Below are 144,179 nucleotides of genomic sequence, written 5' to 3' on the forward strand. Positions count from 1 at the left end.
TCTCAGTCTCAATTTTAGTCTTTCTAAGATAGGAAGGAACAGTGTGTACATTCACAGAAAGTTCCTTTGGTCACCCTTGGTCATAAGAGACAGGGGGGAAGAGGAACCAAGAAATTCGTAAAATGGTCTTTTTCAATCCAGCTAAGTTGGTGGTGGTACCATTATATGTTAATGATCTAGATTCACCAATTAATAGAAGTGACCAACAGAATAGTAGCTTAGTAGGAAAAGGAAGAGCCTTCAACTATGTGCCATTCCACAGAGCCACACTTTCAAGGTCCACTGGGGGAGATTGTGGAAGGATAAGCAGCAATGCGAGGTGAATAGTGAGGATAGACAACTAGAGTGTTTGTTTTAGTGCCAGATAAAATAGTTTTTATGGCAATAATATTGCCAGGGACAAAAAGAGACATTCCATAATGACAGCAAGGTTGTCAGGAAGTCATTGTCTCTAACAGTGTTCAATCACCAAGTAGTATAGAAATGGGCAGAGTTCAGATTTTTCACAAAGCAAGGGATTTTAACACTCCCCACCTGGCATCATTAATAGAATATTTAAAAAAGAGAGAGAGAAGAAAAGAAAGGAAGGAAGGAAAAGAAAACAGTTGCCACTGAACACTAGCAATTTCCATGATTATAGATTCTAGAGTATAGAGCTCCTCTCCTAACCGTTATTCAGAGTGCATTGCCTCTGAGGGCACAAGGGCACTTGGCAAGGGTTGGTGTGTCATCCAGTGGGGGAGGGGAAGAACCAATGAGAGGATGAGAGGCGAGCAGGTGTGTTTGTAATTCCTCCTGAGGGCTGGGAGAAAGTGGGATCAGCTGAGATTGAGCCAGACCATTAAGCAGAGAAGTTTTGCTTTGCCCTTCTCTGAGCATGGTCAGATTGGTCACTGCATGTCAGCCTGCTCTCTTCTCTCATTGTTAAGGATGTAAAGCTCTGACTCTATAGCCTACAGATGAGGAGTGCCATGAAATCAAATCTCTCCAAGAGCAGAGGCAGGTAAGGGATATGGTTGCTTTTCCCACTCTCTAGGAAGATGTGTAAGTACACAGACTCCTGAGTGTTCCCTTTCGGGGTTATGATACACCTTTGGCATGAAAGCTCTCTCATGTGGAGAAGGAACGAATCTGCATATTTGACTATTTCTCCTGGAGATGGCTTCAAATCAGCCCTTATGTGTCTTACAGACTCGGGCTGGCATTTGAAATCAGAGCTTCTCAAGCCTTAGTATGCTTAGAAGTCATCTGTAGATCTTAAAAAGTGCACCTATCCAAGTATCTGATTGTCTGTACACTGAAGAGAGGGGGGATAGGTGAATGGTTAGAGTTAATATTCACTGGGTTTCAAATACCTCCTAGAAAACTTGCCTAGTGCTTCATTTCAACATTTATCTACAGCTAGAACAGCCCCTCAGCAAGGAATCTGGCCTTAGAGATCTTAGAACCTGTGCCCAAGTTCACTAGGCTTAGCGAGGACACACTCTGCACAGCTTCAGTGTTAGGTATGGAGGAAACTTTTGGGCTACAATTTCAACTAGCACTTTTCTGGGACCCCTCAATTCTTGTCTACCAGGCTGGCTGGAGTCTAGCCATATCTTACTGCTAATGGCTTTGAATGGACCTGTTCAAGAGAGTCTCCTGTGCATGTCTAGGTCTCTGACTCAGAACATCATGGTAGCATGGATTTCTTGTGATGGGAGCACTTGAACTTGACACTGGCACATGAAAAACCCAGAGCTTTCCCCGAAGAGCTGGTTTGTTGAAGAGTTATGAACGTTGTCTCGCCACATGCAGGTCCTTCCTAGCTGGGGGACTTTGGCTTGTCCAAATGGCTCCCATTCCAAGTTTATTCGAAATCCATGTTAGATAAATGATACATGGTTCATTCCTTGAATGTTCATGTGCTGGTAGCTTAGTTACACACACACACACACACACACACACACACACACACACAGAGAGGTAGTAGGACCTTTGAGAGGGTCCATGTGAAAAATGAAAAGAGAATGGGCCAGTATCTTCATTAATGGACTTGTATGTTTCATGGTTTGTTTGTTGAGATCATGTTTCACTCTTGAAGTTTAGGGTTGCTTAGAACTATTATGTAGCCCAGGTTGGCATTGAAGTTGCACACTTGGGTTAAGATTCCTTCTGAAGAGTGAATGAATGAATGAGTGAATGAATGAATGAATGACAACATATTCAGTGCAGTGCCAGCAGGTACAGGAGCCACAGAGGCTGGTACAGGGCCATCTTTGGCCAAATTCTACACGTTAGATTTGGGTGACTATTTATTTAGTGGACCTCAGGCATATGAGTACCAGATGTAGAAAGTCTTTGCAGCAAATCTAGGGCACCTGGCTTCTTTGTAGCCTGGACCATAGCCCAGGTCATGACCTCTGCAAAGAACCCTGGTGTCCCCAGCACAGCAGCTAGTGATCGACTACACTAAAATGTGGACAGACTCTACTGGAGTTTGCTGTGAGAGGTTCATTCTCTTCCTTAAGATCTGGTTCTAATTTTGAAAATAATCTTTTGTTTACATTTTTTGTATCAACAACAGTGTTACCCTCAGGAAGAACCTCGAGATGGAAGTGAGCTCATTGTGAGGAAACTTGGAAGGACAACCCCAGCGGAGACTCTGGGGCTGGCAAGGAGAGTGGGGCACTTGAGGCTGCACAGCCACGTGGCCTCCAGTGGCACCAAAACCCTGTTGTGGATGCCACATTTGTGTCTTAGTTGTTCTGTGACACTCGTGTGCAGCTCAGCATCTCTGAATCTGATTGTATCTGCAAAATGATGAACATCAGCTCTAGGCCAAGGGTCATTTTCAGGATTTAGTGAATAGACATTTGGCACGGAGCCTGTAAGTCATTGCTCTGCCACTGATATTTTACCATGTGCACACTTTTCTGTCTCTCTGTCTTGTACATTACTGTCGCATGTTACTGACCTTGCCTAATAACCTCAGGAGAGAAAATGGCCTTAAGCAAGACCCTAGATGTTGTGTATGTGTGTGTATGTGTTCATGTGTACATGGGTGTACATGTAAGAAATGTGTGTGTGTGTGTGTGTGTGTGTGTGTATGTGTGTGTTTGTGCTCACATGTGAACACATGCCTTTCCCCTTAAGACTCTTAGGCAGGGTTAGGAGGACCTGGCCCTCCCCATACACTTGGCTAGAGGTCAGGTATTATTACAAATCACTGAAAACAATTGTTTACTGGGGAGGAAAGTCCTGACAATCATCCCTCAGTATTTTCTTCTTAAATGACAGAGCAATTTGGCTACTTGATTAGCAGCTGTCAGACGACCTATGCACCCCTTTCCCCATGGCTGCTCCCCGGGAGTGAAACTCAACAGTGACCTCATATTCAGTGCAGTGCCAGCAGGTGTGTCAGGACCAATTGCTGTCTTTACAAAGTTCCCAGGTCTGAGGCTGTGAAGGAAATTGTAGGACCACTCCAGCTGGAGGTAACAAGAGCAGGTTCAGCCCCATTATTTCCAGGTGCCAGGAGAGCAATCGACCATACAGCCACTTCTTGGTAGTTCTTCAAACTGTCAGTTGGCTGCTTTCAACATTCCTGCATCTAGAGGAGAATCTGATCCAGGTATCTACACCTGGAAGAGACTTCAGACCAGCCGCAGACACCTCCGAGAAACTTCTCTGAAGTTAGGTGAAGGAATGCAGCTGTAGTGGCCACTGTCCCAACATGCTTTTGTCTTGAGAAGCTTCATTCTTGCTGTGACAGATCAAAGACCCTTAGATGACCCCGCTTGCAGCCTCTCCACAAAACTCCATGCACAGCAGCTGTGGGTTTCATCATAGCATTCTTCAATCTGTTGTGGGAGAAGCACTTCTCCCACCATGGCAGTGCACACACACTACAAACTGGAGAAACTGCTCCTTTTATTCTCTGGGCAGCAGCTGGAGACCTCCCTCCTTTGCACTGCCCCTATGCAGAGGCCAAGGTTCCAATGAGTGGTTATATTGCCTGCCTGTGGTCTTTCATTATAATCAGAGTGGGCTGTGGTGGTTACATAAACCGAAAGCTTCCGGGGTTGGAGCATATCCAAGCCCCAGATTCACTTGTCCATCTCTCCCTAGCACATCCCTCATCCTCATCTTCAAAATATTAGCTCCCCAGGCATCTAGAAATGGTGGGGTTGAGGCTGCTTTTGCTGTCTCCAACCCTGCAATTTCCTTCACAGCTACAGACTTGAGATTTTTAGAAGGACAGTAATTGCTCCTGCCCAGTCTTCACATCACAGGTCACTGTTGAGTTTCACTCCCTGGCAACAGCCATGGGGGAAGGGGTGCACAGGGAGTCTGACAGATGCTAATCACATAGCCAAACTGCTCTGTCCTATAAGAGGAAAAATACAGAGAGATGATTGTCACAAAAACTTAGCAAGACCTTGGTCTTCATGAAGAACCCAGTTAAGTACATCAGGGGGTCCCTAGCTCTCCAGTCTCCTAAGGACATGGTCTGTGAGGTAAACACCAACCTCACAGGGGAAAAAATGGGTTTATGCACCATGAGTGCTGCCCATTTGTAAAATTTAGCCTAGCTATATAAACACCCACATAGGTAATTATTTTATGCATATGTTTATATAATGTCTTGTTTTGTTTGGGGCTGATACAACAGAGGGGCTCAGAGTGGGTACATTTACAAAGATCTTTTTTTTTTTTTCATAGAGATTTGTTTCTAATAGTTCTGGAGCCTGGGAAGTCCAAAGCTTCAGCTGGGAAGGGCCTTCTTCAGCAGAGGGTAGGAAAGAAGGAAGGTAAGAAAACAAGAGAGGGTCCTCTGCCCTGATCTGAAAAACAGCAGACCCATCACGCTATTGTTCATCAGTGAGGACAGATGCTCTTAAAGACCCTTCCTCTCAACACTGTTGCCAAGGAGACGGAGGTTCTGACACAAGAACTGTCAGTGATTCAGTATATCCTAGGAGTGTGGAGTAGGTATTTATGGTGCTTGTCAATGTGCCATGGCCACCTCTGGGCTTGTAGATTTGTGGGGGGTTTATCCATGTCTTTGACAAAACTGCAGCAAGGCAGAAGCAGGTAAAGAGGTGGGTGGGCATACAGCACAGGTACTTAAGGTTCCAGAGTTGGGCTCTGCTGTGTGCAGTGTCCCAGGATTCTTGGGGAACATTTGAACTCATAGTTGGACAGGAAGGAAGGGTGGTGGTGGTGGTGGGTGGGAGGTCGGTGTGCTTGTATTCCTAACTGGTCTTCCCAGTGCTGTGTTTAGATTCCAGTAAACAAACGTCTGAGCCTGTCTCTTGCACCACTGGCTCTTGTATGGGGGTCACAATGCCTCCCCAAGGATGGCAAGGAAGAAGCATATTGAATCAGCTACAGCTTGAGGCTTGGTGTGACTAATGTTCCTGGTTCGGGAACATGAATGCTCTGACATCACCCTGCACATCTGGGGAGAATCCAGTCTGCTCAGAAGGACTTTCTTCTCCCAATTGTTTGACCAACAAATGTTGCAAATCGTCCCCATTAGAAATGTTTACTAGTAACTGAGACAGGCCTCTGTTTAGGCTAGGGCGTCTCAAGGCTGGTTCCCAGGCTAGCAGCACCAACCAAGCACCTGTTGAGATATGGGGTCCAGGTCACTCTGACCTATGGACAGAGACTCTGGGCATGGTGCCTTGGATGTGTGTGTAACAGGTATGACCCAGATGCCCAGTGAGGTTTGAAGGGCAGTAAACACATCAGCTGGTGATAGCACCCTTTAAATAAGAATAAAAGCTGGACCTGATGGTTCTCACTTGTCATCCCAGCTACTAAATCAGGCTGAGGCAGACAGTCATGAGTTTAAGCTGTTCTGAGCTGTTAGGAAGGCCTTGTATCAAAATATCAAGTAGGAAAAGGGGGTAGAAGTATACATAGCACAGTGGTAGCATTCTTGCCTAGCATGGGTTCAATCCAGAGTACAATCACACAGGAGAAAAAAATGGAGCTATGGATACCCAACTCTTCTCTCAAAGGGCTCTTCATGCCCTGGAACCTGAGATCTTAGCATGAACACGAACTGAACCACTGGCACGTTGCTTAGCCCACTTCCCTCAAATGTTTCTGCTTCTTACCAAGAGGGATTTTCCCCTCCTCTGTAGATTTGTGGTGGATCTGGCTTTTCCACAAGGTCCTAGGAACGTCTTCAGAAGAACTGAGACCCACCCAGGCACTATTTCCTACCCTTGAACAACACACCCCACATCACATGCATCAGTACAACTAACTTCTGCCCATCCTGTGGTCCCACCATACTTGCAGCATGGGAAACAAGGGCATCCATGATGAGACCTCTGGCCCTATGCTGTTGACTCATTTGTATTGCCAGAGGCAGATAAAGTATGTTTCGATATACCCGGTAGCAGCAGAGGCATTCTGAAGTATTTCCCAACCTAGCCTTAGCCTCCTGTGAGCTTCCCATCCACTGTGGCCCAGCTGCTACCTCCACGTGAGGGTATTGAACTCCAGGCGGCTCACTATATCCAGGACAGATATCTGGATTCTCCTCACATTGCCCCTACCACACCCCTCATCTCAGTCATCTGTTGGTCCTTCTGACGTCAGACCTTAGGCAGGAGAGTGAGCTATGCCTCCTGTTACTACAGTAAGCCCTTGCCGGCTACCATCAGCTTTGTGGCTTCCGGGGCTGTCACTGCTCTTCTCTGAGTCATTCGGGCAGCTCTCGTGGAAATGGCCCTCCACACTGTGCTAGGAGGCCTTGGTTCCCTCTGTGGCATCATTTTTATATTTATGCCCAGGGATACCCCTCACAGACGTGGTCTACGAGTACAGGCAATGTGTACTTAGGCAACCGATACCCCAGCTCTGATTCCCTTGCTCTTCTCCATCCTCCACCATTGACAGGCCATTCAGTTCTGGAAGGTTGTTCAGAATATATCACAGGGATCCACTAATGGTATTTTCTGCTTCCATGTAGCTGGCCCTACCTCTCACTGGGCCATCTCTATGGTGCTCAGTGGCTAGAGTACTTACTGTCACTTCTTAATAATGGTCACGACAGTATTTGTCACCCAGAGCTGATCTTGCCAACCAAGGGATCCTTAAACTACCCGAGAACAACTGTAGTGATTATCATCATCAGGGTGAGGGGTGGAGACCAGAGATGCAGCTGTGCACCCTACCACATAGCATGCCAGGAGTGTTGGTGAAGAGAACCAAAAACCAGACAGGTTGGCTCCCTTGAAGCCCTTTGGTACTCCTTTGCTCAGAGGACAATATAAGTTACTTTGCATAGTTTGTATGTTGTGTGGTTCTGTTCAAAACCTTGTCCACAGCCCTGTCTCTTGTAAGGGAGGCTCAGGCTCTGAATAGACACACAATTTGGGGTTTACTGCCCTTACTCAGAGGAGCAGTGAGTAGGCTGCTCATTTTCTTATATCACATATTAAAGTATACACATCACATCATGAACACAGGATCATGACTTCATTTCCTTCCGAGATTCATAGACTACACGAAGAGCTTCCTCCTTCCAGTCTGTTACCAGGTCTCAATAGTTTACAATACTGCCTTGTGCTGAAACCCTTTCCCTTCCATTGATTTGTTTACGTCATTCGGTTGCCAGACTCCCACATATGGCTGGATTGTTTCATTGAGTATTGAGACAGCAATGCACTTTTTCTCTCAAAAACAATCCAGACCTGTGTAGCAAGGCTTTAATAGTAGCAGGACAGCTGATCTATCCCCATAATGGTGAGCCACGGCTCATGTTCTCATTGTGGCTACTGAGGCTCCTGCCATTATTTATGTGTTTCAAACAGCAAGGAGAGAGGAGGGCCAAATACATTGAAGAGATTATTGGATTTGTTGTCTATTTAGCAGATCTGTAGAAATCTATTGGGTACTTTTCTTAGGGACTCAAGAATGAGCTATGTCCTTCTGAAGTGGTAAGATACTGTCAAGAAACAACTCATACTTATCCAGCTTGTCATAAATACAGTCTTTTAGGTGAGTCTATCACTTGCAGGTGGTGGAGGACTATGGATGACTACATTCATGCCAGTGACCTCAGGATACCCATCTAGCTCCCATTTTACCTCTATGAGGATCTAAGGCAAAGGGTCACTACTGGACTTAGGATGGGCTACGATTATGGTTCCCAGTAATAGCATAACTGATATAAACCCAGCCTTACAGACACCTGGGATTAAGGGAGCTATAATCTCAGATAGCCAGGCACACACAAAATCAGGCTCCTTGTTCTTCTCTGAGATTCTGCTGTCTTGGAAAACACTGTTTGGCCCTGGGAAGGTGTATTAGCTAATATTAGTCTCTAGAAGAACAGAACTGATAGAATCTCTCTCATATATATATATATATATATATATATATATATATATATATATGTATATATATATTATATAAGAGAGACAGACAGACATATAGATATTCATATATACATGAAATGGAAATAATATATATGACAGACAGACATATAGATAGATATAGATATTCATATATATGAAATAGAAACTTATTAGAATGTCTTACAGGCTGTAGTCTGGCTAGTCCAACATTGGCTGTCTCCTGTTTAAGAATCCAATATTGTTCAGTCCATAGGCTGGATGTCTTAGCTGGTCTTCAGTGTATATTAGAATCCCAAAGAAGTAGGCTCTCTAATGCCTAATACCATCAAAAGAATGCTTTGGCATCAGTGCAGACGAACTTGCCAGCAAGAGTGAAGGCAAGCAGGCAAAAATCAAAAGCTCCCTTCTTTTATATAGATTGCCACCAGAACACGTTGCTTATATGTAGGGTGAGTCTTCATACCTCCAATGATCCAATCAAGGAAAACCCCTCACAAGTCCAGCAATTTGAGTTTTAGATGATTCCAGGTACAGTCAGGTTGACAAGATTAGTTATCACAGAGCAGTGTGCTTTTTAGTAGTCTGGAAGCTAGAAGAGTTAGAATAGTGTCCTGTTGCTAGATGGATTTCTTTCAGTGGACCTGTCTCCATACAAAAGCATACTCCTAACCTCTCCTCACCTCTCTCCACATCTGAGGCACTGATCTACCCTGTAAAATGTCTGAGAAAGAGAAGTTTGTAGATGCTACACATGAGACTGATGGTCAAGTTTGTGCTGGAAAGAAAGGGGGAGCTGCCACCAACCTGTCTAGAGTTTTGTCTGAATGGATGCTTTCAGGAGAAAGCCTGAGTTGGTTCTGTTCAGAACCTGTGGCCTTGAGCCCTGTTTCCAGAGTACAGAGTCTCCGGAAACCTCTGTTAGGGTCTCATTTCTGATTCACTTTTGTGCTTTTGCTCACTCAAGATCTAGATCTGGCCTCAATGTCTTCCGAGCACAGGGCAGACAAGGAGCACCGAGTTCCACTTCTTCATCCTGCAGCACCAGCTGGAGACACTTCAATGGCCCCTTTGCTCTATGAGTGCTGGAGACTGACTAGGTATTGGTGAATGAAATTTGTGGGAAGCAGTTTCCTCCAGCCTAGGTGAGGACCAGCCAGCTCCTGAGGGTTCTTGATGAGTCAGCTTCATAGTCCAGACTCTCCTGGACCTCGCACAGAAGTATGGTGCAGCCCAGGCCTCGTGGCGTGTTAGTATTTTAAGACACATAAACACAGGCTGAGAGCTAGTCTGATCTCCATTTCCAACCACACAGTACCACAGATGGGTGAGTTATGAAAACAAAAACAAAAACAAAAACAAAAACAACCCTTATTTTGTCCCGTGGTACTGGAGACTCAAGAATGAGGGGTTGCATCTGGTGATGATGTCTTGCTGGCAATTATAAGACGCTACAGTGCATTATGTTCTGGTGACAGTACACAGTGTGTGTGTGTGTGTGTGTGTGTGTGTGTGTGTGTGTGTATGTATGTGTGTGTTCTAGACTCCTGTCCTCTTCCTATAAAGCCATTACAATTTAATCACAGCTCCATCCTAGTGACCTTATCAAACCGCAAACACTTCCCACGGGCCCGATTATTAAATCCCATAGTTGGGTTTTCTTTTTTTTCTCTTCACATCTCACAGAGGGATTAGTTTCAACACAGGAAGACTTGAGAGACCCACACAAATTCCATCCAACTCAAAGCAAGCTGTCATAACCAAGCAACTCAGACAGGCAGCTCAAACAACGCAGATGTTTTCTCACCATTGAAGGCCAAAGTTGGAGATGAAGATGCTGGCAGCTTCCTGTCTCCTGAGACTCCCTCACTGGCCTGTGAAGGGCATCTTTTCCAGTGTTTTCACGTGATGGTCCCTCTGTATTTTTCTGTGTCCTGACCTCTCTGTAAGGACCCCAGTTGCCTGGATACAAGAGTGACCTCCTTTCAACATAATCACCACTGTAAACTCCTACTTCCAAGGACAGTTACACTCTTGGGTGCTGGGTCTGAGATCCCAACTTAGGTGTTCAGGGCACAGTACAGACCTTAAAGATGGACAAGGCTGGAGTAGAGGATGCCAGCCACAGATTGAGTTTGCTTGTACGCACCTGGAGCAAGAGAAGAGTGCTTTACCTAGAGCTCAGGCAACTTTGCCCACCTACCTCTTAGCCCAGCTGCTCACCAGCCCAGCCTCTGGTCCCAGCTACCCTCCTTACCCCACTACCCACCATGACCCAGTCATGCTTCCCTGCCTTAGCCTCCCTGTTGGCCTATTGTCTCCCTGGCTTAGCATCATTAGCATCACCCAGCTGGCCTCACATGCTGACACCCAGCTCCAGTTGGGGTCTTCAGTCTTCCTCTGCTGTTCACAGGAAGAATTAGACAAGGATAATAGACTTTGCTTTCCTCAGTTTCCCTACCTGTATCTTTGGGTATGAACAAGGTGATCTAGATTTCCATGTGGGTATACCCAAGTGTCTCTGGCCACAAAGGAACAGTTCAGGGACTCCAGTGACTATCAGCCAGGATGGTGACAGAATGCATGTCCCAGGGACTCATGGATGCCAGGGAGAACATGGTCCCTGATTCATCCTAGCACCAGCTGGAGCCTCTGTGGCTTGGGAAGAAACCAGATTGTCTCTTGGGAAATGAGATCTTGCTTGGACTCAGAGTTAGACTTGATCCTCCTGCTGTGTAGAAATGGACATTCCTGTGAGAAACTCCCTGTGCACAGTGACCTAGCCTTGACCTGAGGGCAGAGAAATGCAGTCTTTATTAGTCCAGTGTGTGTGCATGTGTGTGTGTGTGTGTGTGTGTGTGTACATGCACATGAGTATGTGTCTCTCTGTGCTTGTATACAGTGCATGGGGGTACATGGGGGAGTCCTCTTTGGACAGAAAATGCATCTTTAGAGAATGACTCATTGATTTGGGATAACCTCAACACCCGCCTTCTCAGTACAGTGTCCACAAAGGCCATGAAGCGTGGGAAATGTGTAGCTAGGCAGCTTAGGGTGGCCTGGCAGGGCAGCCAGAGCAAAGAGCCAGGGAGGCCCCTGTTCTCTCTAAGCCTATTTTCAACAAAAGACTTTTGTTTTTCTCTCCAAGCCCCTGTGAGCCATGTGGAACCAGAGGGCCAAAGTCTCTGCTGTGGTACTTTCCAGGGAGAGGTGCCAAAGAAGGCTGAGACACTGTGGTCACAGCTGTCCCACAGATGAAGTGGGTACCCCTGAACAATGGGGTGGTAAGCATGGAGGCTAGATATTAATGAGGCTCCCAGCTAATTTGGGAGAACCTAGCATCCTTTCAGAATATCCTGATGGAGTTAAGTGAGGCGCTTAGTGAAATGCCTGCCCCAACTAAGGCAGGGAGGCAGAAAAGGCGCTCACACATGCCAGTGGCCTGCCTTCACTTTCCAGGGGAGTCTGTATTCTTGGCTTCCTGTGGTAACCTGGAACTTTATTTGCCCAGTAGGCAGGGTCTGGGGCCAGGGAAGGTTGGCCTTGTTCCATGTCTCTGCAGGGGCAAGGCCTGGGATGGTGCCTTCCTAAAACTGATACCTCCTTGAAGTGTCAAAAGAGACACTTTAAAGTTTAGGTTCAACTGAAGTGAACAGCTCTGGGCTGAGTTCTGCATCAAACCTTGAAGACTGTAATGGTTTGCCAAGAGGAGAGTGTTTCTCATCATGGGAGTTTCCTTTATGGTCATTCCCTACATGTTTTGATGTCCAGGGACCCCTCTGCCTGTCCCCAAAGTATAGCTTTCCTATGGAGCTTGGCATGGTGGAGACCCTGGGAGATGGGGAGGAGAAATGGCATGATGAGCTGTCTGTTCTGCTGCTCTGCAGATGGACTGTCCTCCTGATAGCTACTCAGCTACTTGGCCTCTCCACAAACACCTCAGTGGACAGCCTGGTCCTGGGAGGTGTGTGCTAATCCGTTCCGTGGTTAGCAGAAGAAACTCGAAAAGCCATGTTCATATTGACTCAAATGTGAGGTGTGAGGTGTGCTGTTTACTTGAAGATTTGGAATGCGGTTCCTGGTGGTGTGTTGGTGAACCTAGATTTATGAGGAAAGCTCCCATGGCCATAACTGAATGCTAATAGCTTCTTAGACATAGCTCTGGGCTGTGCGGAGCTCACCCACCAAGGACACTCAGGCTGGCAGCCTCATGGTTTTCTCCACTAGACTTGCTGTTATTGCACAGCTGGCACCCTTTCTGTTGACATTCGGGCTCTTACTAGTGGGAGTGACCATGCCCAGACAACCAGAGGTCTGCTGAAGTCAAGAGCTGCTGGGAGCTCTGTAAAGCAAGGGCCAGAGTTCCAGAAGAGAAACACTTTTCCAATGTTTACCCAAATCCCCAAGATTACATGGAAAGTGGGGCTAGCCTATCCATGGGGGAGGGTCCAAGCCCCAGCTCAGGGTCAGAGAGGGACCTTATAGATCAAAAGTCTATAAGTCCTCTATAAGTCTGTGATGGATATTTTTAAGTCTACTTGACATAAGCCAAAGTCATCTGGGGGGGGGGCGACCTCAATTAAGAAAATGCCTATATAAGATCAGGCTGCAGGCAAGCCTGTTAGGGCATTTTCTTAATAAGTGATTGGTGAGGAGGGCACAGCCCATTGTAGGTGGTACCATCCCGAACTGGTGGTTCTGAGTTCTGTACGAAATCAGACTGGAAAAACCCACAAGGAGCAAGCCAGTAAGTATCACTCACTCTTTCATGGCCTCTGCATCACTCCAGGCTCCAGATTCCTGCCCTGTTTGGGTTCCTGTTCTGACGTCCTTTGATGATAAACTGTGATGGGGAAATATAAGCTGAATAAGCCCTTTCCTCCTCAAGTTACTTTGGTCATGGTGTTTCATCACAGTGATGGTAACTCTGGCTAAGCTAGAGGCTGGCTAACATGGAAATCTATCTGTAGAATGATTCTTCAGCCTGGGCTGTTGTTTGTGAAAGCAAATGCCGTGGCCCTCAGTTTCCTCAATGTCTCTGCTGCCTGGCTCTCTCCCAGGTGCTAGGATGGTCAGTCCCCAGGATGCCGTAACCAGGGTGTATATCTTTGGAGGTTGTCAAGGAAAGATCGGAGCGGAGACAGAGATGAATAGAAGATAGTAGAGTTCCCCAAGAGGCTATTGAAGTGTTCCTTGCTGTGTGTGAAATAGGCCTAGGAAAGGCTTTCTCTGGGAAGAGACCTGGAAGCATGGGGGAGCACACTCTCTGAGCATCCATCTGCTTTCCATCATTGCACCAGATGTTACATCTACAGACACCTGGGATGAGGGAGGCAGGGAGCATAGGAAAAGAAGACCTTTCCAAAGATACAGAGAGAGACGATATTGCTTTAGTGTGTGTGTGTGTGTGTGTGTGTGTGTGTGTGTGTGTGTGTGTGGTTTTTCTGCACAGGCACAGGGGCGGAGGGACAGCAGAGCAGAGTCAGAGGCACAGGTGATCAAAGTCTGCCTTGCTCAGGATTGCCTGTGTGCTACCTGAACTCTGAAAGAAGAGATGTGGGTAAAGCTAAAGACCTTGCAGATGTCCTAAGATGGGTGTCGGTGGAAGGGAGAGCATCTGGGATCATCCACGGTGCTGTTTCCATCATGGGAACAGGATGCATAGAAATCCTCACCTTTTCTCTAACCAGCCCCTGCTGCTCCAACAGTGAGAAAGCCCTTGGCAGAAGAGCCCCAAATGCATCATCTCCATCAGGATAGAGGGGGACAGGATACAGGCCAGGGGATCCAACAACAGGCTGACTCACAGCTGGAGAAAACTTTGGCGGTATTCGTGGGTGAGGGAGCTGACACTTTCAGTCTTTTTCATCCCATACAGCAAGGGACACAGATTTCAGAGTAGGTAACCCTGCTTCCCTGACAGAGTGGAGCCTGCTCTGCCTTTGGTGTTCCACAAGGTGGCAGCATATGCTCAGAGTCCTACCTGGTAAGAGGCTGGCACTCGTTTGTGCTGTAAAGGCCTGCTCTGCCAAGGCAGGAGGGACTGGAGGGCTGGCCACCAATGAAGAGGATCCTGGAGTTAACCCTGATCTTTAACAGCTGTGTTTCAGCAGTGAGGCCTGGGAAGGAAAACCAAACTGAAAACTGTGCTATAATGTGGTGCTTCCTGTGTCTGGAGAGTGGAGGAATCATGACAGCGCTCCTCTTTGTGAATTTTTTGATGTACAGGCCAATGCTCTCCTAAAAGAGGAAGGAAAGCCCACCAGAACTAAGTCCATCAGGGTAGAAGGAATCCTGGTCTGCTTAGCCCTGTAAACAGGAGAAAAAGAATACATGACTATTTACTAAAATCTGGACCCTCCAAACTGTAGCAGCAGGCCAGTTAACAGAAGAGCCTGGTTTCTTGGGTTCCTGGTCCCTCAGTATGCCTCAATGTAGCTACAAGACATTTTGTTTAAGGAAACGAAGCTCTTGACTTATAGGATTTGGAGGAGGCTAATCTGGGGAGTGCTTCCTTGTGAAGTGGTGGGGCCATATTAGCCCACTAACTAGATCTCATTCAGAGGGACTTGGGAGAATTTGTTTGAGAAAGAGATAGGACAGGCTGGTCAGCGGCTGGTCTTCCAGAATTCAATTCCCAGCAACCACATGGTGGCTCACGACCATCTATAATGGGATCTGCTGCCCTCTTCTGGCATGCAGGTATATATGCAGCTAGAACACTCATACAATAAATCTTTGGGGGGGGGGGTGTGTGAAATGTGGGACAAAGGGAAGGAAATGGAGTTGGAGAAGCAGCTAAGCATATAAATTTGGCATCTGGAGGGGCCAGGTTAAACACAGCTATGTCTTTGGCTGCTATGTGCCTGATGTTTCTAACCCCACAGCTGGCTCAGAACCCCTCTAAGGAATAATACTGGGTCTTTGAGGAAATACCAGAAGACATCAAACAAAGACATGCTCAGCACACAGTAGGACGTGGCTTTGGTCAGAGTTCAGCCCAGCACACAGTAGGAGGTGGATGTGGTTCAAGTTTGGAGTTGGAGATGTGCTACAAGGACCCAGACAGTTGCCTTTCCCCTTTGCAGATAAATAAGAAACAAACAAGCCAGGTAGTGAGTGTCAACCACAACATTGAGGTGAAGCAGAGAATTCTAGCCCTCTCTGGAGGTTACAGATGAAAGAAAAGGAGTCTCTTAGAAACAAACTTGCTTGCTTGGTGTTGTCAAGGACCCTTGAAGAGCATAGCTGCCCCAGATCAGTTACTGCAAAGCAAAGAGGGTAAGGACTGCCCTTCCCGTGTGTCAGGGGAATCTTTTCCATGACAAATCCAACTCGTACAACAACTTGCACTCAACCCAGCATAATGGCCCCTGGAGCCTTTAGGGTCCTAAGAGTGGAGCTGGCTTTGATGAGCCAGTGTGCTAGGCTGGGAGGCTGACTGACTCCTTGTGAAGTGAGGCTGCAAATGAATCTGAGCACTTGGGAGACCCTGCAATGGTGAGAGTGTGTTAGATGCTGAGCACACCCTACATAGTTGCTAACAGTTCCTTAAATTTGTATTATACTGAGTTACCCAAGGCTATCATCATGCAGCTTAATATGTATTTTGAGCTATTTCCCATACTCTGCTACATCTTCTTTCTCAGCCTCCTCCATTAATTCTCTCAGATCCCCTATACTGTTTTTCTTCTATTTTGATGTCATCTGTGCATATGGGACTTTATGAATTTATAAAGCCTAAAACCCACAAATGAGAGAAAACATACACTATTTGTCTTTTTGTGACTTATGAATATGATTATTTCAAGTTGCATCCATTCGGGGAGCTAGACAGATGGCTCAGTGGTTAAGAGTCTTGGCTGCTTTTCCATAGGTCCCAGGTTCTATTCTCAGCACCTACATGAGGATGCACAACCATGGGTCACTCCAGTCATCTTCTGACCAGACATGCACATATAAGCAGGCAAAACACCCATACAAGAGAAAAATATAAAGACAGAGAAAACATTTGAGAAGAGTATTTTGGGAAGGTCTTCCTGTCTGCTGTTGGTCATGACGCATGTTAGTGCTCTACTGAGTAGCAGAAGTATGTCATTTCCATGTTAGACACCAGGGGCGCCCTTTCCCTCTGGTTGGCCAATATTAGTCTTGGGTCTGAGCTAACACACTTCGAAAAGAAGACCTGGTTTGTTGTTCATAGACCCTAAGTAGAAGCCTGCTGTATGCCAGTTGCTTGGGCATGCAGTGAACACAGCAGGTGGCTAGCTGAGAGCAAGGGTCACTTTGCAAGCTGATGCTGTACCATAAGGGACAGAGGAAGACATCTGGCTGTCCCTGCAGGGCAGAGACTCTTCTGTACTGAGTGCCCTGATGCTACCAGGCTTTCTGCCCAGCTACAGGTGGTGGCCTTTATAAGGGACCACCAAGGCTGTGCTGGAATTTGCTCCTTTATACTAAGGCCCAGAGAGACCAGTATGAAGGGGTGTTTGTGTTGAGAATGCTCTAACATGCTCACTTCAAGTTGACACACAGACTGAGACACTCACATCTCCCTTTTGGGGTACAAGGGTGTTGGACCTGAGGGAGGGAGGGACCTCAGCATGGTGTCAATGGGGGGCTGGTGTCTCAAGGGAGCTGGAGGAGTAGCTCCTAAGAGTCTGTTTCCAAAGCCTCCATTCCTCTGTGAGGAGAACTAGACCAGCCTGGAGGGAGGCATGCCCTTGACTTGCTGAAATTTGGCTCTCCCACGGAGACATACTCTTTGCTGAAGCTTCCATCTGCAGTCCCCATTTTCCACAGACAAGCAGGAGGAAGAGAAAAGACAGAGTCACCACAGACCCTGTGGACAGCTGGCCGCACTCAGGGCCAAAGCTGTTTTTTCTGAGGACACAGAGACTGGTTTTAACTTTAGGTTTACTCTTTTCCTTTTCCTCCTCTTCCTCCTCTTCCTCCTCTTCCTCCTCTTCCTCTTCCTCCTCCTCCTCCTCTTCCTCTTCCCCCCCCCTCTCTCTCTCTCTTTCTCTCTCTCTCTCTCTCTTTCTCTCTCTCTTTCTCTCTCTCTCTTTCTCTCTCTCTTTCTCTCTCTCTTTCTCTTTCTCTTTCTCTTTTTTTTCCCAGTAAAAGTGTTCTTGTTTGTTGGATGAATCAACTGCAGAAAAACCTTGGGAAGCTTGAAGATTGTCCTAATGATCTCTGTAGGTAGGAGAGAGGAAGCCACAGAGCCATGTGGGCACAGGAAGAAGTACAGCCTCTCAGAGAATCCCACTAGCCCCCTGCTGCCATCAGTTGTGCTTGCACTCTGAGCAGGAGGATGTGGGTTGGGGATAGGGAGGTAGGGTGGAGGTGGGATAGTGGTGGAAGGTTAGAGAAGGTTTCTTTTGTGTTTTTTTTTTTTTTTTTTTTTTGGTTTTTGGTTTTTGTTTTGTTTTGGTTCTTTTTTGTGTTTTTTGTTTTGTTTTGTATATTTGTAAGCAGGATTTTTTTTTCCACCATGCATTCTTTGGTGTGGCCTCTGGGAATATGGGGGAAGGGAACTCTTGGGATCTCTTGGGATCTCTTGAGAAGGACCCAACAGGATCAGCAGTGGATTAGAAGGGAACCTCTGCATATAGATGCTTTTCCAGCATCCATGTGCTCTAGAACAGTATGAGTGAGCTGTCAGAAACCAGACTCAGATAGTTTAGACAACAGAACCTCAGAGGCTCTCCTGACATGCCTTGGGTTTGGAGCACACTCTTGGAGCTATCACAGAGTCATCTGCAGCCCTGAGTGTCTTAAAGTTCTCTGAGTCCCTCCCTTTGGCATCATTGCCCATAAGACTCCCCACCCCCCCCCGGCATGCTTTGAGCAACACAGCCCAGGCTCTCCTATGACTCTCCTATGACACTCACAGGTACCCAGTGTCTGTCTGTGGGCAGTACAGGGCCCCAGCCAATTGGTGTCAGGGGAAGTATTCTAGAACTCCATTGGCTAGAGTTTTCTTCCCAGGATTCAGTAACAAAGCTGAAAAAAATCTAGCTGGCTCATTCAACTCTTTTTTTCTTTTTGAATTAATTTTTTTATTAGGTATTTTCCTCATTTACATTTCCAATGCTATCCAAAAAGTCCCTAATACACTCCCCCTCCCCACTCCCCTGCCCACCCACTCCCACTTTTTGGCCCTGGCGTTCCCCTGTACTGGGGCATATAAAGTTTGCAAATCCAATGGGCCTCTCTTTCCAGTGATGGCCGACTAGGCCATCTTTTGATACATATGCAGCTAGAGTCAAGAGCTCCGGGGTACTGGTTAGTTCATAATGTTGTTCCACCTATAGGGTTGCAGATAGGGGGCCCTGTGATCCATCCAAAAGCTGACTGTGATCATCCACTTCTGTGTTTGCTAGGCCTCCGCATTGTCTCACAAGAGACAGCTATATCTGGGTCCTTTCAGCAAAATCTTGCTAGTGTATGCAATGGTGTCAGCGTTTGGAAGCTGATTATGGGATGGATCCCTGGATATGGCAGTCTTTAGATGGTCCATCCTTTCGTCACAGCTCCAAACTTTATCTCTATAACACTTTCCATGGGTGTTTTGTTCCCAATTCTAAGAAGGGGCACAGTGTCCACACTTTGGTCTTTGTTCTTCTTGAGTTTCATGCGTTTAACAAATTGTATCTTATATCTTGGGTATCCTAAGTTTTGGGGCTAATATCCACTTATCAGTGAGTACATATTGTGTGAGTTCCTTTGTGATTGTGTTACCTCACTCAAGATGATGCCCTCCAGGTCCATCCATTTGCCTAGGAATTTCATAAATTTATTCCTTTTAATAGCTGAGTAGTACTCCATTGTGTAAATGTACCACATTTTCTGTATCCATTCCTCTGTTGAGGGGCAAAGGGGTTCTTTCCAGCTTCTGGCTATTATAAATAAGGCTGCTATGTACATAGTGGAGCATGTGTCCTTCTTACCGGTTGGAACATCTTCTGGATATATGCCCAGGAGAGGTATTGCTGGATCCTCTGGTAGTATTATGTCCAATTTTCTGAGGAACCGCCAAACTGATTTCCAGAGTGGTTGTACAAGCTTGCAATCCACCAACAATGGAGGAGTGTTCCTCTTTCTCCACATCCTCGCCAGCATCTGCTGTCACCTGAATTTTTGATCTGAGCCATTCTGACTGGTGTGAGGTGGAATCTCAGGGTTGTTTTGATTTGCATTTCCCTGATGATTAAGGATGTTGAACATTTTTTCAGGTGCTTCTTTGCCATTCGGTATTCCTCAGGTGAGAATTCTTTGTTCAGTTCTGAGCCCCATTTTTAATGGGGTTATTTGATTTTCTGGAGTCCACCTTCTTGAGTTCTTTATATATATTGGATATTAGTGCCCTATCTGATTTATGATAGGTGAAGATCCTTTCCCAATCTGTTGGTGGTCTTTTTGTCTTATTGACGGTGTCTTTTGCCTTGCAGAAGCTTTGCAACTTTATGAGGTTCCATTTATTGATTCTACATCTTACAGCACAAGCCATTGCTGTTCTATTCAGGAATATTTCCCCTGCACCCAAATCTTCGAGGCTTTTCCCTACTTTCTTCTCTATAAGTTCCAGTGTCTCTGGTTTTATGTGGAGTTCCTTAATACACTTAGATTTGACCTAGTACAAGGAGATAGGAATGGATCAATTCGCATTCTTCTACATAATAACCGCCAGTTGTGCCAGCACCATTTGTTGAAAATGCTGTATTTTTTCCACTGCATGGTTTTTTCTCCCTTGTCAAAGATCAAGTGACCATAGCTGTGTAGGTTCATCTCAGGGTCTTCAATTCTATTCCATTGGTCTACTTGTCTGTCGTTATACCAGTACCATGCAGTTTTTATCACAATTGCTCTGTAGTACAGCTTTAGGTCAGGCATGGTGATTCCACCAGAAGTTCTTTTATCCTTGAGAAGAGTTTTTGCTATCCTAGGTTTTTTGTTGTTCCAGATGAATTTGCAGATTGCCCTTTCTAATTCGTTGAAGAATTGAGTTGGAATTTTGATGGGGATTGCATTGAATCTGTAGATTGCTTTTGGCAAGATAGCCATTTTTACAATGTTGATCCTGCCAATCCATGAGTATGGGAGATCTTTCCATCTTCTGAGATCTTCTTTAATTTCTTTCTTCAGAGACTTGAAGTTCTTATCACATTCAGATCTTTCACTTCCTTAGTTAGAGTCACGCCAAGGTATTTTATAGTATTTGTGACTATTGAGAAGGGTGTAGTTTCCCTAATTTCTTTCTCAGTCTGTTTATCCTTTGTGTACAGAAAGGTCATTGACTTGCTTGAGTTAATTTTATATCCAGCTACTTCATTGAAGCTATTTATCAGGTTTAGGAGTTCCCTGGTGTAATTTTTAGGGTCACTTATATATATTATCATATCATCTGCAAAAAGTGATATTTTGACTTTTCTTTTCCAATTTGTATCCCCTTGATCTCCTTTTGTTGTCTAATTTCTCTGGCTAGGACTTCAAGTACAATGTTGAATAGGTAGGGAGTTAGTGGACAGCCTGTCTAGTCCCTGATTTTAGTGGGATTTCTTCCAGCTTCTCACCATTTACTTTGATGTTGGCTACTGGTTTGCTGTAGATTGCTTTTATCATGGTTAGGTATGGGCCTTGAATTCCTGATCTTTCCAAGACTTTTATCATGAATGGGTGTTGGATTTTGTCAAATGCTTTCTCAGCATCTAACGATATGATCATGTGGTTTTTATCTTTGAGTTTGATTATATACTGGATTACGTTGATGGATTTCCATATATTGAACCATCCTTGCATCCCTGGGATGAAACCTACTTAGTCAGGATGGATGATTGTTTTGATATGTTCTTGGATTCGGTTAGCAAGAACTTTATTGAGGATTTTTGCATCGATATTCATAAGGGAAATTGGTCTGAAGTTCTCTATCTTTGTTGGGTCTTTTTGTGGTTTAGGTATCAGAGTAATTGTGGCTTCATAGAATGAGTTGGGTAGAGTACCTTCTGTTTCTATTTTGTGGAATAGTTTGTGAAGAACTGGGATTAGATCTTCTTTGAAGGTCTGATAGAACTCTGTACTAAACCCATCTGGTCCTGGGCTTTTTTTGGTTGGGAGACTATTAATGACTGCTTCTATTTCTTTAGGGGATATGGGACTGTTTAGATCATTAACCTGATCTTGATTTAACTTTGGTACCTGGTATATGTCTAGAAACTTGTCCATTTCATCCAGGTTCTCCAGTTTTGTTGAGTATAGCCTTTTGTAGAAGGATCTGATGGTGTTTTGGATTTCTTCAGGGCCTGTTGTTATGTCTCCCTTTTCATTTCTGATTTTGTTAATTAGAATACTTTCCCTATGTCCTCTAGTGAGTCTGGCTAAGGGTTTATCTATCTTGTTGATTTTCTCAAAGAACCAGCTCCTCGATTGGTTGATTCTTTGAATAGTTCTTCTTGTTTCCACTTGGTTGATTTCACCCCTGAGTTTGATTATTTCCTGCCATCTACTCCTCCTGGGTGAATTTGCTTCCTTTTTTCTAGAGCTTTTAGGTGTGTTGTCAAGCTGCTAATGTGTTCTCTCTCTAGTTTCTTTTTGGAGGCACTCAGAGCTATGAGTTTTCCTCTTAGAAATGCTTTCATTGTGTCCCATAAGTCTGGGTATGTTGTGGCTTCATTTTCATTAAACTCCAAAAAGTCCTTAATTTCTTTCTTTATTCCTTCCTTGACCAAGGTATCATTGAGAAGAGTGTTGTTTAGTTTCCACGTGTGTGTTGGCTTTCTATTATTTATTTTGTTATTGAAGATCAGCCTTAGTCCATGTTGATCTGATAGGATGCATGGGACAATTTCAATATTTTTGTATATATTGAGGCTTGTTTTGTGACCAATTATGTGGTCAGTTTTGGAGAAGGTACCGTGAGGTGCTGAGAAGAAGGTATATCCTTTTTTTTTTAGGATAAAATGTTCTGTAGATATCTGTCAGATCCATTTGTTTCATAACCTCTGTTAGTTTCACTGTGTCCCTGTTTAGTTTCTGTTTCCATGATCTGTCCATTGGTGAAAGTGGTGTGTTGAAGTCTCCCACTATTATTGTGTGAGGTGCAATGTGTGCTTTGAGATTTACTAAAGTTTCTTTAATGAATATGGCTGCCCTTGTATTTGGAGCATAGATATTCAGAATTGATAGTTCCTCTTGGAGGATTTTACCTTTGATGAGTATGAAGTGCCCTTCCTTGTCTTTTTTGATGACTTTGGGTTGGAAGTCAATCTTATCAGATATTATAATGGCTACTCCAGCTTGTTTCTTCCTACCATTTGCTTGGAAAATTGTTTTCCAACCTTTCATTCTGAGGTAGTGCCTATCTTTTTCTCTGAGATTAGTTTCCTGTAAGCAGCAAAATGTTGGGTCCTGTTTGTGTAGCCAGTCTGTTAGTCTATGTCTTTTTCTTGGGGAGTTGAGTCCATTGATATTAAGGAAAAGTAATTGTTGCTTCCTTTTATTTTTTTTTTTTTTGTTAGAGTTGGCATTCTGTTCTTGTGGCTGTCTTCTTTTAGGTTTGTTGAGGGATTACCTTCTTGCTTTTTCTAGGACGTGGTTTCTGTCCTTGTATTGGTTTTTTTCTGTTATTATCCTTTGAAGGGCTGGATTCGTGGAAAGATAATGTGTGAATTTGGTTTTGTTGTGGAATACTTTGGTTTCTCCATCTATGGTAAATGAGAGTTTGGCTGGGTATCGTAGCCTGGGCTGGAATTTGTGTTCTCTTAGTTTCTGTATAACTTCTGTCCAGGCTCTTCTGGCTTTCATAGTCTCTGGTGAAAAATATGGTGTAATTCTGATAGGCTTGCCTTTTTATGTTACTTGACCTTTTTCCCTTACTTCTTTTAGTATTCTATCTTTATTTAGTGCATTTGTTGTTCTGATTATTATGTGTCCGGAGGAATTTCTTTTCTGGTCCAGTCTATTTCGAGTTCTGTAGGCTTCTTGTATGTTTTTGGGCATCTCTTTCTTTAGGTTTGGGAAGTTTTCTTCAATAATTTTATTGAAGATATTTGCTGGTCCTTTGAGTTGAAAATCTTCATTCTCATCTACTCCTATTATCTGTAGGTTTGGTCTTCTCATTGTGTCCTGGATTTCCTGGATGTTTTGAGTTAGGATCTTTTTGGATTTTGTATTTTCTTTGATTGTTGTGCCGATGTTCTCTATGGAGTCTTCTGCACCTGAGATTCTCTCTTCCATCTCTTGTATTCTGTTGCTGATGCTCACATCTATGGTTCCAGATTTCTTTCCTAGGGTTTCTATCTCCAGCCTTGCCTCAATTTGGGTTTTCTTTATTGTGTCTACTTCCCTTTTTAGGTCTTGGATGGTTTTATTCAATTCCATCACCTGTTTGGTCTGGTTTTCCTGCAATTCTTTAAGGGATTTTTGTGCTTCCTCTTTAATGTCTTCTACCTGTTTAGCAGTGTTCTCCTGTATTTCTTTAAGTGTGTTATTAAAGTCCTTCTTGATGTCCTCTACCATCATCATGAGATATGCTTTTAGATCAGGGTCTAGCTTTTCCGATGTGTTGGGGTGCCCTGGATTGGGCAAAGTGGGAGTGCTGGGTTCTGATGATGGTGAGTGGTCTTGATTTCTGTTAGTATGATTATTACACTTACCTTTCACCATCTGGTAATCTCTGGAGTTAGTTGTTATAGTTGTCTCTGTTTAGAGATTGTTCTTCTGGTGATTCTGTTAGCCTCTATCAGTATACCTGGGAGACAGGCTCTCTCCTCTGAGTTTCAGTGGTCAGAGCCCTCTCTGCAGGCAAGCTCTCCTCTTACAGGGAAGGTGCACAGATATCTGGTGTTTGGACCTCCTCCTGGCCGAAGATGAAGGCCCAAAACAGGACCTTTCCCTGAAGCTGTGTTGCTTTGGTGGGTCACAGAAGCTGTCAGCTTGTGTGGTGCACACTCTCACCTGTGCAGACTATGTTCGGTGGAGTACTGGAACCAAGATGGCTACCGCCAATCTAGAGGCAAAAGCCTCCTGGGCCGGGTGGACACCTGTCCTCTGGCCAGGAAGGTGGCCACATGTCTGGGGCCCGAAAAGGGTGCTGCCTCAGTAGCTCTGTGGCTCCTGCCTGTCCCAGAAGCTGTCAGCTTCTGTGGCGCACACTCTCACCTGTGCAAACTAAGTTCAGCGGAGTCCGGGAACCAAGATGGCTCCCGCCGATCCTGAGGCAAAGGGCTCTTGGGCCGGGTGGACACCTGTCCTCTGGCCTGGAGGGTGGCCAGATGTCTAGGACCCGAAAAGGGTGCTGCCTCAATGGCTCTGTGGCTCCTGCCTGTCCCACAAGCTGTCAGGTTCTGTGGTGCACACTCTCACCTGTGCAGACTAAGTTCCTAAGTACGCTGGAGTCCCGGAACCAAGATAGATCCTGAGGCAAAGGGCTCCCGGGCCACGTGGACTCCTGTCCTCTGGCCTGGAGGGTGGATGGATGTCTAGGTCCCGAAAAGGGCACTGCCTCAGAGGCTCTGTGGCTCCTGCCTATCCCAGAAGCTGTCAGCTTCTGTGGTGCACACTCTCACCTGTGCAGACTAAGTTCAGCAGAGTCCCAGAACCAAGATGGCTCCCGCTGATCCTGAGGCAAAGGGCTCCCGGGAGGGGCAGAGACCTGTCCTCTGGCTGGGAGGGTGGCCGGATCACCTGAAGTCTTAAGATCCCATGGCTGGTGTTGTGAGTAGCTGGCGGGTGTCAGCTGACTCTGTGCCCTAGCTACCCCGGTGCTGGTTGGACCGGAAGGGACTTGTGCCCCTACTCAGGCATGCTTCCCTAACTAATGCAGTCTCAGGTCCCGCACGATTGGATTGGAGCAGACGCTGTGTTCCACTCACCAGAAGTCTTAAGATCCCGTGGTGGGTGTTGTGGGTAGCTGGTGGGTGTCAGCTGACTCTGCACCCTAGCTACCCTGGTGCTGGTCGGACCAGAAGGGGCTTGTGCCCCTACTCAGGCCGGGTTTTCTGCTTCCCTAACTAATGCAGTCTCAGACCCGCGCGATTGGATTGGAGCAGACGCTGTGTTCCACTCACCAGAAGTCTTAAGATCCTGTGGCGGGTGTTGTGGGTAGCTGGAGGGTGTCAGCCGACTCTGCGCCCTAGCTACCCTGGTACTGGTCGGACCAGAAGGGCCCCATTCAACTCTTAATAATTCTATAAAACAAGACTAAGGTTATTTAGAAAGTTATTCAAATAAATTCTGGCTGGAGCATACAGTAAAGCCTTTTTATCAATTGCTTTTCTCATTTCTGTCACAGTTGTAAACTGTCTCTAAAATGATTGTCTCCCCTTTGGGTTTACCTGAACTACCCATGGTCACTTAGCCATGCACTGTCTCCTGATTTCAAAGCTCTGCAGTAGTAATTAGCTTTAAGGAACTTTTCTTCCCCCTTCACAATAATTTCTGTGGTGATTAGCTACCCATATGCTTATTGAGATGAGCATGATATGTCTAGGTAAGACCACCTGTGGGAGGGAGGTATTTCTGTATCTAAGACTGGCCAATGGGTACAGGGAAAAGCTACTGGGATCCAATGGCTGAAAGACTGAAGGCACAAAGGACTAATGTGGAGGTACATTTCCATCTTTTTTAAAATTATTAAACCCAAAAAGGTTTTAAATTTTTATTATTTTTATATCTTGTATTTTTTCCATTTATTTATTTACCCTACATCCTGATCAGAGCTTCCTCTCCCCCGTCCTTTCTCCCCCCGCCCCCTCTCTCAACTCTCCCTCTCCCTTTCTCCTCAGAGAAGCAGAGACCTCCTATGGATAGCAATCTACTTTAGCATACCAAGCTGTAGTAGGAATAGGCTCATCTTTTCCTATTGAGGCTAGACGAGGCTTAACTGAAGGTAGATTTCTGATAAGGTTTGCCTGTGAGCTCCTGGCTTGTGCTAGGAAAGATGGCTCCCTGTGGTGTCCAAAACCAACATGGTTGGAGGAGTTCACAGACTGAAAAGGTGATTCCAAAGGCACTTGTTCATTAAAGCTTCTTGGCTGCCTCAGGTGGAATTTGAGTGACTCCCAAGTTCTAAGAGAGTCCTTCACTTCTCTGAGACACAACTGGATTCAAAGCAGAGTAGCCTGCTGACTCTGATCCACCTTCCCCTTCTAGGAGGCAGCCCTCCCCTGCTATCCAGTCCGTATGGGGCAACTAACCCTTTTCTTTGGACTGGCAGCTACCCACTCTTGTGCGTGCCCTGGCTTGCCACCAAGAAAGAAGCTGCAACAGGATCCTTCTGTACACGTTTATTGGGAGAGCTTGATTGCAGAGGCGAAGAGACCCTGAGCCCCAGAAATAGTGCTGCTTATATAGGCCTAGGAGTGACGTGTCCATACCTGATTGGTTATGCTACCATTACCTCATTAATATGCCTCGGGACAGGCAGTGACTAGGCAAAAAACTCTTATGCACATGCGCACATTGGTTGTTTACCCATAATCATGGGCGGTGGCCAGTGGTAGCCAGCGCTATCTTGTAATGGCGTTTGCAGCTTCCCACATCCCACAACCACATCTTGAGCTGGTCCAGGTTGAAGCATCTCTAGAGAGTGAGCGGCAAAGTGAAGCACACTGCTTTTTGGCATGCCCTGAAATGACTAGCAGAAATGGAAATGAATGGATTCCCTTGGGTTTATGGGAAAATCTTGTGGCAATCTCTCTGCCGCCCTAGCATATGTTTCTGTTTCATAGTCATGGCTGATTTTCTAGGAAGTCTTATTATCTACTGGTCTACTCTGTGGTGCTCCCATGGCAATGATGGTTGTGCCAGCTGTAGCTTTCTTGAGCACACACCTGTCAGGCTGAGCTACATTCTGTGAGACGTGTTATACTCTCTGGATCTCATGCTGGGAAAACTGGTTTGAGCCACTTCTGTATGTGGTCTCCTAATCCACACATAGAGAGTCTGGTCGATTCTCCTCCTGCACCAAACAGCTTTCCTAATACTGACACCCAAGGGGACAAAACATCTCTAATGAACTCCAAGGTCTAAGAGAATCACTGACTCAACTTCTAAAGCAAGTTATGTGGGAAGGAAAGTTTCTGCCTGGCCTGTGCACATTTTGTTTATCTTGCAATGTCCATTCAGACCATGGACACATCCAAAGTCTGTCTCTTTTACAGTGATGACTTCCACACTCTGTCTATTAATGAGCTAGTGTCTCAGAAACTCATAGAAGTGCTCATACTGAATGCTAGTGCTCATCCTATATGTGTGTGTTCATCTCTGCATGCTAGTGCTCATCCCTGCATGCTAGTGCTCATCCTGCATGGGTGTGCTCATTCCTGCATGCCTGTGCTGATCCCTGCATGCCTGTGCTCATCCCTGGATGATAATGCTCATCCTGCATGCTAGTGCTCATTCCTACATGGGTGTGTTCATCCCTATATACAAGTGCTCATTCCTGCATGATAATGCTCATCTTGCATGCTGAGGTCTTTTACAGACGTCTCCACTGGTCCAGAGAGTTCTAGGGGAGCAGATGGATGGGGTGGCAGGGAAAAACCCTCTCCAACAATTTTCAGTGTTGTTAACATTGAAGGTGTCCCAAGGAGTGGAACAGTTTGTAAGAAAGAAGATGTCAGAGTTTAGCACCCCTAGGCTTGCTATAGAGCCATAGAGTTCTGAGATGCCCCTTAGGGCTTTGCTCCTTCACTAGAAGATGAATCTATAAGGACCAAGAGAGCAAGTGTCTGTTGAAGTTCCCACCAACTGACACTGGAGGATCTCAGTGCAGAGGTAGAGGCCATGGTGGCCTGGCTCTGTGAGGGAAGTCGTTTATGATCAGAAGGGGCCATAGCTCCTGGATCCTCTGGACCTGGAGCACAATCCTATTTGGTATGCGTGGCCTCTCAGCTTTGGGGAACTTGAATGACTGAGGCATGAGTTTAAGCCTTCTCCTCATGCATCAAGATGACAGGTGTTCCCAACCATCATTGCCCAGCAAATACCAATTTTTGCATAAGTTTTAGAAACAGATCATCTACAATATTTTGACATGTCTTATGCTTTTGGAAAATTTTAGTTTAAATAAATAAAGCTGTGTATAGATCATACAAATAAGATGGATAGAAAACCAATAATTAGAAAGACATGCTTGCACACAATCATTACTTGCAAGCACATTTCCTAACTGAACACCTTCCCGTCAGCCCCCAGCCTTTAGTTCCTTCCACTAGCTTCAATCATAGGAGTGAGAATTAAATTCTGATTTTTTACTGCTTCCTGTGGTACAAGCTTCTGGTGTTTTGTGCTCTTTGGTCACATGTCCTTGGCCCCATCTGGACCATGGCCCTTCCTGACCCTACATCTCCTTATCACTGTGGGAGACACAGAACAGACATATTGTGAAATTTGTTCTCTCAGTAGAATGTTCATAACATTTCTTCCAGAAAATAGTTTGGAACTCATATCCTTCCCTGTCTACCACTTTGTGAAGTTTTGAAATATAGCTCACTAAAGTGCTTACTTTACTAAACCCCACGTTAAGTGTCGAGGCAAAAAGCTTTACAGAAGATACCTGCAGACACCTGAGCTCTTTGGTGACTTGTGGATGTAGTGATTGATGGTGGGGGAGCATGTAAGGCCCACAGCATCTTCATCCTTTTTAGTGACCTTGAGGAACAAACTGAATTGGCTTCAGCAGCCAGTTCCAAGGGGGCTCTCTTTGAAAGAAAAAGGAATCAGACTAGCATATGCGTGCTCTGCCTTGTGACCACTGTTGGCTTTCCACGCCACTTCAGATCTACCTTTGAACTCACGTGGCCACACGATTCCTCCACAAAGCAGATTCTTTTTGAAGCTGGCCGAGGGTTGAGCTCAGAACTAGGAAGTCTTTATGGTTATCACTGTGTAAGGGACCCTTCCTTACACTTGAAGTCCTGTCCAGTTTGTTAAAGTCACGTAGGCATCTGGCAGTGTCTCAAGTTTTCTTTTGATGTGCTTATGTGTTAAGGGCAGGGCACTCACGGTTTGCAGTAAACTGAGTCAGAGGAGAGGTGATATAGCCTGTTTCTACACCTGCTGTCTGCTCAGGTGGCACCTAAGTGGATGCAGGGCTCGCCTAAATTGTTTTCCCTGACATTTGCATAAGGAACACCAACACCATCAGTTGAAACAGTTACCCCTAGAGACACAGAATGCACAAAGACTTTCCTTGCCATCCCAGAAGAAAGTGTGACTTTTCTCCTTCCAAATACCTTCACAAAGGGAAGCTTTACTTAAATATTATCAGATATATCCAGCTGTGGTGAATTAAATCCTACAATTACTTGAATAGAGACTTTATTTTTGATAAATTCATCACTGTAAGGACAGTTACAGAATGTTCTTTCTCTAAATTAAGCCACCCCCCCCCCAAATATTTAAAGAATACTGTCTCGCAGTAACATCTAACATCTAGGGTCTAAGTGGCATCTCAGAAAATGATAGAGCAAGCTGGGTATAGGGATAATTTTCCAGAGCTAAGTCACAGCAGACACTGTTTTCCCAGTGTCTAAAATGTGTTGTTGGTTGGAGCTGCCAGTGCAGCAGGGTGCTGCTTCCTCACGGATGGCTGCTTAGTCCCAGCCAGCTCAACAATGTGCCATGCTGAGCTTTCTTAGGTGAGGGATTGCCAATTTTGAGGCTGCTCTGAGCTTGCCTAGTAGAAGCCTGCTACTGGCTCTTGACCTCAGTTTTCCACCTAGGAAAGGGTGGTCATCACATGTCACCAGATGAGCCTTCTGCAGTATCTTGAGACCATTGCAGCTGTTGGCCCCTAAACGGTCTCACCATACTGGCAGCTGAGCTGAGCATCCTCTCTGCCCTGTAAGTCTATGGTTCTCCTTTGACGCTGCTGATATTAGCTTACAGAAATCAAATCTCTAAGGGCTTCTGATGTCTGAGAAAAATGTGTCCTACTCTGCTGGGTCATCAATAGGAAGGTGTTCACCTCCTTACCCTCCCATCACCCATGTACCCCAAGATTAATGGGCCAGCCATTTGCTGCCTGGAATCACTGCTTAGGAAAACAGGTGCTCTGGGACTAAGGCACCCCTGACCTTGAGGCTCCCACTCTTGAAAACTTGAGGGATCCCACTGTGCTCAGGTTTGCTGACCCAATTCCTCTCCTGCCCAAGGGTCTGTGGCGTGTGTGTTCCAGGAGGGGACAGCTGGCTCCTTGCAGACTAGACCTCTATCTTAGCTCCTTTATGCTCCAATATGGGATACCCTCTAGCTCCCAAGGGAAGACTTACGCCAGCTGGCCTAACTGGGCTAAGTCTATTGTCACTCTGGACTCTAATTCTAGAGCAAAGGTGGTGCTGGCTATTGGTGTTGGTATTGAGTGAGTGGGGTCATCTCCAGTGCACCCCGCTTCATCCTGTGCTGTTTCTATGGGGATGAGGGTAAGGACAAAGGGGTAAGGGATTCCCACTCAGGGAGAAGAAAGTTCCTTTGCATCAGGTCTGGGCATTTGGGAGCAGGGAGCCTGTTTCTTCCCATTACTCCCTTGGCACCAGGCTTGTGGCTGTCACTTTTATACTCAGGGACATTTTAGTAAAAAGAAAAAAACCACAGCACAATCTTCTACCCAGTTGGGCAGGAGAGAGCAGACCATAGAAAGGGAACAAAGGAGATCCAGGAGTGCTGTGTCTTGTGCTGAGTCTGAGGGGACAAATGAATTGTTGTGAAGCATACCAGAGGGCCTGAGGCACACTGCTGCTGCTGCCCCTGCATGGGTCAGGCTGGTGGGTTGGACACAGGGAGGACAAACTTGTCACAGGGAGGAGGAGGAGGAGGAGGAGGAGGAGGTTAGGAGCAACTTTCCTAGGATGGAAGGCTGGCCGGGCTGAGCATTCAAGTTTCTATGACTGAGCCAGGGAGAACAGGCTGAGAGGAAAGAGCCTGTACTGCACTCGCCACGCACTGCAGCTCACAACACCCACAGATCAAGTGGGACACCAGAGGTCTACACGTAGTCCCCAGGAACAGGTGGCAGCTATGATGCAGGTGACATTGCTCATGGGGTGGCTGTTTCACAGAACTAGCACCAGGATGATTTTAGTGTTGGGTTCTTGGCCACCTTGTTTTACTCTCTCCTTTACTCTCAGCCAAACTCAAGGTGACCCCAAAGGAGGCACTTCCTGCTATCACGAAATTCCCTTGCATTTTCATGAACAAACCGGAAACACTGCTCATGCCTAACGGTCTTAATAGTCTACCACTGTCTGATTCCATGCTGGGTTTTCCTCCTGTAGCTCTTGATAGTTTATTTCCACTCATCTTATTGGACAGTAGAAACATACCCAGTGCCCCTGAACCTCTATAATGTGCAGGAGGGTCATACATTTATTTAAGTAAGGCTTTTCCTATTTTAGGGTAGTAGGCCTGCCTGGAGCCACAAGATTTGCTGAAGGCACAGCCGAGAAACGTATTCTGTGATTTGGACAACACGCTGGCCAAATACTGTGAAACTAGTGTTGGAGTCGAGGGAAGGGAGCTCAGAGCTTACAGCTTCCGGCTTGAAACACTCGAGGATATTTTTGGAGCTTGGAGTCTAGCGTGAGGCAGACGCTGGGCATCTCTGCCATTCCTCGGCCCTTCTGCCCCTGCAGGTGCATGGCAGGTGATAGTAGGAAGGAGTGAACAGGTGTGCACTCTCAGCATGTAGCTATGTGGCTCTGGGGAAGCCATCAGCACAGCTAAGAGGATGCTGCAACAGCCACACTCAAGAGTCAGCTGTAAACCACGGTCTTCAGTTTCACAGATGAGTAAGAAACTAACCTTGTTTGTACAACTCTAAGAACACCAAAAAAAAAAAAAGAACCAAAATGGATGAAATGAAAAGGCTTCTGTGTGCAAGTCTCAAAACAGCTCATTGGGATTTAAGAAAGTAAATGTTCCCAGCAAAGCCAATACAATGGCAAAAAATTCAGCAACTGTGAGATTCCCCTATATCTGACAGCAGATGGCGCTGTGAGACAATGGACAGAGCAAAAGCCACCTCGCAGAAATCCTGGATGATGTGGTCTACCTGTTTGCCCTTTGTTCCTTTCCCCTAGACTCACCATCCTCCTTCACCTTTTGGCCCTGCAAGGCTCTAGGAGTTCTATTCAAATGTCATGGGATAGGAGCAGTCAAGAAGGTACCAAGGTGTCATGGGTCATAAGCGATGGGATTAAAAGCTACCTGTCAGAGGGAAGGCACTGGGATAATCTCAGTGGGTAAAGAGAGCATCATGGTTTGAATGTAGGTGTCCCTGAAGGTCAGGCTAAAGGCTTGTGCCCAGGGCGACAGCAATGGGGATGTTGAGAACTTTTGTCTTAGTTTTTAAAATTTAGCTTGTAAATGAAGTAGTTTTCTAATTATTTTTCCCTTGTTATTAAAAATAGATTATTTTCTCATACACTATGACCAGTTTATAGTTTCCCATCCCTTTTCTCCTTCCAGTTCCTCCCCACCTCCTCTTCCATTCAGATCCACTTCCTTCCTGTCTCTCATTAGAAAATAGCAGGCTTCTAAGAGATAATAAGAAAACACAACAACATAAAATGAAATATGATAAAAATCACCATGATGAAGTCGGACAAGACAAATGGACAGAAGTAAAGAAATGGGAGCAAGCACAGAACTCAGACTGCTCATGCAAACACACACACACACACACACACACACACACAGAGAGAGAGAGAGAGAGATATCCCATAAAAATGAGAAGTCCCATAAAAATACTTGAAAAAATATTAACTTGAAGTCAGCAATGGTGATAACCTCTGGGAATTCTTTTATTGTTCAGGATTGGTTTTAGCTGTCCTGGTTTTGTTTACTTGTTTGTTCTGATTTTGTTTTTTGTTTTGTTTTTATTTTCCATATGAAACTGAGAATTGTCCTTTCAGATCTTTGAAGAAGTATGTTGAAACTCTGATGGGAACTGCATTGAATCTGTTGATTGCTTTTGGTAAGATGGCCATTTTTACTATGTTAATCCTAGTGAACACGGGAGATATTTTCATCTTTAGATATCTCCTTCAATTTCTTTCTTCGAAGACTTGAAGTTTTTATCATAAAAGTCTCTCACTTGCTTGGTTAGAGTCACCCTAAGGTATTTTGTATTATTTGTGAATTTGTATTATTTGTGCACAGTTGTGATAGGCGTTGTTTTCCTGGTTTCTTTCTCAGACCATTTGCCGTTTGTATACAGGAGGGCTACCAACCTTTGTGCATTAATCTTGTTTCAAGTTACTTTGCTGAATGTGTTTATTAGCTGGAGAAGTTCTCCAGTAGGATTTTAGGGTCACTTATGTATATCAAATCATCTGAAAATAATGATACTTTGACTTCTTTCCAGTTTATATCTCCACGATCTCCTTCAGTTGTGCTATTGCTCTAGCTAAAGTTTCAAATACTACACTGAATAAGCATTCAGAGAGTGTGAAGCCTTGTCTTGTTCCTGATTTCAGTGGAAATTTGTTTTTTGAGTTTCTCCCCATTTAAGTTGATGTTGGCCATGGGCTTGCTGTAAACTGCCTTCGTTATATGCCTGAGACCTCCTAATCTCTCCAAGACTTTTATCATGAATAGCTGTTGGATTTTGTCAAAGACTTTTGTTTTTCCATCTAATGAGATGATCATGTGGGGTTTTTTTTCAGTTTGTTTATATAGTGGATTACACTTGTTGATTTTTGAGTATTGAACCATCTCTGCATCTCTAGGATGAAGCTGACTTGATCATGGTGGACAAACCTTGATGTATTCTTGAATGGAGTATTTTAAAATTTATGTTACTGGAAATTCATCTGTATTTCTTTACTGGCTCTTTATATGGTTTTTGGTATCAATGTAACTGTGGTCTCATAAAATGAAATGGGCAATGTTCCTTCTGCTTCTGGTTTGTGTGATAATTTGAGGAGTATTGGTATTAACTCTTCTTTGAACGTCTGGCAGAATTCAGTTCTAAAACCATCTGACCCTGGGTTTTTGTTCTGTTTTTTTTTTTTGTTGTTGTTTTTGTTTTGTTTTGTTTGGGATACATTTAATGACTGCTTTTTTTCCCCCCTAGGGACTATGCATCTGTTTAAATAGCTTGTCTGATCTTGATTTAACTTTGGCAAGTAGGACATATTTTTAAAATTATCTATTTCTTTTTACTTTCTATTTGGTAGAGTAGCTGTTTTTAAAGCATGCCCTTATGAGTCTCTGGGTTTCCTTGGTGTTATTATGCCCCCCTTTTCATTTCTGATTCTGCTATTTGGTTGAGAGTTTGTTGATTTCCTTGATTTTTTTTTCAAAGAACTAACTCTCTGCTTCATTGACTCTTTGCGTTCTCTTTGTTTTCATTTATTTATTTCAGCCCCAAGTTAGAATATTTCTTTCTGTCTATTCCCTTTGGGTATAATTATTTTGTTTTGTTATAGAGCTTTCAGATATGCTATTAGGTTGCTAGTATGAGCTCTCTCCATTTGCTTGTTGTTGTTTTTTAATGTAGATATTTAGTGCTATGAACTTGTCTCTTGGAGCCATCTTCACTGTGTCTCATATCATGTGTATTCATTTTCATTCAATTCAAGAAAGTCTTTAATTTATTTCTGACCTGACCTATTTTTCATTCAACGGAGAATTGTTTAGTTTCCATGAGTTTGTAAGGTTTCTGTTGTTGATATCCAGCTTTTCATATGTAGTGGTCTGATAAGATACAGGGAGTTATTTCTATTTTATTGTGTATGCTGAAACTTGCTTTATGGATGAATATGTGGTCTATTTTTGAGTAAGGTTCATAATGTGCAGAGAAGATGATATATTCTTTTGAGTTCCGGTGAAATGTTCTGTAAATATCTGTTAGATCCATTTGGTTTAGAACACCAATTAGCACCAGAATTTCTCTGTTTACTTTTTATCTGCATGATCTGACTACTGATGAGAGTCTGGTGTTTAAGTCTCCTATTATCAGTGTGTGAAGTTCAATATGTGATTTAAGTCGAAGCAGTGTTTCTTTTAGAAACTTTGATGCCCTTGTGTTTGGGGCATAGATGTTAAAAATTGCAATGTCATTCTGGTGGATTTTTCCTTTGAGTATGTGGTGTCCTTCCCTATCTCTTCCAACTAGTTTGGATTGAAGTCTATTTATGTTAGATATTAAAATGGCTCCATCAGCTTGCTTCTTAGGTTTGTTAATATTCTTTGATTTTGTTATTCTCTCCCCATCCTACCATCCCCCATGCCCTCCCATCCTCCTGCTGGTCCCTATACAGTTCACTCCTGTACCATCTAGTCCTCCTGATGGTTCCCACCCTCCCCTCCCCCATACCCTCCTGTCCTCTCACTCACACCATTCTCTCTCCTCCTGTAACCTCCTGCCTCCTTGATTATCCCTTCTCCCTCTTTTCCTCCTCTTCCTCTATAAATATTTCCCCCCTTTCTAGTTTTAGTAACTACACCCTCCCTGCTTTCATACAGTTGTAAAAATTAAACCTACAATCTTCATATGTGAGAAAACATGCTGTCTGTCTCTCAGAATCTTATTTCAGTTAATCTCTATCTATTTTCATATAAATGTCAGGATTTCTGTTTTCTTTAAGGCTGGATAAAGTTTTATTGTGTTTATGTACCACATTTTCTTTGTCTATTCATCTACTAATGCATAGCTAGGCTGCATTAGTAGATGAGCTCCTGTGCAGCTAACTCTTTGGTGGGCTGGCTTAGAGCCTTCAGGTATATGCTCAGGAGTGGTATGTTCAGATCAAATGGTAACTTTAGTTTTAGTTCTGTGATATCAATAGCGGCTGCACCCACTTTACAATTAGGTGATAGGACCTCCAAGAGCTAGGCCTAATGGGAAGATCAGTAGAGCAGACCCTTAAAGTGGGTGGTAGGACTCCTGCCCTTCCCCGAGTTTTTTTGTGCTTCAGACATAAGCTGAGCAGCTTGGTTGCACCATGTGACATGCATACACACACACACACACACACACACACACACACACACACACACACACACACACACAGTGCACACAGTGTTCTGTCTTACTAGAAGCCTAAAGCTATGTGGCCTATCAGTCATGGACCAAAGCCCCAGAACCATGAGCAACAATAAAACTTCCTCCCTATAATTTATCATGCCAAGTGTCAGTTACCATAATGCAAAGCTGACTAATGCAGAGTGGGAAGACAAGGAAGGATTAAAGATGGAGAATGAGTGTTAATAAACAAGCCAAGATAGTTATGGTGAACTAATGTTTCTACAGCTTATAAAGACACATATCACATGTAAAGATATCTTTAATGCAAGCCCAGAGGAGGAGGATATCTGAGCCAGACCAGCAAAATGCTATAGCATTTATTCGCCCGTGCTTTCTGGTGACTGGAACGTAATGAGAGAACTGAATGTATTTGAAAGAGCCTTGCTGATTCTGAATGAACATGAAATTGTCTGGAAGGATCTGGAGTCTATGTGAGCTTCTCTCAAGCCTTTCAGGCTTATGTGATTCTCTTAGCCTTCCTCCCACTCATCCATTAGCCTTAATGTGTAGGAGAGGCATTAGCACGGTCTGGCCTGCACTGCTCCTGTGGAAACACATGAGATGGAAGCTACTGCAGCCTCGGGCTGATGATAAGACTCAGCATCTGGTGTCCTCAAGCCTCTGACTCCAACACGTGTCATGTCTTTGCCCAGGCAGCTTGAGACTTGCCTTTGCCAATGTCTGGCTCCAAAGCAGTGAGGACCTCTATTCACACAGGAGGACCCTGGATCCACTTGCAGGTTCCTGCAAGACAGAAGGCAGGATGAGCATTGTCTTCAGTACTAATACCCCTGACATTTCAGGTGCCACTCAAGTCACTGTGGTATGAATTTAAATTCAAAGGTACCATTTGCCTTTAGCTGAGCAGAGCCTTCACTTCCAGCAGGGTGAACCCCAGGAGGCAGGCTCAGCCACTTTCAACTTGGCAGTATGCCCAGAACCTCTGCTCACCTTACCGGGTAGAGCGGTAGGGCCCCACCCAGGAGAGAATATTAGGGTGACAATGGTCATTTCAGGCAGGCCTTTTATGTGATATGTGACTCTGAATTAATTTTTTAAAAAAAGAAATTAGTACATTTATTTTATAGGCATCAACACGCCACAGCACACACATGGAGGTCAGAGGAAGAAAACCTGTAGGAGCTGGTTCTCTTCCTCTACCATGTGGATCCTAGGTGGGAATGGGGGTGTCAAATCTGGGTCCTCAGGGGTGACACCAAGTACTTTTACCTGTTAAGCCATGTTCCTGTCCCTACATTTTATTTTTAGAGGATAATCCAATGTATTTGTGTTGTAAGCCCTTATGTTTTGATATGTGCTGGAATTGTGGGATAAGTATAAGGATTAGCTAACCTAGCTCCTGACATATTTAGTTTCCTTGTGGGGAGGGCATTTTGCACACCAGTCTTTCAACAACTCCAAGAATAAAACACATTGCTGTGGTCACATTCTGGGGAGCAGCCCTTCCTGTCTGACTGAATCTTCACTTTCTATCCTGCATCCCCTGAGACGCATCCCCCTCACTTGCTGGGTAGCACCACTTGCTATCTGTGCCTAGAACCTCAAGCCTAACCTATGTCATACATGACCTATAAATACATCACCTGGGACTATACATGAAGAGGCAAAAAAAAAAAAAAAAAAACAAAAAAACAACCCAAATTTATACTGATTTTTTTCCATGCTGGCTATAACCTTATTTTTGTTCATTTTTATTTCTATTCCAGTGTATGCTTGTATGTCTCTATGGTTATGTGCATATGTGTGCATAGCTGCAGAGGCTGTAAAAAAGACTATGGTCTCTTGGAGCTGGAGTCACCGGCATTTGTGAGCAGCCTCTTGTCTATACTAGAAACTATGCTATTCTAGAAGAGCAGCAAGCATTCCTAACGGCTAAGCTGTCTCTCCAGCCCCTTTAGCCATTTTGTTTTAAAAAGCAAATTGAAAAATCTTTTTTTCTTTTTTACTTCCTCCAAATAACAACTTAGATAATATTGAAGTAAATGTTGAAATATTTGCATGTAGTTTCAAAACTGGGTTTGTACATATCTTTTACACCTGACAAAGGTGGGGGAGGGGTTCAGCACCAAATGCATAAAGGAAGAGTATGGCTATGTCAAGGTATGTTTCAAAGGAAGGTTTATTGTAAATCTGAGGGAGAGCACAGCAAGAGGTATGTGCAAGAGTCTAGAGCAGCGGCAAAGGAGTAGACTGGACATGGTCAGGAGAATGAACCAGGCTATGAAGGGGGTTTGGGAGAGGAAGACCAAGAGTCAGAGGGAACATGGCCAAAGTATCAGGGTTAGATAGAAGTAAGAAGGTGAGAAGGTGGGGGAAGGGAAGCTAATGAGCTGAAGAAGATCAGGGTAGGTGGTAGGGTGAGAAGAGCTGAGGAGAACAAGGCTACCTGCATAGACTCTGTAACAGTCACTTGTGAAGCTGAGAGCATTGAGGCCAGCATGTGCTTTGGTGCTAATAGGCACCCTAACCTTCACTGTAACCATTTGTCCTGGGGTTTCTTTGGGACTTGACATTTTGAGTGTTGTTGTTGTTGATGATGATAAGAGGTTAGGTAATCTCTTCTGTAACTGCGTCTTTGCTGAAATTAAGCCACTGTTGGAATTGTCAGGACTCAGGAAGGCTTGAATCGTGGTCAAAGGTCAGGTAGGAAGAGAGGAGGGCAGACCTGGGTCATCTGTTCTGCTCACTGCCCAGGTTCTGTGGGACCGCTTGGGAATAGCTAAGTACAGGCAGTTTTGGAGCAGTCTGGAAGTGCTGGATCAAGCCAGGGGAACAGGCTGATTGGAAATTCATCAAAAACATCTGAAGCAGTTTACATCTGCTTTCAGCACATCCAGGACTCACTGGTTTGATTCAGAGCAGTTTTCAGTCTTCAGTTGATTGGAAATCTGCTGGGACAGGTAGGGACTAGGGACAAAATGTAAAGTTAAAGAGCTTAGGGGAAAATCTTTATTTTGGGTGTGCACACGAAACTTCCAGACTTTTGCTTTTGGTAGTTGGGGGTGTGAAAGTGACAGGTTCCAAGAAATTTTCTCTCTGCAAAGTCTGGTATTTAGACAAAAGCCAGCACTCCCTCAGGCACTTGAGAAGCTAGTTCCCACTTGCTAGAAGGATTCATTCTCCTTATCACTGGCAAAAGGGACACACAGTCCTTCTGCTGGGTTTCAGATCCCAGCAGACCTGGCTTCCAGGTTTCCCAACATCCCTCAATCCCTACCTGGCATATCCTATCCTCTACCTTGAACTTTCCATCCCAAGAACTGGGCTGCCCTTTCTCCAGAGGCTCTTCCCTATATAATCTATACACCCCTCCCTCATACACACACCTCTTTATATGCACACTCTCCTCTCTTTCTCTACCCCCCCCCCCCGCCCCCGTCTCCCTTCTCATGGTAACTTCCCTGGCTTCATTCCTTGGGACCAGTGAACTTGCCCAGAGTGCCTTTTTTAACAACCTTGCCTTTGCATACTTTAATCTGCCACGAATTGACTCATTTCACCTGCAGAGAAAGAGCACTTCCAGGACTCCATTCATTCTCCATTAACACATACCTGTAGCGTCTATAACATCAAGGTCCATGCTAGTCTCCAGCCTCCCTCAGCCTCTACTCACTGGTTATTGCTGTACACATCAAAGCTTCCCACCCAACTCACTGGCTCCCTTTTTTCCAGGTACCCATTTCCCTGTAGCCCTAGAGATTATTTCTCCTGTCACTTCTCCATGGTGATGCCCACCATACAGACAGTTTCTTCTATCTGTTGGGGGAAAGAGGCAGTCTCCTGGAAGGATTTCCCCTCCCCCACCGGATTTACTTGGTTAGTGTTAAGAATCAGTCCCTCAGCAGGGTAGCCTGAGATGAAATGATTATCTGTCTCCTGGCCAGCCTCTAAAAGGCCTCCCATCAGGTAATTAATTGTAATAAACTGAGGGAGATCACTCAGAGGCCAGATGAAAATCCTGCCAAGCTCCGTACCCTGCAGAGCCTCTCCTTTGGTACATAGATCTAGATCTGAATTCTCCAGAGGCCATGCTTGCCCTCTTACTTCCTGTTCCAGCTAGCTTCCACTATTAGAAAGAAAAAAAAAAGCTTAAAAGGCTGGATGACAGTCCTCACACTCCCCAGAGAGATTGGCTGGATGTGGCATTTAAGGTGTCTAATGGAAGAGAGAAGCAGGGAAAGATGTAAAGGACTTCCCGTGAGAGACAGAAGTACCAGCTCCTGGCTGCAGCCCATGGTGTCCTCTGAAGAGAAGATGGGGCACAAATGAACCCCACTTGGGGCTTGCTTTAAAGTGGCAAAGCTGGCCACTGGGTGAAAAACCTGCCCTTCCCTTTGCTTACCTCCAGGACCCTGCCCAAACTATGGAAGAGCAGGACACTGGAGAGTTGACTGCACCTCTTTGCTTCACTAAGGTAGGTCTGTGCTCTAAGTTTCTCCTCCACAGGAAAGACTCTTGGATCTTCTGTGCCTGCTGTCCGAGGACTGACACTGCCCTGGGACTTTCACCTCTAACAAAACCATCAAGGTTATCACAGAGGAGTCTAGGATAATTGTTCAGGTAATGGGCAAGCCTCTACCATTCCTAATAGATTTGGGAGATATTTAGCCTTTACTTCCCACTTACTCTGAAGAAAGTTATCCTTTTTAGATCTCTGTGGTGGGTGGGTGTGGGCAGTGATGGTTACCCATCAGTCCAAGACTACAGGTCCTCTCCTCTGTTCCCTCTAGGGTCATCTGACAGCTAACTCCTTACATTATTGGGCAGAGATATCATGGTTAAGTTACACTTTTCCTTTTCAACCAACTCCGTCTGGAATTTCTCCCTCTTTTAGCCTCTGAAGAGCCCCCTTATTTACTGGCTAACATTTATGCTTCACTCTACCCCCTATCAGACTCCCTCATTGACCCACTCCTATAGGACACTTCCTCTTCTAAAGTGGCCTCACATCCTCCTCCTATTAAGATCCTACTCTTGGACCCTATCTCCTACACCAGTCACTCTCAATATCATATTTTCCAAAAACCTAGACAGGGCTTAAAACCTATCACATAGTACTTTCTTGATAAAGGTAGTCTCACATGCACTCCTGTACCCTACAATGCTTCTATCTTACCTGTACTAAAAAAAAATGACAGTTCATACTGCCTAGTTTAGGACCTCAGAATTATTAACACAGGTGCCATTCCAATTCACCCAGTTGTCCCTAGCACTATATTCTACTCTCTCAGATTCCCTCCTCTACCTCTTACTTTACTGACCTAAACCGTAAGGACAGTTTCTTCACCATTCCTTTACACTCAAATTCATATGATCTTTTTGTTCTTATCTGGGTGGATCCTTATACTGGTACAGCATCCCAGCTTACTGTGACATTCTTCCCCAAGAGGGTCTCACAGGATTTCAGCCAGGCTCTGTCCACTGACCTCCTCTCTCTAGCTCTGCCCACAGCCACTTAATCCAATATGTAGACGACCTTCTACTATGTCATCACTCACTCTTACTGTCACAACCATATACTGCTTCGCTTCTTACTGTCTAGGAAACAAAGAATACACCGTGTCTTCCCTTCTAAAGCTCAACTTTCTATCTATTCTTTAGATCAAGAAGCTGGGCTTTCTGCTACCCATGAATAGTTGTAAATGCACTCTTGATTGCAGACAGTACCTGTGGACCCTCCTGCCTCTAGCCATCATTGAGAAGACTCTCTCCTTCCCTCACCTGGTGAGGTACCTTACAATCTGGATTCCTAATACTGCTCTTCTGGCTCTGCCCCTATAAGAAGCATCTAGAGTTTCCCTGACTGAGCCTTTAAATCCTAGTAAGCCTGTAATGCCTACTTTCCTTCGCCTCTGAGATGCAGTCCCACAGATGAGTCCCCTGCCCTCACTTTCCCAGACCTTGACCAACCCTTTATACTACTGAAAAATGGTAAATGGCTGTAGGGATTTGGGGACAAATGAGAGGACACACACATTTGCTCTTGTTACCTACCTTTTCAAATATCCAGACACACAGTTAGATGAAGAGGTTGCTTACAAGCACTAGCAACAGACTCCCTACTGGCCTGGGAAGCTTTTAAGCTCTCTTTTGGTTGCTTTCTTTCATCATCCTAAAGAAAACCTGATATTTCATCTGGTCCCTGACCTTTACCTAACCCTGTTACTCACTCACCTTCCCAAGGCCACTGTCCTCATCATTCCTGCCCAGAGTCACTTGAAACCCTTACCTACACAAACTCACAACCTCCTATTTCCCTTCTGACATGTCATGACTATACTTGGTTTATAGATATGTGCTTATCTCTCTGCTCCACAGGCTCCTGCCAAGACAGAGATTCCATCCTCTCCTCTGATCTGGCTGGAGAATTTTCTCCTTTACCCTCAAGCACTACTGTGCCCTTCTCCCAGTCTTGAGTTGGCTAAACAAGTCTCTGACTGGAGCCAAGCACCTGGCCTCACTACATTTACATCTTCCTGCCAGAGACTAGAGCGACTGCCCACCCATTGAGATGCTGTTGAGATTATTTTGCAATAAAATCCAGCAGAGACAAAGCAACAGAACCCAGCCAGAACAAAGGATGGGCCTTTGGGATTTCCCCCATATATTTAGAATTTAAAAAAATAAATAAACATTAAACCTTGATCAGAAACCTTTCTCTTGGGTTCATTCCTTTCTCGTCTGTCCCATTCCATCCCCAGCTCTCCTTTCAGGTAAATCCAGTTCTCCCTGGCCTGGCCGCTAGATGGCTACAGGTGAAAAGGTCAGCTTAGGAACTTTGGGAAGGTCATGGAACACTTGCCCCTCCGGAAGGGAGAGGCTAATTAACATTTCTCAGACCACAGAGAGAAACCACATTCCTCAGGACTGACCATTGCCCACCTTCAGACAAGGGAAGTCCTTGTCACCTCATTCCCTAAAGACCAATCAGTTTAAAGGGGGTTGGTAGTGCTCTATTCTGCCCCTAGAAACCACATAAAAACTCACTGAACAGGTGCTGGTGGTCGCTGCCTCTCCTTTGGGTCTGGGACAACCCCAGTGCACTGGAATAATACATTCTTCTTGCTTTTTGCATCAATCTTGGCTCCACATGGTTCACTCGTGGGTGGGTGGGCAGTAAGCTAAGGTTCCCCAGAGTTTTACACAGGTGGCTACACACTACTTCTCAGAACGCAGAGCTCATGGCCTACTAATCATATAACCTTGGGAAATGCTTTTGCTGACAGCACTGCCAAAGAGGCAAGTCAACATTCCTATCATCCTTTCTCTATTCTCCTCTTGGTTCCTCCAAACTTACTCCCTATGTACTCTGAGTCCCAATGATAGGCCCTCTATGTTATGGGAAGAGTCATGGGTTTCTAAGGGTGACTCCTTCTACAGTACAGAGACTGTCTTCCTGACCCTCAAGCAAAGACCTATTTACACATCTTTTCACACTGGGGCTCAAGCTCTCTACTCACTCCTCCAATTCTTATTTCACCATCCTTTTTGCCCTCCTTAAGGCTACCATCCAGGCATGTTCTACCTGAGTCCAAACCTCCCAACAGGGAGCCATGAGTGTGTGTGTATACTGTTGCTGTCTTCAAATAGACCAGAAGAGGGCATCAGATCCCATTACAGATGGTTGTGGGCCACAGTGGGTTGCTGGAGATTGAACTCAGGACCTGTCGAAGAGTAGTTGGTACTCTTAACTACTGAGCCATCTCTCCAGCCCCATCGGGAGTTACTCTTCTGAGGGAGGACTGGTAGATCTCTCTCTCTCTCTCTCTCTCTCTCTCTCTCTCTCTCTCTCTTTCTCTCTCTCTCTCTCTGACACACACACACACCCTAATAAAAAGCACAGATACATCTTTTTATCATGGTAGACATTTCTCAGGATGGATAGAAACGTCTCCTACTCCATCAGAGACTGCAGCAGCGATTTGTTCCCACCTCATGAGTGATATTGTACTCAGGTTTGTACTTCCTATATCTACATATTCAGATAACGGCCTGGCATTTATTCCTAAAGTCACTCAGTTAGTCTTGAGGGTCTTAGGGGTACAGTGGCACATTCACATTTCCTACTGACCTCAGTCCTTGGGGAAAGTAGGAAGGGATAATGGAGTTATTAAGATTCACTGATCAAAACTGTCTTCCAAAGTCCTTTTCCTTGGACTCAACCTTTGCCTGTTGCCCTCACTTGAATTTAGGCCACACCCCTCTTTCCTCAGCGCCTTTGAGTTAATGTGCATCCCTTCCGTCTGGGAAATTGACCTCATGTAGAAGCAGCCCCACTGTGTGACTATCTACTTACTTACTCTCACTCTGAGACACCATCTCTGGGAACACATTGATCTTGTGCTCCTCATGCCCACAACTGATCCTATACCCAAACCATACCATCAGGAGACTGGTTTTATTTGAAAGTTTTTCTCCCACAGGCTTTCAACTCACACTGGATGGGTCCACATCTGGTCATCTTTATCACACCAATGGCAGCTGAACTTCAAGGAATTAAACCTGGATCCACCTATCATGGCTCAAAAGGGCTCCTGACCTCTTATCTGATAAGTATAGCTGCCAAGTCTATGTACCCACTAAAGCTTAGGCTTTCCTACTACCCACCTGTTCCTGAGAATTGCCTTCTCTGTCACCCTCCTGCCCTGAGCTCACTTTGTTTTTCCAACCTCCCAAACAGCAGGACCATGACAATCCTTGAAGTTCCAGATATACCATTCATAGTACTACACTTCTTCATTCTGCCTTCTGGCTGCTCTCTGGCTGCCACTCAGAGATTTAACTGTGCTGGCTTAAATATGTTTGCCCCATGGAGCGGCGCTATTTGGAGGTGTGACCTTGTTGGACTAGGTGTGTCACTGTGGGTGTGGGCTTTAAGACCATCATCCTAGTTTCCTGGAAGTCATCTCCTGTTTGCCTTCAGAACAAGATGTAGGACTCGAAGCTCCTTCTGCACCATGCCTGGTGGGCACTGCCATACTCCCACCTTGATGATAATGGACTGAACCTCTGAACCTGTAAGCCAGTCCCAATTAAATGTTGTCCTTTATAAGAGTTATCTTGGTCATGGTGTCTGTTCATAGTAGTAAAACTCTAACTAAGGCACTAACTTTCTATACCCAAGCAGTAAGGAACAGCCCACCTTCAATTTATGTGACAATTCCAGGTACCTTTGTCTTCTCCAGTACCCGGCCTGGCCTGCACTGACTCTTCATCCTGGGATAGGTGCCTATATTGAAGTTGTAAGTACCAGCACTCTAACCAGGGTGGAACACACAACTTCAACAATTGTGTTGTGGACCATAACAAGTATGGTCATCTTTATCATCTGGGGGCCCTTAGAGAGTAGGTCCAAGGGGTTGTGGGGTAGATGTAAATCTATATGACCAGGGCTAGCCCATCTGGCAAAAAATGAGTGGTAATTTTTTTTTAGATCCCTTGAGGAAACACCCACCGTCTTTTTAGGTAATATAGTGGGGGTTTATTCAACAATCTGAAATCACCCTACAAGTTCAAGGTGCAGGAGACCTTTCTTAACTCAGCCCTTTGGAAGACTATTCTAAATGAACCTCTGAGTCTCCTCCACATCTATGGCAGTAACAGTGGGTCATAGCAGTGAAGCAGTAACAGTAACATAACTTCATCCTTCCTTCATGCTCCTTTGCAGCAATCCTGAGAGGCAGCTATGCCTCTTATCCACTTAACCCTAAACTCTACATTCTGTAACCTCAAAACATGCCCCTCCATCACCTCTTCTCAGCATTTCCTCTAGGCTCTGCCCAACAGTTGCCTAGCAACAGCCAGGTACAAGCCTGGCTTATATATAAGAACTATTCGCTCGCTCTCTCTCTCTCTCTCTCTCTCTCTCTCTCTCTCTCTTTCTCTCTCCTATATTCCTGGACAGCTTTCCCTCCTCTTTCTCTCTCCTCTTTCTGTCCTTCTCTGTCTCCCTCCCTTCTCTGCCTCTATCCCCTCCTGTAGGTCCCAAATAAACTCTCTTTTATACTAAGCTTGTCATAAGGCTGATTTCTCAGAGGGAACACTTCGGCATGGGCTTGTCCAGGTGCTCCCTTCCACCCCACCACCTCTGGTGCGATACCTCCGGTGCCTCTCTGGTGATACCAGGTGACTCCCTGTTCAATAACCACTCAGTCCTTCTCTTTGTTCTCACATATTAACAGCTCAATTTCAAGAACCTTCTTCTGGTACCAAGTCAAGTCGTTCCAATTCCCAGTCTTCACGGACTTTTCTAATCCATTCATGGTCCCTATTTGCCAACTCTATTACTTCCCCCAACTAATCCAATACACAGAGGAGAGTTCTCTACTTCCCTCCAAGTCTCACGCAGGGTCTGATGGGCTGTAGCCCTTCCAATCAGGATTGGAATTAGTCTAGCAGTCTCAGTGGCTGCTATGGGTTTGGCCACAAGCAGCTGGGATTCTAGTCTGTCTCTATCTCAGCAAGTATTCGCCCAGCTAGGAGACACTATCCAGGAACCAACTTCTGCTCTGCAATTACTCCAAAACCATCTCAGTTCCCTAGCCTTGGTGGTCCTAAAAAGGTGGAAAGGCCCTCCACTTACCAGCAGCTGAAGGGGAGTTACCTGCCTCTTCCTCAACAAAGAATACTGTTTTGTGTTAAGACCAACCTGGCCAGGTGGAAGAAAAGAGTAAAGACTTACAGGAGCTAGAAAAATCTCTTTGTCACCCAGAAGCTAACTCTTTTGTAGAACTCTTATTTTTGACTCTCTTGGGGCCCTGGCTCTTAAATCTCCTTGGCTCACTGATTTCCATATTCATCATATTAATGATTGCTCCTTGACCCTTCAAGTTCTTTCAGGAAATAATTAGCAAAATTATCTGATGGTTGGTAATCTTCTGATAAAATTTCCCTCCCTGGCCACCTACCATCAGCTATCAGCCTGAGCCACTAAGGGTTCCAAAGTGGTCTATAGTTCATTAGCCTCAGATAATCCTGCAGAACTTGGGCAGTGAGTGAAAAACCATGTTTCTGGTCATTGCCCGACTCCCTCTCTTCCTGGCCTTATGACTGACTGGTATTCCAACCTTCCTGGTTCCTAACTAACGAAGTCCTGATTTTAGCTGAGAAGCGGTTAGAGGAGAGATTATATCTTTAGTCACCCTGTGTCAACAACCAAAAATGCTGGAAGGTCAGGTTCCAGGAACTTCCAAGTTCTGCCAGTTAGACAAAGGCTGACATTCCCTGTGGGACTTGAGATGCTAGCTCCCACTTGCTAGAAGGAGCTAATCTCTTCATCTCTGGCAAAAGGGACGGATACAGGGCGCTCCCATTAACACACAACTGTGGTGCCTATAAGTATATCAAGGTCCATGCTAGCCTCCAGGTTCTCTCAGCTCAGACTCAGGAATATACAGTTCATTGCCACTGGACCCAGCCCACCACCTCTCTTTCTCCCAGGTACATAGTCCCTGAGGAACACCCTCCCCTCCCCCAACCCCTATTCCCCCACTGCTTCTCACTATTTTACTGAGAGACAGTTTTTGAATAAACTTTTCACTTTTTCGCCCTTTCTTCACCACACCCTTCCTCTTCAGGAAGTAGTTGCCAAACTAAGGGAAAGAGAGAGAGAGAGAGAGAGAGAGAGAGAGAGAGAGAGAGAGAGAGAGAGAGAGAGAACCCATCTTCATGGCTACTGATTGACAGGAGTACTTACCTACAGGAGTCTATTTGACCTGTAGGTGGATCCAAGTCTGAACTCCCTGAAGCTTACATGAATTTAAAGTTTTAGACAAGTTAGCATAGCCATTGTTTGTAATCTGCACTGAAACCCCCATTTGGTTTGTTTGTAAACAGCTTAAGTCATAGGAAGAGCTATAGTTTGGGGGTTTAAATCATGAACACTCCTCTGTCTACAGGGCTGGATATGTAGACTGGACAGAGATGTTTTCAGCATGATGAGAAATTCTTTGAAGTCTATACAACCAAAGGGAATTTAACAATTGGAACCGATGACTATGATAATAGTAGACAGTACTTTACCAGAGCTAGATTAGTAGCTTATCAGACCTCCATTGATTCATGTTAAAATTATGAACTTTTGAAGTCTTAATATAATAACAACAGCATAACCAGAGTGAAAGAAATCTGAAACACTTTTCATTTTTCACATAAAAAAATTAAATCATTTTCTTTTTTCTTTCTTTTCTTTTTTTTTTTTTTTTTTTTTTTTTTTTTGGTTTTTCGAGACAGGGTTTCTCTGTGTAGCCCTGGCTGTCCTGAAACTCACTTTGTAGACCAGGCTGGCCTCGAACTCAGAAATCCACTTGCCTCTGCCTCCCGAGTGCTGGGATTAAAGGCGTGCGCCACCACGCCCGGCTTAAATCATTTTCTTAGACCCTTGCACTTAGCATTTACATATCTTAAATCACTTCCATGGACCCTCACAACTCTTAAGTTTTCACTTAATACACAGACTTTTACAACTTGCATCTACATATCTTAAATTAATTACTTAGACCCTTACAACTTTCATAAACAACAAACCTTTTCCTCCAATTATTTACCATGGCACACAGCTGGTTGTTTACCCAGAGCAGTCATTGCAATACAAGTTCCTTTAAATAAAGGAATAATAAAATTTTATGTTGAACCCTGCTGTGTGAGTTTATCTCTTTCAGAGTGATGTCTTCCAGCACTGTAAACTGACTGTGTCTGATTTTTACATAGGACATGGGTTGACCTTGTAGCTGCAACCTTGGGGGAGAAGCTGGTGTGCTTGCTGCTATTAAACTGATAAAGCCACCTTTAGCCACTAACATAATCAGAGATCTGAAAAGGATAAATTAAGGGCAAGGAGTCTAGCTCAAATGGCCTTTGCATCAATTAAAATGACAAGAGATGTACTCACTATCTAGACAGTTACCCTAGGCTGCCCATGCTAATCTCAAGGGTTTCATTGCGGGCAGAGTTTATCAGGCTTCTGGCTATCACCCAGGAAAGTATTAAGTCTCAGCTGCCAGACCCAGAAGGTTGGAGAGATTTTCCTGTGGAGGAGGAACTTGGGAAAACTACATTCCTCGGGGTAGGCAGAGGAGGCCAATTAACCCTACTGTTCTGTGTCTACAGTCCAGGGAGCAGAGCCCTGGAAGAGGGAGAGGCATGGAGCAGTTCATTTCCCAGTGGCTAGTATCCCCACAATCCAGATGGAGTCATCTGTGCCCCATTGTCTTCTTTGGAGAGCTGGCATTTCTGTCTCTCATGGGAAGCTTTTTCATTAAGCACTTTAAATGCCACAGTCAGCAGACCTCTGAGGAGTTTGAGGACCATCTACTTAGTGGACCTGCTTAAACAAGTTTTACTTATCTTTAGTTACTTGCTTCACTTTGAAAACATACAGGAAGCTAACTAAGCCCGTCCTTGTAAATGAATTACATTTGTACTTGGCATCACTATGAGCATAGTTCTGACAGATTAAAATTTTTTGATCATTTATAAGGTAAGTGACCATTAACTTGCATGTCTTAATTATGTTTAACAGTCTACAACAAGTTAATAGTTTATATAATGATCAGGATTTTACAATTTTATCCCACTTAAACATTTGAATTGAAGACTTAGCTAAAGATCCTTTAGCATCAAAATAAAACTTTGAGCCATAAACACAGTGGCAAAGACATATATCTAGTGGCGCTAGACATATATCTGCAGGTCAGTTTCTGCCAGGCTGAATAGACCTTAGGAATTCATAAGCCTTACTTATCAAATATATCTTATTTATAAAACATGTGTGAGGTTTCAGACCTGGGACAAGGGGCTGAGGTTTATAATTTACATACTGAAGTAGACTTGGCTTCCATGTTATCCCAGCATCCCTCAGTCCTTCCTGGCATACGGGCCCTCTACTGAGAACTTTCCAGCCCTTTCTGCCTTTTCCTCAGAGCTTCTTCCTATAGCCCATACACTTTGATCTCTCCCCACTCTTTTCCTTCTCTCTGCGTGTACTCTCTTTCTTTCTTTCTTTCTTTCTTTCTTTCTTTCTTTCTTTCTTTCTTTCTTTCTTTCTTTTCCCCCTGTCTCCCTCCATACTATGACCTCAGTAAGCTCCTTCACAACCTGAGAGCCTGAGAGCAACTTCCCAATAAACCTGTGTTTATTGTATTTATAAGTATTTTATTCTGGTTTGAATTGGCTCATTTCACCCACAGAGAAATAACTTATCCACACGTTCCTTTTAAATTTTTTTCTAGAAGTCTGATGTTGAACACAAGTAATAAAGATGTAAGTGACTATTCACAAATCTCTAAGTCAGCTTTTGTTTACCTGAGTAGACCTTTATAACTTTAGAAATTTATAAACCTTATCTATTAAATATTCCTTATTCATCAAACATATGTCGTTCTTTTTCTAAAATTTTCTAGAAAGCTGGGGTTGAACAGTTAGCAAAGATATAAGCAGTGAGACAGACAGCTCTAAAGTTCGGTTGACATAAGCATACCTTTATAACCTTAGGAATTTATCATCACATAAAAATCTATCCTAATCCAAAATATTTTGGAGACTTGCTGTTTCCTCCTTAGTCTAAAGAGGAGATAAAAGGATGAGCAGAGGGCTCAGTAGCACTAAGAAGTTTTATGATTATTGCCTTGGTTTGTTTATATCAAATAGTCATCTTAACTAAGATGGTGGTGAAGTTCCATGTACCCTGTATACTCTTAGTAAAAATGGCTGCCAGCCACATGGTTGTTTCCATCTTGATGAAGTCATCAGCCAAGATGGAGGTGAACAACATGGTTGCTATTTGAAAACATCTATATTCCTAAACAAGAGTTGAATTCAAGTTACATAGACAGTATGCTGTCATAGGTCTATTTGTTTAAACAAGAGTTGAATCACATATGTAGGTTGCTATAGTAGACTAAGATTACCTGCGTATAGGTTTTTTTTTTACAATTATCAGACATTTGTTACAAGTTTTAAGCCTTTTGTCACAGGTTTTACAGATTTTTTAAAAGAAACATACCCAATAAACTTACAAATCCTGAGTTAAAGAGTTTACTCAATAGTTTTAAGAGATTTTGAGAGTAGAGCAAAGAATTTGTAGAGATAAAAGATTTTAAGACTGGAAAGTAGAAAAAAGCTTAGAGGTAAGAGGCTTTTGAGAATGTAGAGCAGCAGAAGTTTATACAGAAGAGATGTGGGGGCCGTTTGTTTGTGCAGTGGCAGAGGTTGTTACCATATGAAAGAATTTGGAAATCAAGTGTGCCATTTTTAGCCATTGAGTTGTAGTGAGAACAAGATGCTTTCAGTAAGACAGCAAGGGTTTAATGAAATCTCTGAGTCCAAGGAGGGAAGAAGAAAGGGTCAGAGACAGGAGTTCTACTAGATGAAAGTTCCAATAAGTTCCAAGAGGGAGCTAAGAGAAAGAGGAGAACCGGGTCACCATGAAGGACAAGGGTTGCAAGCAGAACCTCCCCAGAGTGAGGATTCCAATATGGTAGAGACTCAGGGGGGCATAAAGAAGCTGAAGGGCTTAGAGAACACCCCTTAGTGAGGAGGTGAGGAGACCCCAGAAAGAAACATATGGGGAGAAAGAGAGGATGGGAAAGAGAAGGGTGTCTTGGTGACAAAATATTCAACCTGAGTATATCCAAGTGGAAATAGAAATGTCCCAAATTATAGAGGAGAGTCACCCCTTTTCCATATTGATGGGGACCAAAGGGTATGAGAAAAACATCCTGGCACATCAGTGTGGCTTTTAAAGTAATAGTAGGCAAAGCAGGTGGCTCTGGGGTGATAATTACCTAAGAGAGAAGAACTTAGTGGATAGAGCAGGTAGATGAGAAAACAGCTAAAGATGTGGACTGGGAAAGGCTTTTAGGAAAAGGGAGGATTTGAACAGAGGAAGAGGAGTAAGTTGTCTTAGCAGAGAGATCGCTCCAGGAGCCAGAGAGATTAGCGGACAATTATTGAGTGGACAATTATTAGCAGACAATTAAAGATGACTGGTTAGAGCAAGTAGAGGGGAGTGTAAGCATGTTTTTGTGCACTTGTGCAAAGGTTATCCTTGTGTTGTTCAAACGTTGATTTCTCTGCCCTCATAACTCATTGCAATCTGGACACATGGCATTGTAATGCTTATGTCAAGAATCTCTTGTCTCAAATTTGTATAAACTTTTTTTTTTAACCACTTATTCTCTGCCTTGTCAATAAATGCTGCTTACTCCATGGCTGGGTAGAAGAGAGAATAGGGTGGAAGGAACTCTTACCAACCAGGGGAAGGAGTAAGGAGAAGAGGAGTTGAGTTGAAGCAATGAGGAAGAGGGTCCGGGGAGAGAGAGAAAGATCATAGAAACATACCTGAAGCCCAAAGAGCCAGGCCAATAAGAAGCAAGGATATTGAGATCATGGCGGGAGGGTAGCCAGATTAGCTTAGGAGGTGAAGATAGAGCATTTGGCTGCCCAGATATTGAGGTGAAGTATTAAAATAGATCCCAGTTTTTCTGTGTCATTGTATTATATAGCTAGGATAAAGATATACAGCTGTTGGATTAATCCACTTACACTTATATTACAATAATTAATTTTATAGGGCAGAAGCAGCTGAAGAGTCAGATTCTAGAGCTTGGAAACAAATATGATGGTGGCAGAAGACAACAGAGACAAATGATTCACACACACCTTAGGGGTGTCAGATCAGGAGATTGGCTTGGTTAGGAGTGGCTGAGCTGGTTAGGGTACTCTTATATGCCTCTTCTGGATTTTAGCACCAGATGCATAAAGTAAGGATGTGACTGTTCACAGGTATGGTTGAGGGAAGGTTTTTGTCATAGATATGAGGGAGACCATAGCTAGAGGCATCTGGGAGAGTCTAGAGCAAGGAATGAAAATCAGTAGTAGACTAAACATGGCCAGTAGACTGAACCAGGCCATGAAAGGAGAGAGGGAGACACACACACACACACACACACACACACACACACACACAGAGACAGACAGAGAGAGAGACAGAGAGAGAGAGAAAGAGACAGAGAGACAGAGAGAGAGAAAGAGAAAGAGACAGAGAAAGACAGAGAGAGAGAGAGAGAGAGAGAGAGAGAGAGAGAGAGAGAGAGAGAGAGGGAGGGATTGAGGCAGAGAGTGAGAGAGGAGGACCAAAAGAGAGTGGCAGGGGGTGGGGCAAGAGAACCAAGAAAGGGAGGGGACAAAGAGCCAGGAGAGCATATGGCCAGAATTATACAGGGACTGAGAAGTTGGGGGAGGGAAGCCCCCCTATGAGCTGGAGAAGTTTAGGGTAGGGGTGGGGTGAGAAGAGCTAGGAACCCAGCCTGGACTCTCTAACAGGTACTTGCTATATTAAGAGGACCCAAGGCTAGTATGTTCTTTGGTATGCTAATAAGCACCACAATTAACCATTTGTCCCAAGTTTCTTTTGAACCTGGCAGTTACCTGGCAGTTACTCATCTGTACTTCTTAAATAGTAGGCCCAACTTCTGACAAATTATCAGTAGTTGAAAAATGTAATTAGTGTGAGAAAGAAAGTCAGAAGGATTGGAGTGTAGGACAGCACAGGGCTCTGCATTACACAGCTGTATGGAGGGCACCCGTGCACAGATGTAGAAGCAGCTGATGTCTTAGGACATCGCTGGAATCTGGGATGGGGAGACAGACACCCGCCCGTGTGTCCTCACCTGTCCAGTGTCTTGAGCTGCGGCCTTGCGTGGTGAAATCCCCCTCTCCTGACTCTTTCTGCATCCTGACTGGATGGTCACTCTCTCTGTGATCGGCAATGTGGCTTTCTTATCAGCATGTGTCCTGTGAATAAACACATATCTAGTCATTGTTGCCAAAACTTAGAAGACCACTCCAGGGCCTGAGACTCTCCTGTTCCATAGGAGCTGGGCACAGACAGAAATGGTAGCTACCTCTCTGGACTTAGAGTCAGGGAAGTCACTCAGGGGACCACTCAGTCACTCAGGGGACTTTCTCTGTGGTGTCCTCCAGGTTGTTAAATGGTAACCTGACTCCAGAGGAACCGTGGCCAGTGGGGTTTGTGGTTTCTGGCAGTGTCAGGAGTTCTAGGCCTAGTAGTTAGCAAAACCACTCATTGTAGCTTGCGAAAGCTGCATCCCTGCCTGACCCTGCCTCATTTAATTTATCATGCTTTTAATTATTCAAGAAATGTGTTCATCAAATTGCAGAGCCTGCAAGGAGAAACCAATTTGCAAAGCCGAGGCTCGCTACTCAAATGCTTCCGTTCTTGTTAATGGCCTGTCACATCTGCTGCAGCTGTAGGTTTATAAGCTGCCCCGTGGACATGGAAGGCCACGTCACTGTCACTTCACAGAGCCTATCTACCTGATAAGTCTTCACTCCCATGCGCATGCACGTGGCTTTGTGATACTTGAAGAAGAGTTGTGCTTTCTTCCATCTCTGTCTGTCTGTTCCTCTTCAGAAGGAGTTTGGTTGTATGTACAATGCTAGCTCTCTTACAACAAAATAATAGTTTTCTAGAAGATTGGTGATGATGGTTTAAAGAAATGCCTTTCCAAGAAAATAAAGTAGGACCTGATCCTGTTTTCTGGAACCCTAAAACAAGCTACCAAGCCCCACTTAGTGTGTAAATATCGTTACCGGGGGATGCAAGATGTATGAGTTGTGGTTAAGTGTGTGCTTGGGAAAGAATGCTATGAACTTTAAAAGGGAAGTCTTCTTTTTTTTTTTTTCAGAGATAGGATGGGGGAGAGAAAATGGAAGAAGGGAGAGATGAAAGATGAATATGGGGTAGGGAGAAGGAGCATGGTGAGAGGGAAGAGGAAGGGAAAACCTGACACAGTCTAATTCATGCTGGACACTGATAAGGTGACTGTCACCATGGCCAGAGACTTGGGATATGTGCGAGCCACTTAGTGGAAGAACCACTCATAATGCCACAGTTTCCTGGGAACACCTATGTGATGCTCTATATGCTATGGATCTGTGTCCATCCTCTACCTTATCCTGTTATTCTGGAGGCTGACCTTGCTTACTCAGACAGCACAGCTGCATCCTGACTGGTCCCCACAACATTTTATAGGGCCCTGCCACAGTGGTTGATGGGTAGTAACTGCCACAGCTTGCCACCACTCTGGTCATACAGTGGTTATGAGCATGACCTGGGTTCTTCTCATTGAATAAATGCAGTTCTGTCTCTATCTTGCCTACTTCGCCTTTATTACCTAAAGCACACCTGACAGTCCAGTCTGCTGTACGGTGCCTGTGATGTTATATTGGACTTTCAACTTCTCTCATTACAGGGGAGCTTTGAGAAGAGCTACACCCAGAGGAGAGGAAACACCCCGTGTAGGAACTAGGCAGAAAGAAGAACTTACCACCTGCAAATTACTATCCAGGTGAGACTGGCCAAACCACCAATGAGAAGTGCACCCAGTGCAATGGAGACCCAGGATGCCCGAGGTAGCCTGCCAGAATCTGTACAGGAGGACACAGGTCAGCAGATCTGCCCAGCAGGGCCACAGGTCCCCACCTGGCTGGCCCCTAGCACAACTCATGGCGAAAAAGCTGTTTAGTTAATATGTCCTTCTCTGAGTGAATTGAAGGCAGAGAGAGCTGGCAGGGACTGGCCCTTAACTGGAAGAGAGGTTCAGGTCTAGTGATGGCCACAGTTACTAGGACAGTGAGCTTCTTAAGGTTCCCAAAGGACTCAGATGGGACATGACAGAGGGGACACAGCAGCTGTATCTGAAGAACACAGCATAATACTCAGCCTGTCTTCATATGCATTTGCAAAGACTGTGGAATTCAGTTAGGGTCCAGGAAGGCAGAATGTAGCCCTGGGCAGTTAGAACTTTTGGAGGATCTAGGGACAGACAACAAATTTCCCAGTGATCTGTCCCACATAGAGACAAATTGAACTAGTCACTGGGAGTTAGAGAGCAAGAGGCAGAATCCTTGAGCCAGACTAGCCAGGGACTTGCAACATCTGACCCTGGAGTCCGAGCAGATGTTGCTTTCATACCTCCTGTGTTGCTGCCAAGTTCCTAACCCAGTGACTTCCCACAAGGAACTGTCTGTCTGAGGCCAGCAGCCCTTGCTTCAAAATCTCTGTTATCACAGCCCTGCCATAGACTCTCTTGTCGGCTGCTAATCACTGGCTCCTTGGGATTGTTAGAAACCACCCAGCAGAGAAATGTTTGTTTGTTTGTTTGTTTTTATAAGTGTCACATACTGTGTCCAGCACTGTAAAAGGTGCCACACGCCTGAGGCTATGAGGACTAGTCCCAGCAGCAGGCTGCAGGGGTTGAATCAGTGCTGGCTAAGGATGATTCTGAGTGAAAGAGGAGGCAGCTGAGGCCTGGTAGCTTAGACTGGCTTTCCAGCTGTGACCTGCATCCCAGCTGTTCTCTCTCTCTAGAATCTGAAAATATCTTGGAAGCTGGGGACAGCAGTGTTTCTTAAAGTTGACCCTTGGAGTTTAAATTTGTCAGTATTTCTATTAAAAATTATTTAGACAACCTTCATTCTCTACCTGGCTTCTTTCCTGTACACTGCCTTACCAAGATCTCTCTATCCTCCCGTAGCTTGGACTTGGCACTGTGTTAGGTCACCTACTGTCACTTGGCCTGTACATGACTGTAGAGTCTCAGGACTTGGCCTGTGCATTGTGCTCGGCTCTATGAATCCTTTGTGCATGTGTGAAACCTCCATATCTTGTCACTCAGAAATAACTCAGTCAATTAATTTCAGCCTGGATAAGACCTTCAGTCCCACACTTATAAGAGCCATTTGTCCATCTCTTGTGTTTCTGGAATATGTGCTCTTTGGTGACAACACATCAAATGGAGAAACCCTGTTCTCAACACTTTTCTGGTCTCAGTGCTAATCACTCAGAAAGGAATTCTGAAGACGTCTTGGGTCAAGCGTTAGAATTGCAGACAGATGCCCTTTAGCTGACTGACAGCCTCAGGAGTTTTATTCTTGGCCTTTGGAGCTTTCTCATGGGATGAAGTGAGGTTAGCAATGTTTCTGGGCCTGTAGGGAATTAGGATGCTGACTCCAGTGGTTTATGGTTTGCTTTGGCAGGTTTCTTTCTGAATTAGCTCTCTTGAATTTACAACGGTACATGCAGACAGAAGTGGCCTCAAATTCTGTTCTATACACTCTGTAGAATGATTTGCATCAAGAGGGTGTTTCAGACATGCTATTGAAAGCTGTCAGGATGCCATTCCTTGAATTACTCTCGGATCTCATTGTCCACTTGCTACTAGGCAAGGTGAGCTTCAATTAGGCACTTGGGAAAGTTTGGGGTTACCCTCTAGGAACATAGCTAAAGTCTGAGAACCTCAAACACAATATTTTTCCTTATTTCCAAGAAATGGGCCAACAGGCACTGCCAGGAAGGCACTCACCTATGCAGGTCTTCTCATCCTCACCTAGCACATAGGGGTCTGTGCACACACACTGGAAGCTTCCCTTGGTGTTCTTGCACTTTGCAGAGGGGTGGCAAGGTGGGTGTGTCAGATCTGCACACTCATTAACATCTGCAGGAACAATGCACAGTCAGTAATAGGGAAGAAAGAGCCCATGTCCTCAGCATCATGTAGCAGCCTCTTCCAGGTTACCTAGATCCACCCTTGGTTTCAAAGACACCAGTGTCATAGCCTTGCCACTTTCCCAGTTGTTTGGCCATCTCATAATTCTTTTGTTTGAGGTAAAGCACCTACAGAGAGCCTTAGTCCTGGTTCTGTGGCCAGGCCCATCTCAGCAGCTCCTGTGGCTCATGGTCTACCTTTGTCCCTGCTTACACTGACATTCCGGCTTCCAGTAGCCTCCACTGCCTTTTCCTTATGAGCATGTGTCACTGTATGAAGACTCTGTTGCTAACTGTGGACTCAGCTCTGCCTCTGTGTGAGGCACACTGTGCTTCTGGGAGGTAATGGATGACAGACAAATACTATGCCCTTCTCTCCATTGCAATGCATCCTGGGGAATCTTATTCTTACTTTTCTTGTATGCTTTTTGTTTTTGTTTTTGTTTTTTTTGTTTGTTTGTTTTTGTGGCTGCTTCAAGGAATCACCACAAGCTGAGAGCCTTAGAACCTGGTCCCCTTTCAGTGCTGGAGGCCAGAAGCTTAAGGAGGTGTCAGAGCACAATGTTCCCACAAAGGCTCTCCCTTTTCCTTTTCTAGAACAACTCTGAATGTGTCTCATCTTGTAGACTCATTGTGGTGTTCCCCAGTCCTCTCCAGTTGTCCTGATGTCTTTTCATGTAAGGACACTGGATCCTGGGTGAAAGCCACCTAAAAGCATGTGAAAAAAATTTTAATTTCAAATAGGGCAAAATCCTGAGATACTGATGCTTAGGACTTGGTCATAGCTTTCTTGTGCGCAACAGTAAATCTCAGACTTAAAAACTTCTGAAATCAATCTAGGATCTAGGGAATTTGAGACCATACACATTCTGGGCTTTCTTGCAGATGATTAATCCTGAGGTGTGTGCTGCAAGCCTATACTGAATAGAAATTTGTGCTTCCTACAAAGGAAAGAGAAAACATGTTGAGGCTAGCTACCTTATTAGAACTCTAGTGCAACCTGAATGGAAGATCAAAGTGTTGCGTGCCTAATAAAATTTTGCTTTTATTCAAAAGCCGTAGAATGTGTCCTCAGATCACCATGAGCATATCTTCACAGATCTGTTTATTCCTGAAAGCAGACATAGAAATAGATGCACTTATCCCTTATGAGGGAGAGAGGGGAGCCAAGGACAGCATCCAGCAGGCCAAAGGAAGGGAAGAGTCTCTGGGGAAAGGGCAGTCCAGTCCCTGGGCTGACAAGATCAGGATAGAGGGTGAGATATACCAGCAATACCCTGTAACAGGTAGGGAATAGGGGATGCTGGGAGAACCTGGAGGCCAGGTCCGCTTTGATATGTTACCTTAGCCAATTGTCCTGTGTTTGAAACTTGGCACATATGTGATGAGCCTCCCCAAACAGTGAAATCAACTGTGACCAATTACTTAAATGCCCAAGACTATGGGAGACATTTTATCCAAAACACTACATTCTACTCTTTGTACCCCATAGGCTGATGGCCATATCATAATGCAGAATGCATTTAGTCCAACTCTGAAAGTCTTCATAGTCTTTGAGTTTTAACATAGTTTAAACATCCAAAGCCTGCATCTTTTCTGAGACTAAAGGCAATATCTAATCTGTAACCCCTGTAAACTCAAAATGCAAATTGCATACTTTAAATACATAATGGCATAGAATATACACTGCCATTCCAAAAGGGAGGAAAAGTGTATGGTGAGAAAAGAATGGACCAAAGCAAGACCAAAACTCAACACGGAAAATACTAAATTCTGTAGCTACATGTTTGATGTCAAAAGGCTTAGACATATCTGCCCTTCCTCTTGTCTGTTTGTCTGTTTGTCTGCCTATCTGTCTCTTACTACCTCTGTCTTTGTCGCTCTGTCTCTGTCTCTTTCTGTCTCTGTCTCTCTCCCTCTACTACCTGTGTTCAGCTCTCCTTGGCAGATACTCTGTTGCTGTGGTATATGAAACATCTTGTTATCTTCACTGAAATACAGGCTTCATTTTCACAGCTTTATGCAATGACCTTTTAGGATCTCTTGATCCCTTAAGGACCTTCAAGTAGGGACTCCCCTGCCACACGCTGTCTGACCTCAGTGGCTCTCTGAGACTGTAGGGGAAGATTCCATGACCTCTTTACTCTCACATCCTTCATGATTCTAAAACCAGAACCATGTGAATAACACTGGAAAGTTTCCTACCAGCCTGCAGTGGACTCTAGAGCCCCCGAATCATATGAGATTTCCTTTTGTCCTCCTTACTGATTTTCATTAGAGACATGCAGAAGAGTGATTACTAACAACCATTTGCTAGAATCAATATTAGCGTGTCTTAAAAATCTCTTTTAACACATAAATTAAACCATCACCTTTAAATTTATTCCCAGGCAAGTTCTTAGGACAAGGGCAGAAAGTGATCACAACTTTACCAAATTATTACAATAATGATCTCTAGCCCAGTTACTGTTTTTCTCCTCTACAATCTCTTGGTGTGGGCTTCCACAGTCTATAGCACTCTCATCATGACTATCCTCCAAGACCCTAATAAGAGGATCATTAAGCCACACTACAGCATCCAACTACTTTTCTAGCCCTAAGTTCCAAGGTCTTCTACATTTCTCCAAAGCCCACTGTGCTCATGTCTGGCATAGCAATAGCCCCTTCATAGTACGAACACCATCTGTGTTCATTACGTTTGCATTACTGTGATAAAATACCATAACCAAGGCAACTTGTTGAAGGAAGGGTTTATTTGTGCTGATGCTATCCATCATGGTAGGGAAGTGTAGCAGCAGGCAGGCATGGTGGCTAAAACAGCTAAGAGCACAAGTACCAGAGAGCAAAACTGGAATGTCACAAGATTTTGAACTCTCAAAGCCTGCCCCTATTGACACACTTTCTCCATCAAAACCACATCTCCTAAGACTGTCAAAACACCACCCGCTGAGAGTATAGGTGTCAACTCATTCAAGCCATCATAGATGGATTTTAGAGGCTAAATGGGATTTGAAGAGAGAAGATAAAATAATCTCATTGGATTTTCTATGTCAAGTACTTAAGCTTGTAACTCTTCCTCTGTAGCCAGTCATGTGGATTCACAACTGGCTGGAGGTTGTTTAGACACATATTGATGTCAACTTACCACAAAAATATTTAGTCTATCATTCTTAAAGGCTTAGTTTGTTTCCTTGTAATTCCTTCTTCGGATATATGTAGTTAGGGGTAAGATTTAGTGTAGACACCTGTAAGTGTGAACAGTTTTGCACCTAGAAGGTATTCTCAATGCACCTCCATGATTTGTGTACAAAATAGTATAAAAACAGGATAGCAGAAAACATGGATTGTATTCATAAAACAATCACTCTCTCTTTATTCCTTCTTCCCATCTTGCTCTGCAGAAACTCCTGCTGTTATAAGGTCTCAGTTCCTGCCATGTTCTTTGCAAGCTCATGAAGACCTTTATCTGTGCATCCCATGAAAATGGGTACCATTTCTTCTGAACAAATCAGAATGGATTCTCATATAGACATACATACGACTCTTGTCACTTCTGTTTTCGTTCAGTGGAATATCTTGGGTAAACTTGGTCTACAGTACTAGCAGACCTTCCTTAATGTATTCAGCATGGTATTTCATGGTGTGCTGAAAGGGCACTAGGCCTTGTTCTTGATCTTGTACACTCATTAATCAATTTAAACAGACACCAAAGAGCTGGATCCCACGGCCATTCTCACTGTACATTTGAAGAGTTGGAGGCAGGAGTAAGCTGAGTGACCTTAAGGGGCAGAGTAATTAGCTTCTCAAAGAGCCAATCTGGTGTGAGGCTGTGGAGTTATTGCACTGGAGAAAGAGGTCACAGTCAGTACTGCCCAGCAGGTGCCTCACTCCTAACACACTTGGCTTTGCAGTGTCTCAGAGGCCAGGCCAATTTAATCTCATTGGCCCTGTAAGGCTGCTGGTCTGAAAAGAGGATGTTGGATGTCGGGTCTTCTGCTCACTGCATCTACACTACGAGCTCACTTGTTGCATTTGAGGCCATGTCACCTGATGCTCCTATAATTAGAAGCACCCAGGAAGCTTAGAAATTAAGCCAATGGTAACTGGTAACTAAGTCCTTAGTACCTTGTGACCATTCATTGTACCACACAACTTCTTTAAGTTTGGGGAGCTAGACACTCTAGAAGTAAAGAGTTAGGATAAAAACAGCTGAAGGATGTGGGCTGGCGATAAAAACCCCAGTGACCTCTATGAGATAAAACTGTCTGGTGGAAGCAGGACGGGTGTCCTACTTTTAAATTTCATCTAAGAGGAGCCCTGTGAACTGTTATGTCGGCTCATATTCAGGAGGTCCACCCAAGCAGGCTGAGAACAGGTACAGGTTTCCTTAGCCAGGCTTTTGCAGTCATAAATCTTAAAGCAAACAGCCTGAATGAGGATGCAAAAGTTCAGATTTTTAGACAAAATGAAGTAAGGTGTACAGGCTAAGATATGAGCATCCCAGGGCTGGTCAACCATAGAATATCACTGTGCCAAACCCTGGGGGCTCACAGCCTAGTGAGACACCACCAGTGGGGAGAACCTGCAATTCTAGTAAAGTGAATATATATTTTTTTAATTGCTAAGCCAAACCAGCATGAAAGCTTTGAGGTTTGTCATAATGTTAATGAAGATTAACTACAAAATGTGATAATTCAGAGTGATCAAAGTAGCAGGTGTCAGAAACAACACCTGCACACAGATGTTGCCACTTCATAGAACATCTGGTCTTCTATCATTCTTTCCACGGGCATTCTGTCTTCTGGGAGAGAATCTCTGTGTTCTGAGTGATAAAGTCCTTGGCCTTGTTCCCTGGTCCACTGTGGCTCATGATCAGATCCTAAACAGAACTGGGGAGTCTGTCAGCTCTGGGCCTTCACAGCCCACTTTCTACTGGTACAAGTCTGGGGGAGTGGAATTGTTGGTTTACATCCCAGGATCCAGGTCAGATTAGTGTATTCTTTCAGTAGCTTTCATCTCTTACTTGGTAGGCTTCAGACCCATTGATTCCTGGGCAACTAGTTCACCAGGCTGCCAGACAATTTTCCTATCTCTGCTTCCTCTCTTCCTTGTCCTGGTCTTAGACTACAGTTATGCACTGGGGGAACCCAACATGACTGTCTGTCATGGTGTGCAGAACACAGGAGTCAATCATGGCCAAGGCTGAGCCTTGACCCTCTTCTTTATTATTCAGGGTTTAAAAGTGATTAACATTATAACCTTTCAAGAGAAAACCACTATGGGTTTCAAAGTTAAAATGAAATGCTCATCCTTGTGCCAAAGGAGATGCAAACTGAAGCTCAGCCTCAGAAACTGGATGTGGGAGTTAAGAGGTGTCTGTCATGTTCACCGAGTCATACCAGCTTTCCATAGCTCTTAAAAAGAAAACAAAACTTTGGATTTTTATCTCTGTTTGCAAACCAGCCAAGTTCTTTCATGATATCACCTCTGCATTCAGAGACTTTGCTAAATGTCTCCCATTCTGTGGGAACACTTGGAATGCAGGCTCTGTCTCCTGTTCAGGAATCTATTATTGATGTGACTGACAGACACTGAGACAATATATTTTCTCTAAAAGCAGGGCCTCTGTGTCTTCTTTCACTGCTCCATGCCCCTGGCAGAAGTGCTACTTATAGGAGGCAGATTTTAAGTAAAACTGAAAGATTTTACTTAAAATCTTTCCCTAAGGTATCAATAAGTCTCATTGGCAGGGAACTAGAGCCTGGGTGTATCCTTTCTCACAGACTTGTCTCTGCAGACAAAACCCAGGACTCAGGCGTTTCCTCAAGAGGCTAACACTCTTGCCAGCTTCCCAACCATATTGGGGGGGGGATTCCTACTCTGCACAGTCATAAGAGAGAAGTGGATGGAGGAAGTCAGGGGAGACCTTACAGTAGGACCTGAGAGTGCCTGCTTCCTTCTGCTCTCAGGAAATTGATTTCCTGAGCCTGAGGAGGCCAAGAACACAGCTGGGAAGGCAGTGCTCCAAGGCGTGATAGTTCTGGGTCTTTCTATGGGTACCAGGAGTGAGAACCTTCTCTGCTATTTCATTTGGGGAAAAGGGTCTGAAAATTCTGTCCCTAACCTTGTCTAGAACTTATTAGCTCCTTTTCTTCCCTCCTTGTTGAAATCACCATGAGTCCAGATTTGAAGTGACTGTCTCCATGTTTTGCCATCTGGAGAAAGCAATGAGATATGGACAACAGAAAGACATTCTTTCTCCTCAGTGCCAGGTCAGCTCTAGGGATACCTGTGCTCAGAGTAATGCTTTGCTAAAGGATCTGATGTTTTTCACAGGGAAATAGATTGTATTGTAATTATTGTTAACCACACCACGTGACACCACTGACCTTTACAGACAGGAGGTTCGGAGTCCCATCCGTTCTGGGTACATGTGACCTGTTCCTGGCCCTGCAGCTTGTATCCATGGAAACAGGAGTATACAAGTACCAGCTTCCCAGACTCTTCACAGTGCACAAAGTTCCCATTGTCCACCTTCTCTGGGAAGACACACTTGTCATCTGCGGAATGTGGAAGGTCAAAATGCAGTAAGGCCACCAGAAAGAAAGACTCTAGACCACCAGCCCTACTGTGGGCAGAGCTGCACCTTTTCATTAAAATTTTACATCCCAATACCCTGTATCTGCATAGCATTACATTTGGAGATGGAGGCTTCAGAGAGGTTTCCTTGGTCATTTCTTAGCCTGGGATGGAAGTGGTTAATAAGTTTGTCTGTGTGTCATTCTCAATTGGCATCCCTGCATTTCTTTTGGCAAATGGGTTCTAGGCCTTAAAGAAATGCCTGCCATGTAGCTAATTCCTCTGCTCCCACTTGAAGCCAAGTCTTACATGGCACAAATCTGATGTCATAGTTAATGAAAGAGTAAATACTTTGTGTGGTTGAGAAAATTCCTCAGTGGGTGAATTGCTTGTTGTGCAAGTGTGAGGATCAGAGTTTGGGTATCCAGAGCCCGTGTCTGGCTGAGCATGGCAATCTGACCACAATCCCAGAACACAAGAGGCAAAGACAAGGAACTCCCAGAGCAACCTGGCTAGCCAGACCAGGGAGTTCTACAATCAGTGGGAGATCATGCCACAATAAAGTAAGATGAATCTAGATTGAGAACACTCAACGTCAGCTTCAGGTCTCCAGATGCATGTGTTCACAAATGTGCACCCAAACACATGCAAGATCCACACAATATACATACACCACACACATACACCTGCATACATGTGAAAATAATAAATATTCTGAGTCAGTGGTAATTCATGAGATATAATTCAGTCTGTCCTAAGCATGTATAGAGCTAAAAACAAGGTGAGAACATTTACTTTGCTAATTAAACATTCAGAATCTGTAGGTCCCGGCTCAGTCTTACATCTTTTCTATGTAGCCAAATGTCAGTCACTACTTGCTTTTAAATGAAAGCTCATCTGCTGCTCCTTAGCCAGGAAGACTGAGCCAGCAGGATCCCAGGAGGCTCTGTTCTCATCCATGGTTGCCAGAACTCTAGAGGAATGCTCAAATCTCATGGGCACAAAGCCCATGACAGGAGGAGGATCTGAGGGTTGCCAGTTCCCAGCCATTCCCAAGCACAGTGTATGAACCTAGATAGAACACAGGCTTGCCAACGGTGGCAGACCTCTCTGCTCTGATTCTTTGGTTTTGCTGGGGGTGCTACCATTCTATAGGAGAAGACAAGGCTCAGTCTCGTTGGTACTTTCTCAGCAGGACAGGTTTAAAATTGGTCTCTTTGAGAGGTTAAACTGACATTAGTGTCACAATAAAATAACAAGAGGCTTGGAGTTACCTTGTGGGAAGGTCTCCCTCCATAGTTCGAGGTCCATGCTCGGGATGTCCTCACAGGATTCAAAGTCTTGGGGGAACTTTCCAATACGGAAGGCATCCACAGGTACTCTGGTGAGTCCAGTGTTGTCACAGATGACCCGAGGTAGTGAATGCTTTTCTAGTTCCTGCCTCTGAGCATCTGTGAAGACATGGCTGTTCTCCCACCAAAACCTACACAGGAGAGGGCATGTGAGTGGGGTGGCATGCTCTGCTATTTCTGTTTCCTCATGCACTTGACACCCCCATGGAGAATCCTGTCATAGGGTAGCCACAGCACACAGGGCTCATGAGAATCTGGCATCAGAGACTTGGAGGAGAAAATGAGGGCATGAGGCTGTCTGTGGGAGGGGACACAAGCTGTCAAACTTGTATTGGAATGGCTATCCTGAGTCTGTATGGGTGCAGCTCTGCCTCAGAAGCAAGGGCAGCAACAGCAACATCAGCCACTGGGAGAGGTGCTGCTCAGCCCAAGGTCCAAGTTTGATTCTTGTTCCTATCCCACCCCCAAACCAGGGACATCAGAGAGAAAGAAAATAATGTTAGTTCTCAGAATATCAATATCATGGACAAAGCTCCAATTTTCCATAGCCCTTTACCGTATAAACCATGTCTTCATTCTTACTTGGGAACACATTCCCTTAAGAGGGGAGAAGGAGCTGAAACCTGCAAAAGGACCCCAGATGTATTGGACAGCACGTGAAAGAGCCTCCTTTATTTCTGTTTCCTCATGCACTGAACATCCCCATGGAGAATCCTGTCATAGGGTAGCCACAACACGCAAGGCTCGTGAGAATCAGACATCAGAGACATGCCTGGACAGATTCTCCACTTGGTTGACTGGAGTTTTGCTTTTTGGAGACATCCAGTCATAAACACTAGGGTGAAAAATCCCAGCATCACTCTAACATCTGCCAGAGGCTCTTGGACTTTGCCATTGAACATGACCCAAAAGTCATGTCATACTCAAGGGAGCTTAGGAAATGAGCTGCCTACCAAGCTTGTGTCTTCTCCTGTCCTAATTATGTCAAGCCACATCATTTTTCTAAAGACACAGTTTCAAGGAAGATAAAAAAAAACTTCCAGGATTTCTTCCAGGTGTCGAAGGTGTGAGAAATGCTGTATCCTAGAAATTAATGGCTAACATTTCTAGCAAAGGCAATGAAAGAGTATGAAGGGCGTGGCTAAAATCTGAGCTATGCCTGAAAAGCACTCTAATGGGGAGAGAGGGATGGATGGAGGAGGAGGCAGGCAAAGAGAGAATCCAGTATGTGGGAACTTTTAAAAATACCAGAATGAGGGCTGGAGAGATGACACAGAGGTTAAGAGCACTGATTGCTCTTCCAGAGGTTCTGAGTCCAATTCCCAACAACCACATGGTTGGCTCACAACCATCATCTGTAGTGTTCTCTTCTGTTGTGTCTGAAGACAGCTGCAGTATGCTCATATACATTAGATAGATAGATAGATAGATAGATAGATAGATAGATAGATAGATAGATAGAGTTGCTTACTTAAAAGATACCAGAAAGAAATGATTCATTGTTTTTTAATGTGTGGCTCCATAATTGTAATGGCTCATGGTTCGCACTCTGCTGGTCACTCTCTGGTGTCATACCATGGGGCGCACTGATAAATGACTCTGCTTCCCTAACCTCCTCTGGGTGCAGGACGTACAAAATTTTAGGTTAAAGTGGAGGAAGGAGGAAGGAGGAAGGAGGAAGGAGAAAGGAGGAAGGAGGAAGTGCAAGGACAGGCAACTGTGAGGTGATGGAGGTCAAGGCACAGTGGAGAAGCAGGACTGAGTCTGTTTGGCTGGAGACTGCTCCAGGGCACTAGCAGGGGTCCACACAGTCACCAAGGCAGGCCCATGCATTCAGTATGTGTGGTGCCAGAGAATGGTCAAAGATGGAAGCTTTAGGTTGTCACAGTTTGAGTTACATGCCTTTTCATCCTCATGACTAGAAGTATGGGAAAACAATGGTCATGTTTTTAAGTGAACAAGATATTCTTTATGTCTTGTGGTCCTTTTGTGTGGTGACAACTTCATTTTATCATCAAGGATGATACATTTGAGAGAAAACCTGTCCAGGGTCACTTAAGCACTTGAGCCCAGACCTTACTTCTCCATTCAAGTCTAATATGGAGCCCTGTGTTATGCCCAGAGTGCATACCACAAATACTTTGCCACAGGTACTGACCTGTCCCCATCCCTCAGAGCCTTCATCTGCTTCCCAATGATACATGCAAACAGTGGACCAGTGCGGGCCCCCGGCAAGAACTTTTCAGCCAAGCCTCCCAACCAGACGTCAATGTTGTCAGCATGCTTGTATAAGTCCATTATCTTGTTGACCATGCTTCTGTTGGCAATGGCCTTGTTCAGCTCAGCTGGTGTCTCCAGGCGTGACAAGCCACAGAACTCTCTCCATTCATTATAGTCTGTACAAGAAAGAGAGCATAGGTCTGACTTTACAGGGATTTAAGCTTGACCAGTCTACCCATGGGTTCTGCTGACCCCTGGAAGCCAGGGTTGCAGAAATACAGCCCTGTCTGCTAGTCCCTGCTGCAGAGTGACCCTGCTGTTGTGGCATGACATTCAGTGCTATGGAGTTCAACAGGACAGACTATATAGCATAGACTAGAAGCTCTTACAATGAGTGTGTTTTGGGGGGTGAATGTGAATTGGAGTTAGAAAGGGTACCAGGTCAAAACTCTTTAGTGGAGTTATACTCTGACTGGCCAGTCTTTCCCTGCAGAACTCTGCTGGCAGGTCACACTGCTTTCAGAGCTGAGGATGCTCCAGAAGGGCACTGAGAGCTCGTGGAGAACAGGAGCACACCAGGAATCTCCTCTCTCTGTCTCTGTCTCTCTCTGTTTCTCCCTCTGTTTCTGTCTCCCTCACGCATACATACACATACAAACATAGACACTTTTACATATACATTCATAAACACAGACACTCTCTTAGGCACACTCACTCACATACCCTCTTATACACACTCACTCACTAACATACTCTTATACACATGTACTCCTCACACATACATACACATACACACTTATAAACACATACCCTCTTACACAGACACAGTTTCTCTTTCACACATAGAAACATGCTATCTTATACACATATATCCACACAACAAGACACACACTCTCTTATACACTCACTCACTCACTCACTCACCCACTCACTCACACATATACATTCACAGACACACACTCTATTGTATACATATTCACTCTCTTATACACACACAAGCACATATTCTCTTACACAGACACACTCACAGACACACACTCTCTTATATATACTCACAGACACTATCTTACACACTCAGACAGAAAGACAGACAAACACACAAACACACACAGAACACACATATGTACATGCCTATCTTTCTTCATGTGACTGTCTCTGCAGATTCTCTACCTGCTTGATGCTCACTTCTTCAGGAGCCAGTGGAGAAGAGAGCGGAAAATGGAGGAGCCCCATCCCTTTTATGGAGGATTGTCCTCCGCCTCGGACGTGTCGCTCCCTGATTGGCTGCAGCCCATCGACCGGAGTTGTCACGGGGAAGGCAGAGCACATGGAGTGGAAAGCTACCCTGGCACATGCGCAGCTTGCTTGTTTACTACTTAGAACACGGGTGTCAGCGCCATCTTATAATGGCGAATGTGAGGGCGGCTCCTCACAGCTTGAGGATGATTTCATCATTGCTGGAAAAGGCCATCCCTGGCCTCATGGTCCCAGCATCTCTCACTCCCCATTGACCCTACAGGTAGTGCTCTGGCTCTGCTGGGCTGCTTTCTTCACTGGATACATGACATCATCTTCCAGTACCCTCCTTACAGGCTGCCTTTGGCCTCATCCTCCTCATCTGGACTTCTTCCAGAAGTCTCTCTTCCTCCTGACAGTGATGGGAGATGCCAGCCACAGTCTGCTGTGGGACTCCGCCCTGAGGCACTGAGCAGGCAGCAGTTCCTTGTCACTCCCTTCACCTGCCCATCCTGCCATCAGCATTCTGTTAGAGTCTGCCTTGTGTTATTTTCACTGCTTTCTGCACCTTGACGCTCAGCACGTATTGTATAAACACACACAGAGAAATGCATTGAGGACTAGGCCAGGTCTCCATAGGGGTGACGAGGCATTAATGGGATAAATACTTTGAGGACTCATGGTGAACCCCATGTGTGGATAAGGTAGAATCTGAAGAAATGATCGTGCAGAGTCTGGGAAGTGATGCTGGAGTGACAAGAGCCTTGCTGAGCCATTGAATGGGGTGTGAGAGCCCCTAGCTACAGGGAAAAACACAGAGGTAACATGTGACAGCAAATAAAAGCCAAAGTGAGGAAAAATCACCAGTGAGATTTAAAGTCTGTGGATTATGAGCACTGCCATCCGATGGTATTGGTGGGAGCGTGACGATGGCAGCTCCCTCCATTCTGATTCAGGAGAAGCTGGAGTCTGTTTAATGTAGCTGTGTGTGTGTGTGTGTGTGTGTGTGTGTGTGTGTGTGTGTGTGTGTGCTCGTGCGTGTGTGTGTAGGGGGAGTGTCTGCATTGGTATTTGATGCAGCCAAACATCATACTACATTTTTATAGTAATGACTTCTGAGCTTCCTGGTCAAGAAGATTGCTCTATCTCAATTCAGTGTCTGCTGTACAAAGCTGGACCTGGTAAGTGGTGGCGCACCAGGAAGTCCTCTCTTTGTTCTCTAATTTCAGTTGGGTCACCTCAATCATGTCTCTCAGGAGCCATCTAGCAAGATGACAGCTTTCTCCTTTCCTGTCTCCTGAGTCCTGACACGTCCCATAGCATTTTGACTCCATTATGGGCTGCTTTAGGCCAGACCCTCACAGATCCCATAATCTCATGGCAAGCAAAATAAAATCGGTGAATTCGATTTATATGAAAACATATATTCCCACTGGTTACTGCAGAGGCTGGGGAAGTATAGGAGTTACTTCATTAAATATCCACTTGAACGATCATTTACTTTCAGGACAATTGAAGCACAAAGAGCAGATGAATTACACTTGAATATTGGAAGAGAGATTTCTCAGGGGCTGTAAGCAGCAGAAATAGACTTCAACAGCTCGGAGAAAGCAAGTACACCCAGAGCTCAGGGTGAAGTACAGAGGGTATGCGGCCTGCCAGCACACACAGAGGGTACCCTTTCTATAACTTCCCAGTATATACACGCTCTCCAGATCCAAGCTGCTACAGTCCCTTTGAAGGCTGCAATGAGGGAAAAAGTGACTCAGAAGGATGAAATCAACTGCATTGGACTCCGCAGTCAGAGCTTCAGAATGGCAGCCTGGGTCATAGCATCTGCAAATAGGGCCTTTTCTCACACATAGTCATAGGGCAGAGGACACTGGCCACTGGCCCTGTGAGTGTGCCTCTGAGTTAGGCCAGGCATCAGTGTGGGAACCCTGAGTGCTCCATGGACTTGTGTGGTGCTGACTCCATGAGGGTCCTGGGAGAGCCTTTGTAGTTCTGTAGTTGGAAGCCCTTTGCAGACTGGGACTTTTCCTCAGAGAATACAAGGAAACACATCAGAAAAGACATCTCAAACACATTTCACAGATAGAGGCACAGACTCTTCTGTGGCGTTTGTGGGGAGTCAGTCTACATACAGCTATGTAGTTAGTGACAGGCTTGGTACATACCTATAATCCCACTTACCTGGGAGGCTGGAGCAGAAGGATCATGAGTTCGAAGCTAGCATGAGCTACATCCAAAACCTTATCTAAAAGCACAAACACTAACCAAACAATCAAGTAAACAAACAAAACCTACAAATCTACTCCTCTGAAACTGGCAGTGCATTGGTCATTTTGCTTTATACCAGAGACTGAGCCCGAGAGTTCTTCCTTTGGCACACACTGAGCCACACCATCTCTAGACCGACCAACCTGGTAAGCCATGGTCCCGGCCTCTCTGCAAGTTCAGTGATGCCAGATCCAAGGTGCCCACGTTAGACAGCACAAAGAGCCTCTCGGTCAGCTCCTCATTCATCAGCTGCCCCTGGACTTGCAGCTTGGCTGGTCTTGCCAGGAGGCCTCTCACTATAGGATCCAAACCACCTGAAAGACACCACGTACAAATCAAGAGAGGTCCCCAGGGCCCTGCTGAGTTCTGGGGACCCAGGATGGATTCTCAGTTATAAGGCACATTTACTGGTAAATGTCTGTGTACCTTCACAAAATTACCTTACGTGATCCCAAGATTTCCAGGTTCTTTAGGACACTGCTATTAATAGCCACCATGTGCCAAGGATGCACCTTCAGCACCTCAGGGACGTAAGCAAGGTTATGTTACTGGGGCTCATTATTAGTCACTTCTCAGCAGCAGAATGTTGAGAGTCAGAGGAAATCCTCACTGGCCTCCACTGCCTGGAGCAGTAAGATGTGGCCTGCTCTGGCCAACTCTCAGTTTCTCAGAAACCTTGCTCTATAATCCACTGAAGTCTGGGCCATCCTCCCAGAGGGCCTCAAAGGAAGCAAAGCAGCCATTTCTCAGGTCTCGCCCTCCTTAGCTGCACGAATCCAGAGTTACATGCAATAACATCTACTGAGAGGCCAGTTCCCTTGGGTTACCTCCCTCCCTCTACCCCCCACACAATGGCAAATGTTTAATACATCTTGAACTGGGTAGAGTGACTTGGGAAGATCCCCAAAACCTCCCTTCTCATGGTCTGCATGAAAGCAACGTGATTATCAGTGGTGAGGGAAATGATGTCAGCTGCCATCATCTCTTCCCTCCAACCTGTCTCTGCATCTACTTTGGAGCCAGGTTAGAAATGATCAGAGGGGCAGGATGAACATGGGGGTGGGGATGGGCAGAATGAAAGATGTGGGGAAGCATGAAAACAATCCTCCAGAGAAGAGCCAGAGAGCTGCAGGGTTTTGTTGTTACTGTTGTTTGCTTGTTCTTTGTTTTTGTTTTTGTTTACAAATGCCAGCATCCTCTGCAGCTCACAGTGCTGGTCTCACTAGAAAACGGGCATAGTGCTTAATGGGTAAGAAATGACAGCACCATCTATGAGGCATGACCACCAGGACACTTTTACTTCTCTGTCTCCAAACACAAAGAGAGCATACTCTACCTGGATAATCTATCCTGAGCTCCAGATGTGAGTCAAGGCGTTTCTCACGAACATGTCACCTTTTAAAAAACTTAGAACGCTGGGCTGGACTGGGAGTGGGGGGCAGGGTGGGGGTATGGCTCAGTGGGTAAAGTGAGATGCACAGCAAGCATAAGAGCTCAGGTTTGCTCCTCAGAACCCAGGGGAATAATTGTAGGGTGTGATGGTTGTGTGCTTGTAATTATGGTGCTGTTGTGGCAAAGACAGGGATTCCTGTGGCTTGCTGTTTGTCAGTCTATCTTAATTGGTGAACTTCAGGTCAATTCAAGACCTTTTCTCAAAGGAAGTGAATTGCTTTCTTAAGGATTACATCTGAGGTTGTCCTTCGGCCTCTATTTGCCTTTTTTTTTTTTTTTTTTTTTTTGAGACAGGGTTTCTCTGTGTAGCCCTGGCTATCCTGGAACTCACTTTGTAGACCAGGCTGGCCTTGAACTCAGAAATCCGCCTGCCTCTGCCTCCAGAGTGCTGGGATTAAAGGTGTACACCACCAAGCCTGGCTTTCAGCCTCTATTTGCATACACATGCACCTGGACACACAGAAACACACAGAAACACAGAGAAACTCTCTCTCTTTCTCTCTCTCTCTCTCTCTCTCTCTCTCTCTCTCTCTCTCTCTCTCTCTTCTCTCTCTCTCTCTCTCTCTCTCTCTCACACACACACACACACAAACACACACATATGGGGAAAAGGCTTTGAATACACACACACACACACACACACACACACACACACATACACTCACACACATGGGGAAAAGGCTTTGAATACACTCATTCCCTTTAAACACTGATAAATTAGATAGCACTAACTTGGAAGGTGAAGGCTCAGGCTGGGCTACCCTGGCTTGTGCTTAGCTGTAGGATTAAGTCAGGAGGATGGGCATACCTTCCTGGATAAGCCTCCAGGGTCTGAAGAAGACATCACGCAGCTGCAACCTGGGGAGCTCTGTGTGCTCCTGGAAGTCAGTGTTTAGCCGTCTCACCAGTGGATGGACTGTGGCGTGGCCAAAGCGAAAGGCAGCAGTGGAGAAGATGTTGGACACAGTAGGGTTCACAGTGGGGTTGTAGCCTTCATAGGGGCCCACATACTGCCTGAAGGCATCGGGACCCAGGATTTTGGGGATATAATCCCTCATGGTGATGATCTATAGAGGGGGAGAGATATGTTCTCTGAGCAGGGACGGTGTTCAACATAGCCCAGGGTTACCTGTAGGTCAACTGAAGGTTAAAGATTAAGCAATAGGGAGGGATTCTGCCTGGGTATCCTTAGGACAGATCATCATAGGATTCGTGAGGCTCCTAAAGGAGGACATAGCCCACAGACTCAGGCAGAGGTATGGGAAAGGACATACCCATCAGGCAAGAGTACAACCCACAGGAATGTAATAAAGAGAGGGGGATGGGGAAAAAGGAGGAGGAGGAGGGAGGAGGAAGAGGAGGAAGAAAAGGAGGAGGAGGAAGAAGAGGAAGAGGAGGAAGAAAAGGAGGAGGAGGAGGAAGAGGAGGAGGAGAGAAGAGACACTAGACCAAGGAGAATGATAATATAAATCTAGAGAGCATCTTTTCTGTTCATTGAAGTTATTAACACTTTCCTATTGAGAACAGGCCACTGGATGATTAATGTCCAGGTCAGCTAAGTTCTTCAGATATGCAGAATTAAACCCTCCATCGTTAACTACTGAGTTCATGTAAGGACACAGCAGTGATTCACACCTCAAATCCTGTAGAGAAACATGGAACCAGGACCCTCACCCACCACAGCAGTTTTGTACATGAGAACAGCCAGTTGTGGACCTGTGTGCAGCAGCCCCTTGGGCCTTCCTTCTTTGGATGACTTGCCAACCATCACTTAGACAATATGATCCCTAAAGGAGGCAGCAGGGAAAGGCACTTCTGGGATGATCCCTGAGACTCGCACCTCTGGGGAAACTCAGCGCATACTCATGAGGCGGCTACCCTTGCCTGCACATTCCAGCTGCTAGGAAAGATGAATGAAGTAAGGGCTTGAATCCCTGTCCCTGTGAAGTTTATCTTCAGAGACGGGGAAGCACCAAATGAACTGAAACTTCCCATTGGCCAGGTCTGGAAGTCATGACCAGGGAGAGAATCATCACAGATTCATCTCACAAGACGAGGGGAAGCTAGCCAGCTTTGGGGGGTGGGGGCGCCTGTTGTCATGGACTGATACCCCACTCTGCACAAAGAAGTCAATGTCTGGCCAGCAGGGCTTTGAGGATCTGATCATGTTAGAAAGCTACTATACAAAACTGCTTTGGTTCTCTCCTTTCATAGATACTGATGTGAGATTCTGCTAAGGGTGCCCACAGTGATTAAAACAACAACAGTATGTGTTTACGTATGCCTGCCAAGCAAAGGTAGAGCTGCTCAGAGAAGCACCTTGCACTCGGAGTTTATGATGAGCCTCAGTTTCAAGGTTTCGTCGTGTACCTCATTTCTACTTTTTTTTTTTATCTAACCCAGCACAGCATAGACATACACAGATATGAATATAAATGGACACAGACAAATATAGCCCACTACAGAAACATACACACAGAACAGATGCATGGCGCAATTTAAACTCACATGACAAATGCCACTCAGACACACAAAGCACACAAATACTGAGCACAGATACCATATTCACCATGCACATGACTCCTTAACCAGAGGTGACAGAAACCCAATGTGCACTACCACTACCGTGTATGCATGTATCCTGGAGTGTTTGACTACTTCAGTGGGTTGGTAAAGATGTTCCAGCACTGAATGTTGCCTGCCTTCATGTCCTCTGGACGCTCATATTCTCCTTACTCCCAGCAACACAAAGATTAGTGCCTGGTCCTCAGGTGCCCAAGGCCATGGTAGGTCAGTCGCTCCAGGCTGTCTCTTGCAGCTATGTACAGGAGGACAACACCCACTTCCTATTCCTTGCTAGGCAAGATTGAAGCTATCTTCTCCACAGGGTCTCTGTGAGGACACAGACATGATGTCAAGTGCCCAGCACAGAGCCTGTTCTAACCTGACCTGGGAAAGGGTTAGTATAAAGTGACTCAGTCCTCCATCACAACCCAGGGAGACGGTGAAGTCAGCACTGCATTGATTTCTAATATGATTTTTCTCTTGCACAACTGATCAATGACCAACAGGGATCTCCATTTAAGATCCTTTGGTTTTTTAAAAAGAATCATAAAATAAAGATGGAAAAATCAACTGTACCTTAACGTGACAGAAATGCTTAGGAACTTCATTATTACCAAAACACAAGTAAGCCAGAATCCATCTACTTACCCACCTCACAGGCCTGCTACTAAGGGTATTGGAGCTATAACCTGTTTGGCTCTGTGAGTTCCAAGTACCAGGCAGCAGCCATTGAAGGGTCTACTGCTGGGTACAGTTGTGGGTGCAGGAGGTCTGTGGCTTACAGTTACTATAGATGATCCAGTGCTTGGACAACAAAGCCACAAGGACCCTCCTGGTAGTAGGAGCACTTTGCTCACATAAACTTATGCTTTGGACATTTCCACTTAAATATCCCAAGGTGACACTGTCAGAAACTAAGAAAGCCCATGGTTGGTCCCACCAGATACTCCCCTGGGCTCACAATGTCCCTGCGGACACATCTTAGGAGCATCCAGGTTTTCCTGTCTTGTACCGCCCGTGCACAGAGAGAGGCACATACCTGGTGCAGTGCCCCTACCACCTTGCGCGCCTCCTGGTAGGCAGTGTTGGCGCTCCAATGCTTGTTAATGGCCTTGAAGGCCGAAGCCAGGCGGTTGTGCTCGCGCAGCCACAAGGTGTGCACCGCTGCCAGGGCAGGGACCTCACTGGCGCGACCATCTCCAGCCAGGAAGCAGGGCGTGCGGTTGGCGCGTGGGGTACCAGGCTCTGGAGCACAGGCGGCTGTTGCGAAGGGCAGGTAGGCACGGCCAGCATCTAGGTGGAGAGTGTTGACACGCAGCAGCCCTGCCGAGCTGCTCCAGTTGCGCAGCTGCTTCTCAACGCCAGGGGAGCTGCCGTACACAGTGGAAGCATCAAGGAAGGAGGTCAAGCCATTCATCTGCTGCCTCGGATTGGCTGCAGACAGGTTGCCAAAGAGAGCACCGTGGTCCCCAGTGCCACAAGCGGCTGAGGAGCGGTAGAAAGGCAGGCATGCAGTGGTCCCTGAGGAGTTTGAGGGAAGCTGTGGCAAAGGGGAGACTGGATGTCACTTTCAGCTCGTGTGCCCTTTTAGAATCTTAAATCATAAAATAAATTTGTGTTGATTAGGTGATGGGCAAGGAGTAATACTTATTGCTGAGTGACAGTACCTGTTTAGAGCATACACACCGCATGGTGTGGGAGTGATGGGATAAGTTGCACACATAAAATGGTATTGTAAAAGGAGTGCATTGAATGTCCAAGGAGCGTAAATACGTAGGAAGCTCCTGGGGATGGGGGAAAGGAGACTTTGCATTTATGTTAAGCTTTTCTGTTTAGTGTTTGAAAAGTCACATGCCATTTCATAATCAATAAAGACTTGAGGGAAATTACCTGTATGGGAAAGCAAGGATTTTGGTTCTCACAGGTCAGCTGGCAGTCGACACCTCCCCAGAAGGCTGCTGTACTAGTGCTCTGTGGTGTGAGAGCAATGTCATGATCGATGTACTGTCCCCACACCGGCAGAAAATCAGAGTACTGGTCATCTTCGGTCACTGCCTCATTGGAAACTTGAATGAGGTGCCTTGTCACCTCCCGTACCTGGGTAAAGAGAACAGCTTGCAGTGGTGTGGTTAGACTGCCCCGTGATCAATAATGGAGACCTTGAGGTCTTAAATTCATGGTGAGGCTCTTGTTCACAGCTCTGAAGAGCCCTGGAAAGACCTGTTGCTGTGGCCATAACGGGAAGAGCCAAGATGGAAGACTGACACATTTGGGCTTGGATGCAGAGATATTCAGTCTGGTCACATGGGCCTTTAATTTTTGAGAGCCTTCTTGACCATTGTTAGAGAGTTGTGACTTGGGGTAGAAGACATGGATGGATAGATTCCACCTTGCAGATTTCCTTGGAGGAGCCACAGAGTAGGCCATAGTGTAGCCTTTAGAAGTTAGGAAAGATGAGGCTTAAGAGATAGTCAGTGGTAAAAGCATCTGTCTTGTGTTACATGTGTGAAGCTCAGCAGCCCAACCACAAACAAATGTGCGAAAGTCAAGGAGTGGGATTCCCCACAAGAGCCTCTCAAAGGACACAGTCCTGAGACACTGACTTTGACACTTTAGACTTTTGACCTACAGAACTGAAAATCTAAAATCTGTGTTAGTATAGTCACTAAAATTTTATTAATTTTAGAATAAAATCAAGAAATGAAAGAAAAGAATGAAAATCAAGAAATGAAAAAAAGAATACAATCAAGAATAAAAGGCTACATGTAAACAGAGTTAAGTGCTGATTCTTGTAAATGATGATAATATATAAACAAGTAATACAAATTTGTTCAGTCTCAGTCTCAGGATAGAGCTCAAAAGACCTCAGGATTCGAACTGGTCCAATGTTGAACAAACAATAGGAAGGGAAACATCTGGTGGGGACTTAAGGGTAGACAGATATACTATGCTTTCTCTGTGAACCCTGGTACCCAACTCTGCCTACTGGTCTTTACCAACTACTAGAAACACTTGGCTCTCTCACTAAAAAGATACTTGAAAAACTGCCTATGTACAGGGTGAATCTTGATTGGAGAGCTTGATGATGGTAAAGGTGTCCGTCTGTAGTTGACTGAGTCAGCTCCTCACTTCTGGTAACTGGTTTTATCTATGTTGAGCTGAGTACCTGCTATATTTACCATACATCTTGAACATTCTGTTGTGGAATGTGGCATATAAACAAACATTGAGTTATCCACTGATGTGAAGAGTCAAACTAGGGTCAAGATGGACCATGTTTTGATGCTGTAGATCAATGGACCCAATGGCAAATGTTGGACCAAAGGACAAGTAGGAAATGAATGCATTCATGCCCCTCCCGCCCCATATGCCTCTGGTTGTGTGCATGAGTGAATTCATTAATGAATGCATGGTCATTGCTGAACCTTGACTTCCACCTGATGAATAAAAGAACTTATTTAAGAACATTAAAGAGCTTATCAAGAGAAAAGGTATAAAATCAGGTGAGAGTGACTTTAAGTCTCAGTTGTTCTCCTCACTGGCTGAGTGTGTCTAACCTTCAGTGCCTCATCCACAGGTGTTACACCTCAGGGCTCCAACTTTTTCTGGAGTTTGGGAACATAAGGGGATGTTTGCATAATAGATCATCCCAGCAGTCACCCATCACCCCCCAAGGCTATGAGGAGTCTGATAGCATTATGGGAAACCTGTTCTTGTCTTGTGGAAGTAGGTTCTAAATGAGTACCAACCGGGGGCAGTGGGAAGCCATGGTATAAGAAATTAGGGTTCCAGCCTCTAGGCTGACTGAAGCCATCTTCGTAGACAGGAGGCAGCCATCTTGCTAGGGCTGTGTTGGAGGCTCCCCATCTGGGGTGATCTCTGTGGAAACAAATGAAGGGATGTGTTTGAGATGGAAGAAAATGAAGAAATGTTGAGGTCTCAGTACAGTATAACTCACTCAAGATGACACACTCTGGGAACATCTCTTAAGTCTCTAGATAGGCCTTAGCAGTCGGTCTTCCTGATAGATTTCTCTGGGGTATGTGGAAGGAACTGACTTCTAGGAGCTTAGTCTTTATCCTTCCTGGGGGGCGAGGGCGGGAAATCCTACCTCAAGTAGCTCTGCCTGCTGATAACCGCCTCACACTGCTCCATCCAGGACACTCCTTAAGGTTTCTCTCCAAAGTAGGGCACTTGTCCTTCTAGAATGTACTATGGAGGTCATACTCAGGGAACAGATATTTGGGGCAATCCAAGGGACTATTTGAAATATTGTAATATTTAAACAACTTTAATCAAGACACACCCAGGGCCCTTGTACTTATCATGATGATGATATTTCTACTAGAAATAAGGTACCCAGGAAAATACCAGAAGTGAGAAGACTACGGAGGGGGTACATATTAATATGTGCATTTGAATTAAAAATAAAATTAGACCTTTTTCTGAGTTCATTGCTTTGAATTAAGAACGAGCCCTATCACCAAGGCTGAAGGAGGATTTTTCTACACTCAAACTGATCTGTGATTTTATTCTTTGGTCAAAACAGAACTAGGTAAATATATATTTCAGGTCCACATTAAGGCAAATGTGAATTGATCAATCTTTACTGATTTCCCAAGCTGCCTCTGAGTATGTCAGGGACAGCACCTCTAAGCCAAAGGGTATAATTAAATACTGTTTGACACATTTTTCTCCAGAAGCTGAGAAACTGAAATATTAATGATTGGCTACTAATCCCACTGAAAAGCAGATGTTTTTCAAGTCTTGTTTAAGTAGAACCACCACCTGGATTTTGTTGGTTTATGATAGTCCAGTACATGTTTGCTTTTGATATAGTCTCATGTAGCCTAGTCTGGCTTTGAATTGACGATGGATGACCTTGAATTTCTGATCCTCCTGCCTCTACCTCTCTAGTAGTAGGATTACAAGCATGTGTTAACCATGTTCATATACAATGTATGTGGTGTTGACACTTGAAGTCAAGGCTTTGTGCATGCTAGGCAAGAACACTACAAACTGTGCGGCTTCTTTGGCTCTAACAAGTGATTTTAATGAAAGCTCATTTGTATGTTCATTTTCTTGTATATCTCAGAAAGAATTTTGAAACCCAGATTCAATTTTTGTAATAAACTTCTGTTAGTGACTACAAGTTCACATGTCTAGGATTTCCCCAGATCCTTCTACTGAAGAGGGGGAAGTGGCCACTTCTGCTCACCTCTTGCCCCATAACAGGGAAGTGTGCTCAGTGACTTAATCTGCATCCTGGAAATTGGAGGGATAGGTCAGAAAGGTGCAGAAGGGCAGAACAGAGTTTCGGAGTTAAAGGTGGGTGGGTGACTACTGTTCACAGCCTGAGAGGTCACAAAGAGAGGAATTTGACATAGAAATGCCTGAGATTTTGACTTTAAAAACTGTAACCTTCATTCCTTCCAGGGAAGCCAGTAGGCTGACTCCAGAGCCTTACCTCTCCTTTTGCTCCTCCAGACCCAATGCCCTAGTCTCACTCCCAGTTCTGTAACTGAATCTAATACCTGCTACAGTCTCCTTTTCCTCTCTGATCCCATCCCCAACAGATCCGGACTATCTTTTCCTCCAACTTCCCTGTCCTCAACTCATCCCAGCAACCAGGCCTCTAAGCCAGCAGGTACTCCCTGGAAACACAGCAGCTGAGCAGTACAGGGAAACAAGTAAAACAAATGCCGACCTAATCCACCTGTCTTTCCCTTGAAACTCAATCCCCAACTCTCACTCAGAACACCTGCCACAGCCTTCCCTGCCCCTGCTCACATCCCCTGGGGACCCCACAGAACTTTCCCTCCTAATCTCCCTCTGGCCACCCATTGTTTTATCTCAATCCCTAACTCCAGCAGGCTCTCCCTGCAAACCTACAGACCACTCCTGCCAGGAAAACAGGTAGGCTAACTGCAGATCCATTCTCTCTTCTCCCAGTCCTGCCGATCCAATCCTCCAGCTTCACCCCCAGCTCGATTCTATCTGATTCTTAGAGCAAACCTGAAGTGACCTCTCATCACTCTCTACCTCTATCCCAAGATAAGCAGCTCATGGCGTAACACTTTGCTCTCCTCACCACTGCGAACCCCTTACAACCCCTAGCGTTAGGACTAACCCTCAATTCTCACTTCCCAGAAATGCATTTTACCAGGAACCTCCAGTGGCCACACCTACCATGTACACATAAAAGTTTCTAGCAGACCACACACAGCCAAAACACACTTTCCTAAAATTCAGAGTGAAAACAGAAACCAAGGAACAAAACACCCACTCAACAAGGACAAGACCAGGTATCAGCACCCAGAACAATAGTTTTCCCAACCCGATGCCTAGACATCAGGGTAAAAACACAATCAGTAACAGTCAGGACTGACAGTCTTTACCAGAACTCAGCAGCTCTACGACAGCAGGCTCTAAGAGCTGAGGCGCAGGAAAAAATAAATAAATAAAACCACCTTTTAAAAGCCTGTATAAAATAAGGTTTCTAAAAGTAGAAATAAAGAAATCACTTAAAGAAATCCAGGAAACACCACAGTGGAAGGAAATAAATGAAATTGTTCAAGACCTGTGAAAAGAAATAGAATCAATAAAAAACAAAACAAGCACTGAAAAGTCCCTAAATTGAGAGAATTTTGGAAATAAAAAAAAGAAATGAGGAATTTGAATAGGAACTGCAGAGGCAAGCTTCACCAATAGAACATAAGAGATGGGAGACAGAATCTCAGGTATTGAAGGTACAATAGAAGAAATTAGTTATATCAATCAAAGAAAATGTCAAAGCTAAAAAAATCCCTCCTAGCACAAAACATCCAGGAAACCTGCGACACCATGAAACGACCAACTAAGTATAATAGGAAGAAAGGAAAGAAAAAAAAAACCCAGGTCAAGGCTCAGAAAATATTTCTAACAAAATCATTGAAGAAAATTTTCCTAACCTAAAGGAGAAAGCATTACAGAATACCAAATAGATTGGACCAGAAAGACAAGTCCCCTTGGCACATAATAATCAGAACACTAAACCTACAGAACAAAGAAAGCATAGTAAAAGTTGCAAAGGAGAAAGACCAAGTAACATAAAGGCAGATCTGTCTTCTCAATGGAAGCTCTAAAAGCCAGAAGGGCCTGGAGAGATATGCTGCAGACTCTAAGAGACCACAGATGCCAGCCCAGCCTAATGTACTCAACAAAACTTTCAATTCTCAGAGGTGGAAAAAAATAAAGCATTCCCTGGTAAAACCAAATTTAAGCAGGATTTATCTACAAATCCAGCCCTACAGATTGTGTTAGAAGGAAAACTTCCATATAGGGAGGTTACCTATGACTTAATCAACCAGTGTCCTCTATTTTGGGGCAGTCTGGTAAACTATCAGTTTGCCATTTTGCTCCAGAAATCCCTTGTCTCCACACCCTGAGCTTTGGGGTTATAGATGGGCTGCCCTGTGCACCTGACATCGGGGACCCAATTGATCCCCTGTGCAGAAAGCAATTTACAAGCTGAGCAGTCTCCCTAGCCCATGTTAGTGATTTTAAAGATCTTTTGGAGTATTTCAATATTGGTTTTCTTCCTTACTCTCACTCTTGTGGGTAGACTTTGTAACCCTCTCTTTGTCTGAGATGCTCTGCAGATAAAATGGGGATTGGTTATGCATTACAAAGAACTGCTTGAAATGGCCCTGGAGGGGAAAGGCTTCATTGTTTACAAGTTTGCTGCTTCACCTAAGAACATTCCAGGAGGACTACTTAGTAACAGGCCAATGCTCCAAAGAGACTTGATAATTTTTGTACGTCTGGAGAGACAGCAAGCGGAAAACAATTCTACTATTAATATACTTCGTTGACATCTAGCCCACCAGTTGGCTTAATTTGGAGTACTGCTTTTAATTAGCAACACGAAGGCAGCCAGCCTTTTGCACAGATTTGTTACAGTCAGCTGTTCCTTACTGTAACTCCACAAAGTACATCTCTCAGAGGCCTTATTTCACCCAGTCAAACTAACATGTTTATACAACCTTGCTGTGAGTTCTTTTTTTCACCTGTTGGCTTTTATATTTCAGAATCCCACTAAGAGGTCTTAGGTGCTCAAGAACACTGTTGTGAACACACATTGTATCGCTGAACCTGTACAGTTAGGATCGGCTGCTTAACGGGACCCCAGATGGACATTATTGAATGTCTCTCGTTGGCTCTGGACCACATAAACACCCATGAGCATGTGCTGAACGAGCGAGCCTTCATCCTTAGTGGAGTCGCTGGATAAAACTGCACTCATCTTCAGCTCTTTCTTTATCAGGCTTGGATTCATGGTGGCCATTCAAATGTGCTGGCAGCAGCATGAACAGAAACAGTTCTGAAAGTGATTTTCCAGGGAGTGGTACCTGTTCTTCCATCAGAGCTCCAGTGACTGGACTTAGGCAGCAGGTATTGTAGTCACCTCAGTAGTCCACAATCTAACAAGAAAGATGCTCTTATACATCCAGCTCAACAGGGAAGCTGATGTGCTGGGAGATACCATTTGGTTGTCTTTCTGACCATTTACCCAGCCCCAACACATAGGAGAAACAACAGAATAGCCCTGGGTCATATATAAGATTAGCTTTTATTCTCACTTCTACAGGTATGCAGTAAGGTAGAATTATATGGAATGAGGAAGGTGACTGCTTTGCATAAGACAGGCACACAGAACTGCTCAGCACACCTCAGTAGTCATGTGGTCCCAGAGTGACCCAAGGGGTTCACTATACTTCTAAAAGCTGGTCTGCAGGAATGAGGAAACTTAGTTTTTGATTTGGGGGGACCTCTGACAAGAGCTGCATCACTGGAGACAGCTAAACCATCCTGGAAGTGGGCTTGTCATTGCTGTGGTCAGTGAAGCATGTTGGGACATCTCAGATGGGAATGCGCTTTTCTATACCTTCTTCAAGAGTTTAAATTTTTCTCTTCTGAAGCCACTGTACCCATGTCTGAGAGTACTACAGGATACTGGCACCAACTTCCCCTTTCCTTTAAGGTTAATGAGTTTGATTGGGATGCACTGTTACCCCACATAATCCAGAAGATTGTTTTGATTTCGAATATCTAGTTTTCACCTTGTTAAGTGACATCTTCCCTTTTGAATCTTAAAGTATGACTTAGACTCTGCATGGGTTCATGTCTGTAACAGCTTTTGTGTGAAGCAGCAAAACTATCAATGCATAGTCTTCCCCCAAAGGAGATGAGTGTGTTAATTTCTCTCAGGAAAGCTTCAAAAAGTATCACAATTTCATGAGTTATGTTAAAATCCAAATGATAAAAGTAGGGACTAAAGATACCTGTGAATTTGTGCCCAGAAGACATGCATCTAGGGAAAAGACATTGTGCATGTAGATTCCCAGAAATCACCAGGCCTCCCCCAGAGCGTCGTACCTGTTGTTAGCTCGTCCTTCTGGAATGGTCTTAATTGAAACTGTTAGTTATCAGGAATTCGATTATTTCACAATGTGTTTGGAAACCAAACTCCAAGTTTCATTGAACTCTCAGGGAATGACTATAGAAACCTCTATAACAAATTCCATTCCCTGTGCAGATGGAGTTGGGAGTTCTTCTGGAAACAGAAACACAACAATTAAATTTCTGTTTCAGAGTCTGCCATTTCCCCTAGGAATTATTTCTATGTCTTTAGACTCGATTAAACCGAAGTGTCCCTCAGGAAGAGGAGTGAGTACAGATTAGCCTGCAGGGAAGAAGCTGACATGCTGGTCCTCAGTAGGATTCGTCTTCTGCAGACCATGACACATGTCTGTCTTTGAGTGGGAGGCACAGTTATTTGGGCTAAGGTTAGTCTCCCCTGAGTCAACTGTGGTAAGGCAGTAATAAGACCACAAGGTCATCAGGACACATCAGGGCTTTCCACAGGCTGAAAAGCCTGCTTTAACTCTGAGATGCAGGAATACCCTGAGAACAGGCATGTCACCTGCTTTCTGTGAGAGCCTTCTAGCATTGTTCTCCTTGGAAAAGCATGGTGAGTTACATTGGGATATTCTAAGGCTCTAGTCTGGGGCAAAGAACAAAGGATTTAGATGCAGAAGAGTCACTTTATGGTGACAGACATAGCAATTATCACTAGGCTCCAGAAGTCACTGGAGGTGGTAGTGACTGGTAGGGTGAGTCACATTCTCATCTGTGTCCTTTTCCAGAGGCCTTGGGCATGATCTCACAGGGTTGGGATGCATGCTCTGCCCTATCCTGTCCTCATCTGCTTCCATGCTAATTGGAAGGGTCACACTTGCCCATCAAGGGCCAAACTTTGGATCCCAGGCTGTCCTCTAAGGAGTACTACACAATCTGCATCCACCTGCAGGGGAGGGCTCTTGCTCCCACACTTGGTGTTCCTTCACTTCTTGTAGAGCTTCACATGAGCCGCCTTTTCCATTTAGTTCCTTAAGTAGAAGACAGCCCTGGGAGGTAGGTGGGCATCTCTCCTCATAGGGTGTCATGAACGATATAAAGCAGAGAAAGCTAAATAGCAGCAAGCTCTCATGGACATGGGTTGTTGTTTAATCTATTTCTGTTAGAAGGGCTGGCCTCACTTGAACTCTCTGGGGTCTCTCATGCCTCTTCTATGTTCTGGGAGGCACTTTTTTTTTTTCACACAGTATTTGTAACACAATTTATCTGTTTTAACCAGACAATACATTTAAGTCTTGAGGCCAGAGACATGGCTCTGAACCATCTCATACTTGGGATCCCTCCACAGTGCCAAGCATGTATGAGCAGGATGTTCATACATCTTGCTCACCATCTTTACCTGTTCTGCTATGGCCTTTTCTTCACCCTTCAGTGTGAGTCCCCTGCCCATTGAGGTACATCAAAGGCTTCAGTATTTAGTTGGATCTTAGCTTGCTTTCCTTATTCTAGACTCTTTCCTGGAGACTGTTTTAAAAACACGACAGAACATCCATGCTTTCCACTGCTAGGTTCCCAAACCCAACCAACATGGGGTTGGGTATAGGAAGCAGATATGGTTCTACAAATCCTGGGTGTCCAAAATAGTCATCACTTCGTTAGGACTTCACAAATAGAGCTGAAGGCTCCAGCTAGTAAACCGTCATACAGGGAAAGGCTCAATAATAAGATTACAGCAAGGGTGAGAGAAAAAGCCTGCATGGGTGGATAAAACACCCAGGTCTGAGAAACAGTTCTGAAAGGCAACTGTTGGATCGAAGGGCTGAGAATTTATCCATCTTCTTAGTCTCAGGATCCCTATAAGCAGGCAATTCTAAGTCTCTAACATCTACTCACAGAGAAGTTGTGTGTGGGTGGGCCCAGCCTTTTTTCCTTTGAATTCCTGCACTTGATACAGTTATCAGTTCCTTGGGATACAGGTTTGCGTGATAAGCTCCTTGGTAAGTAGTACTTAAGCGCTGTATTTTCAGGGAAGGAAACAGTGGCCAGGGATAGAAATTGCTCCTGCAGCCAAGTTGTGACAACCAAAGCAGCTCTACCAAGGGAATGGTTGATGCTCAGCCGGGCTTCAGCTGGGAGGTGGAGGCGGCAATGGCAGTAGGGCAGTCACCTGGTGTTTTCTAGAGGCCAACAGCAATCAGATCAGCAAGAACCAATGATCAAAATCAGAATCCTGTTTACAGGTGGTGGTGGCTGGGGAAAGCACTATGCTTTGTCCCATTCCTCACGGCCACCTGACTTCAACTCCTTGAGTAGAAAAAGTCAAACCACCCCACCTCCAAAAAAAAAAAAAAAAAAAAAAAAAGCTGGGCAGCGATTGGTGGTGCACACCTTTAATCCCAGCACTTGGGAGGCAGAAGCAGGCAGATTTCTGAGTTCGAGGAGGCCAGCCTGGTCTACAGAGTGAGTTTCAGGACAGCCAGGGCTATACAGAGAAACCCTGTCTCGAAAAACAAAAACAAAAAAAAGGAAAAGAATAAGAAAAAGCCAATGTCCAGGTGGCTATTCTTTGATAGTAAGATCCACCCTGGCTCCTAGCATATGACCGAAGTCTCTGTTTCTGTTGCATTCTGTCTTTCTAGTAGGGCTACGACCTCTGGGATCAGTTGTATACCCCTCTTCTCATAATTATCAGACTTCAGCAATAAACTTTCACATACATGAGGTTCCTTGGCTCAGGATAAGGCACTTACACAATTCAGCATGTAAACAACAATGTCTTAAATACACTGAACATCATTTATATATACACACACACAAAGCTCCCCTTAGCGCCCACTACAAATGTCACAGAAATGACCAAACAAGGAACCTACGGGTAAGATGATGGATTAGAAGCCCACTCTGATGGTTAGTGTTGATCATCAACCTGATAGAACTTAGCATCATCTGGTAGATTTCTGTGCATGCTTATATTGATATGGGAAGGTGCATCTTAATTGTGTGTGAGCCTATTCCTTTGGTAGGGGATCCTTGACTATATAAAGTGGAGAAAGCCAGCCAAGCAGCAACCACTGCTCAGTGCTTTCTTTCATGACCAGGGGTACAATGTGAGCAGCTGCTTTGTGATCCTGTCCCACTGACTTCTCCACAATGGCATAGCCCAGATCTGTACGTCAGAATAAACCCTCTCTCCCTTCAGCTTTTGTCAGGGTATTTTACCATCACAGCAGGAAAAGAAACTAAGACAACCTCAGTGTGACCCACAGAAAGAAAATACCCAGGATAATAAGCAAGAGCTTAAAAATGAGGGGATATGCCAGGTAAAGTCCCCAAGGCTAATGGAAATTCCAGAGAGATCTCTCATGTATACACAGTGGGAACTCTGGGCTGGAGAAAAATGGACAAGGTTGTATAACAGCAACCAGGGGTTGGATATATAGCAGAGAGACACACAACCAGCTCTGAAGATACAGGCTGGTTTTGTGCCTAAAGCCGAGGCTCACTGGGAATCTGGAGGGAATGGCTCAGTAAGGAAGCATCCTGCTGTTGCCTGGGTAAGTGGTGACCTGGGAGCTGAGGCACACTGCTGAACTCAGGATAAATGTGCCAAAATCAAGACAACAGAAGCAGCTTGATCTCAAACTACATGGTGATTGTAGAAGTAGACTCTGATAGAGGTAGCCAGAGTCCTGGTAAGAGGGACCTGCCCAGTTGAAAAGGTAGACAGTAGTGTGAAATAGTATACCATGGACATAGACAATCAAGTCAGGGAAGCAAGACCATCTAGTACATTTGGAAACTACCTACACCAGTCTATTTTGATGGTTGGAAGAACCCAAGAAAGAGCTGTAATCTTCTGGGAGCTGAGCAGAAAGAATCCCAGAAGAGATTTGTCAGAGTGTATGCAGTGTCTCCCCTTAAGGGTGTTGCTTCCCACAGATAGTGTCCCTTACCCATGCCCACTCCACACACTTCTTGGATGCTTTTTTAACTCCACCCAGCCTTGATATGCAGCACTTGTGTAGAATCAAGGCAGGGTTATGCACCCCTGAGTATATGAGTCCAAGATTAGGAGAGGGTAAAGAGAAGGGTAAAAATGGAGAAACATGAAGGAAGTAGTCAAAGCATTGATATAACTGTCTGTCTGGACTAGGTGAGATGCCCCCCAAGAATAGACTGAGCTAGGATCTTGCTTTGAAGTTGGGTGAGGACAAGAGGTGTAAAGTAATAACAATTAAGTTTATTCCCATCTAACTTCAAATGAATGCGACCCAAACTATGATTTATTTATTAGGCTCTGTCTAATTACTTGGGGATTACCCCAATCTAATTCTCTTAACACTAGGCTGGCTCCTTTCCCAACTGTGTTCCCCAGATACTTGCTGTTTGCATGTTCCTGGGTTATTTCTGCTGCAGCAGTCTGATGTCCTGAGGAGGCATTTCACTTGGGCAGGTGCTGCTGGTCCATCATGGCTAATGGAGACCTCCTGTTCTCCCTGCCTTCCCCATTCTGTACTCCCCTCTCTTTCTCCTGTTTCCTTCTCCTAGCTGTCCCAATGTGCAACTCCTGGCCCAGTAATTCAAACTCTACCTCTCTCGATTTCCCGCAGTAGTTGGCTGATGCCAGTTTTGTTTAACCAATAATTTTAAATTGGGGAGTAAGGTTTACACAGCAAAGGCTTATGTATATGGGAAATTGCTCTATCTTGGGGCAACCAGATCTTTTCATACAGAATTTAGCATATGAATACAAACAGCACCAGACCAACCCCTAACAAAGAGGAAGGGGGCATTGTGATGGTTTGTGTCTAAGAGGGCACATACATAAAGGGAAGCAAGAACTACATGCCACAAAGGCTGATGCCCTTCAAATTCTTCCCTCAGTCAGGTTGGTGGGAGGAAGCAGGTGGTCTTGGTAACATACTAGAGGCAGTAGGATATTTGGAGAAATCCAAGATGGTAAGTATCTGGCTTGGGATACTAGGTGATGGTAATCCATTCTGGGATTTTAGAAAGTAAGAGTGAGACAGAACAGCAAAAGCTCTCCTCTGACACCTCTATGTGGAGTATAGCACAGCATGAGGGTAGCAATGGCAGAGAGCTGGAGTGTGAGCTAATGGGACCCACAGAGGGGTGGATGGCCATAGTTCATGGATCTAGAGCCCACTTTGCAGTGGCTTGTGGTTATGAACAAGTCTTGAGAGGCTCATGATGAATAGAGGGTCTTCACACAGTACCTATTGTTGCACGCCCCTGTGATGGGCCGGTACTTATTTGCCAGGCAGGTGTCAGGACATCTTGGTGGCAGCATGAAAGGCAAGCATCCTGACAGGTTGGCAATTGTGCCCAGAATGTCTGCTGATAAGGCATCTGTATAACAAGACAGACCAGAATTGAAGTTAGATTCAATTGGTTCTTCTTCCCAGCCCCATGCTCCCAGAAATAAGACTCAGATTCAAAATATATTTACAAATACCTTGGCCACATAGCTAGGCTCTTCTCTGACTAGAATGAATTTAAAATATCTCATTTATTTTAACCTACATTCTGCCATGGGGCTGGTTATCTATGCTCAGGTACCATCTGTCCATCTCCTCATATCTCCCTGGGCTTATCTTCCTGCGCTTGGCTCTATTCTTGAATCTTCACCTTCTGGATGTCCCACTTCCCATTTCCTGCCTATGCCATAGGCTGTAGACTTTTTAATTGACAGGTGATGCATCCATACAATACATAAGATATTCTCTCTACAGACCAGACTTTGTGTGACATCTGTACCCGACAGAATATCTTTCCAACAGTTGTATCAGCCATAGCCACAACATCTAAGTCAGGGCTTTCTGTACAGCCTCAGTCACTGTTCTGAGAAAACCTGCCATCTCCCTCTTGTCAAATGCCTCTTCATTCAGTCCACTTAAGCATCTTCACTGCTAGGAGTGTGTGTGGGATGTGTGCGGGTAGGAGGGTGATTGTTTACCTTTTTGCTTCATGATGTTTCTGCAAAGCAACCTAACACCCATTTGGCTCTAGGAAGACAAGCCAGCAGGCTACTCCTCAAAGTTATTTCCCATCTCACAGGACCCATCACTGGGACCAACCTGTTATATCTGTACAAGACATTCCCATCTCACAATTACCCAGGAGAGCACTAAGACGGGATGTGTATCTTCCCGTAGGAACCCATCTTGGTTGAGCTTGCTTATAGCATTCATTCCTTCTGCTATAAAAAGCCTTTATTTTTTTCTCCTATTGATTTCTCTAGGTTAGCACCTCTGAATGCAGTCTCTTTTGTTTATATTTACTGTTTTTCTTCCCAGTTCTGTCACTGTTTATGCTATTCAACAAATCAAGGTTAAAGAAACTCAAAGATGACCCTATAAAACAGTGATGAATGTATACTAATGAAATTGAGATTCTCACTGGAAAACACAACCAACAGGAACACCTCCTATTTTCAGATAGAATTAAAATGGAGCAAGCATCTCAGCCTTGAGTTCTCCACACCTGTCCTTACCGAGCAACCCGACAGTGGGTCAGCTGTATAAAGGTCATGTGCTCCTTATTGGCTAGAGCACAGCAAATCAAGTCCTGTAAAGAGACGCTTGTGACCGAACTTTTGCTGGTCAACAAGCCAATGTCCAGGAACAAGTTGGTGCACCTACCCAGTGCACTTACTGTTTGTTTATGCAGGCATGGCAGGAAGTCTATTTGAATCAGCTTACGTTTCTTATATCTTAAATGCTACAGAGTGGCTAAGTCTATAATGTAAATAACTTTAACATATCCTTTAGGGTATTTTATATTATCAATTTCACATTATGGCCTGTCTTTGCAATGCTTTCTCCCTGGGCTGAGAGCCCTATGATACAGAAGCAGGAGCCAGTAGACTCCCATCCTCAGGACAGGTCACCCTACCATCACTTCTACCACTGTCTGAGCTGATGTCACTACTGGATAGGGACCAAATGGACTTAGGTCTTTCAACTATGTGGTCTGAAATGAAAGCTTTTTCAGAGTGACTTTATGGTTGCTGTACGAGTTGAACTTAACTATTCAGTGTAGGATCAGAGAATTGTGATTAATACTGGCTTAAAGTGAGTTCATCTCATCAGGCAAAGCAGCACCAGGTTAATTTAAGAGATCAAATAGCTCACAACACTGCACTGAAAATAAATCTCACTGAGGTTGTTAAATAGAAAGCTTATTTTTGAGTGTGGCACCATAGAAGTTATGATACATCTTTGGACTCAATCCACTTTTGCTTCAGCATCTCAGGTCCTCAGAGGCTGTAATCTGGCTTCTGCTTTCTTCACATGTACTCTACTGTGGCTACCATGTGAACTGTCAGAAACTGCAGACCAGTCTCATTGTTGGGAAGCCCATGGGTTGTTATTCCTTGGGTAACAGACTAAGTCAGAATGTCCCGGTTACAAACTGGGAAGTTGAGGTCCCTGTCCAGTCCTCTGCTTGCTGTGACAAGACACAACCTGAATGAATGTCTCCCCAGAAAGCCCTTATGAGTGAATGTGTTCCACGTGTTTCACTAGGTGGGAAGGCTACAGAAAAATTCCCAATGTGTTTTAGAACATCAATTAGAACATGTTTAGCTGTTTCTCCAAATAGTGTTTGAATAGGAGAGAGACTGTATATCACAGAATCAAAAAATAAGAAACTATGAATGGATTTAAGCAGAGGCGGAGGAGGCATGCAGCTGCTTACCCGTGGAGAACTGTGACTGTTCATGTTTCATGACTTGTATTGATGTTTCCATAATCTCTGCTGCTCGGGAAATAGCCCCACTGGTGGACTCGGGCAGCTTAAAGAAAGAGAGAAGCTGGGCTGGAGAAAGGACTTCCCTTTTCTTGAGGTTTCTAGAGCATAAGGAGTCACAAGTTAAATGGGGATTGAGAGGCAGCTCAGTTTGCAAATGTACTTGATGAATAAGCATGTAAGTACTTATATCTCCAGAAAGAGCTGGGCAGAGTGATAAGTTCCTGTAAGCCCAGTGCTGGGGAGATAGAGACAGGTAGCATTCTTGGGTACCTTGCAGCAATCCCTACTGGTGATCCTCAGGTTCCAATGAGAGATCAAGTCTCAAAATACAAGATGTATGGCTCTTGAAGTTGACTTCTGGCCTCTTCATGCATTTACATATGAATCTGAAGACACACATTTCTTCCACCCAGCCTCTATCACTAACACATTTACCACATATACATACACACACAGTAAATCAACAGACCATTTATTAAGTGACTGCATATACCAGACCATGAACTCTGGGCTACAGCTCTGAGCCACAGAAGTGTGGGGCTCAGGAAAAAAGGATAGAAAACAACTAGAGAGTAGTAATACTGGGTGTGGAAGAATATGGCCAATATTTTCTCTTAAAAATATCCATATCTCAATTACCTTGATTCTTTTTAGCAGTTTTTTGGTTCTCACCATAACCTGGGCCAGGTGGTCATTGCAGGGCAGAGTCTCAGCTGGAACAGAGAGGATCACCAAATCCTCCAGATTCTGACCTCTGAAGATCTGAGGCAAAGCAGAGCCCAGAAGCTGTCACCAATGTCCCTTTCCTGCTGTCAACTCTCCCTGATGGACCTAGGTTTACATCACGGTGGCTTTAGGGAAAGCAGCTCTCTTTTCAGTTTTGTCAGACTGTGAATAAATGGAATGTTATATTTTCCATGTCTTAGTAATAGCCTAGACTGCATGCTGCTCTCTGAGCATGTCATGTCTCAGGGGCTTCCCTGCAGTTACGTCACACTTTAGCTTGAAAATGTGATGAGCTCTCTTCCGGTCTGACCAGCACCGGGGTAGCTAGGGCGCAGGGTCAGCTGACACCCGCCAGCTACCCACGACACCCGCCACAGGATTTTGAGACTTCTGGTGAGTGGAACACAGCTTCTGCTCCAGTCCAATCTCGCGAGACCTGAGACTGCTTTGGTTGGGGAGGCAGAAAAACAGCCTGAGTAGGGCCACAAGCCTCTTCCGGTCTGACCAGCACTGGGGTAGCTAGGGCGCAGCATTAGCTGACACCCGCCAGCTACCCACAACACCCGCCACAGGATCTTAAGACTTCTGGTGAGTGGAACACAGCTTCTGCTCCAATCCAATTGCGCGCGGGACCTGAGACTGCATTAGTTAGGGAAGCAGAAAACCGGCCTGAGTAGGGCCACAAACCTCTTCCGGTCTGACCAACAACGGGGTAGCTAGGGCGCAGGGTCAGCTGACACCCGCCAGCTACCCACAACACCCGCCACAGGATCTTAAGACTTCTGGTGAGTGGAACACAGCATCTGCTCCAATCTTTAAACAGTGACAATGATAACAACTAACCCCAGAGATTACCAGATGGTGAAAGGTAAATATAATAATCTTACTAACAGAAACCAAGACCACTCACCATCATCAGAACCCAGCACTCCCACTTCGCCCAGTCCAGGGCACCCCAACACACCAGAGAAGCTAGACCCGGATTTAAAAGCATATCTCATGATGATGGTAGAGGACATCAAGAAGGACTTTAATAACACACTTAAAGAAATACAGGAGAACACTGCTAAACAGGTAGAAGACATTAAAGAGGAAGCACAAAAATCCCTTAAAGAATTGAAGGAGAACAATGCTAAACAGGTAGAAGACATTAAAGAGGAAGCACAAAAATCCCTTAAAGAATTGCAGGAGAACACTGCTAAACAGGTAGAAGACATTAAAGAGGAAGCACAAAAATCGCTTAAAGAATTGCAGGAAAGCCAGACCAAACAGGTGATGGAATTGAATAAAACCATCCAAGACCTAAAAAGGGAAGTAGAGACAATGAAGAAAACCCAAATTGAGGCAACGCTGGAGATAGAAACCCTAGGAAAGAAATCTGGAAACATAGATGCGAGCATCAGCAACAGAATACAAGAGATGGAAGAGAGAATCTCAGGTGCAGAAGACTCCATAGAGAACATCGGCATGACAATCAAAGAAAATACAAAATTCAAAAAGATCCTAACTCAAAACATCCAGGAAATCCAGGACAAAATGAGAAGACCAAACCTACGGATAATAGGAGTAGATGAGAATGAAGATTTTCAACTCAAAGGACCAGCAAATATCTTCAACAAAATTATAGAAGAAAACTGTCCAAACCTAAAGAAAGAGATGCCCATGAACATACAAGAAGCTTACAGAATTCCAAATAGACTGGACCAGAAAAGAAATTCCTTCCGACACATAATAATCAGAACAACAAATGCACTAAGTAAAGATAGAATACTAAAAGCAGTAAGGGAAAAAGGTCAAGTAACATATAAAGGCAAGCCTATCAGAATTACACCGGATTTTTCACCAGAGACTATGAAAGCCAGAAGGGCCTGGACAGATGTTATACAGAAACTAAGAGAACACAATTTCCAGCCAAGGCTACTATACCCAGCCAAACTCTCATTAACCATAGATGGAGAAACCAAAGTATTCCACGACAAAACCAAATTCACACATTATCTTTCCACGAATCCAGCACTTCAAAGGATAATAACAGAAAAAAACCAATACAAGGACGGAAACCACGTCCTAGAAAAAGCAAGAAGGTAATCCCTCAACAAACCTAAAAGAAGACAGCCAAAAGAACAGAACACCAACTCTAAAAACAAAAATAAAAGGAAGCAACAATTACTTCTCCCTAATATCTCTTAATATCAATGGACTCAACTCCCCAATAAAAAGACATAGACTAACAGGCTGGCTACAGAAACAGGACCCATTTTGCTGCTTACAGGAAACTCATCTCAGAGAAAAAGATAGACACTACCTCAGAATGAAAGGCTGGAAAACAATTTTCCAAGCAAATGGTAGGAAGAAACAAGCTGGAGTAGCCATTCTAATATCTGATAAGATTGACTTCCAACCCAAAGTCATCAAAAAAGACAAGGAAGGGCACTTCATTCTCATCAAAGGTAAAATCCTTCAAGAGGAACTATCAATTCTGAATGTCTATGCTCCAAATACAAGGGCAGCCTCATTCATTAAAGATACTTTAGTAAAGCTCAAAGCACACATTGCACCTCACACAATAATAGTGGGAGACTTCAACACACCACTTTCACCAATGGACAGATCATGGAAGCAGAAACTAAACAGGGACACAGTGAAACTAACAGAGGTTATGAAACAAATGGATCTGACAGATATCTACAGAACATTTTATCCTAAAACAAAAGGATATACCTTCTTCTCAGCACCTCATGGTACCTTCTCCAAAATTGACCACATAATTGGTCACAAAACAAGCCTCAACATATACAAAAATATTGAAATTGTCCCATGCATCCTATCAGATCACCATGGACTAAGACTGATCTTCAATAACAAAATAAATAATAGAAAGCCAACACACACGTGGAAACTAAACAACAATCTTCTCAATGATACCTTGGTCAAGGAAGGAATAAAGAAAGAAATTAAGGACTTTCTGGAGTTTAATGAAAATGAAGCCACAACATACCCAAACTTATGGGACACATTGAAAGCATTTCTAAGAGGAAAACTCATAGCTCTGAGTGCCTCCAAGAGGAAACTAGAGAGAGCACACATTAGCAGCTTGACAACACACCTAAAAGCTCTAGAACGAAAGGAAGCAAATTCACCCAAGAGGAGTAGACGGCAAGAAATAATCAAACTCAGGGGTGAAATCAACCAAGTGGAAACCAGAAGAACAATTCAAAGAATCAACCAATCGAGGAGCTGGTTCTTTGAGAAAATCAACAAGATAGATAAACCCTTAGCCAGACTCACTAGAGGGCATAGGGAAAGTATTCTAATTAACAAAATCAGAAATGAAAAGGGAGACATAACAACAGACCCTGAAGAAATCCAAAACACCATCAGATCCTTCTACAAAAGGCTATACTCAACAAAACTGGAGAACCTGGATGAAATGGACAAGTTTCTAGACAGATACCAGGTACCAAAGTTGAATCAAGATCAGGTTAATGATCTAAACAGTCCCATATCCCTAAAGAAATAGAAGCAGTCATTAATAGTCTCCCAACCAAGAAAAGCCCAGGACCAGATGGGTTTAGTGCAGAGTTCTATCAAATCTTCAAAGAAGATCTAATCCCAGTTCTTCACAAACTATTCCACAAAATAGAATCAGAAGGTACTCTACCCAACTCATTCTATGAAGCCACAATTACTCTGATACCTAAACCACATAAAGACCCAACAAAAATAGAGAACTTCAGACCAATTTCCCTTATGAATATTGATGCAAAATTCCTCAATAAAGTTCTCGCTAACCGAATTCAAGAACACATCAAAACAATCATCCATCCTGACCAAGTAGGTTTCATCCCAGGGATGCAAGGATGGTTCAATATACGAAAATCCATCAATGTAATCCATTATATAAACAAACTCAAAGACAAAAACCACATGATCATCTCGTTAGATGCTGAAAAAGCATTTGACAAAATCCAACACCCATTCATGATAAAAGTCTTGGAAAGATCAGGAATTCAAGGCCCATAACTAACCATGATAAAAGCAATATACAGCAAACCAGTAGCCAACATCAAAGTAAATCGTGAGAAGCTGGAATCATTCCCACTAAAATCAGGGACTAGACAAGGTTGCCCACTCTCTCCCTACCTATTCAACATAATACTTGAAGTCCTAGCCAGAGCAATTAGACAACAAAAGGAGATCAAGGGGATACAAATCGAAAAAGAAGAAGTCAAAATATCACTTTTTGCAGATGATATGATAGTATACATAAGTGACACTTAAAATTCCACAAGAGAACTCCTAAGCCTGATAAATAGCTTCGGTGAAGTAGCTGGATATAAAATTAACTCAAGCAAGTCAATGGCCTTTCTGTACACAAAGGATAAACAGGCAGAGATGGAAATTAGGGAAACAACACCCTTCTCAATAGTCACAAACAATATAAAATACCTTGGCGTGACTCTAACTAAGGAAGTGAAAGATCTGTATGACAGGAACTTCAAGTCCCTGAAGAAAGAAATTAAAGAAGTTCTCAGAAGATGGAAATATCTCCCATGCTCATGGATTGGCAGGATCAACATTGTAAAAATGGCTATCTTGCCAAAAGCAATCTACAGATTCAATGCAATCCCCATCAAAATTCCAACTCAATTCTTCAACGAATTAGAAAGGGCAATCTGCAAATTCATCTGGAACAACAAAAAACCTAGGATAGCAAAAACTCTTCTCAAGGATAAAAGAACCTCTGGTGGCATCACCATGCCTGACCTAAAGCTGTACTACAGAGCAATTGTGATAAAAACTGCATGGTACTGGTATAACGACAGACAAGTAGACCAATGGAACAGAATTAAAGACCCCGAGATCAACCCACATACCTATGGTCACTTGATCTTTGACAAGGGAGCAAAAACCATCCAGTGGAAAAAAGACAGCATTTTCAACAAATGGTGCTGGCACAACTGGTGGTTATCATGTAGAAGAATGCGAATTGATCCATTCCTATCTCCTTGTACCAAGGTCAAATCTAAGTGGATTAAGGAACTCCACATAAAACCAGAGACACTGAAACTTATAGAGGAGAAAGTAGGGAAAAGCCTTGAAGATATGGGTACAGGGGAAAAATTCCTGAATAGAACAGCAAAGACTTGTGCTGTAAGATCGAGAAATGATAAATGGGACCTCATAAAGTTGCAAAGCTTCTGCAAGGCAAAAGACACCGTCAATAAGACAAAAAGACCACCAACAGATTGGGAAAGGATCTTTACCTATCCTAAATCAGATGGGGGACTAATATCAAATATATATAAAGAACTCAAGAAGGTTGACTCCAGAAAATCAAATAACCCCATTAAAAAATGGGGCTCAGAAGTGAACAAAGAATTCTCACCTGAGGAATACCGAATGGCAGAGAAGCACCTGAAAAACTGTTCAACATCCTTAATCATCAGGGAAATGCAACTCAAAACAACCCTGAGATTCCACCTCACACCAGTCAGAATGGCTAAGATCAAAAATTCAGGTGACAGCAGATGCTGGCGAGGATGTGGAAAAAGAGGAACACTCCTCCATTGTTGGTGGGATTGCAAGCTTGTACAACCACTCTGGAAATCAGTTTGGTGGTTCCTCAGAAAATTGGACATAATACTACCAGAGTATCCAGCAATACCTCTCCTGGGCATATATCCAGAAGAAGTTCCAACTGGTAAGAAGGACACATGCTCCACTATGTTCATAGCAGCCTTATTTATAATAGCCAGAAGCTGGAAAGAACCCAGATGCCCCTCAACAGAGGAATGGATACAGAAAATGTGGTACATTTACACAATGGAGTACTACTCAGCTATTAAAAGGAATGAATTTATGAAATTCCTAGGCAAATGGATGGATCTGGAGGGCATCATCCTGAGTGAGGTAACATATTCCCAAAGGAACTCACACAATATGTACTCACTGATAAGTGGTTATTAGCCCAAAAACTTAGGATACCCAAGATATAAGATACAATTTGTTAAACGCATGAAACTCAAGAAGAACGAAGACCAAAGTGTGGACACTGTGCCCCTTCTTGGAATTGGGAACAAGACACCCATGGAAAGAGTTACAGACATAAAGTTTGGAGCTGTGAAGAAAGGATGGACCATCTAAAGACTGCCATATCCAGGGATCCATCCCATAATCAGCTTCCAGGCGCTGACACCATTCCATACACTAGCAGGATTTGGTGAAGTGACCCAGATATAGCTGTCTCTTGTGAGACAATGCCGGGTCCTAGCAAACACAGAAGTGGATGCTCACAGTCAGCTATTGGATGGATTACAGGGCCCCCAATGGAGGAGCTAGAGAAAGTACCCAGGGAGCTAGAGGGAACTGCAACCCCATAGGTGGAACATTATTATGAACTAACCAGTACCCCGGAGCTCTTGACTCTAGCTGCATTTGTATCAAAAGATTGCCTAGTCAGCCATCACTGGAAAGAGAGGCCCATTGGACTTGCCAACTTTATATGCCCCAGTACAGGGGAATGCCAGGGCCAAGGGGTGGGGGTGGGTGGGTGGGGGACTGGGGGGGGGAGTGTATTGGGGACTTTTTGGATAGCATTGGAGATGTAATTGAGGAAAATACCTAATTAAAAAAAAAAAAAGAAAAGAAAATGTGATGATATCCTGCCTGCTCTTACCACAGGACAAAACCAGTTACTTCAGGTGATGGACAGTGTCTGTTGTAATCCTTTCTATATCTGTGTGTCTATCTAAACAACATGCCGCACACCCCAAGATATACAATACAAAGGAAACTTAATAACCTCAAGACATAAATACCGTAATTATGACAATTATGTAGACGAGGAACACTTAGCTCATATAAGTTGCGTAGCTTTTGCAAGGTTGACATGAGTGACAGCAACAAGGTTGAGAAACAAACACACCTAACTCACATAGACTGGAAATAAGTGACTCAGTTCTCCAATGTCCACGACATAAAATGTGACATGTCAAATGTTCACATTTTTCACATGCCCACATATCAGTAAAAGATCCAATGACATCCTGAGCCTTGAGAAGACAGGTTATTCTGGTTGTGAACCACAACATGAACTGGTCAAAGATTCATGGGAACTGGCAGAGGGCAGAAGACCCTAATTCAGAGGTGGAGGTCATTCTCCCTCACCACTAGCAGGACTATATCCTCCTGAAGGTAGTAGACAGAAGCATGGCCCGTAAAGATAGATACATATCTTTAAAGTATATTCGGGCAGAGGATGTTGCTAACAGAGAAAATATGATGTTTTAATGTTATTATTGTGAGCACTTCTTCTAACGTTCCTCTTTGTAAACAGGCAAATTTTGGGGTGCAGTGTGATTTGTCTTCCCTCTTAATGGTTGATGAATTCTCCCTTGTTGCTCTAGCTGCTGTGAGGAAAAGAATGTTAGATTAACAGCCTGAACACACCACAGACACTGTACCAAAGTCTGCAGCTTTGCTGATCACCCTGGCTCCTCAAAGTTGTCCATCCCAGGCTGTTGGCTGCCATGAGCCTTGCTGAACATTTTCTATCTCATTAGAGGGGCACATTTCCTATCTCATTGAACTGGCACTGGGGCAAGGCCACAATCGGTTCAAAACACAAGCCCTGATGGCTGTGATTGGTGCTAGTATTGAGAAGCCAGGAGCCTGACTGCCGAGGAAGCAGCTGACCAGTTTGAGAGCAGCTCGGCAGGAAGAAGAAATCAGATGGAAAGATGAAAAGGTGATGAGGCAGTAGAGAGCCGAGATGAAGGAAGGACAGGCTGTAAGATGTCAGAGAAGAGAACCTGTAGGCCCTGGTTGCTGGAATATTCTCATAGAACTGTCAATTCCTTAGAGTCAAGGGTCTCATACTCTAGGCTGAAGGCTGTAATATTAGTCCCTGCCAAAGGCTAAATGTTTAAAACTCCAGGCCTGGTAGGGACATTTGTAGGGCTTAGGGCCCTAATACCTGAGACTCATAGGGACTGTGACACTAAAGGGTGACACTTACTGTTGCTTCTACAAGCTTACAACTGTAGCTCATTGCTGCCAAACAGGGAAATAGAATCCACTAGAGATCTGCATCTGAAGAGCTTCTTGGGTATCCAGGAGTCCTATCTGGATACAGCAAGTGATCCCTTGGCTGGCTGATCGGTGATGCCAGTACCCTGCCCTGTCTGATGTGGACAGTCACTGGAGACTGGCTGCCCTGGTGCCTAGACCCCTGGACTGGACATTCTAGTCCTCATAGCTTGCTGATGGTAGTGGTCATTACTATGGATCAATGCCCATATCTTCCTCTGGTTTGTCCCCTTAGCTATCACACAGCCCTTCAAGAGGACTGGTCCTCCCTGCTGTTTACCTCCCTTCTGTAGCCAGCCTGCCCTATGCTCTGATCTTCGGGGCTTGGTGAGGCGTTTATCGATTGCCCAGTCAGCTGTCCCTCTGCTGCTCTCCCCAGGGAGGCACAGAACAGACTGCTCTAACTGTTGAACCTCCAATCACAGTGAAGATCTGCAGTCATTTTGTTGGGAGTACACTCCAGCTGCAGGGAGTAGGAAGGTGTTAAATGAGAGGTGTGTGTCCTTCTCTTCGCAGAAGGATATCGATTATATACTCCCATTTCGGGAACTTTGTGTTTAGCTGGCTCAGCATTCCTCATGTGACAAGCCAAGGAGGGGAGCCACGTGTCAGATTTATGTTCCCTTCAGTCCCCCGGGTGTTTGCGGAGAGGAGAATGCAGAGTCACAGTGTTGTCCTCAATAAGTCATCCTATGCCCTTTGCTTCTCAACCTGCTGCCAGGCAGAACCTAGAATATCTCAGTGTCAGCACACCGAGATGACATCACAGAGCCGAGCACAGATAATCCAGGCGAGTATATCCTGGAGCTCGTAGGCAACCATGAATCAGGAACTGACTTAGAATGCTGGAAGGGAACAGATTTGCCGCTCCAGGAGGTGGTAAGGATGTGATCCTGGCACTTTGAGTTGCCTCGAGCTTCCTACTTCCCCAGACCCACTGCCTTTCAGCAGAGAAAAGGTAAAGTAGTCTATCTACATTCTGGAAGGGAGGGAGGGAGGGGTGTGGGACCGTGGACTGTGCCAGGAAACTTGGTAAGGTAGAGCAGGTCTGCGACTCTGGCACTCAGTACCTACCTGAGACAGTAGGCACCTCCCTGCTCCCTGCCAGGTTCCTGACCTGGAACACATGCCTACATTCTCCATGTTGTTCCTGTAGCCCAACACTGAGTTCTCCATGCTAAAGAGGTGCCTAGAGACCCTGAGGGTTTAGCCAAATAAGCTCCCCTCCCTGGACACTCCTCCCTGCCAAAGGTGTTTAATCTCTGGCTCATCCTGAGAATTTGATACACACCCATTTTCCACCAGGGAACATTCAATAAATGGTATGGATAAACATGGATTGTCTTTTTCATTGAAACTGCTATGGGGAGCATGGAGAAGGCCTTTGCCTACAGAGCCGCATCCTGTCTCCCATAGAAGGCCTCACTGCAGCTACTTTCCTTAATGAGTTAAGCCAGAGCTCCCCATTTCCCCAGCCCTGGGTTTGTCTTTGTCCTCAGCCCTCAGGCTCCAACAGTCCTGACCTCGTTGCAGGCATATGGACCTATGATCCTTCATTCCAGACCCTTCTATGTGACCCCTAAGTGGCAACTGGCTTTCCAAGAGTCAGGGAACCACAACTTGGGCTTGCCACATCTTAGACTGCATTCTCCACCCGGAGTGGTGTCTCAGAGCTTTCCTAAAGCCCAGCACCTGACAGCGTCAGCAGTGTGGGGAGATTCAGGCAAACACTCCCCGTGTTTTGCCTGCCAAAGCAGCGTGTCCCACAACCCCACTGTGGGGCTGAACACGGGAACCACAGAGGGGGAGGAAGACATAGGGGGGAGAGAAGGGGAGGAGCAGCCAGGAGAATGGGAGGGAGATAGATAGATAGATAGATAGATAGATAGATAGATAGATAGAAGACCAGCTAATGAATATGTGGATATAAGTTTTGCTCTGCTAATGCATAAGTGAACGGTTGAGCTAGGAAATCTCATCTCCTTGGTCGGCTGAGGATTCTTGGTTTGAGAGAGCAGAAGAGTTGGTGGCTTCACCCCTACAGGTCCAGAAAGGGCTACTCAGTGTAACTGGTTCCCAAGATGTGCTAGGAGCTACTTCCTAGGTGGCCCATCCATGACTGAAAGCAGGTCTTATCCACACTTGTCAGCTTTTAGACTTGGCTCTACTTCCTGCTGCAGAAGCACAGACTGCAGATCACAGGCAAGGCTGCCATAATGCTGGTGTAGCCTTATGCTTCTTCTTCCTCAAATGGTGCAGTCATGGGGCCCCATGTCATCAGCTGTAGGCCCTGGACTGAGGTTGACATCAAGAAACTCTTAGGTTTATGAAATTTTCTGCCACCTCCCCCACCTCCAGGGGGTAACTCCTCTAGCTTTAAGATTCCAAGAGCATTCCACATGACTGAAAACTCTCTTTCTCTCTGATGATTCCTATCAGTTCATCTGCTCAGAGAATATTGTTTCCTCTTTCACCTTCATTTTTCCTTTAAATAGCCAGATAACAATTTGTCTCTAACTAATGTGGAATAGTGGAACAATTTTTACTTGGAATAATAGAAATTTGAAGTAAATCAGAAGATGTCAGGTAATAATTTGTACCTTGAAAGAGGCTGCAGCTTTTCACCAATTTCCAATAAAATAAGTCTGTGAAGATGTAAACCTAGTATGTTTTTGATGCTTTCTGGACAGCAAGTGAGACACCATGATGCCATGAGTAACGGTGTCTGTCACATATTTAAAAGTGTGATGACAAGGACTGGGGACATGGCTCAGCATGTAGGGCGCTGACTTCTCTTTTAGAGAAACCAGATTAGATCCCCAGCACCCACTCAGTGGTTTATAACTGTTTGTAAATGCAGCTTTAGGGGATCTGATGCTCTCTTATGCTCATTGCATGTACATCAATCTTAGACATGCATGTGGGCAACACATGCACGTACATGCGCTATAAAACATTTTTAAAATTAAAAATTAGTATGTAAAGTCAATTATTTTGGGAAACAGTGATGAGCAGGTTGAGGCTCTGGTTCTATGCTTGAGGTAGTGTCATGGTGACATTGCAGTGGCTAGGCACCAAGCCTGTGTGCACAGCACCCCTTTCTCTGTAGTGTCCTAAGGTTATTCCTGTCCAAGCTTCAGGCTCTGTCATCATGGCACCTTGAACTGTGATTAGACCTCCAGGTTTTGACTTTTGTTTTCTCTGAGTAGAGCTGTAAGAGTGAGCATTGTTATTCCTCTGTGGCCAATCACAGTGGAACCATGGATAGTCTCACATGAGCTTTAATGCCTCACTTGCAAAAGGACATCATGGTGAACACAGTCACTCACTGTCACTCACCTTTTCATGGTGTTGTAGACTGCATGGTCCACCATGAGCTGGCTTGTTTCCACAACACTGATAACATGGGACTTCATGGTCTTCCCTAGGATATAAAACACGGCACCGTAAAAACAGACCCCCAGTGCAGCAACTCTGCCAGCTTTAGCTTTCTTCTTCAAGTGGAGATGGGTGCAGTGAAAGTCATGTGGTCTTTAGAAACGATCAGCTTATTGGAACTCTTGAGCATTAACATCTATGTAAAAATGAAAAATATTGTGTAAAAGTAAACTAAATAACTGCATATTTCAGAAATTGTATCAATGAGAGAGCTTTGCAACATTTAGCCCCTGACAGAATCTGCCTTTGATACTTGATGCAAGAAGAAACAATATGATAGGAAGCTGTTGGAGAGTCTGAGGCCCTTAAGATCATAAGTTCCCAAGACCACACCAGGCTCCAATGTGGGGACAGTATGTCTACTCAGTTTCCTTCTGAATCTATGTTGCTATATCCAAATCTCATTTCCATTCCTGGAGTCAGCTGTGGTTCTGAATTTCCCAGCTGGAAAATCTAGTCTTTCTCTAGACTGGGTGGGCCTGTCTGGCCTTCTAGCAGGGAGGCTGTATGTGTGGGCTCTAGAGTCAGGATACTGTGCCATTGCTGAGTGATGTTGGTGTGGCTCTCCCTGCTCTTATGGATTGTAGGCCTATTTTGTCCACAAGGGCAGTTGGAGCAGAGCTACCAAGCACACACTGGGTGGGAGTGAGGGGGCTCAGCAGCCCTGTGAGTATGTATGGTAACTGACCACACTGGGGCCAGCTGTCAGTAAGCAGATCAACTTTACTTAGGGTGATAGAAAGCTTACAAAGTTTTGAGGGATTGAGGGTAGGAATATCTAGGATAGGTAAATGTCATTGGCTGGGAATGTAGGGCACCAGGACGTGGGGAAGCATTTCAGGAATCTCAGGTGCTGGCTGAACAGGTTTTGTCAGAAGAAATGAAATTGGTCTTATGAACTCATTGAGGCTATGTGACATTCCTCAGGTAGAGATAGGCATGGAGACCTAGAATTCTCTGAACAAGTGCAGGGAAGGAGAACACCCACTACTGAAGGGACATTATCTCCCATAATGTGACAAGCCCAGCAACTATCTGGTCATGATGGACTTTGTCCTTAATGAGCAGTTTCACCACAGCGTGAATGCGACATCCTGCTCAGTGCTCTTACTGTGAGCATGTTATTTCTTTTGTTTATAAACACATTGTAGAGCTCTCTGTGACAGGCCTGTTGAGTTCAGAGGGTCAGAAGAATGCTGGATCTCTTGTCTATGGTCCTATTTGCCACAGCCTTGGTTCTTGAGTTCTCTTCTCTTCCTCCTCTGACATCTTTGCCTCATTTGGCTTTTATTTCTCGCTTATCCTCCTCCAAATATTCATCTTCAACTTGAACTTCTTCTGTCCCCACCAGTATTCATGGCCTCTGTCATGATTTCAATAACAATGGTACTTAAAGGCTCATCTCTTTGAATGCTTGGCTCAATTAGTGGAACTATTTGGAAGGATTAATTAGGAGATTTGTCCTTGTTGGAATAGGTGTGGCCTTGTTGGAAGAGATGTGTCACTGGGGGTAGGTGTAAATGTATCAAAAGCCCACAATAGGATCAGTCTGCTGCCCCCTGCCCCTCATGAATGTCTGTTTCTCTCTCTGCCTGGAGCCTACGGGTCAGGATGTAAAGCTCTCAATGCCATGCCTATCTGCTCACCATGATAATCTTAGACTAACCCTCTAAAACTGTAAAACAAGTCCCCAATTAAATGTTTTATTTTTATAGGCATTGCCTTGGTCGTAGTCTCTCTTTGCAGCAATAGTACAATGACTAAGATGGTCTTTGACATGGTGTCTGGAGTCAAGTGGAGTTGGGGACCCTTGAAAATGTGTGTCTTTCCCTTTCACTGCCTTAATGCCTTTTGGAAAGTTCTGTACACCCCCATCACTGAGTGGGAAAAGTTATGTCTTAGACAACTCACTTCTTTTTTGTTCTTGCTGTAGGTCAGGTGGCTTTCTAAATATAGACATGCTGGGTTGTGCCTCCCCTCACAACACAAAGACCCTGATGTCCACAGAGTGAAAACCACACTCCTTTCCATAGAATATTAAGATCCTCGAAATCTACAAGGATACGGTTTAATTTTCAAAGCTCTAGGGATGGTAGCTTGATTCCCCATTACTTTAAAATGTATTACCATCTGGCACTAAAGAAATGGATTAGTGTATATAGGAGCATTCACTGCATAAGCATTAGAACCTCAGCTCAGAGCCCAATATCCAGGAAGAGAGTTTGACATGGCTGCATGCACCTTTTACTGCAATACAGCACAGAGCAGGGATGGAAAGATCACTGAGGCTTATTGGCTGCCAGTCTAGCTTCAAGTTCAGTAATCGAAACTGTCTTAGGGTAATAATGTAGAGAGTGATAGAGTAGGAACCCCGATACCCTCTTCTGGCCTCTATACACATGGGCAGAAACACCCTTACATACCTGTGTCCACTCCCTCCATCCCCTCAAGTGTCTACTTAAATTACCCAACTCATTCTCTCTTTCTTAGCAGAATAAAGACACCCTGAGTGGGATACATCAGAACAAAACAGGATCAGTTCTTCACTGTGTGCCCTGTGCACTATGAGCCTTAGGGTGCTTGACTACATAGTCTTTACCTCTTTGGTACCCAGGTGGAGGTTGAACTTAAGTAGAAGCATTATGTGAGAGCTAAATGCTTGTGTAGAACAATTACCTATGGAGAAAAATTCTGTGTGTTTTTGTGTATATGTGTGAGCGTGTGTGTGCACATGCATATGTGAGTGTCATGTGCATTTCTGGGGAATGGTAGCTGCCAGTGAACTAATATCCTATTATTGACCAACATTAAGCTGATAGTTAAATTATCACGATCATGTATTGCTTATGCTTCCATTTTGCCAAACTTTAAAGGAAGGTTGATTATTTCAAATTTTATCTTTGAACTAAAGATTTTTCTGTTGAAAAATTTCCCACAGAAACACTTCTCTGTGATCTTCCAAACTCTCTGTGGAGCTGGGTAGATTTTAAATTAATTATGTTTGGGATGACTAGAGGTGTCTCATTCATCCGCATCAGAGGAGAGAGCCTTCTCTTCTGCCCATCTTCCCTGAACTTTCTGGGGCCGAATGAATTAGACAAAGGAAGGCTACACAAGAGAAAACTGGCTGTCAGCTGACCTTCGTCTGTGTGCTTACTTCCCATGGGAGCTGCTGGGGCAGACACTTGGCGAGGAAGGAAAGAAAGAAGGGAAAGAGGGGCAGGAAGCAGGTTGTTTCTTACTAGGGAACAAGCTTCAAATAGGCAGATAAGTGGGGACTGCCTCCTGGCCGCTGGCTGGCAGCTGTGTTGTTAATGTGGGTTCCTGGATGTCTGTGGCTGCCTAGAGACCTGGAGTCTCCTTTCATTCTTCCTGGTAGGGAGTGGTGAGATACTCTGTAATGGATTTTTTGACCAGCAGGGGGAAACAGAGTGCTTCTCTGAGACCTGTGGCATTCTTTTGCATCTCAAGGTCTACCCAGCAGGCAGGTGCCCAGGCTATCTCTGACTTGTGGTTGAGGCTAGAGTCAATGATCCTAAGAATTTCAACTTGGTCTCTTCTGTTCATCTAGAACAGAAATCCAAATTCTAGAGAGTAACTTGACTTATTCCCTGTCCTGGCTTTCTATGTGTATGTCCTGAAAGTGCCATCTGCTCTGGGAGGCACACTGGCCTCTAGAATCCCACCCACCTCTTGCATATTCATAACTGGAATGCAAGAAGCCATTATACATGAAGATACCATACGCCAGGACAAAGAAACAGGCTACATACTTCCAGACATGTTCACAAATACAAAGCAAAAGAAGTGAAAGAAAGCCAATGTCTTCCTGTCCAAAGCCACAGAGGCCCCAGGCTCCCACATGCTGCCCTTGGCTGACTCTGGTCACCTGGGACTCACTCAGAGTCATGTGTGGATGGATCCTGTTTTGATGATCTCTGTTTTCAGAAATCTGGTGAACTGGAACAGAGCTGGCCAGCTTTCCTTTTAGACTCCCCCACTAGGCTGGCTTCCCAATCTCAGGATTTGCAGGCAGCTTTCCTGCTCATGCTGTTCATTTGCATCTTATTTTCTTTTCACAGCTACAACGAGCTGCTGAGTTCGCCATAAAGATAATTTCACATGGATCTTAATTTTGCACAAACACTGGAAGCCCATCTCAGTCTGTTGAGAGGGATGCGCAGCACTTCATGGAGCATGTGCTACTGAGGGTTGTCAAGAGAGGCTACGAGCAAAGTTTTCCTGCATTGATAATGGTCATGGGTATACTTTAGGAGAAAATGAAACCTTTTTTTCATTTTCAGTAGTTTATTACTGAATTTCCAGGTGCTGAGGTTCTTTTCCTCTGTGCTTTGAGGCATCTGGCTTTGCATAGTAAGTGTGTGTGTGTGTGTGTGTTGTCCCCTATAGCTTTGCTTCTCAAAGTGTCATTGATGTCCCCTAAATGCACAAAGTCATCTGTGTTGTCATTTCCCAAGTATATTTAATTTTGGTTGTAGTGAAATAGATCATATGAAAACTGTGTTTCAAATACATTTTACTGGTGACTATTTACTGTTTCAAAGGCACTGTTTACTTTTTCAGCTGATAAATGTTCTTATATTAAAGAATATAAAATTGAACCACTGTGAAACAATTTCTATTTTAGAGTCTTACAGAGTCCAGGCTGAGTTCACTCAAATGTGCTATACATCTGATGCTAGCCTTGTACGCATGATCCTCCTGCCTCAGGTGGGATTACAGGGGTGCTACTACCCCAAGCAGAACTTGAAGGGTACTAGTAGTGATTTTGATGATTTAAAAATTTTATTAAATCGAGGGCCTCACACATACCCAGCAAGTCCTCCCCGATTTCAGACGGAAGGTCCAGCCAAAGCTGACCTTGACATTGTGATTCTCCTGTTTCATCCTCTCCCATGTTTGCCAACCAATGTGTGGCATCACTACCAGCAGATTTTCTACCTAAGAAATTTACAGAGTAGATGGATAAGAAGCCAGCTTGAAAATATCCCAATGAATGGTAAAATACACTCTAAAGTGCACTATCATTATAGAAGTCATGTTGTACATTATTATATACTATTAAAATGTAAGCAAAAGAGTTGTCACTATTACAGATTTGTAAATCATGCTTTTTATCCCAACACTCTGGAGGCAGCGGTAGAAGCAGGAAGATCTATATGTTCTGCATGGTGATTTCCAGCCCGATGGGGATTACATACTGAAACCCTGTTTCAAGGACAAAACCAACACTCTGTGGGCAGAGTTACAGATGTTCCATATCCTCATTTTTGTAAAATAATATCATTTCAAAACTTTAAAGCCACACTGTGCAGATGTTTTTGTGAACAGCTCACAGGTGTAATATTGCGTTCTTGACTAGACTCGACCTCTATCTTTTCAGTCTTGCTTTATTCCTCTAGGGTCTCGATAGCTATTGAACAAAAGGAAAAAGTGATTTATTTCCTTCTGTGTGCTGAGCATCTGTCATGCTCCAGATGTTAGAAGGATTGGTACAAATGGGTATACTTAGGTTTTCTTGGAGATTTAAAATGAGAACCCCTCTTGTTTTCTTTAGTTGTCATGGAAACACAATTCCCAAGTTATTAATGCTCACCAGGAATACCTGTAGTGGTGGTCAGACTTGGAAGGGGAGTGACATGCCCATCAGAAGGAGTGCTTTACAGAGTAGACAGTGCTGATACTCAGAAGGAAAGATGGAAGGATGCTTTCTTTAGGAGCTCCTGAGCCTGGGAAGGCAGCAGGGTGACTGCAGTACAGTCATGATGTTCAGACAGAAAAATTAAACAGCATGTAGCTCCTAGCAGGAAGTAGGTCTCAATGTAGACGACGTTGCTAAGGCCCAATGGCTGGGCTGTATCTAAGAGACTGGGGGCAGCAAGTGGCCCTTCTCCAGCATCCTGACACCAGGAAGCTTCCTTCAGGGTGACTACTTGTGCTTTCTTCCCTTCTTTTTCCAGGTTCCTTTCTTTTCCTTCCCTCCCCTCCCATCCCCTTCTCTCTCTTTCCCTTTCTTCTTTCCTTTGTTTTTCTTCTTTATAGCAAAGAATGATTATGTTAATCCATATATTTCAGTAGCTTTCTTACTATAATTTCCCATACAACTAAACCAAACCTAGCTGTACCAGAGATATTTAACTTGAGATGATTTTGTAACAAAGAAACAAAAATTGTCACAACTTTTTAAAAGATATATGTACAGATAAAATGGAAATGATTTATTCTACAATCATGGAAAAATCAGTTCTTTTAAAGGAGGAATTATAATTTAATCCTTCTAAACTGAAGAATTACATTATTCTTTTTGACAAGCACAAAAGGGTCTTAACTGATCCTCAGCAACTGCACTGACATGTTTGGTTTGTTGAGTGTGAAAAACAACTTTACAAGACTAAAATCCCACATCATTTGTTACTTACCACACAAGATGTCTCTGCTTCTCAGGATAAAAGAGAGGAAAATTACAGTTCCCATAACCACCAGCGTTATTGCCATAGCTCCAAGTGTTCTCATTCTAGAGCTGAAGTGGTGGAAGAGATAATCAGAGAGTCAGCAGAGTACTGTGGGATGTACCATAAATACCCAGGCCTCTCAGGTGGGTCCTCCTAAGTCCAAGGCTGTCACTTTAGGATACTGAACCATCTTCAGGACCGGGAAGACATACTGTCAACCTGTAGTGCTAAACAGAGCTGGTCCCCAATTCATCAGAAAGGTGTAGCTAGAGGATAGGAAATGTATCTCTTCACACACATCTATGTGAAGCGAATAGCTAACATGAAGAATTCAGCACTTATAAAGATAAGTAAGTCCCTGGCAGTGGCTGCATCTTTATGGCATGAGGATTTTAATGACATGATTTCAGACGAAACAAGATCCAAAATGGATCACATCCACTTTCTAACTTTTTGTTTTCTTAGTCTTGGGCATTGAGATTCTTGAATCCTTGACTTTGTAAGAACATCCTGAGATGAACACATCATAGTAACTATGGGTCTGTAGGTGCCCTAGCACACCTGAACTGAAGCAATAGGAACGGGCACCACCAGGCTTTGTTAGGGAGAGCACCACACTGCCCAGTAATGGTCTCCCATAGACAATTTTACACATTTAATGGTATATTTCTCTCAGAAATGGGGGAAATAAAAAGTTTTACAACCTGAACGTTTTCCTTTTCTTAGCGGAAGAAGCAGGGTGTGCACCGCTGGGTGTGTTCTCTGTGGCCTTAACTTCTGAAATGTGAATCTGGATGATTTTCTGGGGACTTGATCTCCCTGTATAAATGGACTCTGTGCTCTGATGCCCACTCAAGCTTCTGGTGGGAGTGGTTCCATTCTATGTTTGTTTAGTACTGTGTTTCTGCCAAGTGCTTGTGTGTCCTGGGTGGTCAGAAAAAAAGTGTCACTCCTAGAGGACATTCAGTCTCCCTGACCTAGAAAGAAAGAGAGGGTCCGTATCCCTTATTGCTAGGAGTCTTAGCTAGGGTCACCCCCATAGGTTCCTGGGAGTTTCTCTTGTCCAACGTTTCAAGTTCATCCTAGAAATGCCTCCCCTCCACCAGTTCTCTCCCTCTGACCTCCTCATACTTGGTCTATCTTCTCCTCCTAACCACCTCTCCCAACCCAGTTCCCTCCCTCCAACTAACTAGTCCAGGTGCCTCCTGTAACTAGGCAAGACTTTCAGTGGAGGAATGGGGATACCAACTCATCACAAAACCTTTGACCCACAATTTGTCCCGCCAACAAGATGTGCAGGATAAAGACAGAGCAGAAATTGAGGGAATGGTCAACTAATGACTGACCACACTTGAGACCCCTGTGATGAGAAAGAGCCAACCACTGACACTGTTAATGATATTCTCTTATACTTGCAGACAGGAGCCTAGCATAACTGTCAGTAGAGAGGCTTCACTCAGCAGCTGATGGAAACAGATGCAGAGACCCACAGCCAAACATTAGATGGAGATTGGGGAATGTTGTACGAGGAGGAGGGGAAGAATTACAGGAGCCAGAGAGGTCAAGACACCACAAGAAAACCTATAGAAACTAATCAGGGCCCACAGGGGCTCACAGAGACTCAACTACCAACCAGAGAGCATTCATGGACCAGACTAAGCCCTTCTACACACATGTAACAGATGTCCAACTTGGTCTTCATGTGGGACCCATAAAAGCCGAAGCAGGGGCTATCTCTAACTCTGCTGCTTGCCTTTGGCTTCCTTTTGCCTAACTGGGCTGCTTTGTCTAGCCTCACTAGGAGAAGATGCATTTAGTTTCACTGCAAATTGATATGCCAAGGAAGATGTATATCCATGGGAGCCCTTTCCTTCACTGAGGAGAAAGGGAGGTGAGGGGAGAGAAGAAGGAACTGGAATCGAGCAGGGAAGAGAAGCTTCAAACTAGATGTAAAGAAAATAAATACATTAATTTTAAAAAGACAGAAAGAAGCGTAATATTCAGAGATAGAAAAAACTTATTAAACCCAACCCCTTTAATGCATGTACTTTCCTGAGATGATGAAACCAACTGATCAAGGACACACACACACACACACATACACCAGTAAAATAGAAAGCATACTTGGGAAGAAGAAATTTGGTGGGAGCTGGGTAAAGGAATGAGAGGATAATAGGATACTTTGATTAATAAACTACCATACACACATATATGAAATATATATGAGAAATTGAAACAGAATAAATAGAATAAGTAAAAGTACCACATGAAAGAGAAGATCTGAATCATCAGCTGGATTTTGTCTTCTGCTTGTCCCTAGTGGCAATAGCAACCCGGAACCTTTTGCACATCCCTGAGGTACCAGGGTCCTTCTCCTCCAAAAGTCACCGAAATACATCTACTTTTAAAAGGGTGAATAAAGAGTGTCATTCAGGAGTTAGGGAAGCAGAAAACAAGCCTGAGTAGGGCCACAAGCCTCTTCCGGTCTGACCAGCACCGGGGTAGCTAGAGCGCAGGGTCAGCTGACACCCGCCAGCTACCCACGACAACCACCACAGGATCTTAAGACTTCTGGTGAGTGGAACACAGTGTCTGCTCCAATCTTTAAACAGTGACAATGATAACAACTAACCCCAGAGATTACCAGATGGCGAAAGGTAAACGTAATAATCTTACTAACAGAAACCAAGACCACTCACCATCATCAGAACCCAGCACTCCCACTTCGCCCAGTCCAGGGCACCCCAACACACCAGAGAAACTAGACCCGGATCTAAAAGCATATCTCATGATGATGGTAGAGGACATCAAGAAGGACTTTAAAAACACACTTAAAGAAATACAGGAGAACACTGCTAAACAGGTAGAAGACATTAAAGAGGAAGCACAAAAATCCCTTAAAGAATTGCAGGGGAACATTGCTAAACAGGTAGAAGACATTAAAGAGGAAGCAAAAAATCCCTTAAAGAATTGCAGGAGAACACTGCTAAACAGGTAGAAGACATTAAAGAGGAAGCACAAAAATCCCTTAAAGAATTGCAGGAAAACCAGACCAAACAGGTGATGGAATTGAATAAAACAATCCAAGACCTAAAAAGGGAAGTAGAGACAATGAAGAAAACCCAAATTGAGGCAAGGCTGGAGATAGAAACCCTAGGAAAGAAATCTGGAACCATAGATGCGAGCATCAGCAACAGAATACAAGAGATGGAAGAGAGAATCTCAGGTGCAGAAGACTCCATAGAGAACATCGGCATGACAATCAAAGAAAATACAAAATCCAAAAAGATCCTAACTCAAAACATCCAGGAAATCCAGGACAAAATGAGAAGACCAAACCTACGGATAATAGGAGTAGATGAGAATGAAGATTTTCAACTCAAAGGACCAGCAAATATCTTCAACAAAATTATAGAAGAAAACTTCCCAAACCTAAAGAAAGAGATGTCCATGAACATACAAGAAACTTACAGAACTCCAAATAGACTAGACCAGAAAAGAAATTCCTTCCGACACATAATAATCAGAACAACAAATGCACTAAATAAAGATAGAATACTAAAAGCAGTAAGGGAAAAAGGTCAAGTAACATATAAAGGCAAGCCTATCAGAATTACACTGGATTTTTCACCAGAGACTATGAAAGCCAGAAGGGCCTGGACAGATGTTATACAGAAACTAAGAGAACACAATTTCCAGCCCAGGCTACTATACCCAGCCAAACTCTCAATTACCATAGATGGAGAAACCAAAGTATTCCAAGACAAAACCAAATTCACACATTATCTTTCCACGAATCCAGCACTTCAAAGGATAATAACAGAAAAAAACCAATACAAGGACGGAAACCACGTCCTAGAAAAAGCAAGAAGGTAATCCCTCAACAAACCTAAAAGAAGACAGCCACAAGAACAGAACACCAACTCTAACAACAAAAATAAAAGGAAGCAACAATTACTTCTCCCTAATATCTCTTAATATCAATGGACTCAACTCCCCAATAAAAAGACATAGACTAACAGGATGGCTACAGAAACAGGACCCAACATTTTGCTGCTTACAGGAAACTTATCTTAGAGAAAAAGATAGACACTACCTCAGAATGAAAGGCTGGAAAACAATTTTCCAAGCAAATGGTAGGAAGAAACAAGCTGGAGTAGCCATTCTAATATCTGATAAGATTGACTTCCAACCCAAAGTCATCAAAAAAGACAAGGAAGGGCACTTCATTCTCATCAAAGGTAAAATCCTCCAAGAGGACTATCAATTCTGAATATCTATGCTCCAAATACAAGGGCAGCCTCATTCATTAAAGATACTTTAGTAAAGCTCAAAGCACACATTGCACCTCACACAATAATAGTGGGAGACTTCAACACTCCACTTTCACCAATGGACAGATCATGGAAGCAGAAACTAAACAGGGACACAGTGAAACTAACAGAGGTTATGAAACAAATGGATCTGACAGATATCTAAGAACATTTTATCCTAAAACAAAAGGATATACCTTCTTCTCAGCACCTCATGGTACCTTCTCCAAAATTGACCAAATAATTGGTCAAAAAACAAGCCTCAACATATACAAAAATATTGAAATTGTCCCATGCATCCTATCAGATCAACATGGACTAAGACTGATCTTCAATAACAAAATAAATAATAGAAAGCCAACACACAGGTGGAAACTAAACAACACTCTTCTCAATGATACCTTGGTCAAGGAAGGAATAAAGAAAGAAATTAAGGACTTTCTGGAGTTTAATGAAAATGAAGCCACAACATACCCAAACTTATGGGACACATTGAAAGCATTTCTAAGAGGAAAACTCATAGCTCTGAGTGCCTCCAAGAGGAAAGTAGAGAGAGCACACATTAGCAGCTTGACAACACACCTAAAAGCTCTAGAACGAAAGGAAGCAAATTCACCCAAGAGGAGTAGACGGCAAGAAATAATCAAACTCAGGGGTGAAATCAACCAAGTGGAAACAAGAAGAACAATTCAAAGAATCAACCAATCGAAGAGCTGGTTCTTTTAGAAAATCAATAAGATAGATAAACCCTTAGTCAGACTCACTAGAGGGCATAGGGAAAGTATTCTAATTAACAAAATCAGAAATGAAAAGGGAGACATAACAACAGACCCTGAAGAAATCCAAAACACCATCAGATCCTTCTACAAAAGGCTATACTCAACAAAACTGGAGAACCTGGATGAAATGGACAAGTTTCTAGACAGATACCAGGTACCAAAGTTGAATCAAGATCAGGTTAATGATCTAAACAGTCCCACATCCCTAAAGAAATAGAAGCAGTCATTAATAGTCTCCCAACCAAGAAAAGCCCAGGACCAGATGGGTTTAGTGCAGAGTTCTATCAAATCTTCAAAGAAGATCTAATCCCAGTTCTTCACAAACTATTCCACAAAATAGAATCAGAAGGTACTCTACCCAACTCATTTTATGAAGCCACAATTACTCTGATACCTAAACCACATAAAGACCCAAAAAAATAGAGAACTTCAGACCAATTTCCCTTATGAATATTGATGCAAAATTCCTCAATAAAGTTCTCGCTAACCGAATTCAAGAACACATCAAAACAATCATCCATCCTGACCAAGTAGGTTTCATCCCAGGGATGCAAGGATGGTTCAATATACGAAAATCCATCAATGTAATCCATTATATAAACAAACTCAAAGACAAAAACGACATGATCATCTCGTTAGATGCTGAAAAAGCATTTGACAAAATCCAACACCCATTCATGATAAAAGTCTTGGAAAGATCAGGAATTCAAGGCCCATATCTAACCATGATAAAAGCAATATACAGCAAACCAGTAGCCAACATCAAAGTAAATGGTGAGAAGCTGGAAGCAATCCCACTAAAATCAGGGACTAGACAAGGCTGTCTACTCTCTCCCTACCTATTCAACATTGTACTTGATGTGCTAGACAGAGCAATTAGACAACAAAAGGAGATCAAGGGGATACAAATCAGAAAAGAAGAAGTCAAAATATCGCTTTTTGCAGATGATATGATAGTATACAAAAGTGACCCTAAATATTCCACCAGACAACTCCTAAGCCTGATAAATAGCTTCGGTGAAGTAGCTGGATATAAAATTAACTCAAGCAAGTCAATCGCCTTTCTGTACACAAAGGATAAACAGGCAGAGAAGGAAATTAGGGAAACAACACCCTTCTCAATAGTCACAAAAAATATAAAATACCTTGGCGTGACTCTTAACTAAGGAAGTGAAAGATCTGTATGACAAGAACTTCAAGTCCCTGAAGAAAGAAATTAAAGAAGATCTCAGAAGATGGAAAGACCTCCCATGCTCATGGATTGGCAGGATCAACATTGTAAAAATGGCTATCTTACCAAAAGCAATCTACAGATTCAATGCAATCCCCATCAAAATTCCAACTCAATTCTTCAACGAATTAGAAAGGGCAATCTGCAAATTCATCTGGAGCAACAAAAAACCTAGGATAGCAAAAACTCTTCTCAAGGATAAAAGAACCTCTGGTGGCATCACCATGCCTGACCTAAAGCTGTACTACAGAGCAATTGTGATAAAAACTGCATGGTACTGGTATAACGACAGACAAGTAGACCAATGGAATAGAATTGAAGACCCAGAAATGAACCCACACACCTATGGTCACTTGATCTTTGACAAGGGAGCAAAAACCATCCAGTGGAAAAAAGACAGCATTTTCAACAAATGGTGCTGGCACAACTGGTGGTTATCATGTAGAAGAATGCGAATTGATCCATTCCTATCTCCTTGTACCAAGGTCAAATCTAAGTGGATTAAGGAACTCCACATAAAACCAGAGACACTGAAACTTATAGAGGAGAAAGTAGGGAAAAGCCTCAAAGATATGGGTACAGGGGAAAAATTCCTGAATAGAACAGCAAAGGCTTGTGCTCTAAGATCGAGAATCGATAAATGGGACCTCATAAACTTGCAAAGCTTCTGCAAGGCAAAAGACACCGTCAATAAGACAAAAAGACCACCAACAGATTGGGAAAGGATCTTTACCTATCCTAAATCAGATAGGGGACTAATATCCAATATATATAAAGAACTCAAGAAGGTGGACTCCAGAAAATCAAATAACCCCATTAAAAATGGGGCTCAGAAGTGAACAAAGAATTCTCACCTGAGGAATACCGAATGGCAGAGAAGCACCTGAAAAAATGTTCAACATCCTTAATCATCAGGGAAATGCAACTCAAAACAACCCTGAGATTCCATCTCACAGCAGTCAGAATGGCTAAGATCAAAAATTCAGGTGACAGCAGATGCTGGCGAGGATGTGGAGAAAGAGGAACACTCCTTCATTGTTGGTGGGATTGCAAGCTGGTACAACCACTCTGGAAATCAGTTTGGCAGTTCCTCAGAAAATTGGACATAATACTACCAGAGGATCCAGCAATACCTCTCCTGGGCATATATCCAGAAGATGATCCAACTGGTAAGAAGGACACATGCTCCACTATGTTCATAGCAGCCTTATTTATAATAGCCAGAAGCTGGAAAGAACCCAGATGCCCCTCAACAGAGGAATGGATACAGAAAATGTGGTACATTTACACAATGGAGTACTACTCAGCTATTAAAAGGAATGAATTTATGAAATTCCTAGGCAAATGGATGGATCTGGAGGGCATCATCTTGAGTGAGGTAACATATTCACAAGGGAACTCACACAATATGTACTCACTGATAAGTGGATATTAGCCCAAAAACTTAGGATACCCAAGATATAAGATACAATTTGTTAAACGCATGAAACTCAAGAAGAACAAAGACCAAAGTGTGGACACTGTGCCCCTTCTTGGAATTGGGAACAAAACACCCATGGAAAGAGTTACAGAGATAAAGTTTGGAGCTGTGAAGAAAGGATGGACCATCTAAAGACTGCCATATCCAGGGATCCATCCCATAATCAGCTTCCAAACACTGACACCATTGCATACACTAGCAAGATTTTGCTGAAAGGACCCAGATATAGCTGTCTCTTGTGAGACAATGCCGGGGCCTAGCAAACACAGAAGTGGATGCTCACAGTCAGCTATTGGATGGATCACAGGGCCCCCAATGGAGGAGCTAGAGAAAGTACCCAAGGAGCTAAAGGGAACTGCAACCCCATAGGTGGAACATTATTATGAACTAACCAGTACCCCAGAGCTCTTGACTCTAGCTGCATTTGTATCAAAAGATGGCCTAGTCGGCCATCACTGGAAAGAGAGGCCCATTGGACTTGCCAACTTTATATGCCCCAGTACAGGGGTATGCCAGGGCCAAGGGGTGGGGGTGGGTGGGTGGGGGACTGGGGGGGGGAGTGTATTGGGGACTTTTTGGATAGCATTGGAAATGTAATTGAGGGAAATACCTAAAAAAAAAAAGTGTCATTCAGGATATAACTTCCCCCAACCCACATTCCCTGGACCTGAACAGATTCATCAGGCTCCTGCCTGTTGCACTAAACAGTAAAAGCCAATGTGCAAAGAGAACTCCGAGGACCACTGAGGTACAGACAGGCTGAGCTGCCTGCAGTCTGTGGACTGTGCTCCAGGTTCCCAGATCATGAGCTGTCTGTCACCCATGCTGGGGTGAGGTTTGGGCATGCAGCTGTCTTTGAGTCATTTCCAATTATGCAAGTAACTCCTTACCCATAATTCTGCAAGTAACCCCAAAAATCCAAGTTGGATTTTGGTGGTATCCCTCTTTGGACTCTTTCAGTGAGTAGACATGTGTGTTGTGTCTCACCGGAAGTCTTATTACACATCTGTAAACACATTTCAGTAGCATCTGGAGGCCAAATCAGAGTGCCTAAAGAACTTTAGAATTCTTTTTAGAAAAAAAATTTACTCCTATGAAGGGAGCAGAGTAAATGTTAAAAACTACAATTTTCCCTCTGAACTACAGGCTGCAATTTTTTGTTTCCTTTCATCTTTATCAAACTATAGTGATGAGTAAAAATTATATCCATGTGTGGACAGCACTTCAGTGTATAAAAGCAAGGACTGGCTGGATTTATTTAAAACACCTCACATCTCTTATGTGAGGATCTCTTCAGATCTCCTCATAACTCCTCATGATCCATCCCTCTTCACATTGTATGTTTTTTCTTCCTCCCTCGAACTCTTTCCTTGCACCCTCTCCTCACAGGCTGCCTTCACATCTTCTCTCAGCCTCTCCTCACACTCCTTTCTCATCATCTCTTCTTGGCCTTACCTCTCATCTTCCCCCTATATCTTTTTCTAATTCCTTTCTCACATTGTGTCTTCCTTAAGGTCACTACTTTGTGATGAAACACCATGACCAAAAGCAACTTGGAGAAACTTACATTTCCACATTACAGCCCATCAATGAAGAAGCCAGGGAAGAAATTCAAATATGGTGGGAACCTAGAGCTAGAGCTGCTGCAGAGGTCATGGAGGGATGCTGCTTACTGGCTTGTTCCCTATGGCTTGCTCTTCCTACTTTCTTATAGAACCGAGGATCGTCTGCCTAAGGAAGGCATCACCCACAGTGGGCTGGTCAGCCTAAGGAAGGCATCACCCACAATGGGCTGGGCCCTCTCTCATTAATCACTAATTAAGAAATGCCCTACACACTTGTCTACAACTCATGCAGATCCTCCTCCCATTCCTCCTTTCCCATCCCCTTTGAGAAAAGGAAACTCCCCTCCCCCTTTCTCCTTTGAGAAAGGGAAGCTCCCTCCTACTGCACATCAAATTGCTGGTGGACTAGGCTCACCCTCTCTCACTGAGGGCAGACAAGGTTGTCCATTTAGGGAAATAGGATCCACAGGCAGGCTGGCAAGTGATTTAGGAACAGCCCCCTGCCTGCTGTTGGGGGACCTGCATGATGACCAAAATACTCATCTGCTACATACGTGTAGGGTCCTCGGTCCAGCCCTTGTATGCTCTTTGGTTGGTGGTTCTGTCTATGGGAGTCCTCAAGGGTTCAGGTTAGTTTACCTGTTGGCCTTTCTGTGGAATCCCTGTCCTCAATCCTTTCCCCAACTCTTCCATAAGACTCCCTGAGCACCATCCAGTATTTGGTTGTAGCTTTCTGCATCTCTTTCCATTGGCTGCTGGGTAGAGCTTCTTAGAGGACAGTTGTGCTAGGTTCCTGTCTGCAAGTGTACAGAATATCATTAATAGTGTTAGGGATTGGTGCTTGCCCATGGGATAAGTCTTTTTTTTTTTAAATATATTTGGAGATTTTATTAAAGATATATTTGGGGCAGTTGTATTGTTTTTTTTTGTTTTGTTTTTTTTGTTTTGTATTTTTGTTTTTTTGTTTTTTTAATTAGGTAATTTCCTCAATTACATTTCCAATGCTATCCAAAAAGTTCCCAATACACTCTCGGGATAATTCTTAATTTGAGGCAGTTATTGGTTGGCCACTCCCTCTCAGCTCTATCTTGGTTCTTGCACATCATGTAGGCAGGACATGTTTTGGGTTGATAGTTTTGTGGATGGGTTGCTGCCCATATCCCTCCCCTGGGAGTCCCTGGCTACAGGAAGTGGCCACTTCAGGATTCATATTCCCCACTGCTAGGAGTCTCAGACCCCACAGACCCCTGGGGCCTCCCCATCCCAGCTCTCTGACACATCCTAGATATTACCCATCCCCAACTGCTGATTTCCCTTCTCTCTCCCCTACACTTCCTACACCTAATCCCTCCCACCTCCACCCTTTTCCCCTCCCCTCCCCCTCCTACTCAGTTCCCTCCCTCCCTTCACCTCTGATACCTATTCTATTTCCCCTTCTGAGATTCAGCCATTTCTGAGATTTCAGGCATTTTCTTAATTGAGATTCTGCCCTTTCAGATGACTGTAGCTTATGTCAGTTGACATAAAAATATCCAGGACAATTGACCCCTTGTCAACTTGACATACAAACTTATCACCCCTAAGATGAAAACTTTCCTTTCTTATTCATCTCAAGATCTCATATTATAAACATAAATATCTTTAAAAGTCCCATGTTTACAAATTTAAATATTAAAAATTGAGTCCCTTTAAAATATCCAGTCTCTGTAGAAATCCAAATTTTCTTTGAAAAGTCTGAAATCTTTTGACTGTGGGGTTCTATAAAATCAATATTAAGTGCTCTCTTACTTCAAGAAGGAAGAGCCAGGGCACATTCACAATCAGATCAAAGCAAAATCAAACACCAATGATGTAAATAACAAGATATCCAATATCTGGGATTGACTTACAATTTTCTGGACTGTTCAAAGGGTTTGGTCATGTCTCCAGCTTCACCCTCTGTAGCACACATAGCTTGTCTTCTAACCTAAGGCAGACTCCACTCCACAGTTGTTGGTGTTCTGGGTGCCTGTCCCATGATTCTGGCATCTCCAAAATACTGAGCTGGATTCCACCAATAGCCTCTCCTAGCTACTCCATGGTGCTTCAGCTTCTCGGTGTGACTCCTTCAATCCTCAGCCTCCAACTGCTACGAAGGCTGCATCTTTATCATTTTACCAAAGGTCTCTCCTGGCCTGTGCAGTGCAAAGCCTCAGCTGTTCTTCATGACCACTTCATGCTCTCAAAATCAAAAGCTGTACCACCTGGGTGACTCTTACACTAACAAGATCAGCTGTCAGCTTGAGCTACCCCTGGAACACAGCTTCCCTGTGCTGATTCTCAGGAAATACTTTCCAGACTCCACCTCAATGATGCTGGTCTCGATCACCATGAATTTCTAATCTCCAGCTGGCTAGCATCAATTGTCTCAGTAAATCCAAGGTTTTACTTTAGTGGTTCTGGCCTCTCGTTAATCTCAGCTGATTCTTCAGCTCCCGTTGACCAGAAAGTATAGGTTCTTCACACAAAATGGCTTAGTAGAGCCCTGGCTTTCCTCTGCAAGTTCACAAGTCAGGCCTCCATTTTCTGTACTGCTCTTATCCTCAAAGCTCCAACAAAGCAGTTTACTGAGCTCTCAACACTCAATGGCTCTTCTAGCCCAAACTACCAAAGTCCTTCACAAAACACGGTCAGGTCTATCATAGCAACACCTCATTATCCTGGTACCTACTTCTGTACTAGTTAAGTTAGCACTGCTGTGATGGCATACCATGACCAAAAGCAACTTTGATTATTTGGCTTACACTTGGATGCCATAGTTCATCACTGAAGGAAGTCAGGATAGGATTTCAAGCAGGGCTGAAACCTGGAGGCAGAAACTGATGCAGAGGCCATGAAGAGGTTGCTGCTGCAGGCTTGCCGACAGCCGGATCTTACAGAGACATTTTCTTAGTTGGGGCTTCCTCTTCTCAGATTACTTTATCTAGTGTCAAGTTAACATAAAAATTGATAGGGCACATTGTCTCCTCATATTCTGTTCTAAGGAACTCTACTCATATTCTGGGATTTTGTGATGAAATCTCCTAAAATCTTTAACCAGCTTCTAGGAACACTGTCTCTCATGGGAGTCTTCAAGGAGTTCTAAATCACATATCACACTATATCCTACTTCCATAGATATCATCAGGACCAGCAGTCATCAGGACACATAAGCTGTAGCCTGAATTCTTTGTACCTGTTACTTGAAGATCTAGTTCTGTGGTTACCATGCTGTATCTTAGGGCTTCAGAATTTTCTTGTCTTATACATGGACCTTGGACCATAATCTCCTTGGTTCATATTCCTGCCTTGACCCTAGTTTCTATTCCTCACTTCCATAATATTGTCATTTTTAGGTTCTACATACAAGAAAGATGGTGAAGTATTTGACTTCCATGCCTGGCCTTGTGTGTGTGTTTTCATTTATAAACTTGATTATGATTATTTTAAGAAAAAAATATCTTTAACCCATGGAAACTAAGGGTCTGCGATGCTAACACCACAACATAGTACCTGCATTGCATCTCTGGATAAAAAACAAACAGACTGGAGAACTAGGAAAACCAGAACACAGTAGCTTTTATGAAGGATGATTTTGGGGTTTCATTCCTGGTTAAAGAACATACTGTAGTTACAATGTTCCTGTTGGGGGAGGTGGTAATGGTCGCTCCAGTCTTCCAGCTCATTTGAGAATCATCTTAAAGTTTCCTAGGATTTAAAAATGAATAATTTATTGAATTAAAAATTAATTAACTTATCTGGTAGAATTCAAAGAATCATTTGGTTTTGTTCAAACTTAAACCTAGGTCAGCGTACAATTTGCCAACTTACCTAAGTCAAAATAAACCAAAGACATATGTACAGAAGAGACACCAGTTGACAGAAATGAGATAAATAGACCGTGGTTCTCCCACACACTTTAAAACCTCCACTTCTAGTGATGACAGTTCCTATAGTCCAGATGTGACCTGAGTGCCTCAGCCTGTGGGAGCCTCAGGCTGTACTGGTTTATTTATCTCAGCCAGTGAGCACCATGTCCAGGATAGAGTCAAGGCTTATGGGCTTTTTGTGTATGTGGCCACTAACTACAGTCAGCTCAATTCAATTAAAGAGATGTAGCCATAACTGGATGATGTGTCAGGCTCACGGCCATTTACATGCCTGCTTTCACAGTGTCTGTGATATGGCTGCACACCTCTCCTAATGTCTAAAGGTGTGAACTGTGGCAAATAACTTTCTGTGAGTCAAAGCTATACAGTGACTCTCATCTGGGAATTCAGAATATGCCATACCCACCCAGAGCCATCTTCTCAGCATGGTGTTAGGTTCCGTTGACATGTAGCCATGTTGGCCATGTTGCTTTAGAAGATAGACAGTCTTCACACTTCACAGAGACAAAGTGGACAAGAGAAGGAGCTTAATGTCCAGTTCACACGTCAGCAAAGAGTTCATTCTGTAGCTTTCCATTTTCATGGGTCTCTCCTATAACTATAGAGATCAAATGGATATTTTGGAAATATGAATCCTTATACTATTAGAGTCATAGCCTGCTTTGGGCCCACCAAGCCTCTGAGAAACTGACTGCACCGACAGCAAGCACTTACCCTGAGTACTAGAATTGAGTAGGGATTGTTTTCTGTGCTCCTTATCTGGCACAATGGAAGGCAGAGCAAGCAGAGTGAGGGGTAGAAAGTTCCCCCATCCCAATTTTTAGGAACATGTAGCTCCAACTACACTGTAGTGTGAGTTTTTATTTCTTTATGAGATACCCAGTACACTCCCACTTCTAGCTGGATACACCAACTGCTAATCCAGGATGCCGTATAATCTCTCGGCAGGGACTATGTCAGTCTGCAGATATCCCTTCTCAGGCAGGGCAAGGACACCCTCCCCAGCCGAAACATAGGAAGCCAGGTGGCACTGCCCAGTTAAGGAAACCAGTAAATTCCTGTTTGTGGAGAAGAAATTACAGTCCTTACCTGACTGCTGTGGTTTGACGTCAGATGCTCAAGTACCGTGTGTGCCTTCCACAGCTGCTCTGTGGAGTGGGAATGTTGAAGGGCCCTTTGTCTCTCTCAGGAGTTTTCAGGGAGTTCTAAATCCCATGCCACACCATCTTATACTCCCATAGCTGGATCCAGAATGCTGTCCTCAGGCCCAGCAGCCATTAGGATAAATGAGCTGGAGTCTGAATTCTTTGCACCTGGTAGTTAAAGTTCTAGTTCAGCTCACCTTTACAGGGTTATCCTGAAGAAGAGTTTCCAAACACGACCATTGTATCCTTGGCCTAAGAGACAGAGAAGATGGCATAATTGTTCGTACTTTGGTGAGCTGAGGTTGCTGCAAGGGAAGGGGAAAGACTGACATGTCCATCAACCTAAGATGGTATGCACTCATCTGGTTTGCTAATGCTTCTGATAAGCTCAGCCCAGTTTTTAAAGACAAGTTTTCACTATGTAGCCCAGACTGATCTTGAACTGGCAATCTTCATGTTCTGAGCACCTCTTGAGTTTTGGAATTACAGGCATTATACCTCTCTTTGACTGCTTTAAGCTCAACTTTATAGTAGGCATTAAGACACTGCTGATACTGGATGATGTAAAAAAAAAAAAAAGAAAAAAAAAAGAAAACAACTGCAGGGTTGTTCTAGAATGTAGAATTCATTTATAGGTTTCAAGACAACCTGGAAATTAGAGTGCTTTGTGAGATTTATAAAAAATAAATGTGCCAATTTTAAAAAGAAAGAAAATAAGACAATGGCTTTTCTTACGGTGACAAATAATGTCAAGGTCCTGCTCAGTTGGTTGTAAAAACTAATAGGGCTGCATTTTCACACAGCATTCAATGAATTTTCTTGTGTCTGAGAGCCCTGGAACAGCACTTCATCTTGATGTCTGGATAAAATCACTACCAGTGTCCCAGATCTACACCTCAGTGCCATGAGCTTCAGGTGAGCATCCTGTGGATGGCAAGGTGCTTTGTTGCCGCTACAACCTTTCTAAGGGCATGGGGAGTGAATGGTGCCGTACAGCTCATCAGTGTTAGCACAGAATGAATTAAAGCCCCTGGGAGGATGTGCAGAGAGGACCATTCATCATCATGTGCCTGAAGGCTACCCACGAGCTTTCGCTTTTCCTTACCAACTCTGGCACTGCTCTCCTCTCTCCTTCCTATCTGTGTCTCCCTCTGCATCAGCCTATGACTTCCAACACTCATAGGAAAGTGAATTTGGCACTGTCCCTAGGGTCATGCGCTTATTGAATGGCATGATGACAAATTCACTCATGTTCTTTCCAGGTCTGTGATCTTCCAAATGACAGACTTGCTCAAAGTGGTCTGCTTTCTTGGAAGAGGTCCTGATAGCTTCTTTCTCTCCTGACCCATCCCCCTCCTTTAATTGAGAGGAAGCTCAGGCTTTCACTTCTAGAAAGCCCATGACCTTTGTGCTGCAAGAGGTTGCTAGGGGCAATTAAGCATTAAGGCCAATCTATCCTCACCTCTCAACACTGTGGGAAGCTGATCCCCTGGTGTGAGACACCAGGGCGTGAGATATCCCTAGGTCCTTGAGCTCTAGAATATGCAGGCAGGACTATGATGGACAGATGGTCAGAAGTTCAGTTTGCTGTTCTTCCCATGTTCTGGAGGCTATAAGCCAGGAGTGGTGATTTCAGCCCAAATTCCTACAGGCTGGGAAGTCTGTGATCAATACACATTGGCAGGTGTGATAATGCTCAGCTAGGTTCTTCACATGCTTTTCATGGAAAGAAAACCACAGTACACAGTTGGTCTAAGGGAAAAATAGGAACAGTTTGGGGTTTAGAAAGATAGGCTGCATTCCTACACTCTTTACTGCTGCCAGACTCAGAATTTTTAGTTGCTAGATATAGTTCTGGAACCACACTCCGCCACACTGAGCTTCTCACCAAGAACACCTCTCTAATGTGAACAAGGAAGGGCACTAAGTAAACCTGAGGGGAAGGCTGTGCTGCCTTGAATAATAACGACTCCCATAGACCCACAGAGAGTGGCACTGATTGGAGGTGTGGCCTTGTTGTAGTAGGTGTAGCTTTGGTGGAGGAAGCTTGTCACTAGGGGTCAGGCTTGAAGTCTTATAAGCTTAAGCTGGGTTTAGTGCCTCACCTTCTCCTCTTGCTGCTTGCCAGTCCAGATATAGAACTTTCAGCAACTTCTCCAGTACCATGTCTGTTTGAATACTGCCAGGCTTCCTACCATGACAATGTAAGTAAGCTCTAATTGAATGTCTTCCTTTATAAGAGCTGTGGGGTCATGGTGTCTCTTCACAGCAAAGAAACGCCAAGACAAGGGTTGACTCTCACCAAACATCCCCTGACTTATAAGCATACCCTTTTTGTGAGGGAAGCAGGAATGCACTTGGTTCTGTTGAGTTAGAAGAGTAACTTGCAGGGGGGTAAAGTCATCAAGTAGATTAATTCCAGAATGCAATGAAAGCACAGACCCCTACATGAGAAACTCCACGTTGTGTAGATGAAATTACAGTTTGAAAGGTTACATAATCTCTTTCTAAGTAGACCTGGATATACTATTGTGACAGCAAAAAGAAAAAAAGAACACAAAAGTATGTAAGTAAACCCTGCTTTAGAACTCAGTTGAAATTCCTTAGGTTGATGCATCAGAATAAACTATATGCATTTCTTCTTGGATACAACACTTTAGGGATAAGGCTTGTGTTTGGGAAGTGTATAAGGTTTACTCACGTCTTTGTAGAAGTTATATTTCAATCGGGAGGACAAATAAGTAATTTCTGTGGGTGTGATGTACTCCACTTGGGATTATGGGAGGTAAATCTATGGGAGCAGAGAGGAGTTATCAGATTATTTGTCATAATGAGTGTGAGGAGCGGGTGTGGCAGCAGACCCAAGAAGGCGCCAGGGACTGCAGCTAAGTCTTATGACTTGCACCTGACTTCCTCACCTGATTATAAGCCACAACCATTTCGAGAGCTGCGCAGGTGTACCAGGATACTGGCTAATCCATTTGGTGGAGATATGCCCTTGCTGCCCTGCTTAGCTGAAGCTGTGTACCTGGTGAGGTGACGTGGCCTGCTGTGAGTGGATGGGAACTGAGAGTATATAAGAGTGAGAGGCCCAGGGTTCGGGGGGAGATATAAACAAAAAGAAAGATGAAGACTGAATAAACTGCTGTTAGAAGGACTGGTGGTCATGTTGTTCTTGCTGGTCGAGAGCGGACTCCACAAATGAGAGATAACAGCAAGGAGGAAGAATAATTCTGGCAATGGACCAATGGATGATTGTGTGAGTGGATGGATAAACAAATGGATGGATGGACAGATGGATGGGTGTGTGAGTGGATGGATAAGTGGATGATTAATGAGCACCTGAATAGTTGGATGGGATGAAAGAATGAATATGGTAATGGATGAATGGATGGATGGATCGACATGAATATATGGGATAGACACAATGCATGGGTGGATGAATGGATAAACATGTGAATTGATGATGGATGGATAGGTGGTTACATGGATCGATATGTGAGGAGATAAAGAGATTGATGTATCAGTACATAGATAGGCACTCGAAAGATATGGGCAGATTGGTGGGTGAATAAGTATAAGGTGGATAAAATAAGTGAATGAATGAATGAATGATAGACACATTTTAGGAAATATCTGGGTCATTATAAGAATATATTATAGTGAATGAGCTATAAAATTACCCTTTTAAGCTGGAAGGAAATGACTTTTTATGATAAATTTATAAAGGGGTAGGAAGATGATCTTTTAGAAAGGATTTTCTTTTTCTTTAGATTGCTTGACTTTTTGGCATCAAGGACACATGATTAGAAAGCAATTTCTCTCTCTCTCTCTCTCTCTCTCTCTCTCTCTCTCTCTCCTTTCTGTTTCTATAAAGGATGAAAGGAATTTTAAAGAAGACTCTTTTTTTATTTGTTTGTTTTTGTTTTTGTTTTTGTTTTTGTAGACAGGGCTTATAGATCAGTGCTTGAGTTGCCAGGACAGAAGGAAATCTGGGGAATGAAGGAAGTCAGTGGTCTCCCCTCAATCAACCCACTTCTACTCTAGGCAGGCACTGCTGGCATGAAAACAGGAAATTCATACTCCCACTTTACCTGTTTGGGAAGTGTTACCCATCATGGCAGCAAGGATTTTATTGCAATGATTTTACTCCCAGATAAATGTGGGGCCAGGCACAAATATTTTGTTTTTAGTAATGGCTGTTTGCAATTTCCTGTATTTCCTGTAACTCTCACAGTTCTTCCATAACAGCATTTTGAAAGTAAGTTTTCTAAAGCTAAGAAGGCACTACAGAAGGAAGAGGAGGAAAGTGCCTGTTCCAAGCTGGCTGTACCCTGCTCTAAGTGGTTCCCATTGTGTGAAACAGAAGCTTTCAGGCTGTGTGTTGCCCTGGGTGATTTTGCCCTTCGCATTTGGCTTAATTTTGAGGGCAGACATAAAAGCAGGATGGCTTTGCTTCTGGGTTTTCAGGTCAGTACCACTGCTGGTCCACTATTGCTCACCAGACACTGACTGGCAAATAACTTACTCCTAAGAATAAAAACTACCATTTTATAAATTTACCAGAGTCAGCTGGCATGGCATTAGCCCATGGATATATTAAAACCCCATCAGAAACAAGGCTGGAGAGCTCATCAAACACACCAGACCGAGGAAGGGTGCAAACTCATCTGTGCCTCACATGAAAGAGGACACAGCTATTAGAACATTGGGATGTGGCTGGCACCCACAGAACTGTCAATGTGTGTCTTTCAAGGAACCAACTGGCATATATATGTCTGCCTCAAAAGGCCTCCACAATCCCACACCTCTCTTTTATAACTTGACTTAGCTACAAATCTCCTTAACGCTAAGACTACTTAGTCTTACAATTTAGCTCTTTAACCACTGTGGCTCTCTAGTAAGATCCAATAGGACTCTTTTAACCCTATTGGAGATTCCTTTACCCCACTTTAGCACCCCTCCCCCCTGTCTCTCACACACAGACATACACACATTATTATTATTAGTAGTAGTAGTAGTATAGTGTTGTGATGTATGTGATTTGAGACTTAATATAATCATGGTCAGAGATGGAAAAATCTGTATTTGCTAACAGCTCCATATTAAGGACTCCGGGATTACTCTGCAAGATTGACATGAATCTGTTACTACATAAATTGTTACATTATGGAAAGACACACACATATCTATCCATGTGTTTGTCATGGTGAGCTCACCACAGCATCATAAGAAGAGTGCAGGTGAAGGCTGGGAGTGTCCAAGGAGGAAAAGAGATGAATTTCAGGCTGAAAAATGCTAGCAGCTTCCTGGGAATCCCCAGCATGGAAGATCACCATGACTGTAGGAAGCCTGGTTACAGTGGAGTTCACATAGCTGTGACCTGTAAAATGAATTATTTTAATATAAATGTAATCAGTAAATTAATCTAACAGCTGTATTTCTTTACCTTTGTGAGTCCCCAAAAACTACACAGAGAAACTAAGAATTTTTGCAAGCTGCACTCCATACCTAGGCAGTTAAATGATCTACCTTAACTTGCTATGGTAATCTGTCTACTTCCTATCTCCATCCCATAATACTTGCAGTTTAATATTACTCTAGCTCTCTCTGTTTCAGATGTTTCTTTCCATGGTGTCTTCTCAGGCCCTCCCCTCATGGCTTCAATTCCAACTCTCCCTCCTCCTCTTCTTCTCCCTCCTCCTCTTCTCTTCCCTCTGGCTAGTAGAAGTCCTGCCCTACTCTCTTTTCTGCCCAGCCATTGTGTGATCAGCATTTATTGACAAGGCAGAGAATAAATGATAGGAATTGATTATACAAACTTGAGACAGGAGACTCTTTATTTAATCATTACAATGCCTTGCCCGAATTGAAACATGATATAAGGTTGGAAAAATCAGCATGGGAACAACAGAAGAATAACCTTTACACAGTCTACAAAAACATTAAGTCTACAGTGACCACTGTCAGCCAATTGGCAGGTGGACTCTGCAGTGTTTAATGGCGGTGTCTGTGAACATGGCATTCACCAGGCCAATGGATGTGGGTGAGTGACATGGTGGTGCTGAGATGAAATCAGCACTGAAAATGAGACAGACCACTGTGTGGTGGGATGAGGGTCTTCTATAGGATGTTAGAACAGAAGAGTTAATGTCACATGGGGATTGGCTAAAGCCAGAAGGGACCTTGGGGAGATTTTACATCTGTTAATGTCACATGGGGATTGGCTAAAGCCAGAAGGGACCTTGGAGAGATTTTACATCTGCAAACTGTAATCTGATGATAATATGCACAAGAGCTTGGGGAGAACAGGTGACCTATGGAGGGTCCCTTGTGAATATACCAAACATTTTGTAGACTTGTGGGTTAAGAGATTGACAGACAAAGGGTATAGTCATCTGTAGCTTGCAAATACATCTCTTTTATTTCTCTTTCTTTTTTTATTGGATATTTTCTTTATTTACCTTTCAAATGTTTTCCTCTTTTCCAGGTCTCCTCTTCAGAACCCCCCTACCCCATCCCTTCTTCCCACTGCCTCTATGAGGGTGCTCCCTCATCCACTCCCATCTTCCCACCCTGGCATTCCCCTACACTGGGGCATCGAACAACCTCAGGCCCAAGGGCCACTCCTCCCACTGATGTCCAACCAGAATATCCTCTGTGCACATATGTGGCTGGAGCCATGGGTCCCTTCATATGTACTCTTTGGTTGGTGGTCCAGTTCCTGGGAGCTCCAGGGGGGTCTAGCCAGTTGACATTGTTGTTCCTCCCACCCCATGCAAATACATCTTGATAGAAGACTTGGAAAGTATCCTTGAAGGAACCCTGGCAAGGGAGATGAAAGGACCCAGGCCTCTCTGGACACCAGGTAGATATTAAGCCTTGTTAAAAGTCCATCTTAGCATCAGGAAATTCTTTGTGTTTAATTGGCTCATGGTGTGTGTCTCTAAAGGCAGAGAAGTTGTAGTGCATGCCAGGACCTTATATGGCTGGAATTGAAACTCATATGGGTAGCCATTGCTCCAGAGAAGCTTGGAGACTCCATTTAAATGAGAGCCTTGTACCTCTGCAGTGTGCATCCCAGTATGGACTTGGCATAGGGAATTCTGGGGAGAAGGTCTGAGCTAAATCTAGAAGTTTCTAGTAGATCTAGAGCCTAGCATGAAAATGGCCTGAAAATGAGATTGGATATGTTGACTTGAGCTGATAGGACATAGGGACACAAATGTTCTGCTTGGGCCTGATGACTCCAGGACACAATGATGATATCACTGCATGTCATCAAGCTTATATGCATATACCTAGCAGCAGAGAATAAGGGGTAGACAGAACCTCCTCTCTCCAATAGTTTTTCTCTGTATTGTCACCACTGAAAGATGTTTTCTAGCTGGATGCCAGGTTTTTTCAATGACTGAGTTCATTTTTTTTTTTCACTTCACACAATGAGAAACTAGTATATGGATAAAGTTCCACACCTATAAATATCCAAACAGTATTTTCCTCTCTCCTTTGTAGGATGGGATTTTTTTTGCATGTTTGCATATTTGGATTCCTATAGAAAGGCCCAGTGGGAGTTAGGAAATGAATTTCCGAAGTGTGAGGTAGGGTCTAAGGATGCTGTGCTCAGACATTCTCGGAGGAGAGGGCAAAGGAAGTTCCCTGAAAGAGTGAGGGTGATCTGAATAGGTGGCAAGAGGCCAGAGCAGGTACCTGTTTCCACGGCAACAGATTCGACAGTATATAGGAGGGCTGTAGGGAAAGAGGCAATTAGGACCAGATGGAACTAAAAGGCAGTGGGCATCTTCTGGAGAAGGGTCCACAACACAACTCCGCCTTCTGCACGGACTTGGAGAGATTCCCATGTGCTTTTAGCCACAGTGTGGGTAAGCTTTTCCTGCCAGTCTGAATCACAATCCTGTGGAGAGCCTGGAAGCAACAAGGGCAGCTGTTGGAATTTAGCCAAGGCTCTGCCAATAAGCTCTGGGGGTGAGGGGCTTGAGGGAGTCAGGGGAAGAGATGTGCTAGCTATCCTCCTTTTGAGGGTGACATAGGATAGTGATTATGTTTTCATCCGTGACTACCTGAGCAGAGCATTTGCACATATCCGGGCCTTAATACAGTCCAATGCTCTGGGGGAACACATCAGGTTTCTGTTTTCTCATGTTTACCTGCAATATGGTACCTGGATTTGGGAAGAATACTTTCCAAAAGGCAGACAGTTTGCAGACAAAAACTGTAACATCAACCACACCCTGGAAACTGAAATTATCAAAAGAGATATGCATATGGGTTGGGTCTTAATCACATCTACCATTATTTGTCTTTTTTAAGACGAGTGAGTGAATCAATAACAATGAGCTTTGAGTCTGGAACAGATTGAGTCTTATTTGAAAAACACCTTCTATGTGAACATATCCTAAACATGTGTGATGTTTTAGGCAGTATAAGAATGTCTGATTCATATTTTCTGATTTATTACTAAGTAGTATTTTATTTATCTGTTAAACACATGGCCTTCCTTAGTTTGAAATTGCACATAACCCACTGATGAAATGCAAATGTGTTGAATATGTTTGTTCATACTTATTTTGTAGAGCTTTGTTTGTGTCCTCTGGTTCCTGGCACAGGCCTGTCACTAGCCTCAAGTACAGAGAGAGCTCAACTCCTTTGACTGGGAAAGCATTTAGGCAGAAACAGTGTTTCTCTGCTTAGTGGAGAACCTTCCCTGTACACTGTAGATGGGATGGCTGGAAACATTGTATCTTCCCTAGTACTTACTTCAACAGGTGGGTGTGTTTCCAGGGTAACAGACACTGCAACTACTTTCCTGATTACTACCATACAAAGCATCATACAAACCCAATGGATAATTACAGAATGGTTCGCTTGTGACTGAGTGAGAAGCACACCAGAGATGGCACATTTCGAGTGGTAGCCATGTATTAGGCTTCTCCAGGTCCCTCTCAGCTGGGATTCACATTGCTCTGCTCATGGAAGTTTTGGAAGACTCCATCCCAAAGGATGTAGCTGTCGGTACCAAAGTACAGCTCCTACTTGAAAAAGAATTTATTCTAAAGCCATATTTGTGTGACCATAGCTTGGGAATAGATTCAGATTACTCCAAACACCTTGTTTCAGAAGTAGTAAATTTCATGACGTTTTATAGTCACAGAAGAAGAAAACCATAAACATTCATTTTAAAAACATTGGATGAAACGTCAGGTAAGCAGGTTACCAAAACATAGAGAAATCCCTGCTATAGGTTTTACCTGCTATCTGATGACATTCTTAGCCTTTTTGTGAAAGCTTAGAAGGAAGCTAGGGGACAGGATTCAATTGCTCCAGGGAAGAGAGGATGATGACTGAGACCCAAGACTCATTAAGGCAGATTATAATAATAAGATATAACATATGCTAACATTTTCATGTGACAAAACACTAATTATATTTTCTGAGCATTAATCAATTCTATTAACAATCCTGTGAGGAAAATACAGAAATGTGTCTAAATAAATAAAAATAAAAGAGAACCTGGAGAGAGAAGGTGGGATAGTGTGTTCATCAATGACTAGCCATGGGAGTGAGAAATGAAGGAATTACCATTGTCCTCACCATCTCAGCCTGGGGACTGTGTGTCAGTGATTCCATTTATAGAAGGAGGGATCCTCGACCCATACACATACCTGGTCTCAAACATCAAGGAACATTCAGGCTTATATTATTTGTACAGATGCCCTCTACATTTGATAGTTTCATGTAGGACAGACACTATGTGATCCAGATAACATCAAATGCCCACTGCAGCTCAGCTCCACAGCACAGGGTAACATCTGTGGGTTCCGTTGTGATCTAGAGGCAGCCTGGAGCTGTCAATGCTCTGAATCACGAGAAAGTGTCACAGTGTGTACCACTAGCCTTGGGAAAGGCCAAATGTAACTTCTGAAGTGTGGCTTAAATTGGATGCACATTGGTTTTGTACCATGGAATTGGGGGTTGTGTATAATCCTGTAGAGCTATATTTTATGTGAATTATGCATAGGTATAGATGATAAAAAACAACAAATAAGAAAACCTATGGAAACATGTTTTGAGTTCCTATTGGAGAAGAGCATTTAGAGCATTCTTAATAAGATTTTTTTTTCCATTATGACTATTTTACTTGCTTACTGGTATGAATTATCCACAATGGGTCATTGTCAACTCCAAGAAGAACATGGCAAGTCACAGTGTCTACATCTCCCTTGGAAGCTCAGTTCCCTCACACTCAGTCCTGCACTGTCATTGGATCTAGCTTGTCATATATCCCACACTGTCACCCCTCACAAGTGCATGGGCATTTAAGAGGCTGTGTCATTCTTTCCTCCAGTCTTGCCTGGCTTCCCGTTCCTGATCCCCACCCTTAGTCCCCTCCCTACCCTTCTCCTATCCAGTCCCACCCCACCCAGTACTTCAGATATCTATTTATTTTGGAGGGAGATTCAGTGTGGGGTCCTGTCTGAGTTTGGGAAGTCTTCTGGGAGTCTATGGGGGTGATCCTAGCTGAGACCTCTACCAGCAGGAGATAAGGATCCTGAAGAGCTCCCCTGTTGTAGCTAGGTGGGACTTCCAGTGGAGGGAGGGTAATATCAATCTACCCACAAATCCTTCAACCAGAAATTTGTCCTGTCTACAAGAAGTTCAGGAATAAAGATGGAACAGAGATCAAGAGAATGGCCAACCAATGACTGGCCTGACTTGAGACCTACCTCATGGAGACAGTCAACCTCTGACACTATTAATAATACTCTATTATGCTTACAGGCAAGAGCCCATCATAACTATCTTTTGGGAGGCTACATCCATGGAAACAGATGCAGAGACCCACAGCCAAACAATAGGCAGAGCTCAGGGAGTCTTGTGGAAGAGTCAGGGGAAGGATGGAAGGAGCTAGAGGGACACCACAATAAGACCTAAAGAGTAAACTAGCCTGGACCCATGGAAGCTCACTGAGACTGAGCCACCAACCAAAGAATATGCATGATCTGGACCTAGGCCCCCTACACACATGTAGCAAATGTGCAGCTTGATCTTCATGTGGGTCCCTATGATGGTTTGTATATGCTTGGCCCAGGGAGTGGGACTATTAGGAGGTGTGGCCTTGTTGGAGTAGGTGTGTCACTGTGGGCGTGAGCTTAAGATCCTCACCCTAGCTGCCCATAAGTCAGTATTCTGCTAGCAGCCTTCAGATAAAAATGTAAAACTAAGGTCCTCTTGCACCATGCCTGCCTGGATGCTGCCATGTCCCTACCATGATGATAATAGACTGGATCTCTGGACCTGTAAGTCAGCCCCAATTAATGTTGTCCTTATAAGAGTTGCCTTGGTCATGGTATCTGTTCAAAGCAGTAAAACCCTAACTAAGACAGTCCCCTAACAATTAGAGCAGGGGTTGTTTATGATTCTACTGCCTGCCTTTGTATACTTTTGCCAGGCTGCCTTGTCTGGCCTCAGTGGGAGAGGATGCACTTTGTCTTGCTGCAACTTGATGTACTGGGGTGGGTTGGTACTCATGGGGGCTTTCCCTTCTCTGAGGAAGAGAAGTTGGGAAATGGGGGACAAGATGTGAGGGTGGGCCTGGGAGGAGAGGAGAGGGGGGGTTGCAATCAGGCTGTAAAGTGAATAAGTAAATTAATGAATGAGACAAAAAAGTAAAAGGCTGTCCCACTGCCCAACAGTAATCTGTCCTTGTAAGCCGACTATCCCTTCTATGAACTATTATCTCACAATCCTTCACTTTCCAAACTCTGAAACCTCATCCTTCACTTCCTCCATAGCCATGTTCCTTTCCCACTGACTTAGGACCAGCCGCAGCAGTGAGGGGCTATTAATGGCACCATTGCTCAGATATCTTCTGTTCTGCACTCTCTGCACTAGGTCTCCAGTCTGATCAAGGATGTTGGTGTGTTAGATTGGAATTCCAGATAGGGATGGAGTCTTACTGATTATGCTCATGGATTGCCTAAATCTGCTGTGGGGTCTTGGTATTAAAATGTCAAGAATGCAGTGACAAGCCACTTTGATGTGACCCTATATTCCCAGTATTCCCTGGAGCTACCATATATCTGCCTGTCTGCAGTAGCTGGGGACATGTGCTCCCATTTTACTCACGTATTGGCCAGTTATTGGCCTCATTTGGCTCGTGATAAGTAGGTATAAAAAGATCTTAGAAAATTTAATAAAGATTCATGGTTATTCTGTGACTAAGATATCTTATGTCACCTTAGTGGTCCTAAGTCCAAAGGTGATTTTTTTTTTTTTTTTTTTTTTTTTTTGGCTAGAGGAGAGATTAAAAGATTTATCTGTAGGCTATATCTCTCCTACAGTGTTGCCTGCATAAAAGCTCAGGTGTGCTCCTCTTCCTCATTGGGCCATTAGTGAAGGTCCCTCTGCTTAGGTCTGTGCCATCAAGAAGCTGGTTTTACAACTCACTCACAAAACTTTCAACCCAAAATTGATCCTATCTACAAGTTAGCTGTGCAGGCACAGGGGATAGAACAGAGACTGAGGGAATGGCCAACCAATAAGCATCCCAACTTGAGAGCCATCCCATGGGAAGCATGCACCCCTAAAACTATTAATGAGACTCTGTTATGCTTGCAGCCAGGAGCATGTTGTCCTCTGAGAGGCTCCATTGAGAAGCTGACTCAGACAGATATAGGCACCCACAGCCAAACAATGGAAGGAGCTTGGGGACCCTCATGGAAGAATAGGAGGAAGGATTGCAGGCTCCATAGGGGATAGGAACTCCACAGGAAGACCAACAGAGTCAACTAACCTGGACCCTTGGGGCTCTCAGAGTATGAACCACCAACCAAAGAACATTCATGGGCAGGACCTAGACTTCTCTGCAGATGTGCAGCTTGACCTTCATGTAGGTCCTGAACAACTGGAGTGGGAACTATCCCAAAAGCTGTTGTCTGTACATGGGAAATATTCTACTAGCTGGGTTGCCTTGTCTGAGCTCAGTGGGAGAGGAAGTGCCTAGCCTTACAGAGACTTGAAGTGCTGTCAGGGTGGGGGAGATACCTGGAGGGCCCCCATTGCTCAAAGGAGAAGGAGAGGAGGTATGGGAGAATGATTGTGGGAGGGGTGACTGGGTGAGCAGGATGTAAAGTGAATAAGTAAAAAAAAAATTAAATTTTTAAAAAAGAAACTGGTTTTATATTTTGTGTCAGCATTTTATTCTGTGCTGAATTATTTAACCACACTTTTGAACATTCCCTAAGGATCTACCACTTTCTCTGATCTGCTTTGCAATTAAACTTTTAAAAAAGACAATCAAAAGTTATTGTGGAGTTGCTAGCACCTTTGTGTACCACTGATGGGACTGTTAATGGAAAACAGAATAAGCAGGTCCTGAAGCATCTATAAAAAGAACTGCTGCAAGACCCAGAAACTCCTCGACTGCATTTATAGTCCCAAAGAATCGAAGACATGGATTCAGAATTTGTACAATAGATGTCTGAACACCCAGGATCATAGGAGCATTGCTCATGATAGTCCAAAGGATGAAACAACCCCCATATTCAGTACATACATGCATATGCACACAAGCACATGGATGTACATATAAGTGTGTATACAGATCCATGGACACACATAAAATAGAATATTTGGCTTTAGGAAAGAAATTCAGACAGAAACTACAGCATAGATGAACCTTGATGATATTGTGCAGAATGAAATAAGCCAGTTAAGAAGGAATGGAGACTATGTAATTTAACATAAGATGTCCCAAGAGGGAACTTCACAGACACAGAAAGTAGATAATGGCTTTGGAGGACTGAGGAGGGAGGCATGGAAAGATATCTGTAGCCAGAAAGAGCTCTGCTTTGGGATAAAGGCATTCTGCCTTTGAGTGGGTGAAGGCTATACAGTACACCATGGCTGTGCCCAACACTGCTGCGCTGCAAACTGTCCTATGACTTTTACCCAACTGATGCAAGCCTTCCTGTTCTTAGTCATTCCGCTCCAGGCTTTCTTTCCTACCATCGAGGGCTACATTCCACAGCCAAGGCTATGTGGCTCATGGTCAAGATTACTTAAAGCAGCTTTGACACAGTCAACCATGCCCTTGTTCCTGGAATACTTCCCAACACAATGGTCCTGGCACCACACTCTGACTCTCCCACTCTCCCTGCAGTTTTTAGAGCTCTTAGCTGGTCACCTAACTCTTAACTATTGAGGCAGCCCCTGGCACGGCTGCCATGTCAGGCCAATTCAGTGTGTTCCTAGGCCTGTGTAGCCTGATACAACTTTAGAATCCTAAATGCCACCTGCAACTGATGCTCTATGTTCTGGGATCCAGCTGGACTTTGTTCTTGGCCTTAAGGACTGTTCCCTAGATTAGCTTTTGTCATCAATCCTACCTCAATTTCCAAAGTAAATCCCAAAGCATTTTCCAACCCTGCTTCTCACGTTCCTCTGGCTCAGTAACAGCTGCTTATGCCCCAGCATCTCGACCAACACTGAGTCCCCTCACAGATCTCTCCTACCATCTGGACCAGGGCTGGAAACAGCCTCTTTCATCTGCATCACTACAATGCCTCCTGAGAGGCCTGTGCCATCTTTTCTATCCACCATCTCCTTTCACCATTGCAGCCTGGATTAAATGCTCTCGTCCCCAAGATCAGACCTGTCCCTGCCTTCTATTTTCCATGACAGCAAACATCCTGTGGATTGTGAAAGACCTGCTGGTCTGTTTCCAGTGCCTAGACCTCATATCTTGCCAGTAACCTTTCCTCTGCTCCTTCCCTCCATCCAGGGTCTCTGTCCAAGTAGTGCCTCTGAATGCTCTCACCTGGCCTGGTAGTGTGAAGAGATGGCCAACCTCAGCAGGCTTCTGGGGGGTTTGCTCCATAGTGGTTTTTATGAGATACTGTGTCAAGTGTTTCTTTTATTCTTCTGATCGTCTTTTGTCCTGGATTAAAAGCCGCAAATTCTTTGAAGTTTCTTTCATCAAAGAGAGGGGAAAGGCTCAATATCACCTTTGCTCCACGCTCTACAATCTATCAGAATGTACAGGTTTTATGTAACAGCTGTGAGACTCAACACGTAGAAGTTCAAATGGGAACTCAAAGAGCATTTGCTGTGTGTGCAAGTGTAGCAGACATCTTCAAATTTCAGTAGACAAAGGACACACACTCTGGGGGCAGATCGATCAGACACTCCCCCACCCCCCCACTTTCCTGGGTGTCCTTGAGATGACACAGCAGGTAAAGGTCACTGTAGTGAGTGAACAGATTTGTGTCGGTACAAATTTGAGTGGATTTAAACAAGCAGACAATCCTCTGCAATGGGGCTTCTGCCGTGTGTTGTACACAGTGTATATAGATAGAGCGTAAGGATCTCCTCTTTTCTGTCAGCAGAGGTTTTACTATAGGTTTACAGTTCTTGCCCTGCTTGAGTTTCTGCCCTGACTTCCTTCAGGGATGGATAGTTAACTGGAAATATAAGATAAAATAAATCCCTCCCCCTTCTCAAGATGCTCTTGATGATGATGCTTTTATCACAATAAAACCCTAAGATGAAGGCTATGGGCTACAGAAGGCTCTTCAGGATGAGGTCAGCCCTGTGGTGGAGCAACAGCACAACTGTAGAGTTGTGACTGAGCACATCACAGTGGGAGGCTCCCTCCCCCATACCCTCCCTGTGTAACTACCAGGGAGTTCAGAGTATCTAGCTTGAGAGCCTCTCATATGCTCACTGAGCCATGAACTCAGCCTAGGGTTGGGCTGTACCTACCTGAAAGTGGCCCAAGAAATGGAATTTATTTACATTTATACCAGGACTGCTTTCCCGCACATTCTGTCCCTTCTAAGAAAACTTCTCAGAAGTAATCCACTTTTGTCTAGCACCTTGTGTGGGCACATTATGAAGGTGGGTGAGAGAAAGCATTTGAGGGTATTCACAGGGCATTCCTAGGCCTCTGTCTTCTTCCTGTCTGTCTCTCACTGTTCTCAGGACAGACACATGGGCTCATCTCCAGCAGGGGCTGAGGAGCTTGAGAGAAGTTGCTCACAGGGCAGACATGTTGCAGGGCTCCCTGGTCTGAACACAGATGCCCACAGCTCAGGGGTTTCTTCAGTAGTATTGTCTCATGCCTGGGCAGGGGATCTGTGATGGATGGTCACCAAGTCAGTGCTGCTATTTGGTACTCATGGGTTGACTGAGGCTCAGACATTTTAAACATAGATTTATATATATATATATATATATATATATATATATATATATAGAGAGAGAGAGAGAGAGAGAGAGAGAGAGAGGGAGGGAGGGAGAGAGGGAGAGAGAGAGAGAGCAATGTGTGGGTGCGGGTGCTGGGAATTGAACCACAGTCCTCTAGAAGATCAGCCAGTGCTCTTAACTGGATGAACCACATAGAACTTAGCCAGTGCTCATGACCTCTGAGCCCCCTCTAGATCTTAGGTATGGGGATGTTACGAAGAGGAGTACTGTGGAAGAAAGTCACATCTGAGAGTACCGGTCATGATTACATGGCTCCAGAGTAGCCATGTGTAAGGACCTATTCTTTTCATGTAATGGAGATTCCTGCTCTTCCTGGCACAAGATCGCTGGATTATAGATCACGAAGTAAAACCCTACGTCACAAGGATTGCAGGGAAGTTAAGATTTAAAAAAAAAAACTATAAATAAGGTTTACTTTTGTTTTTGAGATTGGCAAAAAGGAAAAGTCATACCTGTGCGTCATATAGGCTTAGGCCTTAAATTGGCTACGTTACTATTTTAACAATCTCTACAGAAAATTATGTTAATTGTGTTGTAATACTTGATTCTCAGCTGAAGAGAGAGAGAGAGAGAGAGAGAGAGAGAGAGAGAGAGAGAGAGACACAGAGAGAGAGAGAGAGAGAGTTAGTTCAATCAGACTGCAGCGTGAATGTCTCATCTTTCTTTTTATGGATCCATAATTTTTTTTTCAGGTAAAGATGAAGATCAAAGCTCTCCTTGGCCATGAGAGCATCTAGAGGCCTGGCTGAGCTCTGCCCATTCGGGGCCCTCAGATCTTGCTTTCAAAACTTCTTCGATGAAGCTGGAATCGCTATTTTAAATTTATTTCTTCATAGCCATGGTGATCTCCGCTCATCCTGACATCACACGGGTCTGGGATAAACAGGTTGAGATGCTGAGCTGATCCCCCCATGACACCCAAAGGGAGGAGAGAAGTAACTTCTACAAAACTCTTGTCAAAGCATAAAGCAAATGATTAAAGGTAGTAAGTTGAAGCAAGAGTTCATTGGGCATGAATCACGCATGTGCAGGCCTTCAGCGGACTGCACGAATCACGCATGTGCAGGCCTTCAGCAGACCATGAGACACATCGCACACCAAGACAACATAGAAAGACCAGTGTGAGGACAGAGCTCAGGATGGTGTGCAGGCGGTGGATGCTGTCAAGTTCATTTCTGTTCTGTTTGTGGGCTGTTTCTTTTACCCGCTGCTAAGGCAACTGTCTGAACTACTCAAAAGCCCCTGTGAGCTTTCCCTGCCTTCCTTTGTTGGAACTATTAATAACCCCCTAGTCCCATCTTCCAGATGCTGATGATGCCAGGGTACCAATACTTTTGGGGTTTCTCAATTTCTATTGAACAACACATAACAGTCACTGTGGTTCTCGGGTTTTCCTTCCTTAAAATGGGGATAACGACACCACATTACAGTGCAGCAGGTGAGGATGAGCCATGGGGTATTCATGCACTGAACACTTTTGAGTATGCACTCACGCACTGCCGTGAAAGTTAAATTCTAATTTCCTCCCATTCAGCCCACTTCCTTCATCATCGCAGTGGCTTCTGGCCATGTATAGCTAGAATGCAGATGATGTAGGGGAAGAAACCTTTCGTATTTCCCCATACCTTCTTAATTCTTCTGTAAATGGGAGTGAAAGCCAGGGAGCAGGAGAAACAAAGTAGAAAGTTAGGTGCACACCCCATCCATCTCCCAGGGAGCTCAGCACTTGGGTTTAAGGGAATACGCAGGAAAGGGCTCTGGCTGTGTGAGGGGAAGTAGCCTCGGGAGGGTGGCCAGGACAGAGGTGGGGCAATGCTCTTTAGGAGGGTGGCTTTCAGATTCTGCATCGAGCTGAGCTGTACAGTCTTCATCTCTTAGGGAGACACCATCCACAGGTGGAAATCT

General features: G+C 44.2%; 1 protein-coding gene and 1 long non-coding RNA gene across 3 annotated transcripts; one reads left to right on the forward strand and one right to left on the reverse strand.

The window, feature by feature from the left end:
- The first annotated feature begins 841 nt into the window (after nucleotides 1-841).
- LOC147001211 (uncharacterized) lies at nucleotides 842-42,067 on the forward strand. Its single transcript, XR_015045205.1, has 5 exons — nucleotides 842-1,003; nucleotides 4,705-4,793; nucleotides 33,275-33,336; nucleotides 40,763-40,974; nucleotides 42,016-42,067. It is a non-coding gene; the product is annotated as an uncharacterized LOC147001211 (long non-coding RNA).
- On the reverse strand, nucleotides 36,652-77,361 carry Tpo (thyroid peroxidase). Of its 2 annotated transcripts, XR_015045203.1 has the most exons (11): nucleotides 76,706-77,361; nucleotides 73,910-74,168; nucleotides 71,793-71,963; nucleotides 68,072-68,309; nucleotides 65,836-66,044; nucleotides 64,372-64,542; nucleotides 57,801-57,932; nucleotides 55,764-55,863; nucleotides 54,084-54,207; nucleotides 38,801-39,321; nucleotides 36,652-37,137 (listed from the first exon to the last, which is right to left on the reverse strand). XR_015045203.1 is itself a non-coding variant. In XM_021179498.2 (10 exons), the coding sequence occupies exons 1-10, from the start codon at nucleotides 77,081-77,083 to the stop codon at nucleotides 37,099-37,101; spliced, it is 1,821 nt and encodes a 606-aa protein (XP_021035157.2). In that variant the 5' UTR covers nucleotides 77,084-77,360; the 3' UTR covers nucleotides 36,652-37,098. The 2 variants fall into 2 exon arrangements, 1 of the variants encoding a protein (XP_021035157.2); XM_021179498.2 differs by lacking the exon at nucleotides 38,801-39,321 and having other exon boundaries at nucleotides 76,706-77,360.
- Nucleotides 77,362-144,179: the final 66,818 nt, after the last annotated feature.

This window comes from Mus caroli, unplaced genomic scaffold, assembly GCF_978045245.1.
Source record: "Mus caroli unplaced genomic scaffold, Mus_caroli_1 scaffold_14, whole genome shotgun sequence".
Lineage (NCBI taxonomy): Eukaryota > Metazoa > Chordata > Mammalia > Rodentia > Muridae > Mus > Mus caroli.

Bases quoted from the DNA above. Each gene is read 5' to 3' on its own strand.
- Tpo (XM_021179498.2), bottom strand. From the start codon at position 77,083: ATGAATGGCTTGACCTCCTTCCTTGATGCTTCCACTGTGTACGGCAGC. The intron at 68,310-71,792 runs GTTGGTCGGTCT...TTTCTTGTACAG, and splicing joins CCGGGACCATGGCTTACCAG to ACTATAATGAATGGAGAGAG. The intron at 66,045-68,071 runs GTCAGTACCTGT...TCTCCTGTGTAG, and splicing joins GCTCTGAGGGATGGGGACAG to GTTTTGGTGGGAGAACAGCC.